Consider the following 144,179-nt stretch of genomic DNA (forward strand, 5'->3'; position numbering starts at 1 on the left):
ACAGAAGCAGTTTGCCAAAGTCCGTGGATGGGGATGTGCAGCTAACAAATATCTGGAAACTACCCATTCCTGATGTGGAATGTGGAGTTCACCATTCCTGGTGTGGCTGTGGAGCTGAGAAGATTGTTACCATATATATATGGCAACAGTCTTCTCAACTCCACAGCCAGAACAAAAGAGGAAGAGACTTCTCCAAACTTGTAGGATAAAAGTGCTTGCATGAGCTTGGTTGGCGAATGCCCACAAATCATTAGCAATAGCTTCCCTGACTATCTCATGATAGATAACCCACTGAGTTTGGTTCCTGGATAGGGAGCCAGAGATTGAGAATTCAGTTCCTCACTGTTCCTCCTGGGAGAAGAGTGAGCCTATGTATCCTTGTGCAAGCTGCATAGTCCCAGGCACCCAAGGAAAATGTGAACCACAGACCTAGAAAACCCTGGGAAGAGCTTCCATATGTTGCAATCAAATTGACACAATGATTATGATTAGCAACCCTTTTCTGGCATGGTGCCAGCATGTAATGTGAAGGACATGTTTCATGGTGCTATATAATGGCATGGCTGAATCTGTTGGCCAACCATGGCAAAAGTCCTAATCCAGGTACAGATGTGGAAGAGCTAGACCTACCATCTCATCCCCTCCCATCTGAGTCCTACTTGGGTCCCCCAGGAAGTGACACTGGAAGAAATCTTAGCAGCACTGGAGAAGGCAAAAGGTCTTTGCTCTGTCAAAACTCTGGCTCAGTCCTTGAGATACCAACTGCTGAGATCTCCTCATTGTTTTTAAATGTCACAAAAAACAAAGAGTCAATCCTGCTTCTCCCACCTGGATATTTGGAACAGAAACTAAGAAATATACAGATGCTGTTACTTCTGAGAAGGTATAAGAACCATGGCTCTAATCTCCTAAATGTCTCAAATGCTTACCTGACAGCTGGGATTATTTTGATCCACACCCTATACTATTTTTACCATGACTTAAATGTTTAACGGCTGATTTATTGGTTGAAGTTAACTACTGAAGCAATATTATTGACTTTGTCCACTACATCGCTGGCCCATCTTTTCTCTAGTGAGTTCAAGACAGTGTACATGATTCTCCTTCTCCTCCCTTTATCCTCAGAAAAACCCTGTGAGGTAGGTCAGGCTAAAAAAGAAGAGTGAATGGCCTAGAGGCAGCCAGCGAGTCCCGTGCTTCACTGGAGACTTGAACCTGCTATCTGGCAACCCTGTGAAATTTTAATTAAGTTAAATTGAGAGATGGGGGTGTTCATGTTCTTATCCACTCGTCAGCCTGGCAGGGAGACTTGTCTTCCCTCCTTCCGTCAGGAGTGGGTAGCTGACCGCAAGCTCCAGAGCAATTGGAAGGCGAGTGGAGCCGGCAGCAGCGTAAGTGGATGGTCCGGCCCCAGAGGGGCGCATCCCTGTTATGCCCAGCTGTACGGGGGTATTCGTATTCAAATATGAATATGAATACCCCCGTCTCTAGTTAGAATCTTTAAACTTTATAGCCATAAGCCATAAACTTGGTGTTTTCAAGCTTTAGAAAGGCAGGAGTATTCCACATTTCAGTGCTCCATGGTTTTTTTGTGTGTGTTTGTTTGTTTTTTGCATAAAGTGCTCCTGAGCATTGTGTAGATGGGGAGCTGTAACAACCAAATGCCGGTATAACTACAAAAATGCCATATTTTGGAGTCTCTGACCATTTGGTGAGTGGCTTTGTGTGAAAGGTATTTTAGTCCCCACTCCCCAGTCCATAATCCCAGATCAGGAATAGAACGGCCACCAAGAACTCAGTTCACAATTTCTGACTTAATGTGCGTAATGAGATCACAATCAGAAATGATGTTCCATAAAAATAATACTGTTTGATACGATAATGTCGTAATATTTCAAGTTCAACAAGAAGTTAAAGGCCAGAAGTGAATTTTATTGGATATTTCTGCCATAGTTCACCATGATTTGGTTTGGTCTGGGTTTTTTATGTGTCACAGTAGACTTCTATTAAATAATCAATTTTGAGGTAAAGTTACTTTAAAAGGCAATAAAATAATGATGGAGCTGTCTAGCTTTTCCAATTTGCTCTCCTCATAAGTGTGTGTGTGTGTGTGTGTGTGTGTATTCTCCTTGAGCATTCCCCTTAACCAACAATGAATCTTTTCCCATCTCCTCAGGTAAACCGCATTCGAACAAGGGACTTTGATTGCTGTCTGGCTGTCCCTTTAATATCGGAGGCAGGAGACAAGCTGGACTTGGTCATCAGCCGGAATCCCCTGATTTCAGCCAATGCCCGGCTAAATGATCATGGGGATCTGCCAGGCCAGCAGTCGGTGGGTGTGGAAGTGAAGACCAACACACAGACACTATGAAGGGCGGGTTAATTTTGTGTCAGCTGTCCTTGAGTGGGGCAAATTGGGTTAATGGGTGTCTCTTGTGCTTCTCAGTTTTCCGTTGCACTGACATTTGTCCTTAATCTGTGTCATGTGACTTGGCATGATGAAAAGCTTTCCAGTGAGCCATACCTTTGAAGGCTATCAATCTTGGTCTTGAAGGTCTGAGCTGAGAGAGATGGAACGGCTTAGCACAAAGTGTGGAACTGGCTGCAGACAGCAAGAAGGCAGCCCCCAGTGGGACTCATCTGAGGAAGGACACCTACTGTTCACACTATGAGCTTCTCCAGCACATAGGATGAATAGGGCACAGACCACTTTTTGCCCCAATGTTGAAGGGCTTGGATACATGGTGCTATTTTTGTTGTTGTTTGCTTTGTTATATCATGTACAGCTGATCTTAAAATTTATCCCCTCTCGTTTCTGTGGCAGGCATCCCCTGTACTATCCCACAGCCCTTTCTTAAACCCCTGCAAACCCTTGAAATCTTCCCTCACTCCTAGTTCTCCTCAATCTCTGATGGATCAGTGTGCCACACCACATTCCCTCTAAAAGCCACAAACAGATTTTCACAAAAAACTGAGCCCACAAGAGATGAAACTCAGACACTTGGGCCTCTTCTCTTCCTGCCTCAACTGAGGCCCATGTTCTCCGGGACACAGCAAAAACACGTTCACCACTTCCTGGACTTCAAGACAGAAATTGTCTTCACTGATTCTGTTTCTGAAAGCACTTGACTTTAACACAGCAGGTGGAAGGCTTGCTTTCCTGGGCTGCCAACCATCCTATGAGCACATATAAGTCACCAGAAAGCTCTCTCTTTGCTGAAGCCTACTTTCTTTCTTATGAGTGGGTGACTGAACTGAAGGCACTCACCTCCCACACACCCCTGCCCATATATATATATATTTTTCCCCTTGTGTATGATGGTGGTGGTGGGAGAAAGCCTTGTATCCCCTTGTCACTGTTTAGCATGAGATGTCCTCTGCTAGGTTGATATTGTATCTCCCAAGTGCCCTCGCTGTGGCTCATCTTCGTGCAAGTACAGACATGTGTGTCTTTTGTTTCCACTCACTGGTGATGGTGATGTTTCCCACCCTGGTGTAACTAACTGGCCATGGCAGCAGCAGCCCTCAGTTTTCAGTGGTTCTCTCTTCCTCCTCCTCCTTCACGGCTCGTGAGCACGATGAGGCCTTTGTGACCCTCAGCCCTGCATCTGCCTCTCCCCCTAGCCCTTGTAGTGATAATGGCTGTGATGTTCACATTCACCAAATGGTCTGCCTACAACAAATGGATTGGATGGCGATCAAGGCCGTAGTCTTTTCTCTTCACGTGGCAAAAAATGCCAGGATTTGCAGATCTCCTTCTGGCCCCTCCAGCTGCCCACCCCATGAATTTCTGGGATAGCACTTTATTGTGATTTTTCATTGAGCCTCTGATTTGGGAATTTGAGAACACCCCTAATCTGGGGGACTAGTTTCTCTTTTCCCTTGCATTCCTTTTGTTTTACAGTACTTTAGTACTGTTCCAATGCATATTAAGATGCTGTGTTTTGGCACTGGTTGGAAACCTTCACTGATCAGTGCTTTCCCAGGACTGGTTTCCGTGTCAGAGTCCAGGCTAAGCAGTGAGTCCATTTACTTTTGTTGCTATCTAAATTCTTGGCCCCTGTCAAAAGTACCAGTGATTCCCTTAAAGATGTGCATGGAGTCCTATGGGGCTGTCTCTATTTGTAGCCATTCTCTTTTCACAAAGTATGCAATATATCCATACCATTGCTGCCATAAACCTAGATGATGTGCCATAAAAGAAACTGCAGAGTATTGACCATTAAGAGCAGAAAAAGGGGTTTTTTTATATGCAATATTCTCAAAATGGCAGAAGCTCAACATGGCTTCAAACAGGTTTTTAATGAAGACTTTTAATAAGGCTTTAAAATATGGTCCTTCTATTCCCTTCCCTTGCATTTTGAATGATATGAAAATGAAATGCATTACTTAAATGTGTATTTTTATCCATATATTAGAGTGTATTCCTTGTAAAGTATTTTTCTATGCTAATTTTCTTATGTATCTATGAAAGCACAATATTCAAAGAATATTTTAGTCCTGTTTTGGACCTATTTGTAAATCTATGTATTTAAATGGTATTGCAATTAACTTAGAATTTTTCTATTGAATAAAACAAAACTCAGACAGCTTTGGGTTTGGGTTTTTTTCCCCTTATTATTCTCAAAATGTTGGAAACCAGATGACAATATGTCAGTGGGACCTATCTTTGCGTGTGTTTGGAGTTTGCCTGGATGTGGTTCAGAATGACCATTAGAATAAAATAGAGGCTGATTTATAATCTCAAAATATACTTTAAAAGTGTTATTTGTTTTGCTGAAATCTTAAGTCTTGCTGAGTTGCTTGGGGCTTCCTCCCAAGTATTTTTAGGACTGGACTCCTAAACCCAATCTTATTGTTGCCATAGTACAGTAATCCCACTGAAACTATTCAGTAGTCCTAGACTAAACCTTGTACCTCTCCCTGCTGTCTCATTCTGTCGCCTGTGACCTAGGAAAATGCAGCATTGCCAGTGCATGAATGAGTGGTGTCATACTTGCATCCTATACTATTCCTATCCTGTACTGTTACTTCTCTGAACCAATGTTTTATGAGCATACTCTCTTGGCTGAGAGCAGTGCTGTGGAAAAGGGGAGTTTGCTTTTGAAATTCAGGAATGGGGCAAGCAGGGGTAGCCATATCTTAGAATAAGACATCAGATTAAAGGGGTCCAGAGCTCATCTGAGCAGGCAATTGGGATGGACATGGCCAGTCACTCAGTCGTAAAATGAAAGCAAAGGCAAGCCAGTCAGTTCAGTTCTGGTTGCAATTCTACATATGTGTACCTATACAATCCTCATATATGTTAGTGAACGGACTTATAGTACTACCCCATTTCGACGAAAATAAGACCTAACCTGAAAATAAGCCCTAGGATGATTTTTCAGGATGCTTGTAATATAAACCCTACCCAGAAAATAAGCCCTAGTTACTTTAATTCGATTTATACCCCGCCCCGAGTAGACCTGGTCTAGAGGGGTGGGGTATAAATCTAATTGAAGTAAAGTAAAGTAGTTAAGTGAAACCCTGCCCTCCAGCATTGTGCAGCAACCAGAAGAAGACATGACTGTAAAATAAAACAACTCCTGAAAATCAGTCTATGGCCATGGCCCATGGCCAAAAAAGGTTGAGAACGGCTGCTCTAGAGGGTGTGGTGTGGGGGCAATTTTGCTGTTTCCCCTTCTGAAATGCTCTAGGCATGGAGGGGGGCTTTTTTTCAGAACCAGAATGGACTTCTGACTATTTTCAATTTTGAGAAGACTCCTTTTAACCCTGAAATGGAAAATAACCATTAGATTTCTTATTAATATACACAAAGGGGAATAGCAATGATCAATTCTTTATTTTGGTGCCCTTCATTGTGTTATAAAACCTCCCTTGCTTCTAGGGAAATTAATTCCATCTGTACCTGCAGAGTAGATCTAGTTGATCAGTTGCTGATGTAAATCCTATTGCTTCAACATGTTCACTCTAGTTGGGACTTCTAAATGGATTTAGGCCTAAGGCTGTTATCGATTGCGAACTTTGAGACAGTAACATCACATCACATCTGACTTTGTCTAACCCTCTTCAATGCCTCCAACCTGATTAACTGTCCTCACTTCAACCCAGTTAAGAGCTCTGGAGAAATCAACACTTTGCTCACACCCTTGTGATGTGTTGGTTGTGTGCTAAAAATGTCCTTGCCATCTGGAATTTTTGAAAGGTTCCCCCTGCCACGCCCTCCCCTTCTTCTGATGGGCCAATATGGTTGTCTAAGCTTTTCTTTCACTGGATGTGTGATGCCACTCACATTCAAGAGCACTAATAACAGGTACCAAGTCTCATCATGAAACAGGAGCCTCACAAGAGATAATAAAACTATGGCAAGGTGTCGGTGTTTAGATACTGGAAGTATGCTGAAAACGGGGGCAGGGGGCTAGCTTATTTTCCGAGGAAATGGTTGATATTTTTCCACACCCAGATAAAGAAAGCACTTTGCATAGTGGTATTCCCCCCATCTGGCCACCTTTATTATTTGTGTTACATAAAGATTACAGCGGTGCCTTGCATAGCGATCGCTCCGTTTAGCGATGAAATTGCTTTGCGACACATTTTTTGCGGTCGCAAAAGCGATCGCTTTGTGATGTTCCCTATGGGGGAATTTCCCTTTGCGATGCTCGGTTCCCTGCTTCAGGAACTGAGCATCGCAAAGCGACGATTTTAAAACAGCTGATCGGCGGTTTCAAAATGGCCGGCGGGTAAACAAAATGGCCACCCGCTGTGTTTAGGGATGGATTCCTTGCTTAAGAGGCAGTGAAAATGGCCGCGCTATGGAGGATCTTAGCTAACGGTGAGTTTTAAGCCCATAGGAACGCAATGAAGGGGTTTCAATGTGTTTCTATGGGCTTTTTAATATCGCATAGCGACGTTTTCGTTCTGCGGAATGAATTTTTGCGGAATGAATTAACATCGCAATGTGAGGCACCACTGTATTTAGAATTATGCTAAACTCAGGGCATGGCAAAGGATACCCAGTATGTTGTAGTGGATAGAGTGATGGACTAAGATTCAGGAGCCCTGGGTTCAAATGTGCTCAGTCATGGAAATTCACTTGGGGTGTGGAATTGGTAAAAGTAATCATTAAATATCTCACTTACCTTGAAAGCCCTATCAGGGTTGCTATACATCAGTTGCGGCTTGACCACACAAGAGCAGAGAGATGCAAATGGTCGCCAGACTGCCATTACTGCTGCTGCTAGTAGCTATGGCCAGAATTCCTTTCAATGGTGGTCATGTAGGTTTTGTGTAAACTGCCACAGCTCATTGACTGATGAGGTGCCAGGGTGCCACTCAGTCACATGCTTGGTCACAGGCCTGACTACACAACTGATATTTGCCCTGGCATCTCATCAATTAGCCCTGGTAAGATAAACAAACCTTAAGCAAACATGAACAAACCTCTGGCTTCTATTATCTGCTGGCTACAATATTCTGTGGCTGAAATCCAGAGTGGTGTTTATGTACTTCATTGTTTTCTCTGTCTTGTTAATTTATATCTTTGGATGGTGTTGCCTGAATCAGAAGGGCAGTCATAAGATTTTCCCAACCACCAAGTTTAAGAAAAGCGGGTTTTATAGTTTTTCATATATATCTTGATGTGCTTGCACATTGTTTTGAGGGCCAGTGATCCCCCATTATTAACGACTACAAATAACAGAACAAAAGTAGAAAAGCTTGGCCTAGTGCGCTATAGTCAGTATATTCATGAGGAAAGGGCATCACACTAATGTATTACATGAATTGTTTTTCTGAAGGGTTCCTGCTTTTATTATAATAATTCTAGGGTGCTTCACAATGACATACAAGCAGTTTGGAACATCCCATACATGAAAACAGTTAGTAGAATTGAAGTCTGAGTAAAAATGGACTGAAACACCAGCACCAATCTCTCTCTTCAAAACAGTAGCCATGGGTACCTTTGCTATTAAATCTGTATTTCTAGTTGCAATGCAGAGAATGTTCCCGGCATGTTGATGCAATGAGGAAGATTCTACCAGTGAATATTTTCTAAGGGCCATGAGTCTGTAAACGGCATAACACCAGCATAGCCCATCCTGGTACTCCCAGTACCAGAGCCAGAATGATACCAATCTGGTATCGATATACCAGAATGATACCTTTTTCTGTTCACATTGGTTTCTGTTCACCTTTTTCACCAATGGTGAACAGAAACAGGAAGTCACTGCTGCCCTTCTTTCCTCTGTGTGTGGCTCTCGTTGACAACTGGCTCACCACTGTGAGAAACAGGCTGCTGCTACACTAGAGAGGCCTCCAGTCTGTTCCAGCAGGGCTCTTGTTCTTGGAAGGAAGTGCTCCTTGGATCTAGGGACACTGTTTCATGGCCGAGGGGGGGGAGTGAGTGGGAGGGGAGAAGCCTCATGGACTAAGTAGGCCTGGAATGTATTTGCGAAGGCTTTCACGGCCGGGATCTAATGGTGGTTATGGGTTTTTCAGGCTCTTTGGCCATGTTCTGAAGGTTGTTCTTCTTGACGTTTCACCAGTCTCTGTGGCCGGCATCTTCAGAGGACTGGAGTAGGAACTCTGTCCATGCTCTGTTGGTGTTTTTTGGATAGTATTTATAGCTTTGGGAACAGCTTTTTACCTTTTTTCAGGAGATAGGGTGATTAGCATGTTTTTGTTGTGATGAGGGAGGGGGGGGAGAGGGAGCGATTATCTGTCGCTGTGACAAAAAGCCGTTCCCACAGCCGTTCCCAACAAACACCAACAGAGCATGGACAGAGTTCCTACCCCAGTCCTCTGAAGATGCCGGCCACAGAGACTGGCAAAACATCAGGAAGAACAACCTTCAGAACATGGCCAAAGAGCCCGAAAAACCCACAACAGCCACTAGGCCTGGAATGCTGTTAAAACATCAGCATTACATGGTTAAGATAGGAAATAACTGGTGTGACGGTGGGTTTGGCACATAAGGTTAGGGACTGTAGAGCAGTAAAACGTTCTCTTCCCCTGAAGCACGAAGCGAGAAAAGGGAAATAAAAGTGATGGTCAGAGCCAAGGCCCTGTGATGGGAGGGGCAGGGAAAAGGTGTGGAAACTTATCACCATCAGCTTTCATTCCAGAAATAATTCAACAGCAGAGGCAGATACAGAGAGAGAGAGAGAGAGAGAGAGAGAGAGAGAGAGAGAGAGAGAGAGAGAGAGAGAGAGCAGTGTTTCAATGCAGACATGAGAACAAATGACAACAGCCATAAAAAATGGGAGAAGGTGGTATGAAATAAAGCATAACACAAACACACCAGCCCAGGATTTCTAAGCTAAGACAACAGTATTATTATAAACAGGTCTTCTGGCCTATGGTAATTTAAACAGACATTAGCTGGAGTCCCGTTGTGCAGCTCTGTGCACCAGGAATGACATCAGCAGCTGTGGCAAGCAGCCATTGAATATAGGCTTCCTTTTTTCCTTTTCAGAGTACACACAAGTTTGTCACATAGAACGCAAATAATGTACACTCCAAAATGAGAAATTGAAGTCTTAAATCAGTGGCCATTTGCCACTGATGATGATGTCACACTTGCTGAGCAGGTGGAGCTGCACAACTGGAATCCAGCCTTTATGGTATAACTTTATAACTAGCCAAAAAAAAAAAAAAATGGTTGAAACAAGCGAACTCAAACATCAGCATGAGAAATGCTACAGAAATCTGGTTTGCATTGGATACTCAATAGAAAAGCACTCAGCAGCACTCACTACCCACATGACAGTAATATTGTACTGTCTCAGTAGAAGAACCAACAATAACTCTTGCTCAAACACACCAAACAAACTTCATAAAGGAAAGTTTTTTAATTTTTTTTCTTTGTGATGATTACAAACTCATCTAGAAAAAGCAAAAATGACTTTAAAATATCAATATACATTTCCTTTATCTAAAAAGCAAAACAGGTAAAACTGCAAAATACAAACATTTACTGTATACACACAAAAAACTAATTTTCAGGGCTGAGGTACATTCCAAATTCTTATTCCTATACAAATATTCCATTCTGGAACAATAAGGATGACAAATAAGTTTAAAATGTCTTTTTAAAAAAATTAGTTTAAAAATTATTTCTAAAAGGAGGGCAGTTGGATGCCCTCTAAATTCCAAGTGACTACTTGTTATAGACGGTAGGCAGTCACATGTGTGAATTTAAATAATTTTCAAAAATGCTCATCAACATTTTCGGTAGAATAAAGAAGTTGTCTGTCTTAACCAACTGCATTCCTTTCAAAACCGCAACAGCACAATACAGCAACAATACAACAATGGTCTATGACAATAGTGAATGCATCAAAGAGCATTGTACTGCCTGCCTAGGGTAGAGTGGGGAGAGACAGTAGAATAATCGTGGTTCTTAACCTTCCAGCCCATCTTTTTTTAACCCCCCCCGCTTCTCTCTCTCTTCACACACACACAGACACACACACAGAGACAGTCAAAGCTACTGAAGTGTTGACTTCTGCACTGCTTTCCTGCAGCTGATCATTAGTTTGTCATTTGGAAGCTCCTTGGGCATATTGCTCCTCCAGAGAAAGCTTTTTCACTGACTTGTCTGCCTCTCTAAGCAAAGGGATTTTCAGGAAAGGCAGCTTCCTGTGGTTGGCCATTTTGCTTCATGTCATCTTGCTCAGCAAACATTACTGAGTTAGAAGACTTCCTCTGTCTCCAGGTCTCTACCCCAGCTAAACCAAACTACAGTGGTGCCTCGCTTGATGAGGATAATCCATTCCAGCAAAATCGCTGTTAAGCAATATCCTCGTCAAGCAAAATAAAAAAATCCCATTGAAATGCATTGAAACTCCGTTCAATGCGTTCCAATGGGCTGAATAACTCATCGTCCAGCGAAGATCCTCCATAGGGCGGCAATTTTCTGCTCCCTGTGTTGCGAAAAAGCCTTCCTAAACACAGCGGGGAGCTATTTTGTACACCCAACAGCCACTTTGAAACCCGACGATCAGCTGTTTTTGATCGTCGTAATACAAAGAATTGGTTCCCAAAGCAGGAAACCGATCATCGTAAAGCAAAAAAACCCCATTCAAACATCATTTTATGATCGCAAAAACTCCATCATGAAGCGGATTCGTCGTCGAGCGGGGTAAGCGTTAAGTGGGGCACCACTGTACTTACTAGAAAGTGTAGTTGAACTTCCACTAAACTTGTAATGTCTGGCTTGCAAGTAAGTATATTTAAGGACAGGTCTCTTCATTGGTAATATCCTTAAACATACTTATTCTCTATATATTGTGGAGCTGGGGAATGTATTTTATTGAGGATAAAGAATGGATTTTTTTTGCGACATTCTATTCTACAAAGAAACCACTTTTCTTAGTATAAAAATGTAAATACAACTTCATTATGCTAAACTTCTGTTTTAGGACTACATAGTTAGAGTACTGTGTCTCAGCACAATTCTTAGATTTGGGATTTGAAGTGAAAGGCTACATTTTATTTCTAAACAGTGACACACATTTTGTAGGTGCTGGCTTATTCTTATCCTTCAAAAAGCACAAAGGAGATGGTCAACAGCTCACCCCTTGTTTCTTCTCCTACATGGCTTGTACTTGTATGGGTTTAGCATGACTGGAGTCAATGAGGCAGAATAGGATTACATCAAACCATTTTGTCTAAATTGCACTGTAGACTAGGCTGTTGGCACTCACCAGCTGCTTTTGAACAGGAGCAAGGAGTGAGACAGAGACAAGTGGAGAAAACTAGTCTGATGTAAACACTAAGATATGCTGATCTAAAATTACATTCTTCCTACAAGTGATTAGCACAATTAGGCTTTGCACTCTAGATTTAAACAGACCAGTACAGGACTACAGAGGTCATGTCCCAGTAACGTTCTAACACTTGTTGCCCAATGGTGATCAATGGTCTTTAATCCTGCGTGCAAAGCTTCGAGTTCTATCCATGGCTGAGCTTTAGCTCCAGACAGATTTAGCAAGATTTGAAGGTGGTCCATGAATGGAATACCTGGCTGAGTGCTTTTGAGTATTTGGATTAAGTTCCTGTTTGTCTCCAGTCCAAACGGATGGTGTCTGGGTCTCTCTCTACCTCTCGTACAGGATGATTAGCTCTAACCTTATGTTACTACAGTATATGTTTTTTTGTGGTCAGCTTCAGCATTTACAAGAAAGCAAACATTTCCTTCCATATTTTTGGCATAGAGAAGAAAAGGTAGTTTTGATGATCCCAAGCATTAATAGAAAAAAAAAATCTTCAGTAGCAGTTCTGTCTCTGTGGGGTTGTGATTGTCACTGAAACCATATTTGATCTTCTGCTCAGGAATTTTGAATACACAACACACAATGGAAGCTACACTTGATTTATATTATGTCTTTGGCCAGTAGCAACCATAGACCTAAAGAGACTAGAGGAAAGGGAATTAAATATGTCAAAGCTCTTGACTTTTAAATCCCCCCCACCAAAGTAAAACATACCGTGAAAATGTTATACCTGTACAATATGTAATAATCTGATGGATAGAAAAAGAAACACAAGCTGAAATATTTCTAATTCATCTAAACTGCTTCCTGATAAAAAGTGAGTATACAAACATCTATGCTGGCCTAGATATGTCTACTCAGAAACACATCATGGTAAATGTAGTGGTACTTAGTTTGCAGGTAAACATAGTTAGGCTTCACACTGTACATCTGAAATTTATCAAGACTGAACGTCCACTTGTCTTTGAGCTAAATTCCTTTTCTATCCATCTCTCCAGACCTGTACCAACAGTTACCCAGCAATTGTTGATCCCATAACAATCCATTCTCTGTTTTCATTTTGCCTCACGTGCTCATTGTGATGGCCATCAAGTGCAAAGATTTGTATCCTGCTGATATTTTGAAAGATTTGATTAAGAGAAGGGAAGATTTTTCTGAGTAACTTCAGAAACCGCTTGACAGAGCCAGATCTGAAAATGCTGACTGCAGACATAGAGATGGTCCACTCTGATCTCTGCTTCTCCAGACATAAGTGTGTGTCCCTTGATGCTTTTCATAACCTTTCTGGACTTCCTCTGAATCCAAAATACAGTCTCTTGCCACTTTCCCCAAACCGATAAGGACGACAGTTATGCTTTCATGCTCTCCCCTCCCCACCCCTTTTTGGAAATGCAATTATTTATTTCTTTGAACAAACATTTAGGCTATTCCACACATATCCCAACATCTCCCCATATACCAACCACTTCACCAACAACAGTCACAATACTGAATATTTAACTTCTTAGTTACAAATGAAAGATAAAATAGGCCACGAAGTTCTACAAAGTAAATTAGGGAAAGAAATCAGTCTCTTTGCAATCATAAATAAGTAGAAAATACAAACAGTTGCTTAAACTTTTTTGTGCCCCTCCCCACCCCTTGCCCTTTAATTTGGCAAAAATCTACTTTTGACATTCAGATTACCACATTCAATTATTCAGAAGCTTTGTGTTGTGAAAATGTGCTAACTGAAACAAAAGAAAACAAAAGAACCAAAACAAAACCAAGGATAATGGATTGGGTGGTGTGTCAAACCACAAGTGGATCCAGGAGTTACTACCCCCCCCACCCCCTTCCCCCCCCCCCTCAAACTAACCAGCCAGAGTACTTTCTAAGGTCATGGTGTACATGCCTATGAAAACAACCTTTCACTTTGACATGGAAGCAACTGATTGTAATGGCACAGCTTAACCTCAAAATGGGCTGGGTGTCGGGCCCAGACATTTTGCTACCTGAGGCAAAGAACGAGTTGGCAGCCACATTGTTCCACCATGGAAAGAAGTGTTTCCATGGTGGCGATGAGGCACTCTCCTCCTCTCTACTGGAGGAGAGTGGGATGGTTTGAGGAGCTGGAGGACAGGCTGTGTGTGGGATGCGCCGGCCTGTCCTTCTGCGAAGCGTTATGGTTGAATGTTCAGGAGAAATGACCCCAGCACTGGCCACCTGAGGCAGTCATTGCATTCTGCCTCAGTGTCAGGCTCTCCGTCCCTGGGTACCTTTCACCCTTAACTGGAACTCTAAAAGCATGGGACTGATTCTCTGTGGTTAGTTCTGGACTTTTACCTTCCCCTAGTATATGGATATAAAACAGCTTTCCCCAAGCAGGTGCTCTCCAGTTGTGATACTTTATAACTCTTGTCACCCCAGCCAAGAGGGCAGAGATTGAGGAAGGCTAGTTTAGGATATTTCTCCTGTTGGTATCTACATTTGGCATAGCAGCTGGTCTTCAGATCCTGAAAGCATTTTCTTTAATTTATCAAAATAGTTTTTACATATCTTTAGTGCAACACACACCAGAAAAACTGAAGGAATTATCTGTTAAAATCTGCCTTTGACCTGACTCCTTCCTGCCTTCAGTTAAATTGGATTCCTGCTTCTGACGGCTATAGTTTGGACTACAGATGCCTTCCACACCTGGCAAAATTTCCTGGAAACAGTAGCTCTCCCTTGCTTTACTTAATATGTTAACATTTTCACTGGCTATTACTAAACAGGAAGATAATCATATCTGAGGCACTATTCAAGAAAATACCATTTGGTCATCATATGTTCTGGAAGGGTTTGCTTTGGAGCTCTCATAATAGGATGGTACCTGGGGGTAAACCCTTAACTTCTGCCCCTTGTATACATTGAAAGCTCAGTCCCCTCACATAAAATATATTATACTCCATCTACCAAAACAAAACAAAAGACACTTTGCTATACAAGACACTTGCAAATAGCTGCGCTTTGGTCCTTTTTATTTAAAGTTACTTCCATTTTATATAAAAAATAGCACAATTTAGCAACATGTGCATAACTAATATGCAGTGGCCACTGAGAGCATAAATGATCTGTCGCTTATCTGGTTTTTATTCTGTAATGCACTGAGGAATGTTTTCAAATACCAGGTAAGTTCCAGTTTAAACCACAGCATCTGCCACTGACTGAATGACCTGGCAGAAATAGCAAAGGCTAAGGCTTTGTTCTCATTTCCAGCTTATAATCCATATTAACTATTCACTTAAAGGGGGGGGCATCCCCCAAAATCAATGCCCATATGACAAAGGCCAGAGCCTTTATCCAAAAATGAAAGAAGAGAAGAATTTTAGAACAGGGCTTGGCCGAATATGAATCTTCCAGAAGCAAACCCTAACTTCCAAAGGAAGTGGTAAAGTTCTTAAATTTTAGTTCACTGATGGAAATTTTGTTCAGGTGTTTCATGACTCATCCGCACTAAAATGCCTTTGCAGCTTACTTCATCTCCTTCCGCTTCCTCATCTCAATATTATACAAACGATGACTCTGCTTACGCCTGTGAAGGGTCTAAGTCTTTCTATTGTTTCTCCCTCATCTGTAGTCCTTCAGAATTTTCTCTTTAATGGCTTCTATATCTGAATCTTCTTCAATCGATATGCGACTTATCTGACTTGACCGATATAGTCCCAACACTCCTTTCTGTGTCCTGATAATGATAAATTTTGGCAAATTTGTGATTTTAAACAAAACTTACAATCACACAATACTTTTGAAAAATCTTTGTAAATGTAGCATGTCTATCTGCTCTTTAAAACCTGCCTAAATGTTCTAAGGAAATTCAAGTCAAAGCCAGTACATTTCTTGAGTACAGTCCATGAAAAGTAACCCAGTTCCCACATTATGCTCTTCCGTCACACTTAAGCGATCTTTCAAGTCACCCTCACGCCATGGGTACAGGCCTGTACTTCTTCTATGGCAACAACAAGAGAGCAGCTTAGCTGCATTTATATCTTTCTCTGAAGTTTACACACAAACTCTTTCTGTGTCACCTTGGTTAGACACAGAATCAACTTAGGAAAGAAGTCCTGTGAGGGAAGAGGCAGCTCCCTGCTTCCTCAAGAAGGTCCTACCTGGCAAACAGTATCTGAAGCAAGAATGAGGCTGCTACCCTATCACTGGTGGTCTGCGTAAGAACTGTACTCAGAGATGACTGGTGCCTGGATTGTTCCCTTGGTTTCTAACCGCTCCCAATCCATATTGCAGCTTTTCCATTTATATACACAAATGCCATCTCATGTGGACTGCAGCAAACATAAAAGCATGTACCCTTTCCTGTTTTAATTTTCCCCACTTTGACCAGAGGAGGATGTGTTATATTTTGAAAACCAGTTTCTTTAAAAATAACATATGCATTCATTTTCAAATAGCAAATTTCTCTAATGAGAGACATGCTTTTTTGTAAGCTTTTGTTTTTACCCTGTTCCCAGTGATACCAGCACCTAAAGAAATCTGAGCTTTGTGCAATCCTATATATGTTTACTCAGAAGTAAATCCCATTGTGTTCAGGGGGATATTCCCAAGTAAGTGTGCACATAGGATTGCAGACTATGGGTATTGCTGGCAAAAAAAAAAAAAACACCCCGAAAAGCCAAAAGATAAACTCAAATGGTAAGGTGGCATGATCAACAGAAGTTAGTTAGATATGTTGTGTGTGGGGGGGGAAATAGTAAATTCCTGCAGAGTGCCTAATTTGATATGAAAGCTCTGCCTCTAAGTAGAGCAAGAGGCATCAGCTGTGATTTACTTTACAAAATATTAAAAAATAAAAACCAAACACATGAAAAATAATTTTCTCTGTGAGAAATAAAAATAAATCCTAGTGCAAATATAAAGCTCTGTAAACCTGGTCCTATGAGAGATTCTATGGTTAGTAAACGGCAGTTTTAAAGCAGGCGGTTCCTCTCATAGAGAGAGCTCACATCATTGTCTCCACGATGATATGAGTTGGCTTGATCAGTTCACCATTGGCTCCTCTAGAAGGGCAGAATGGGGTAACAATCTCTGTTTCTCTGTCCCACCGACTAATCTCACGCGGGGCAGCCACTGCCTTCACCCTCTAGGGAGAAAAAAAAGATACACAAGGATTAAAAGAGACATCCAGAGAATGTTACTGTGCTCGTATTGTGCTTAAGGGCAAATAACCCACATTTCTAACATGCACTGGTGGGGCCTGAGCTGATGATGACTTATCAGGAAAGGGAACTTGAGGTAACACAGTAAGAACATCAAATCAGTCTATAGTGGCTGCAAAAAAATAAAACTGTAAGCATTGAGATTCTTATTAAAGAAAAAAATTTACTGTGCCACCAAATCTACAATAATATTGCCAAACCTTGAAAAGGATAGTGGCTATTAGAAAAGGTGCAGAAAAGAGCAATCAAAAGGATCATGTTGTAGCTAGAAAAACTTTAGCCACCATATTGGGTGTCTTTAAAAGAATGCTCACTGTTAAGCAAAAACCATCCACAGGTTTAAAAAAAAATCCTAAGCCAACTGGGTCTGTTTGGAGCCACTGCTCACAAGATGTTTGCCGGACTGGCATAAGAAACCCAATTTCACTACAAGAAAGTGGCTGAAATCCTGTTGTGCAGTTACAGAAATGCTGTAACTTTTGGAAGTAAATGGTTGCAGGTAGTAAATCTCCACAGACATAATCTATTGCATGCTGAGTCACTTGATCTGGCATACCACAGATGCCTGCAGAGATTTCTTAACTTATAGCCATTTGTGGCTGAAAGTTCTACCTGCACAACTGTGCAACAGGATTTCAGCCGTGGTAGGTAGGTATTTGTTACATTTACTGTATATTCTCCCTTTCCACCACAAAGCAGTGCTCGAGGCTACTTACTATCTTTATAAAAGAATAAAACAGATATAAAACAAATTTAACACAGTACTAGAATGTATAGACAGCTTGTGACCAGAAAAAAGCTGTGTGCTCTTTAAATGTTGGTGTGAGCTGCCCCTGCTAGAACCATGCCCAGGACAGGATTTCCCTTGGCTAACACCTTCACTTGGTATTGATAAATTCTGTTTTCCACTAGGTGGCTCTCTAACTCAACACTGTAACAAAAAACGGTTAGGCCAATCCTTACAAAGCACCACCAAGTATGGATGCTCAGTGCTTGGGCAAGGCAGAGAGGAAGAGAGCAAGCAGCCTTTGTTAAATCAGGATTCCATAAATCTCCCAAATCTTTACAGATACTACTTTTGACATCCATTTTTTCAACTGATACTCCTTTTGACAACGTGATTAAGATTCCAGGATCACAGTTAGATCGAGGTCACGTTCTCTGGCAAGTATTTCTACTCTAGCAGGAAGTCGTGTTCAATGAATATGTGTTGGGTCTACGACAGAGATGTATGAAACAGTCACAGCTTGGCTTCTTGGGATGCTCACATGTGTAAGCCCTATATCTGCACCTCATTGTCGTTCCTTTACTATTACAACATGAAATGCTTTCTCATTCTGCATCTATTTCACTCATCTGTTTTGTGTCTGGAGAACAAGACATCTTTAGAAGTGGGGCAGAGGCAAGCAGGCTTGGCTGTTGCTTAGAATAGTTATTCAAAAGATAGATCCAACAACAGCATGTCCTAAGCGGGCCAGCTAACAGTAGTACTAATCAGCATTCAGCTTTCGATTGATTAATTGATCAGTTGGTTGATTGATTTTTTAACCCCACCTTTCCAGCTTTTTTATTTACCTCAATGAGAGAGCCATCTGACTGCAAAATACGGACGACCATAACCAGCGGGATGCAGACCATAGAAGAGAGAGCAAGAATCCACCCCAGGCCAATTGCCCATTCCGGATAGATATACACCTTGTTGTAGGTCAGTGGTGTATACTTGGCCAGAGAAAAGACAAAGCAACCCTGTGCCAAGACAGAAAACAAAACAAAGATCACTGAAAGAAGACCATTAAAGATGTCCTGAAACAATGGTGTCCTCTATCCAACTGACAGCTTGTGCAGTGTGGATTTACAGCATCAGTGTAAGCATCTCAGAAAGAGGGTGAAGCTGACAGTAGGTTATTTTCCAGACAAATTGAACTTTGATTATATTTTTATTTATTTCTCTTCCCTAAATATATAAGGAAATTCTCTGTGTTCAAGAGGCTGTATATTGGAAGGGAATAAAATGATTTAAGTCTTGAGCCATTCTTAAACTCATGCCTTATGCATCTCCTAACATAGAAGCCCTAACGGGCAGTTTAGCAAGGGACCAACTACATTTATCTCATTCTTTGCTTTCTACTCTGCAAACTCTCTTTCGACTTTATTATTTCTGCTGCTCCTCATGCTTTGCTGCTAGTGGTGAATCGGTGGGTGTTCATACACTGTAGGATAACATCCCTACGATGCTCTCTCTCACCCACAGCTTCTTTGAGGTGTCTGCTCTATGAACTTCGCATTAGCAGGAGGCTCTTCTAATTCTGGTCTCCAGATCCTCCTTCTATTCCATTTTTTAAAAGAGTTACACTGCAGTCAGTGCAAACCATTACAACATGCAGCAAAGAGTGAAAATTTTACTGTGCTATGAGGGGCCGCAAAGGAGAAAGAAAGGCTTTCACAGCATTGTCTATTTGTCTTCACCTGCTAGGAATGCTATGTTGTGGTGTGGAACAAACCATGCACTCCTCTGCATGCGTACTCAAAAGTCTCACTTGTGTCCATGGGTCTTGTCTCTTGGCAAAAAAATTCATAAGTTGCAGCTAAGTCTAACTCAAGAAGATAGCAGTACATTGACCAGACACACTGAAGTGTCTTTAGTACCTAGAATTAGAGATGGAGGTATTTGTATATGAATGCTCCGGAACAGCTGGACTTAATGAGGGTCCAGTCCCTGGGGCCGGACTGTCCACTCAGGCATCTGATGGTGGTGGTCCCTCTCTTCCTTCCACTCACTCCCGGAGCGCCGCTTGGCTAGGGACTCAGCAGCCTTGCAGAGAGACTCGTCCTCCTTCCCGTTGCCAGGAGTGGCTAGCCAAGTAGGGCTCTTGACGTGACTGGAAGGAAGAGAGGGATCTAACCTGCCGGATGCGTAAGTGGACCTGTTAAGTCCAGCTGTGTGGGGGTGTTCAAATTCGTATACCTGCATCTCTACTTACAATGCCTGACAGCACAGTAACTGAAAACATTTGTTTGCAAACACAGTCTGCTTTTTTTGCAAATGGCCTAAGAAAGGTGTTCGGTTATGATGTTTCAGTACTCACCACACAGAGAATTGGTGTGATTAGAATCCAGCTCCATTTCATCCAGGGACCAGGCCTGTAACCAATCATATCTTCAATGGCATCATAAAATTTGTCAGCGCCTGGGGTTCAAACACAGGGGAAAGAAGATTTATTAGTCTGGAATGTAACTTCCACTTTGAGTCTAAGTTTAAAATTAGGTCTAATCTGAATTTTTAACCATCTAAATACCACCCTGAAAACCCCATTATCTCCCCCCCCCCTTTTTTTTTAGATGTGGCCTTTTGTGCCATTGTTCCTGCAATGTTGCAACACTAGACCCTTTTTCTTCAGGCTTAGCTTTTTGTCCTTCACTGTGTCTGGCAGAGATCGTACAGCAACAGTGATGGAATCATAGAACAAATCAGGTTTTTTTGGTAATTTTGGTATCTGTGAAGGCATACAAAGCTGCCCTTGTTCTGAAGTGTCAGTCCAGATGTCTCTCATATACAACTTCTCCAAATATACACATAAAAATGTGTGTTCCAAAATATATTCAGACTGATGTTTCCTGTTTTACTTCATGGCAAATGGTAGCATTGGTCCGGTGTCTGAGTCAAGGGGGATTTTTCTTCTCAGTGAACATTTTTGTGCCCATTCAAATGGTTTCTGAAGAACTGCTGCTAGAACATGCTTTCTTACAGGAACATAAATGTTCCTGAAATTTGTCACCCACCTACTTACTCGGAGTGTGTGATCCAAACTAGCTGTGAGAGTGGCAATAACTCCATAATTGAGATGATGAATCTTTGTTCCTTTTTTACAGTTGTTCAGGAATTGATTTGATGCATTCATCTATCTTCTAGTAACTCTACTTAGCAAAGCTGGCAGTGCAGCTACATTGGCTTGCAACTGTAATGGCATGTAGATTCCAGCATCCCAGCTATGACACAAAATACATTCCAAAAGAGATTGCCTTATGTGCACTTCTGGGATGGCTGCCCAGGCACTCCCTGTTGCTCCCTGTTTTTGATGTCCAGTTTAACTGTGATCTCATTATTGTTGTTTAGTCGTTAAGTCATGTCCGACTCTTTGTGACCCCATGGACCAGAGCACGCCAGGCCCTCCTGTCTTCCACTGCCTCCCGGAGTTGGGTCAAATTCATGTTGGTAGCTTTGATGACACTGTCCAACCATCTCATCCTCTGTCGTCTCCTTCTCCTCTTGCCTTCACACTTTCCCAACATCATGGGAATCTTCCAGGGAATCTTCTCTTCTCATGAAATGGCCAAAGTATTGGAGCCTTAGCTTCAGAATCTGTCCTTCCAGTGAGCACTCAGAGTTGATTTCTTTCAAAATGGATAGGTTTGTTCACCTTGCAGTCCAGGGGACTCTCAAGAGTCTCCTCCAGTACCACAATTCAAAAGCATCAATTCTTCGGCAGTCAGCTTTCAGTCCAGCTCTCACTTCCATACATCGCTACTGGAAAAACCATAGTTTGTCAGCAAGGTGATGTCTCTGCTTTTTAAGATGCTGTCTAGGTTTGTCATCGCTTTCCTCCCAAGAAGCAGGCGTCTTTGAAATTTGTGGCTGCTGTCACCATCTGCAGTGATCATGGAGCCCAAGAAAGTAAAATCTGACTGTTGCTTCTTGTCCCACATATAGGTTTCTCAGGAGATAAATAAGGTGGCCGGGCACTCCCATTTCTTTAACGACTTGCCATAGTTTGCTGTGGTCCACACAGTCAAAGGCTTTTGCATAGTCAATGAGGCAGAAGTAGATGTTTTTCTGGAACTCTCTGGCTTTCTCCATAATCCAGCGCATGTTAGCAATTAGGTCTCTGGTTCCTCTGTCCCTTCGGAATCCAGCTTGTACTTCTGGGAGTTCTCGGTCCACATACTGCTGAAGCCTGCCTTGGAGGATTTTGAGCATAACCTTGCTAGCGTGTGAAATGAGTACAATTGTACGGTAGTTGGAGCAGTCTTTGGCACTGCCCTTCTTTGGGATTGGAATGTAGGCTGATCTTTTCCAATCCTCTGGCCACTGTTGAGTTTTCCAAACTTGCTGGCATATTGAATGTAGCACCTTAACAGCATCATCTTTTAAGATTTTAAACAGTTCAACTGGAATGCCATCACCTCCACTGGCCTTGTTGTTAGACAAGCTTTCTAAGGTCCACTTGACTTCACTCTCCAGGTCTGGCTCAAGGTCAGCAACCACACTATCTGCGTTGTCCGGGAAGTCCAGAACTTTCTGGTATAATTCCTCTGTGTAGTCTTGCCACCTCTTCTTGATGTCTTCTGCTTCTGTTAGGTCCCTACCATTTTTGTCCTTTGTCCCTGTGATCTCATAGCAATTAAGATATATGTGGTGGAATGCTGTACCCTGGTCTTTACCATTGCTTAATTCAGAAAGGACACTTTCCCTAGTAGGAAAAGCTTACAGAGGAGAATTGGGAAGAGGAAGAAACCTCCCTTTTATAAGCAACAGTCAAACTGAATTTCCCATGGTATTCAGTCCATGGTGGAAACTCCTCACACACAGTTGCTTTTTTATTTTATATTCTTTTAATATCTTAAAAAATTATAAAATAACTACAATCTGAAATATAAATTGAACAATATACAGCTGGAGAGAATAATCTCTATCAAATTACAGGCTCTGTAAAACTTTCAAGCAGGTGAAATTAGAAGGATTCCACAATGTAAGAATGACCCTAGAAGAGTACAGAGCCGTTATGTCAAAAGATATCAAACTGGAGAGAGAGAGAGAAAAAAAAATCTATTTGTTTGAAGGAGAGCATTGCATATACCCTGAACCACTAGAAAAAATAAAAAGTGGGCCATAAATCAGATCAAGCCTGAACTTTCTCTGGAAGCAGAAAATTATGAAACCAAGGCCAGCATACTTTGGGCACATCACAAGAAGGCAAAGCTCACTGGAAAAGGGAATAATGCTGGGAGAAGTTGAAGGCAGCAGGAAAGGAAGATTACCAGCTATGAAATGGGTTGATTCCATAAAGGAAGACCCAAGCCATGAGTTTACAAGAGCTGTTGAGGAAAGGTCATTTTGGAGGTCACTCATCACAGGGCCCCCCCATAACTGAGAGGTGACTTGACAGCATGTAACAACAATGTCAAAAGAGATTGGAGTGGGAGGGTTTCCACAATATAGAAGTAAAACAGGAAAGAAAAGAAAAAAGAAAAAGTGATGCAATTGTTCTTGTTCTGACCCAAGGAAAAATTGATTCTAGGAGATCTGAAACTCCTGGAGGAATCCTAGGAAGATAAACAAACAATGTAAAGAAATCATTATGTGATGTTCAGGTCTTTCATTTAGTTTCTCTCTTCTTTTCCTGACCTAAACCCAATCCCAGCTACTTGGCTGGATCCCAGGGGTAGGTATCAGACCAGAACCTTACACTTTACTCACCATAAACCCAGGCTACAGCAATGCATTCAAAGAATGCAACCCACAAAAGGCATACACCACTAGCTGCATAGTAGTCAAAGAGTTGAAACACATACATGCCACCCTAGAAGAGAAAAGACATAAGTGGAAAATAAACATGAGTGTTACTAATGCACAACCGCAGCTGCTGACAAGAAGTGTGAAAAGCAAATGGACCTTTGCTGCTGTCCTTCACATCTATGACTCACTCTTGCGGAAGAATTACCCATCAACAAAAATACAACTGCCAATCAACTCTTGGAAATTGTTAAGTACAAGATGTTCTTTCCAGGATCTGCACTTACTTCTCATACCCGATTTGAAAGAAATGGTGAGCGAAATTAAGCCACTCAGCTTCATCTACACCAGGATTAAAGTTATTTACTTCCTAAACTCTGGCATTTTAGAGTAGGCATTTATACAAATAAGATGGAAGACAAATTGGTATTCAGCAGAAATTGCTGTCACTAGAGCAAAATATATAAGAAAATCTCACCAAGGAGCTTGCTAATAGATAGGCTGACATAATTTACTGTTGTACACAATAGTTGTCCTGTTTTTCTAGCACCTTCTACAAGACTGAGTTATCAAACCCTAAATATAATAGGGATTGCAAGCTGGACATAATATCCCATACAGTATATTTCCGTTTAACTGAGTTCCTCCAATATCTACAGTACAGCAGAATGTAGTCCTTTTGGTTATTCAAGGACTTTGTACTTTTAGAAGGAAAGTCCTGAGAAAATACAGCACTAGATTAAAGGGTCCTTAATAGTATAACACATAAATTGTGTGGCCAGACCAGTACCATATACAGGCAAATTAGTCCTCTGAGGAACCAGATTGTTCTCTTAGGAACCATCCAGACACCCTTACTATTTGTCCATCTCTACCACAGTAGCTCCACCACTTGTTCCCCAGAAGGTCTAGCAAAGGAGGCTTTTTATGTCACAAGATCCTTTTAACAAGAAATGCCAGAAACTGAACCTTAGACCTTCTCCATGCGCTGTATGTGCCCTAGGTAAAGGTTAAAGGTAAAGGTAAAAGGTCCCCTTTGACATTTAGTCCAGTCATGCCCAACTCTAGGGGGCGGGTGCTCATCCCCGTTTCCAAGTCGTAGAGCCAGCGTTTGTCCAAAGACAGTTTCCGTGGTCACGTGGCCAGCGTGACTACACATGGAACGCTGTTACCTTCCCACCGAGGTGGTACTTATTTATCTACTCACATTTTTACATGCTTTCAAACTGCTGGGTTGGCAGGAGCTGGGACAAGCGACGGGAGCTCACTCCATCGCGTGGAATCGATCTTACGACTGCTGGTCTTTGACCTTGCAGCAGAGGCTTCTGCGGCTTAACTCGCAGCGCCACCATGTCCCTGAGGTACGTGTCCTACCTCTGAACTAATGTGTCATTGTGACTTCACAGAATAGATCTGCACTGAAACGCAAAGTGAAGGAAGGCTGCACCAGGCATTTGTACTTACTTCAGTCACCATAGTTAGTCCCAGAAGATAGCTGAGGAAACAGACTATAGCGATGAAGATTTCCCGTCGGTAACCCTTCCTTAGGAAGGATGGGTACAGATCAACTAAAGATGTGATCTGTCCTTCAACTTCAACAAACTGCAGGATGGAGGAAAAGAAAAGAAGGGGCATATAAAACATTGAATGAATTCCATTTTTGTTTTGTTTTAAAAAAAGGCAAGCACCTTTCCATCCTAGACAGTTCATATCACAAAGCAGCAGCCACCATCCTACTGCACAATTTGTGCTACTTACATGAAATGAGCTACTTTGCTAAGTTTGCACAAAAGGATTGTTCCCATTGACTTTTTTTTCTCTCTTGCTACTACAAAACACCTTGTACCTCTCTCAGGGCACCTAAAATTATTTCATGGTTCCTTATCCTCACATGCACGGATGAGACCAACAAGGATTTATATCTCCACTTGGACACACTGTTGGCACTCTCAGTGGAAAAGTCAAAACTATTAACTTATTTATCTTCTCAAGAGGTTAAGAGACCACATGTGTGTGGTGTTCAGTTTGATCTTAAACTGCTTGTTACATTTCCCTTTCCTCTTTAAACCAAAGCCTACCCTAGACTTAAGAGTTCTTTAGTACAGTCATAAGGATCAGTGAGGAGAAAATCATTATATTTTGGTGTGATGCTATGCTTTTCATGCTTCTAGAAAAGCTATTGTGGCTTTTAGAAGAAGAAGAAAAATATTTATTCCGTATTGGCTTGAAACATGAAGGGTCTGATTCTTCTCTGCACAGCATCTGCATGCATACCCAGACTCAGTGCTTCACCAGCTCCACTTACTCATGTCCAGTTCTAGTCCTGATTTAAACTACCACGGCTTGGGATGAGAATCCCTTAAAGATCACCTCTCTTCGCATGTAACTGCCTTAATCATCTTTAGCAGCCTGTATCTGGTTTTATTCATCCTACATAGCCTCCTCTAACACAAAAGATGCAACAAGTTGTTAAGGATGTTTTCCATTGCAGTACCTCAGCTACAAAAATCCCTTCCTCAGACAAACTCACCTGGTGTGTACCTTAACATCATTTCAACACCAAAGGAAAACATTTCCACTTACTCCGGGTCTACTTTGTTTTACTATGTTTTCTTTCTGTTCAGTTTAATTAATTTTTAATTTTTATTTCATTTTTGTTGTAAAACAACCTTAAAAATTAGTCATTTAAAAAGCCTACAAATAATTGTGTGCCATCTTAAAACCTATTGTGTTTTATTTGGTGTATCTGCTCATCTGATGTAAATTATGAATGGAGCTGTAATCAATGGTAATAAAACATCATCATTGCCATCTAAGAACTGCAGAGCTGGAAAGGACCCTATGGATCAAGTCCAACTCCTGATCTGTTATTCTTTGTCACAGGGAGTACCATAGTGCTAAACTCTATCCTCAAACCAATTCCTGGAGCAAAATAAATCACAAATGCTGGAGAGATAAAAAATATTGGAAGGCATGGATTTTGTCACTGCTGTTACTTGGACAAACATTATGTTATATGGATGGTGGGGAAAATACTGAAATACTACAAAAGCAGGTTCTTTTACATGAACAAAGTCTTCATCTGGCTAAGCCTTCAATATCTCATTGTGTGTGTGTTTAGTCGTTTAGTCGTGTCCGACTCTTCGTGACCCCATGGACCAGAGCACGCCAGGCCCTCCTGTCTTCCACTGCCTCCCGGAGTTGTGTCAGGTTCATGTTGGTTGCTTCGCAGACACTGTCCAGCCATCTCATCCTCGGTCGTCCCCTTCTCCTCTTGCCGTCACACTTTCCTAACATCAAGGTCTTTTCCAAGGAGTCTTCTCTTCTCATGAGATGGCCAAAATACTGGAGCCTCAGCTTCAGGATCTGTCCTTCAAGTGAGCATTCAGGGTTGATTTCCTTTAGAACTGACAGGTTTGTTCTCCTTGCAGTCCAGGGGATTCTCAAGAGCCTCCTCCAGCACCACAATTCAAAGGCATCAATTCTTCGGCGGTCTGCTTTCTTTATGGTCCAGCTCTCACTTCCATACATCATGACAGGAAAAACCATAGCTTTGACTATTCGGACTTTTGTTGGCAAGGTGATGTCTCTGCTTTTCAAGATGCTGTCAAGATTTGTCATCGATTTCCTCCCAAGAAGAAGGCGCCTTTTAATTTCAGGGCTGCTGTCTCCATCTGCAGTGATCATGGAGCCCAGGAAGATAAAATTTGACACTGCCTCCATATCTTCCCCTTCTATTTCCCAGGAGGTGATGGGACCAGTGGCCATGATCTTAGTTTTTTTGATGTTGAGTTTCAGACCGTTTTTTGCACTCTCCTCTTTCACTCTCATTACAAGGTTCTTTAATTCCTCCTCACTTTCTGCCATCAGAGTGGTATCATCTGCATATCGGAGGTTGTTGATATTTCTTCCGGCAGTCTGGGTTTCTTCCAGTCCAGCCTTCCGCATGATGTATTCTGCATATAAGTTAAATAAGCTGGGGGACAATATACAGCCTTGCCGTACTCCTTTCCCAATTTTGAACCACTCAGTTGTTCCATGACCAGTTCTAACTGTTGCTTCCTGTCCCACATATAGGTTTCTCAGGAGATGGATAAGGTGGTCAGGCACTCCCATTTCTTTAAGAACTTGCCATAGTTTGCTGTGGTCCACACAGTCAAAGGCTTTCGCATAGTCAATGAAGCAGAAATAGATATTTTTCTGGAACTCTCTGGCTTTCTCCATAATCCAGCGCAAGTTAGCAATTTGGTCTCGAGTTCCTCTGCCTCTTCGGAATCCAGCTTGTACTTCTGGGAGTTCTCGGTCCACATACTGCTGAAGCCTACCTTGTAGGATTTTGAGCATAACCTTGCTAGCGTGTGAAATGAGTGCAATTGTACTGTAGTTGGAGCATTCTTTGGCACTGCCTTTCTTTGGGATTGGGATGTAGACTGATCTTTTCCAATCCTCTGGCCACTGTTGAGTTTTCCAAACTTGCTGGCATATTGAATGTAGCACCTTAACAGCATCATCTTTCAAGATTTTAAATAGTTCAACTGGAATGCCATCACCTCCACTGGCCTTGTTGTTAGCCAGGCTTTCTAAGGCGCACTTGACTTCGCTCTCCAGGATGTCTGGCTCAAGGTCAGCAACTACATTGTCTGGGTTGTCCGGGATATCCAAATCTTTCTGATATAATTCCTCTGTGTATTCTCATTAGAACATGCATTTTTAAAAGTTGGTAAATATGGTGTACTGTAAGTTTTCAAGTGTGCCATATAGGAGGGTGTGAAATCTCTCTATATGTAGCAATATTCCTAGGCCTAGACTTTCTCGTCCTGGCTCGTTAAACATGGAGCAGAAATAATTTCCTTTGCATACATAAAACGTGGTTGTTCCTGTTAGTGAGCAGGAACTCAATAACTACTTCACTAGACAAGTACAAATATGGTTAATTAGGAAGATACTTTGTTAAAATCCTTCCTTAACCTAGGGCACTACATAAGTCTTCTGTTTTTCTTTTTCTGCTGCAATATAACTAGAGTCCATCTTGCTCCTAAGCTGCTCTAACATTCCAAAATCCTGCTTGACAGCAATCCAAAAGCAAACAAAACATTAAGTGGTCCAATTAGTTTTAATTATTCTACACAGTGACAAATGACTTAAAATTACCAGGCAACCTTCAATTTACATAAGCACTTGGTAGCAGAACCACAGCTCTGAGCATGTTTTAACATTCAGTTTGGAAGTGATTAAAAGTCGCTCACTGGAGTTCAAAGATTAAGCACTAAAAAGCCATTTAGAACGAATGGAATGCTTTGCCAATTTAAGAGATCAAGTGAGTAACAACCAGAGGGAGAACTCCACTAGGAACTCATAAAAGACTGTGAATTCAGTATACTTTCAAGAACCGTGTTTTCCCGAAAATAAGACAAGGTTCTATATTAATTTTTGCTCCAAAAATGCATTAAGGCTTGTTTTCAGGGGATTTTTTTTTTCATGTACAACAACCCACATTTACTCAAATACAGTCATGTCATCTTCTCGTTGCAGCACAATGGTGGTGGGTGGAGTTTCACTTAACTGGGGTTTATTTTGGGGGTAGGGCTTATATTACGAGCATCTGAAAAAATCATACTATGGCTTATTTTCAGGTTAGGTCTTATTTTTGGGGAAACAGGGTATACTACTTGACAAGCAGATTTATTTACCACTAAAACCACTTACTCATATAATAAATAGAAGCTTGTTAGTTTAAAATTTTAAAACACCTCAAGGAAGTCTCCCCTGAAAACCTAGCAGAATTACACAACTAGCAATTGTCCAGAAATTATTAACAGATTTCTTTGTGTCATGTAATGAGGTGGGGAGGAAGAAAGCAAAAGCCTCAACTTTGTTTCTCATAGGAATAACAACAAAAGTATGTACTGGACAATTAACCCGGCCATTGAAAGAATAAGCATATCCACTGGTTTCCAAAGGTATGGCTGAGTTTTCAATTATGCTGAACTCTAAAAGACCTTATGAAATTGAAAGGCAAGGCATGCACCAGTACTTAGTGCCTCAAAACAAGCTTCAAAGAGTGTCATTGTTTCTTTTTTGGTTAGACACAAAGTTGCTGAATAATCTAATTAGCCAATTAGCTGCTCCACATGCAAGACACTGTGTGTGGTAATTTTGATTATCATATGTTAAAATCTACTAATTTAATGGTCAAGGGCTGGATAAGCCCCTTGCTGGGTACGAAAGAACAGCTTCAGGTTGGCAAGCCTCAATGTGGCCAATTTCCCCACCCTCGCACCATTTCTACTCTGTCTTCATTCTGCTGTTGGTCTATGCATGCATTTGTGAGGCAAATATATGATTTGATGGAAAGATGTGGGGGAGCACAATAAGGAGGTTCGCCAAGGAAGTAAAAAGGAATATTGCAAAGAGGATGCTAGTCGGAATGCCCCCACTCCCAAAAGCGAAGTGACTCAACCCATAGAAACAAATCTTAGAACTGAAGAGCTAGAAAGAAGCTTATGAATCATTGACTCCAGCCCCTGTGGAGGGGGCCCAGTGGGGAATCAAACTCCCAACCTCTGTCTCCACAGCCAGAGATCTAAACCACTGAACTATCCAGCAGTTATTGTAAGTTCTGGGTAGAGTAAATACATTTAAAGGACCTTTAAAAAGTGACAACCAAGGCAAGCTTTCAAGTTCCTCAAAACATGCAATCAGGCAAAGATTGTACAAAATGGAGATGTTTTGAAGGTGTTAATGACTAACATCCTAGTAGGTTGGCGTCTCCAAATTCCAAGGGAAGGGAGAAAAAAACTTCACCTTCCAGGTTCTGATTAATCCCTGAAGTCCTTTATGTGTGATGCTGCAGGGAACCAATCTTTGGCCCCTTTTTGTTTATACACCCATTTGTATATAAATTGCCACATATACTATGCCCTTCGTATTAATAAAAGATACTTAAACTGCAGAGCATGTAAAACTCTATGGGTCTCTATAGCAGAGCACAGTGAGCAATGTTCTGCAGTTTTTCCCCTGCTGGAGGGCAATCCTTTTGTGCGGTATTGAAGATATGTTTACCCTGGAGCAGAAATAATTGATTTAAGTACAGGCTTTCATTACACGGTATATGTGTCATGTTCGTGGCTACAGTTACTCACCTGGCTGTCCAGGCCAAGCAACAGAAGCATAATAAAAAAAAGAATAGCCCAAAAAGTTGGGAGCGGCATCATAGACACAGCTTTTGGATAGGCGATAAAGGCTAAGCCTGGACCTAGAGGAATAAAGAAACAGAAAAAGGAAGGGGGCAAAGGGAAAAGATGTAGTAAGTAAGCAGCTCATTCTTGAACACAAGACTCCCTCCTCCCCCTTCTCCTCCCCAGTATGGATGCCTGGTTCCATTCAGATAAAACCAAACCCAACTGAAGATTCCAGAATGGAATTCACTCGGATCCTTTATCTGACAAAGAAGCATGCATGGTTACAACAGAAACTCCAGTAACCAAATCCAAAAGCCATTCATTATCCATTGCAAGCTTTGCTATCTCCATCAAACATACCAAGAAGAGGTCAAACTCTACACGCATATATACCTCATAAAAAAACAGTACAGTGCACTACCAGAGTAAATTACTTATAATTATAGCAGAAGCCGTTCCCGTGATCTTTAAGAACAGGGAGGAAAATGCTACGCATCATCCACAAAATATTTTCTAAGGTTTGGGTTTATGGTCAACATGCCATAAAAGCTTTTGTAATTTTATCAATGCTAACGAAGTAACATTTGCAAACAGTAACAAAGTACTGTAAGTGGCCTAACAGTTTCTGTTGGAAGAATCTAAATAATCAATCCCTGGTAGAGTACTAGCTACATGTTTCTCAGGGTTTACTCCAGTGTTTCTACAATAAATTCATTTGTAGCTATGTAACAAAGTCACTTGGTAACATTCACTTATGATACAAAGCAACAAATACAGAGTTTCCTTTCAATTAAAAAAAAAGCTGACTAAAAACACACCAGTGTCTACCAACTAGGGCTATGAGTAGCAAAATCAATGGTGGAGTCTCCCATATTCCCTGTGAATCAGCCAATAAAAGCCAAAACAAAGCTTATTTCTATGGCAAACAACATGCATACAGTACAAGGAGATAATTCTCATTTTATTCTGGTGCCACTGAATCATTTTACATTGAGCCTGAATAAGAAGCTGAAAGAGGTTCTTATTTTATAAGTATTTTAGTAGTTTTAAACGTAATGGGAAAATGCTGCATAAATACTTTTCATGAAATCTTCTTGTTTAAAGAAACACACTGAAATGTTGGGCTGCTGCATAGAGGATGACACCACTTGGGTTGTGTTCCCCCACCCCTAACCCTGTCCCTTCTAGCTCTTATGAAGTAAAGCAAGAGAGTTCTCTCCGTGGATTAGCACTCTGTCACTCACTACTGATATTTTTTCCTTTTCAGTAAAATAACACCAAAACTGTTGAGGATAATCTAATATCTCAGTCCTGATTTGCCCCCCCTCCCAAATATTACCTATGCACTTCCCAAAGAAATTCATGGGATTTAACATTAGTCATGACCTTCCTGCTCCACTGAGCCCAGGGAAAATTCAGTGCAAATACCTTTACTAGGGAACAAACGATGTGTCTAAGGCACATCATTCCCTTATCTGATCTAATAGACAGGGCTGCATGCACAGATTACTTTTTTAAAAAGCAAAAATCCCACTAACCAGTTTTTAAGGGCAGGGGGAGAAATAAATCTAGGATTTTAAAAAAAGCCCTGCTGCTTTAGGCATATAGTGTTTCATCAGAGGCAATTGTTGTGTTATATGTGGAATCCAATATTGGATACCAAAAAAAATATTGGTATCTCAAGTGACTTGAGCACTCTCAAAAGGCCTTCAGAACTATTTCATTATTTTATTTCTTTCGTCCATTCATAAATAAAATTACTTTAGCTAAAATTCTGTCCACATATGCTAAGAAGGAAGACCCACTGAACTCGCTTGGGGCTAACCTCTGAGATACAATCAGGCTTCACCATCTTTTCATAAACATTGCCCTTAATGGGTTGGATGAATACGGCATGCAAAATATAGATCCAATAGCTACAATACTGCACCAGGCTCACAGCGCATATTTATTCAAAGCAAGTCCTATTACATTCAGCATTGCTCACTCCCAGGTAAGGAAGTATACAACTGTAGCCTTGAATAAGCTTGAATTAACCAAAGACAACAGAATTAAGTGAGCCTAACTCTTTGCTAGAGCTATGCCAAAACAATTTCAGGTTTCAAATATGCAGAATTATGTATGTGGTGGAAGATTAAGGTGTGTTAAGAGCCATTCCAAGCTCCCTGACTATTTTCGTTCTGCCTCAAAAAGCAGTGCTGGATTTAAAAAGTGGGAGCCAAGATGAAAACTGGGATAAAACATGAATTTTCACTGTATTTCCTCAACAGCATTTAAATGGTACCACAATTATTATTATTATTTTTAATGTTTACAGTATCATAAACATGCTAGTTGGGGGACTGCAGATGTTGGAGCCTAAAAGGCAATTTTCCCAAGCTGTGTTTGAAACCACAGAATACCTCACTTAGCAGCCTTTCTCTGCCGTTTAGGTGTGGGTGTGTTACCATTAGGGTAACTACAGCATTTGAATAGCTGCACATGCAGCGTTCTCATTCCCATGTTCAGCTGACTGAAAATTTGCACACTTTGTTCAAAAATAATAAGAGCTATAAATATATATTTTTTCTTTCCAAATGAAGCTCAGCTTGTTCACATATTTTTCAAGCACAATTTTAAAAAGCACTTTCTTTTATGTAGGGTGCAATCTACCTTGTTTCCTAAGCATGGGGCACATCTCTCTGCACAGATGCATAGATTTCTGCAAATGACAGGTGATTTGAAGAATTCTTCACATAGTGAGAGGCTTTTAAGGGTTGTGACAAGGAAACAGATTTTCTTACAGGCTTGTGCATTAGTTCCATCAAAGCTCTATACCAGTGGTTCCCAACCTTGGGTCCCCAGATGTTCTTCGACTGAAACTCCCAGAGGCCTCCACCACCATTTGTGCTGGTTTAGGATTTCTGGGAGTTGCAGTCCAAGATCTGGGGATCCAAGGTTGGGAAGCAGCTCTCTATACCGAAAGGTACATCACACTGCAATAAAACACAGGCATTTTCTAGTAATAGCTATCATTTCATTAGGTGGGTCCACGGAGATTCCAGAATCTCCTATATTTATTAGGATTTTGACTAAAGCAAGGGAGAGAAGGTGTATGTTCTGACATATTTCACATATTTTTGATTCGCTTCCGAACAGTTGGCTTTAAACTAAAGTCCACTTTTTGCTTCAGCACATTTTGAACATATGTATTTCAAAACGTCATGCCTGGTGACAGAAATTAGATTGACTTCCTGATTTTTATTCTCATTTTTTTAAAATTTTCAAAACCTCATTCCTCTTTTTGTTTGTTTGTTTGTTGTTGTCGATTTAGTCTGTAGTACTTTGCTCACACACTGGGTGGCAGTGCCCACCATCACTGCCACCAACACCATCGTACCTGACTCTGCCACATCAGCAATGTCCACCCCTTGCTCTTGTGCCATGAAGCCCAGGACGGAAAAAATTGCGAAGCCAGACACAAAACTGGTACCACTGTTCAGGCATCCCAGCAGCATACAGTCCCTAAGTCACACATATGTCATGGAGGAAGTTAATTAAAGAAAAAAATCGAACCCATGGTTCCCTACACATCAATTAGCTAACACACTAAACCCCTTTGGTAGGAAACTTGCCTATAGCAGTTGTATTTGTATTTATTGTAGCTCCCCAAGGATGTCATGGCACCTAGACAGATTGCATAGGAAAAGAAGATTTGTGTCCCAGCATCTATCCAGACCTAAAGTGGAAAAAAACGAAAGAAGGCACCATTAGGATATGGCATCTTTCACCATCTCTGGATAAATCCAGAGTATCCTACCCACAAGCATTTCCCATCCTATCCCCAGTATAACAGCAACAACACAACTCTTCAAGGTGTAACATTATTACGAGCACTAGTAGATCCCAATGACATCACCTTGCTACACTGAACATTGCCCTTCAGTATCGTTTCAGCACAAAATTGAATAAAACCAGTCAAATAAAACTATTTCATGAATATCCAGTTTTATGCATCACCAGTCTGTAGACAACCATATCTACTGTAGACAACATACTAACATATGTGCACCATACAGATTCGGTTAGCATTGTAAGAACTCCAGTCTTTTTTTTTTTTTGGGGTGGGGGGGAGGGATTTAAACGGCAGGAAACACTTAAGCCAGTTCCACCCTTCATATACCTCTTATATCACTCTTATCTACTTAAAACCAATGGTAAGCCTCCTCTAGAAGCTGTTGGACTACAACTTTCATGATCATAACCACTGAGTACACTGGCAGGAGATGCAGTGAAACTACATTTGGAGGGCCACGGTGGCCCCTCCTTGTCTTTGACATTCCCTTCTCTCTGCTTTTCAGGTCCTGAGGCTCCCCAGGGTTCCCGGGGAGCCTCAGGAAGCCTCCGGAAGCATTGAAATGGAGCAGGATCTCTGGTAACAGGTCCAATCTGTCAGCAGGGCTCCTGGTGGAGATTTTCCAATTTAAAGGCTCCCCCACCCCCCATCTTGAGGCTCCCAAAGGCTTCTCCAGAGCAAAAGGGTTTCCCAAGGAGCACTGGAAACTGAGGAGGGAGAAAGGAGTGTTTAAATTTAATGAAAATAAAAATTAAAGGTATCTGGTGATGCCACTGATCATGGCACAGCAGAGCAAAATAGATTTCAGCCATCCCCTCTCCTTTACTCCTCACATCACAATCATTTTGTGCTTCTATCACACAGCATTTCTACCCCATTCACGATATTGACATGTTTTCGCTTCTGAATGAACAGTTTTGTATTTCCCCAACATATAAGGTGTTTAAAATGGTATTACTGATGTACCCTTTACCACAGAAGGGGGGAAAAACAGACCCCTGCACCTTAACTGAGGTTGCTGTCTTCAAAGCATCTCTCTGAAAAGACCTTTCTACAAAGAGTGTGAACCTTTGGCACAGCTTTGCTGCCCCCCCCCCACCCCAAGGATGTCCATAAACATGGACAATTGCAAATACTCACAGGTGCTTCTTACCATTCTGTTTGCTGCTCCGTAACTTTGTTGCCTTTAAGAACTAAAGTCTGAAGCAAAAATTATCTCCCTTACCTTGTCCACAGCCTAATATCAACAAAAAAAAGCTGAGATGCTACATTTGGACAGAGTCTACAAGCCTCAGAATCCTTCTGATACAAAAAGATATACACATACGGAAAATGCATTAACACAGTAACAACAACCTTTTCGACAGGATATAGTGGGGGAAAAAGGGGAATAGAATCACGGAATAACTTTTGAGTTAGGTTTTGATTGCTTAAGGGTATGAAAATATCATCTGTGTGATCCTCCCATGGCCCTAGCAACATTTTGCTCTACAATTAAATAAGAAAAGCACAAACACTTCCAAGTTCCTAGTAACCTACCTGTGGATCTGCTAGACGATTGATGTCAGGGTAAAGATAGAATTTGATGCCCTGTGCAGCTCCAGGTAAAGTGACACCACGGATTAACAGTACAAGAAGCATGAGGAATGGGAATGTTGCTGTTACGTACACAACCTGTTAATAAAAAAGCAAAAATGGTAAGCCATTCCTTTTGTTAATCAAAAGACAAAACTCAAGTTCCCATATACCCGAAATTAAACACACAGTGCTATTTACCCCTACATATTTCTCTGATTTGCTATTTGATCTTGGCTTTCGCTATTCAAGAGATCAGCAACTCCCCAAAACTGCAGCAATATTTGCCCTCAATACTAGAGGTAATGGATGGTCTTTAGTTAAGGATAAAAGGAAAAATTATTTTTTGACTTCAGTTCTGGGTACTTAGCTCCAGCTCCTTTTAATTTTTCCAAACCACTAAGTTTTCTTCTCTAATTTTTTTGTGTTAATATATATATCATTTGCTAATGTATTTGCTAATGTAAATGGCCAGTCTTCCTTGCATACTTTCTCAACGAAATCATCTGGGATGGCTGCAAACTAGTACAAGGAAGATGATGAGGTACAGGACATGCTGAAACATTCTGTCAGATCCTATTAAAATTAAACCTTTTTCACAGCAACTCGCTGCACTGTTAAGTTGAGCTGACAAGCCAAGACACTCCATCCTCATTATATAGACATCTGCAGATGGCATCTGTCAAATGACTAAAGGCTGCAGCATCAATATATACATACATCACATAATTGCTGTTTTTTTTTAAAATTACATTTGAGAACTAAAGACATATCCTGGTCACTTTTCCTTCTGATATGTCTGATACCCTCTAAGAACTGTTTCCCAGGTAAACTGTGGCATCAGTCACGGGGACTTTGAAAGGTCTGTTTACATTTCCCTCCTGTTTCCCGCCACCTGTTCCATTGCTCCCATTTGCACCAAAGCTCACAGTGCTAGACCGTTCCAAACTACTCCAGTTCAATATGGATCTCATGGAAGTGGTGAGTTTGTGCCTAGAGGCAAACTGGGAATGAATTTCTGAAATTGTCTATAAGTGACAATATTTTCAGCAAATATGCTACATGAAGGTGGCATTGAAATGTATTATACTCAGGGGTCCCTATAGATAAAGGAAATGTCACACGGACCCCAAGAATAACTGAGAAAAACTTGGTCATCCAGATAAGACTTCAGAGATGCCATAAGCGGAGTACATAGGAAGAGAGTAAAGTGTGGTGTACAAGAAGAGCGACAACAGAAGGAAACAGTCTGCTCAACTACATTTGAAGTAAATATTTTGCTGCATGGAGGGACAGACAGAAAATGCCTGCAAGAGATAAGGACAGATAGAAAAGAGACAAACATATGAACCATAGATAGAAAGAGCTTGAGTAATGGAGGTGGCAAATAAGCAAGAAAACAGGCCATGGTGTGTGTGTGTCAAAACTGTTGAAGAAATAAGAGTGTCAAAGACCTGGTGGTGCCCTGCTTGTATAATTCCCAGTGACCTCTCAAGGTGAGCGAAACTAATTGACTGAATTCTGCTAATATTCAGCCTGGCTTTTTTTTTCCTGTCCCCTGCTCTTAGCCAAATAATTCTTTTGCCAAGACACTGTTTGCTGTCACTTGCTTTTATGGAAGCTATCATTAGACTACCTGCCCTTCGCTTCAGCATCAAAAGGCAGAAAGAGAGAGGCTTACATCAGATGCCAGTTTATCGCAATAGCTGTTTGCTTTCTCATACTCTTTAAGTTCAACACACTGAACGAGTACAAATGACTTCCACAGATTTGCTTTGTGGGAGCTCTGTTCAGGCATGTGTGTTGATTTTGATATGAAAATGTATTAAATATTAATGTTGCATAGTTAAATGTAAAATGGCTGAGTCATTGTACTGATTGTATCCAGGTGTGGGTGTCAAGGATTAAGACTTAATGTTGTACAGCTGTGTACATGATGAAACTTTGTGTAACAGCATGTAACAGAAAATGAAGTAATGTATTTTCTGATTGGTCACAGAACTGTACGTAAGTCATGTGTAAAATGAATGTCTTTATCTGCTGTAAGTCAGATCACTTTTTCCTTTGCTGTGTGTTGCTTCATCTCATGTTACGCTGCCAGAGGAATGTCTATTCTCTATGTATATATGTAAATAAACTAAGTTGTTGGTTTTACTCTCTCAGTGTCATAAGTATCTCTGCTAACCAATATATCCTTACTCTGCTGATGTTATGAGAATACACATTATAATCAAAATTCTCAACTATGGGGACCTCATTCTCCACCATCTCTGCATGAGTCAGCTGTGCTTTTTCAGTTCATAATCTTGTGTTGGGTGAGAAATGTCAAAAGGGATTAATCTAAGTGTATTCACCCAAAAGCAAGAAGCAGCCTCTGAGTGTCCAAAATCTCTAATAAAGCAAGGTCCCTGATGGTGCAAAGGCTTCTACTACCATGAAACAGCACCTGCTGCACCTCCCATGCAAAGTGAGAAGATTGTGAATAAACAGGTGGAAATGAAGATGCTCGACAAAGAGCTTACAATCCCTCGTTCCTAAGAAGTGTGGTGTTTTTCTGTTAAGGCAAAACATCTAAATGGCCAGAATGGAACAGAAAAAGATTCACTGCAGACTAGAACGGATATGTGGCATTCAACTCCACGTCAACCGCAGCCACCAGCCCAGTGAGCAGCTCTCTTCCTTCTAATGGTATAACATTAACTCTAGTTCTGAAATAGGAAGAAACTCGCATAGTCAACTGAGAATGCCTTGAAATAAATATGGAAGACAGGCAAAATCAAATACATTTTTAATTATCTAAGCAGAATTATGCCCCTTGTCTTTTTGTGGATGGATATCCTAAACAGATGGTCATATATGTGACTTCTGGGAATCCACATTAGGCATACACAACTAGCCAATTTGTGACTATCTGTTATTTCCACCCCACCCCACCTTCTCTCTCTCTCTCTCTCTCTCTCTCAATCTTAATAGAGATCAGATGATGCCACCTAGCAATTATGCCTCAGCTACTTTGTTTAATATACTCTTGTTTTCATGAAATTGGTTTATCCAGATAAAAGCTCCTGAGATACATCTTCTTGCCTTTTAAATGAACCTCAGGAGATTAAGAGGCAGATATCAAAGCCTGCAGCACCATAGCAACTCCTGCATCCAGTTAGATCCTTGAATACAACATATGCAACTGCACCAATCTTTTCAACTTCTTTTGGAAAACTACGTGGGACAGTCACTTTTAAAATGTTACACGATCATCTAGAAACCTATCCTTTTAATTCTATCCTGGCATTTAAAAATATAGTCTCTGTCTTAATTGTTTTTCCTCTACATAAATGTATTTATTTATTTATTAGATTTTTTTACCCCGCCCCTCTAGACAATGTCTACTCGCATTGTAAGTATAATGTACAGTACAAGATGTTTCAATGTGGCTAGTAAATTGAAATTGCTACAATTATTTTCCTTCTTGCCCTTTGAAGAGCCCTGAATAATCCGAGTATGACTCAGGGACATCTTCATAGTACAATACATGTCTCTTCCTAAGTAATTCCTGCAGTATAAGTACAGCCCTAGTACTTTTCACTGTACATTTCTAAAACGTCTCTTTTTGTTGTTGTTTTCACTGAGAGGGTATTCTAAACTAGGAAATTATGCCAGTGGAATTATGAGTAAGAAATATGCTCATCAACCATCACCATTCTTCTTATGGGGCTTTTGGATCTTTTTTTTAAACTTGTTTTAACTGATGTAAGCCGCCCCGAGTAGACGTTGTCTAGAGGGGCGGGGTAAAAATCGAATAAATAAAAAATAAATAAATGATGAAAGATAGAAGAATAAGTACCAAAGCATTATTGTGCACCTACAATGGCCATGATTATTGCATACCCTATTCTGGACCAATAAGTTTTGAATTATTGTACTCCATTCATCTGCATATCTTTAAAATAAAAGGTCATTAATAATACATAATTGTTACCACTAGGTAAGGGTTGATCTTGCAGAAGTACATTTGTCCAGTTGACACATGTGGACAATCAAAAGGGACTGTTCAGTAATAAATATAAAAGGGGAGAACATGCCATAGAATCCATGAATATTACACATCTGTACTCTTGGAAAAGTAAATAAAACACAGAAACCAAATTTTACAGAGTTCTTGAACTCTAAGGTCTTCCTCCCCAAGTGTTCAGTGAGTTGAGTTGAGTAATTGACAGAAATGTATTCCCAATTCTTAGATAAACAATGTATGACTCAAAAGTTTTAGAAGGAACAATGGTTGATGTATCCCTTGATAAAAAGATAATTCCATAAATTTAGGCTTGAGATTTGACACATAAGCTACTTAAAATTGATTTCTGGACTTAAAATTGATTTCATTAGACAGCTAATTAAGTTAACTCAACAGCCCTTTTGACACAATAGTACAACTCTGTCTCCAGTTGATAAATCCCACCAAGGTATAAGATGAATGTTGTTTTTATTTTAAACAGTTCTGGGTTTTTTTTTAGAATTTGTTTGCTTTTTTATTTATTAAAAATAAATAACTTGGCTTTTAATTTGAATGCAAAAATGCAAAAACTTACCCTGTTTCCCTGAAAATAACGTGAAAATAAGCCCTAGTATGATTTTTCAGGATGCTTGTAATATAAGCCCTACTCCAAAAATAAGACGTAGTTAAGTGAAACCCAGCCCTCCACCATTGTGCAGGATTTTGCAGCAACCAGAAGATGACATGACCATAAAATAAAACATCCCTTGAAAATAAGTCCTAATGAGTTTTTTGGATCAAAAAAATTGATATAAGACCCTCTCTTATTTTCGGAGAAACACGGTAGGACACGCATAAATCATAAAAAGAGAGGTACAGAACACTTACTTTCCCAGTGGACTTTACACCTTTCCAAATGCAAAAGAAGCATATCACCCACATAAGGAGGAGACAAAGAGCTAGATCCCATTTGACAACACCAGGCTCATCAATTCCTGAAGACAAGCTCAATACATTGCGTCTTTAAAGAGATAAAAAGAAGCACAACAGACAAAAGATTTAGCAAAACTGTTTCATCCCTTTTCTTTTTAGAACCAGTCCTTGAAAACAGAATGATGGCATGTGTGTGATGTGCCAACAAATTTATACTTATGGTGACCCTAGACCAGTTTCTGAGGTATGTAAGGTATTTAAAAGGAGACTTTACTACTGCGACCCTACTGGTGAGTTTCCATGGCTGAGCACAGATTCTCTTTATGACTTTATCTGTGGGGATTAACTTGTTCAGTTTTTGCTGAAGTTTACATTTTCATATCCAACTCAGCAAACCAGATGTATGGCACTGACTTGATTTGTTCCATATTTTTTAATATTTATAAGCAGAAATCTCTACTTACATTTCTACTGTACTATATTTAAAATGCTTTAAAAGAAAGAAATATGGGAATAAACCATTTAATATTATGATCTTAGTGTTCCAAGAAGCTGAGAATGATTCTCAAGCTGCATCACACTCTTCTCTTCACTGCAGAATTGAACTCATTCAGTTGAAATAGTCTCAATTCTCTTTCCTTTTTCTCCTCCCCTCTTTCTTTGCATGTTGCCTAGGTCTAGTTCTTAGTGCAATTCAGCAATTTTTTTCTGATGCTATTGTTCCTACTAATGTAAAACAACCATAATGAGGCTGAAACCAGCACAGTGGCTGTTGTGAGTGCAACAACGATGGCATAATCATAATCATCATCATCATCATCATCACTAGCAGAAGCAGCAGCAAATCACTGCTGATTAAAGGCTTCCTTTGGTGACTTCAGGGTGCACACAACTTTGTCACACTGATTTGTATGAGTTGTGTACACCAGAAACTGCCTTTAATCAGCAGCGATTTGGTGATTAACAAAATCAAAATTTCAGCCACTGTAGTAAAATGACAAATCACATTAAATACTTTTGTTAACTTAATACAGGTCCCAAGTGACTTCATTGTAAACATACCAAAACTGGTGTGCAATGACCTTCTCTCTTATAACTGATGTCTGCCTATTTACTATAAATTAAAATATGGCACAGAGACCATATCAAAACTGTCTTAAAGAGGATATAAAATTTGCTTGCATTTTACAGCAAAATATATTACACACTATAACTGTGAGATATTTACGAGAGTCTCAGTAAAAGGAGAGTCTCACTAAATAGCCCCAAGACTATTTCAGAGTACGTGGCTGGATGCTGCAGTTAAAGTTTTATTATAATGCCCAAAATCCTACAGTCAATTTATTCTTGCAGAAGGATAATTATATACATTTTGGCAGCAAACTGCTGCTCAGTAAACCAAGTATTGGTTCATTTCTTGGTCACACACCTAATTTCATCATCAGTACACATCCAGAAATATAACCAGCACCTTGTTAATGAGTGGCAAGGGGCAACCAAGGGTTCTGCAGTTTCCCTCGTATGATGTGCCATCAAGTTGGAACCAACTCACTGTGATCCTAATAAGGCTTTCAAGATGAATGACATACTCATGGAATAGTTTTTATCAGTTCCACATGCACACCCCAATGGGTTTCCATGGTCAAGTGGGAATTTGAACTAGATCTTTGAGTTCTAATCTATCCCTCTGTCTACTGCATTTTACACCACACTGCAATTTCCCTTACACAGGCATAAATCACAACAGGATTCTGACCAGTTAATAAAAATAAATAAATCTGTTGGTATTTTACCATTAATTCTAAATTCATGTAAATCACCTGTGCTTCAGCAACATGACAGTGCAGTGTTTAGCTTTACTGAATAAGCAAAATGCAGATTGACAGGAGTCGTGCAATTTCTGAAGGAAGCCCACTTCAACTAAAAGGAGGGGCTGTTTGAACTAGCACGAATGATACCGGTTTTGTCTCAGGATCTCATTCAAGACAAAGGGAAAGAGTAAAGTCATCTTGCTAAATTTACAGCGGCCTTCAAGGGCACAGGAGTCTAAAGTGGATATTGTTTAGGGTTATTCATTTTTTCCTTAGATTTATATGTCTACATGTGACAAACTTCCCCTGGATTTTCCGTAAATCAGGTCTGCTGACTCCTAAGCACTTACAAGCTTTTGGTGGGTGGCAGAGAACAATCAAAGCTCTTGTTTACTAGTAATTGTCCTCTGCTTCTTAACCTTACTTCTCAGTATTATGACTACAGTCCTATACTGGGGAGAAGAGGGGACCTTCATGGCTAAGAAACAGAACCAAGCATGTGATGTAATCCCAAGAGCTAAGTCTCTGGAAATAAGGCAATATATTTTTATCCCTTGTGACTGCTATTCAAACAAGTATGAGATTTACACAGGCCATTAACTCAAATAAGCTATAATGACAGCCTCTGATGTATAATCAGTACCATTGCTAAGAAATAGGTTGTCACCACGTTTGAGTGTTTCAATAAAACCAGCCTTGCCTGAAATGCATATCCTTCAACAGGCACTACTGACAAGGCTGAATAGATATATCCCATGTAGATTTCAATACTCAAGACACAACAATGAAAATACTGTTTTGCTCATAAAATATTTGTTTTCCGAACACACAAAGTTGTGACATAACACATTACAAAGAGATTCACATATTTGCAATGCAACATGTGTCATTCCATACAAGCTGAATGAGTTACGTAATTTACCAGTGACTTACGAGAACAGTACAGTTTATCCTGATCTTTTAATAAATACAGCAGTTATAGAGTAAGTTTCCACTAATGTATGATGTAAAGTCCGTTGTGTGTGATTTTACCAAATCTCTTCCTTTTTTTTCTTTGCATCTGTATGTACTGGACATTCAAACTAAAATGTATTATCTTGTGCCGAAGTTTTATTTCATGAAAGCTCAGGAGCTAACTGCCACTAATGCCATATTTAACTGCCCTGTCGTACAGGCTTCACCATCTCATATATCATACCCATCAGTGGATTATGATATATGTATAATCCAAGGCACATCTTCTCTAATGCCCTATCTTTGCCTCTTGGGTTACAAGTTTTAGCTCTCATACGATTTATGATCTAAACAGAACACATGCCAAATATGTCCCGCACAGATGGCCTTCCTTGTGCAGTGATATATGTATAAAATGCACGGCAGGTGAAGGTCATTTGAAGAGCCAACATAACACTTAAGTGAATGAAACAAGCAAAGACAAACAGACCGAAAGGTTTCCATTTATAGAATACTGTGCATCCAAAATCTCCTTACCCATAAGCCTAGATCCAACGCAAACGTGGTGGTGTAAAAATCCCCACTTAGCATAGTTGCACTGGATTCTAAAGTTGTGCGAACAATTTTGCAAGCAGTTGCATAATGCTCTGTACAACAAAAAACTACACTGGTTCCATCCATTACACTAATTGTGGAAATATGCAACCATGAGTGCAATGCTTCTTGCACTAGTGAAATGACATCATTGCCGTTTCTTATGAAAATATGAACAGAAGCCAGCCTGTGTGGTGGGTGGGCAAGGCAGCTCTCATCCTGATTCAGTGTGTCAGCATTTCATCTGAACAGATCTAAAGTTCGATCATTTTTGCCTTGCTCATACTTTATTCCCACAAACAGAGTAAGCATGGTGAAAGGGGAAACAGAGGCACAAAATTCACCACACTTCCAAAGCCAGACTTAAGCCAATCTCAACTTTCAAGACAGGGCTAATCACCACATTTACTCAGTTCAGGCAAGTAATTTGTAAATAGGGTTAACGTGACACAGAAAGCTGAAAAATGCAAATAGTAAATTTAGGTAAAAGTTCCTCTTGACAATTTTTGTCCACTCATGTTCGACTCTAGGGGGCGGTGCTCATACCCGTTTCCAAGCCATAGAGCCAGCATTTGTCCGAAGACAATCTTCCGTGCTCACATGGCCAGTGCGACTTAGACACAGAACAGTGTTACCTTCCCACCGAGGTGGTCCCTATTTATCTACTCGCATCTGCATGCTTTCGAACCGCTAGGTTGGGGGGAAAATAGTAAATTTAGGCTTACTAAATATCATCTGTGTATACTGAGGATGGCGTGAAACATTTTTCTTGGAGATCATCTCAGAAGTCAAGAGAAAATGCTATTTTTCCCTATATGCCTACGTAATGTCTGGACCCCAAGTTTAAATCTATGACTATTCTAAACTGCAGCAAAGCAAAGCAAAAACCCAATAATTAAATTTGCTTACTCCCAGAACTCTATGACGGGCGATGTGAGGTTAGTGGTATTCATTGACAGCCACAATGTTTTGTTCTGCCTGAGAGTGTCTTCCACACAATTATCTGTGTTCCACTTTTGCTTGCAGTACGCCCAAGGCAGGACACTTGTAAAAGACTGGAACAAATAGTACAGTCCCCAAGCAAGGATGACGATGTAATACACATTCAAAAGCGACACAATCACTATGGATGCATAACCTATTCCTGTTTAAAAAGAGGGAGGCAGAAGAAAGGAACATATAAAATAGTGCACATAAATGTGGTTGCATATATATTATAGAGAAGCATGTAATCTTGCTAGTTTAGAAATCCATTTGTCTAGAGCAAGAGCACAGAATCTTTGGCTTTCCAGATATTGAAGGATAACAAAGGGAACTAGATCTAGCAGCACCTAGAAGGCTGGATGTTCCCCACTGATGGGCTAGAACTACAGATGCTTCTGATGTGGCACTTCAGCTTCATAGCTCTGCTGAAGTACCTGGAGATACATAACAATCTCCAGATGCAGAGAAGGACAAGATTCCTCTCTCCTCATAAAACCTCTACCTGCTGAAATTCCCTCTTCTCCACAACTGTTAAAAATACAGAAGCCTTGCCCTGTTCTGTACCTGACCATCATAAGTCTCCTTCCTCAAAGAGCAGCCCTCTGTGCCACATGGCTAACTGCATTTGAGATTGAAACTGTCTAATAAAGTGACTATCTTAACTAATTCTGCATATGAACTGCTCTGAAACAGCTCCCATGGTCGAAACTGCTTCATGGACTGCAAACCTCTAGCTTAATTTAACATGGCAACTGGGAAAAAAAATCCACATAGTTCTTTGGAATGCCAGTTAAAAACAGACTGTTCTCTTGATGCCTCTGGTTGTAACGAGTAGCAATCCTAGTCATGTCTACTCCAAAGCACATTCACTCTCAAAAAGGGTAGGCAAGATGGAAGCCCCAGCAAATGCCTTTAAGTGTTTGTTGTTGCTATGTGCCATCAACCTCCTTCTGACTTAACAGGTTTTCAAGGTATGCGAGATTTTCCAGGAGAGATTACTTCCAGAGTACTTCCAGCACCTAAGAAGTGCTACACAGAACAGCCCCAGAATCCATCTCGAAAATCCTGAATGAATTTAGTTAGATCCATTCTGCAGAACTATGGACACAGGCTCCCTTCCTACCTTTGTTTCAAATAGAGCTAAGCATCTAGTTAAAGAAAAAAAAAACCTATCTTTACTCTAAGAGGCAGGACCTCCGTGCCATCTTAGAAACGTCTTATTCCTGTTGGTTCCCCTTGTATAAAACATTGTTTTGTTTGGAGGACTATTTTGTTAATTTAACCTCAGCCCCTCTAAGAAAAAAGTTCATAGCTCTGCACTTTCAGTGTATGCCAACAGCCATAATAATAGGAAGATATAAAAATGTCGCTTTTGATCAAAGGCTCTGTATATGTGGATCAGTAGAAGTTGAAGATTTTTCTCATTATTTGTTAAGATGTCCCTTATATGATCACCCCAGGAGCAAATTCCTTGCAGGCATACTTAGAATTTTGTGTGACACCCCTCCCTTGGATCAACTTTGTATGCTAATTGGGCAGGGATGTAATCACTACCCACCAAGTAGCAAAATTTGCCCTGGCAGCAAAGAAGATTCGTGCCAAGCTTCAAAAATCCTAAAGAAGAAGGAAAGTCATACTTTTTCTTTTTTTTAAAAAAAAAAAAAAGCGAAATTGTGATATGACAGTGTTACATATGTTTGATGCTGTCGTTGATACATTGCAATGACCTATGGTTTTAAGCAATCAACCAATAAAGTAAAGTACTTCCACAGTCTCCTGAGCCCTGGTCTGACATTTCACCTGTTATACCTTAGTGACTCTCACTACTCAGTATGTAGTTGTTGTTGTTTAGTCATTAAGTCATGTCCGACTCTTCGTGACCCCATGGACCAGAGCACGCCAGGCCCTCCTGTCTTCCACTGCCTCCTGGAGTTGGGTCAAATTCAGTATTTACTGGGATATAAACCCCACTGAATGCAAATGGAGCTTATTTTCAGACAGCTGGCATAACCCTTACAGTGCAATCCTGTATTGCTACTCATAAATAAGCATAATTAAATCTAATAGGATTTATTTCTGAGTAAGTACATATAGGATCACAGCCTCAATGTCACAAACAGTAGGGGATGCAGCAATAGTAAACTACAGCAGTCTTCTCATTGACAAGCGTACGTGTTGGGTACGACAAAAAGGTCAAAAGTTTGCTGGAAAAAGTCAATGAAGTAAAAGCTATAATTTATGCACACATCTCTTGCCCTTGTTGTCTTACTTGCTTTTTGAAAGGTCTCATGCCCTGCTATCTCTAAAACAACAATCAATGTTTAACTCTGATATCAGTGCTTGACCATTAAAAAAAAATAATGCCTTGTTTGCAGACACAGGGTCACTGGCACGTAAGGTCATGTTCTCCATAGCTCAAAATGGCCTGCAAGGTACTAATCAAGTGCATATTGGTATAACACTTTAGCTATCATCCCAATCCTAACTTCATTTATTTGGGATGAAGTCCTACTGATTTTAATCATGCTTTATTTTCAACTATTTTGAGAGACCAAAAAAAACAAAAACCCTGAAACTAAAAAACAAAAAGCCAACAACAAAAGGTCTAATCTGGCAAATCTTTTATGAAACCATACGTTGTCCTGGAACAACTTAATGACCTGTGAATATACCAGTTCCTTTATAAGCACTGAGCTATTCTTAGATCACGGCTGTCATTCTGCATTTTCCTGGTATAAACACACAGCCAAGACATTTGAGAAGCTACTTCACATTCATCAATGGTTAACAAATTTGGGAAAAAAGCAATATTGACAGTTCTTCCCATTCTAAACATAAGTGTTTATAAGAACAGTAAAACACTTTTCACAAAAGCTACTGAGAACTGTGTCTGCTCCATCTGCACAACTGCACACTCACTTTCTCTGCTTAAGCCCAAATCACAGCAGAGTACTTTCAGAAACTTAAGAATAAAGTATAGAGAGAGTAGCAAGTAAACAACTAACCAGTGAAAATAGGGCAAATCCTTTCCCAGCATGTAATTCCTCCTTCGGAGGTATACTGTCCTAGTGCCACCTCCAGAAAAAACACAGGAAGACCACCCCCGAACAGAAAAATGAAATAAGGTATGAGAAATGCACCTGCAGGAATGAAAAACACATATTAGAAATATTTTATAACTCACAGATTTTTTTAAAAATACAGCAGCTGATGTTCTAGAGATATTATTACAGAATCTTTCCCACACCCTTCTGTCAGCATGTTATGAAACTGTTTCACGACAACAAGCATTAATAATCCGATTTTAAAGATGTTACAAAAATCCCTATTTTGAGATTTAAAAATGGGTTTACAACAGAACAGACCTCCTTTTATGGAGCAGGAAGATTAGATTATTTTATTATCAGTAGCTAGAAATGTTTTCCCATTTAACATATCTGTTTTATACAACTTAGTGACTATTTTATGATACAACATTTGATAAAGGAAGTATAAACAACTGTTGCATTGCACAGAATCGCAGAAGCGGTAGATCATCATCATCATCAACATCATTATAATGGAAGCATCCAAGGTGAACTTTTGACTGAATAAATTTCTAGACTAGACCTATGTTCTCATGCACTCTCCAAAATTCCCCATAACTGCCCCACTCCAAAATTATGAACACAATACTCACCTCCGCCATTTTTATAGCAGAGATACGGAAACCGCCAGACGTTGCCTAATCCAATAAATCCTCCAGCCACAGACAAGAGAAAGTCGATCTTGCTGGCCCACTTTTCACGTTGTGGTGGCTTCCCCTCGGCCTCATCCTCAGGACGTGTCCCAGGGCTTTTGCCGGGGGATGGTTTGAGAATGTCCTTATGGAAATCTTTCAAGCACTGCAGTTTTTCCTTTGTCGCCATATTTTTGTTTTCTATAAAGAAAGGAGTTCAATATTCAGTTTTATTAACAGGGTTACTTGATCGGTCCTGCTCAGTGGGTACCACTTATGAGAACGCATTATGCAGAGCTGAGAACAAAACAGTATTTTCCTTGAAGCCATCCACTTTTTGAAGTCAGTACAGAAATACACATGCGCAGGAAAGATGCAGCTAACAAGGTTAGTTATGCCTGATTCACAATTTGATCATAAATATTCCCATGCCCTTTTTCTTTAACATGTCTGAGGGATCTTTTGACCAGTGTGAATTTAGCATTTCAGGCTCCTATGTACTGTGGATAGGCAGTTGCTATATTCTAATAAATAAAGCCTAATTCATTGCACTAATGGCAAATTCACTAAGGTATTTTCCCATGTTAAAGCTGCAGCACCTCTGTGGCTTGGGCAGAGTTAAGGGGCACTTCTAAAAAAGAGCAGTGAAATTTGACAATATGGTACGCTGTGACAGTGGCCAACATTCTGTTCCTTATGCCTACCAATGTAACACCATTAGCATACTTTTTATGACAAATTGTCACAAGGTGAGATGTCAGAACTGGCAATAGAAATGCCAGTGCCAATGCTTAACCTGCAAAAATTCAAGGCTAAAAGTCACACTGATACCACTACGCTGGCAGGTGTAACAAATAGGATCAGGACCAATTTCTTTTCAGCACAGCAGGAACAGAAACTGGAGGGAGACTTCATGACTCCCCTTTCCATGACTGAAACAACATGAAAATTGTGCCTAGTCTAGCTTTTGAATGCTTAGTAGTTGATGTACTGCAAATACTGTGCTTGAGTCACTGCTCCTCCTCTCTCAGAGCTACCTTTTATCTGAAGAAGGGGGGGGGGAGGATCAAGACACTGTGTTTCTCCAATAAACTTTCCCCTAAGTCTTCTTGGTAAAGAATTTGAGTCTGGAAGATCACAGTGCAAAATATGTAAGTAGTAGATGAGCAGGGTGGCTGGAGAGGCCAAGGAGGTGTGTTCTCAGAGTGAGCGTAGGGGAAGCAGTGAAAGTGCTTAAAGGAGCAAGGAAGAAGTCGTATGCATGGGAGAAGGGGAGGAGGTTGCAAAGGAGATGGGAAATGTCTAGGACAAACCTAGGGACTGAGTGTAGCTTTGAGGTCCTTCCCATTATCAGTGTAATCCCAGATTTCCAAGAGCTCTGCACCACAGCTATGACCAGGAAATCAGCTGGGATCAAATCCTGTTTAGGTACGTAGCAGGTACCTCCCTATCACTGTGGTCAGAGTTTTATACCAGTTTAGCTCATCTTGTAAATGATAGTTGCCTACTGCTGAAAATCTGACACTGTTACTTCATCATTATTTATTTATTTTAACATGAAATTTATTTTAACCCATGCTTTGTCTAAATTAACCTTTCTATTAGCAGAGTTTGGGCATTTTCCCTTGCTGCCACTTTAGCATCAAATTAGGATTTCAAAATGAATAGGTGTTGAGTCACTGTTGTGTGCAACAGAACTGCACCCTTTGCCACAGCAATGGCTTGTTAATTAACAAAACAGACGCTGATCCAATTTGCTTTGCATAAATCTCTAAGCAAAGTAAAGCCTCAAAGGACACTCTGCCTTATTAACACCACTCTTCATTTAAGATGCCACATGAAAAAATTAACAAAATATGAACCAATTTAATATACACTAAACACTATTGAGTATTTATCAGAATTGATGAATTTTTTAAAAAAAGGAAAGATAAGATTTCATCCAAAGAAAAAGGTTAATCATTTCATCCAGAGAAGCTTTCCTAGGTTAATGAGCCATGGACAATCGGAAGATCTATACAGAGTAGTTGTGGGAGGTGGTACACCATTTGCACTGGAATATGGAAGTAAATGTCCCTATGTTGTGGAAGGAGACATACATGGCTCGCCAGGGTTATGCTAATTTCTGCATGCTCCTTCTTTTACAGATTTGAAGACAGATGAGTTACAGTGGGGTCTTGACTTGAGAACTTAATCCGTATTGGAAGGCGGTTCTCAAGTCAAAAAGTCTGTAAGTCAAGTCTCCATTGACCTATAGTGCATTGAAAGCTGATTAATCCCGTAACAGGCCGTTTTTGTTCCATTTTGGTTTTTTTCTGGTCTGTAAGTCAAATCTCAGTCTGCAAGTCAAACCTAAATTTTGCGGCCAGAGAAGTCTGTAACTCAAAAAGTCTGTAAGTCAAGCCGTCTGTAAGTCAAGGGTCCACTGTAATCTATTCTCCTTGTTTTGTGTTGAACCTTCCAATTTTCTCTAAGCACAGCGAGCTCGCACTCAATTGTGTGTATGAAAGGTTCCACTATTAATGTGGCCCATTACTTTTTCTATCTTGCACGATACAGTGGTACCTAGACTTGAGAACGTCCCTACATGAGAACGATTCGAGTTAAGAATGGCTCTGTTTGCAAAAAGTTGCTTCAACTTGAGAACGGAGCCTAGACTTAAGAACCAAAAAAAAAAACAACCCACACACAAAAAACACCCCACAAAAACATTTCCTGCCCTTTTTTTGGCCTTAGGTCAAAAGAAGAAAAAAAATAATTTAAAAATCGCCCCCTAGTGGTAGATACAGATTAACCAGCTTTGCATTAGTTCCTATGGGAACTAATGCCTCGACTTAAGAACGAAAAACAGCAGATAAGGATTAAATAGTTTTCAACGCATTCCTATGAGAAATGGTGCTTCGACTTAAGAACGTTTCAACTTAAGAACGCAGTCCAAATACGGATTAAGTTCTTAAATCGAGGTACCACTGTAATTCTGAGCAGGGCATTTACACATGAACAACCTCCCACTACTTTTGGTACAGAGCTAGATGAGAGAATAAAATAAAATTCAAAATAGAACATTGATAGAAACATGATTTAGGGGCTAAACACTTAATGATTTAAAAAAAGTATTGCTTACAACTAAGAATATATTAGACTGTCTTATCTTTATACTGTGATTTATCAGTAAAAGCGTCTTAAGATATTCCTTGGCTTTACCCAAACCAGAACATGTATTAAAGACTGCAACATCTTCTATTTGGTTTATTTATGTATTGCTGCAAAAACATAACTTGTACTGTTGCACTGGAAGCCTGGAACTAATTTGCTGCTTTCTGATCTGTAAACAGATTTTACTTGTATGGCAATGACCTGCAACTAGAGCTGACGTTAGCGGACCAGGAAATCTGCAAATGGAACATGATTCTGAAAGAGATATGCATCAGTGTACCCATGCAGATGAAAACCTTTCCAAGCCAAATTTGGGGCAAGGCAATTGTGAACTCGCCTTAAGTATCTCAGCATCTTAGATAAACATTTGAAACACTGTGCTGAGCCCTCATAAAAAATGTTTTAGAGCTCTTTCTTGGTTATGTTATCTGGAGAAAGGAGTGCATGTTAAATTAATCTTTCTGAATGTACTTGAAATAACATATGAAATAAGCAACAGAGAATGCCAGGTAATAGAAACAAATCCAACAATTTGTTCCGAAGATGCAGTTTAATATGGCAACTGCAGTGTTATAAATAGAGCTGGTAGGCTGATACAATAGAGAACAAACATCCAATACATAACGCGTAATGCCAATTATAGCTTCAGCAAGGGAAGTAAGAATAGCAAACTTATACCTCTTCCTCTAAGCATGATTTCAAATCTATCAATAGGACTGAATTCTCATACCCATTTTAAACAAAAGCAAGTTAAAATACAGAACACAATAGATCGTCAATTTGAATAGTCAGTAGAAATGTTTATCAAACAGAAGATAACTGAAAAAAGCAGAGTGGAGATACAGGTGTTTTTTTTTTTGGCATCTAGCATGAAACATATCCAAAATGCAAGTACCTCAGTGGCACATAATTCCCATTTGTGAGTCATATTAAGGAATTTGGAAGAGAACCTGCATAACTCAGTGGAAAAATATACGTTCCCCATCTTTTTCCCATTCAAAGGAAGTGAAGAGGGGAAAGGGCCTTGTTACGCTGTTTCAGGCAGGTGAGAAGCTAAGTAGTTGCCTGTTGAGGATCATATTTAAGTCAAGGCCTCTTGTACAAAAACCCAGTTTTCTGGGAAATATCAAGTGCTTAGGCGAGAGGAAAGACTCTTAATAGCAAGCATGGGTAAAAGGTTACCTGGGTAGTGGCTCGGTATTGAGCCAACCCTGGATAAAATAATAGACACCTCACAAGGACTGTTATTAAAAATTAATTTAAAAGGCATGCCAGAATCTGGGTTAAGTTAACAAGGTTAGCATGGTTTTGATCAAAAGAACTATTGCCTACTCTTTGTTCCCTGAATAACAGGAAACAGGTATTAGTTCGGCCTGAGGCAGACGCTATGAGCTCCTTTTAATTAAGAAGCAACTTTTTTTACACATCACAACACTAAGACTCAGTAGGGGTTATCTTAGGGTAATCTGAACTGGCTCTGTGATTTCTGGACACAACTAAAGTAGCTCTGAAGTCTTAAAAGTTATTCTTACTTTCCTGTGCCAAGCTCTGTTTTTATAGCTCACAATGCACATCACCTCATAAAATTCACACTGAATATTATCATAATTCTAATTTATGACAGAAACATGACTCATGAAATACTGCCTTTTCGTGCTCTCAGACCTCCAGCTTCATTCTATGACCCACGTACAGTTGTTGCACATTACAGGAAATGCCAAAGGAAAGTAAAAGTTGGTGGTGTAAGGTAGTGCAGTATTGAGGGAAATTAAAAACAAAACAAAACAGTGCTTTGTTAGGTGAAAGACATTGTCCTTACCATTAATAGGATTTGTTTAATTTCCTGTGCTCATTCCACTGACTGAATGCACAATGTCTCTAAAGAGATAACATTCAGTAGTCTAATATATATACTTGGAAGCATTTTGCATGTTAAAAATAGAGCTTTTTCCCCTTCTACCTCTTAATAAAGAGCAAAGTATCACAAATACAGAATTTCTGTTTTTAAAATTTAACTTGGATTCGTGGAGAATAAAATAACAGAGCAATTCTATTTCTGAAGAACATACCAACTTCTTGGAGACAGATTTCTGCCTTCCTTTCAGAGAAAAAGGGCTTGGCCTATAATATTTATAACTGCCTTTAATAATAAGTTATAAGTTTCATTTATAACAAGAAGTGTATGTGAATGCAGCCAAAAGCATGCTTCTTCCACAACCAGAAATGGAAAAAAAATCCAGGCCAAATTCTGTTGTTGCTTTACTGATGGGGAGTCAAACCAATTCCACCTATTTTGAATTGAGCACTTGATCAGGATTTGTCATGTCTATACATAAAGAAATTATTAGTATGATATGTTTCTTGTTTCTCTTTGGCTCTTTAAACATACATTCTTAATGATAATGCACTGCCACTATCTTCAGGCTCTTAAGCAAACCATTCACTAACAATGCCTCACTAAACTGTCAGTCATGTGCTTAAAGTGCTCTGTTGAATGGGGAATCTTGCTGAAATTACCTAAAAGTCAACTCTGGTTTGCTGTTTAGCTAATTCACACTAATCTGTAACAAACCAAGTGGAAAAGCCATGTCTACTGCCATGCAAAATGTAACAGATTCTCTTTATAATTCACCACATCACTCAATGAATTGCCTTCCACTCTATAAAGAATTTTAGTGTGCAACTGGTTTGCGATGTTCTACATCTTGAAAACGATTTCAGACACAATTTGATACGTGTACTGGCTTGTCATGAATGTTGAAAATCCTGCAGACATTTGAAATGGCAATGAACTGAGAATGGAAGTAAATTGAGAACAGTTAGAATCACAAAGGAAACCTGGTATGACCCAGAGGCTGGGATGCTGGGGCTTGAATCTAGATGACTGTAGTTCACACTCTTGTCATGGAGGAGGGATACACAGGAACCATACTGGCCTCATTTGCATTGTAACTTTGGACAAAAGTCTGGGAAAGTCCTTTCAACCTGAAAGCTAAGTTCAGTGTCAGCAGGTGGGGGGAGGGAGAGGATTCACTTTGGTGGTGGGCCAGAGCAAAATTCAAGATGGAAGTAGGGGGGAATGCCAATATTTTTCAGCTTAAACTGCTTACTGAGAGTCACTAAGCCTTAGGGAGGCATTTCAGCCTTTCCGAATGGGAAGAGGAAATCTCTGTACAGCAGCTTACAAAATGATCAAATGACAGCCTCTCAAAGAACCCAAGAGATCCCAGTCAGGACTCCTGGAAAGCTTCACTTGCTTCCAAGGCTTGAGGTTTCGATTGTGCCTACAAGGCTTGTATTTGTACTTTGTATATGTGCAGGCTCTGCACCACAGCTGACAAAAAAACTGTCTGGATGACTGCTGGGTATGGTTGCAGGGCAATTCCCATATACAGTACAGTACATAGGTGTTGTATGCTCCATAAGCTCCTCCATTTTACTATCAAACAGACCACCCCTGTCAAATGGAAGGTCTTCTGTCTGAGTGTTAGCGTCATCAAAGATGTGACTAGATCAGAGCCAAGCATGTCTTCTCACACTAATTCCCGCAGCCATGACTTTAGCAGAGCACTCAGCAATATGACATGACGAGTCCATTTGAATGGTCACTAGAAAATAGACTTCTTGTTGTAAGGTGGTAGCCAAGATTGTCTTCTCCTCTGGAATAGGATAGGCACTGATGGTAGGTTCACATGCCTGCCTGGTACAGTAATTGGCAATCCTCATACTGAGGGATGTGACAGAATAGATTTTACACCCCAAGAGGCCTCACTTAGAGCCTTCCTTGTTGAGGGAGCTGGAAGCAGAGCAAGATCTAGACCTTGACTGAGTACAGTGGGGTCTCTACTTAAGAACGTCCCTACTTAAGAACAATCCAACTTGAGAACAGCTCCATTTGCTAAATTTTGCTTCTACTTGAGAACAGAAATCCAAGATAAGAACAGGAAAAAAAAACTTTCCTACTCTTTTTTTAACCTTAGGTCATCTTAGGTTAAAAAAATTCTCCCCCTAGTGGTAGAGTACGTATTAACCAGCTTTGTATTAGTTCCTATGGGAACTAATTCTTCAATGTACGAACGCACCTCTACATAACAAAAAAACAGCCAGAACGGATTAATTGGTTTTCAGTCCATTCCTATGGGAAATTTTGCTTCAACTTACGAACGTTTCAACTTAAGAACACCATTCCAAAACGGATTAAGTTCTTAAGTAGAGGTTCCACTGTAGTTTCTATTGACGGAAAAGAGCAGATACGGATTAAATGGTTTTCAATGCATTCCTATGGGAAATGCAGATTCAACATAAGAACTTTTCAACTTGAGAACCACCTTCCAATACGGATTAAGTTCTTAAGTAGAGACCCCACTGTAGTCTCCACAACTGCAGTGTTTGGCTGAGGGTCCTTAAAAAGGAAATTCACACTTTCCTCTTGCATTTTATATTAATTCTCAATATGCCTGGATGGAATGGAGGATTTTTCTCCCACGATTGCTTTATGAGTTCTGTAAATGTAGGCAGGATGGAAAGATGTAATGGAATCACTGTATTTTTATTAACTCTGTCAAAGACCAGGTCTGACAATGGCTGTGGAGGCTCTTTTTAACCTTGGTGTATAGATGCTGAGCCATGCGTAGATGGGGATAAGCCCTGAGATCTTCTGAGGGAGAAAAGGGAGAGGAATCTCCCACCACTGAATCAGGAGTGGACAAAAATTGGGAAGGAGACTGTATTGTGTCACCTGAATCCAAATCAGAGTTGTGGGAAGTGCAACGCTTTGGAAGCCGGCTCCAGGAGAAGTATTGGTTTGGAGGTGCAGGATGGCTGCTATGCATCAGGAGGCTTCAATACCGAGGTTGACTCATTAGGAATCTTTGAAACCAATGCCATCAGTTTCCTCTTGAGGCGATACTGAATGTGACAAAGTTCACCCTCAATGTAAAGGCAAAGTTTGAAAAAGAGAATTCCAAGGTAAGGATAGCCTTGGTGTTGTCTCATGATGCTGCTTGACAGCAGATGAAAAAGAACTGAGGGAAAACCATTAACATATGTCTGGTCAGGTGCAGAAGGTGCTGGGGGAGTGGAATGTTTCTCCTGAAGCTTTACAGGATGGCTTCTGCACAGGCACAAAACCCACATATGTGAATTCACATATGATCATAACAAAGAATTTAGGAACCAAAACTGACATCCAATCTGGTTTACTCCAGGACTAACAGCTTGTTTCCCATTTTGGATACAAAAAAATAAATTAGCAGTTCATTAAAGACTGCTTGGTTTAATAACAGCTTGTGCAAAGGCAGGAGAAAAGGAACTGTGTGTCCAGGTAAAAGGCTTGTGAATATCTCACTTTATAAGCTTAGATATGATCATCCAAACACTGAAAATGTAGCATATGAAAATGGACTTCCCACACGTGCAACCGCACATTGTTCAGCCACAGTGAAATCCACAGAGAAATGGGTAAAGCATTAAAAGAAGACTAAAATTTACTATGTGAATAGCTTCTCTGTTATACAACATTCCAAATGACATGTTTTCAGTCATGAGTGGCAGAAGGAAACATGAGGGCTTGAAACACACTTGCTGTCAAACTCAGTAAAGGCATTTCTTTGTCTTGGTTCTCCTATGGAGTCAACAGACTTTTGAAAGCTCATTAATTCATAGGGTCATCATAACAGGGCTGAACCAAGACTATTCAGGCAGCAGGACTTCCCTTATTTTCATAATCTAACAGGCCAGGAAAGCAACATAGAATTGAGAAGCAGTTGAAGGGAAAGGATCTGTTACATACTGTCATATGTACATAATTGAGAAATGGCCTCGTTAAAGGTTGTTTTTGTTCCCAACAATGTGACTTTTGCTCTCAATTAACACCCCTGGGGTTGAGCTAGCTGAAAGACTAATGACCGATAATAATCCAGAGAGGATCACCTGCTTCCTGTGGCTTTGATAACATTATCACTCCAGATGTACAAGTGTGAAGTATTACTCCGCTGGGCAGGGCTCTTTCTTAAACACACTCCCAATACTGTAGTATAATTCATGCAACAAAAGGGAACAGTCATGTGAACAATTCTGCACAAAATGGCCGGAGACAGTACGCAATGTGTGCTATGCAATAGGTAGATGCTGAAAAACAATTTAGCCATTTCTAATTGTTATTCTTTGGGCCATACCAACAGCACCAGTTCTTGGGAACTGTATCTTATAGAAGGTATTTTACTACACGACTGACACAGTCAGCCCTAAAATGAGATAGAGCTAATGTACTCACATACCAACAAAATACAGGAAATGCATAATCAAAAAGGAAATCCAAAGAAGGCACAGATTTTGCATAAAATGTGCACAAAAGTGCTATCTTCTGTATTTAAGTGCACACTAGAGTAAATAGTGATCATAATGTCTACAGAAATACAACAAAGCTCACTCTAGTGAGGAAGACTGGCTGTTGGCTGCTCAGTCTATTGTCCAGCCAGATATTGATGGTGATGGTCAACTTACATGCCCTTGATCCTCATCTTATGTTTTGCTATGTTTAAACTAGACTTGGGTTGGACAGCTCTTGATTACAGGACGCAAGCAGAGATCTGTCTTCCGTAAATAGAACATGTGGATGCTCTAGATCAGTCATTCCCAACCATGGGTCCTCATATGTTCCTGGACTAAAACTCCCAGAAGTCTTCATCATCAGCTGTGCTGGCCAGGATTTCTGGGAGTTGTAGTCTAAGAACATCTGAGGATCCAAGGATGAGAACCAGTGCCCTAGATACAGCTGTAGCTTAGTGGTAGACATGCAGAAGACCCTAGCCTCTGTCTCTGGTATTGTAGTGGGTCACCCGCTCCCCCCAGTATCTCATCTAGAAACACTAAGGGCAAAAACATATCTGAGAGTTTGGAGAGGTGTTGCTTGTCAAAGGACAGAAACCTAGGTTTAGATGAACCAGTGATTTCACTCAGGAATAGTATCGTATTTTCATGACAACAAAGACCTTTTGTCATTAAAAAAAAAAAGATGTAGACCAAGCTCCTGAGATAATAAAACAACTACTAAGAGCTCACAATCTTATTGTTTAATAAACATCTTCTTTTATGATCTTTATTACAGTCTACTTCTTGATATTTGAGCTTCTCTTTTTTAAAAACAACAGCAACAACCCACATTTGGAACTGGAAATGAAGTAATTTTACAGTGGTCACCAGAATGATGCGAACGCAGGAGAAGGGACCAAGAGGATTGTTTATGCTTGTTAACAGACTGGATCAGCTATGGCAGTCTTCTTCATCACTCACTCACTGACAAACTGCTGCCATAAGCAAAAGAACCAAAAGTAGCAACGTCCAAAGTGAAAGATAACTTCTCACCCTTCATAGCCCATCGATAGCCTGGATTCTCTTCTGCAGCTTTAGTTAAGATAATATATTACCACTGCTATTATTATGCATGGCTATGGATAGTTTGATGTCGGGAAAGTGCAAAGGCAAGAGGAGAAGGGAATGACAGATGATGAGATGGTTGGACAGTGTCATCAAAGCGACCAACATGAATTTGACCAAACTCCAGGAGGCAGTGGAAGACAGGAGGGCCTGGCATGCTCTGGCCCATGCGGCCACGAAGAGTCAGACACAACTAAACAACAACAAATAAATAGTTTGAGATCAGCGGTACCCATTAGATGACCTCTGGGATGGCATGTGACCTGCAGTGATTTTGCTTGAAACTCTTTTCCCTCATCAACCACCTCCCCAGCAGCATCATGACTACCTTAAATTGGCCAAGAGAGTTCTACAACTGCCAGCTAATGAACTGGTGGGTGAGAATATATTGCTGAGCCAGAGAGAGAGAGAGAGAGAGAGAGAGAGAGAGAGAGAGAGAGAGATTGAGCATGCCCATTTAGATGGTTTGGCCATGACCTTAAAATTAAAACTTATCCCAAGCCTTACAAACTCTGCTGCTCTGAATGGGTTGGAAACAGTCAGTCTGCATGAAACTACACTAGAGAGAAGCCATGATGTGTAACAAATGAGCTATGCTTTTGGAACAGGTGCACTCAAAACATGAGGGGGCAGTATAGTTAGGTGATATATAACCAGCTGTTCACCCAATAAATTTAACAAGTGTTTCTGGTAAGCAGAAGAATAAAAGCAGCAGTCCTTCCTTTTCTTCCAACTACATGCCACTGCAGCGACCTCTCCCCATTCAAAGACCTGGCTCTTCATTTAAAGACCTGGCTCTTCAGGCAGGCCTTCCGTCCAGTCAACACCTGATTTTCTTTTTTCTTTAGCTTTTTTTTATCTTGATCTTCTAATTTGCTGATATAATTATGTGATTGATTTACATATACTTTGATGATTTTATTTTGATTGTATTTTATAATGTTTTATTCTTCTTTGTAAGCCGCCCCGAGTAGACTCTGTTTAGAGTGGCAGGGTATAAATCGAATAATAAATAAATAAATAAAGTTAAAATGGAGTACCTGATGGTCTCTCCAGAGATAGGGAAAGTTACTTTTTGAATCATAACCTCTGGAATATCTCTGTGAAATACTAGGTTTAAAATATAACTCATCCACCTGTCTCTGGATATACACCTTAATCCTTCTAATACGGGGAAGGAGGAGGCCAGACTCAAGAGGGGGAAGTTCTATTATTTAAGGCCAAAGAAGATGAAAGATGTAGGAGAGCTATAGGCAAGACTGCTATAAAAAGGCAGCAGGTGTTTTTGGTGCACTGAAAAGAAAAGCTGTAGCACAGAATGCAAAGCTGCATCACCAATAGCAAGGAAATGAATGCACAAAAGCCTGTGCCCTCCCTGTGTATCCATGTTATATATAAGCATGTGTCTTTCTGTATGTACAAAATCGGAGCACCTTTCTACTCTTTCCAACTGTGTTGTAAGGATACACTGATAATTACAGCACAATGTGATAAGGTTTAGTGAATATTACCTGTTTGGAAATTTTGTGCCTATATTTTGTATACGAGTACTCGTAGTACTCATTCAGCTGCAGTGACTTTGGATCACATTGAATCCATCTACTTTTAATGCCATGAAAACAAAAGTCAAACTATAAAATTCCTAATGCTTTTCGTGAAGACTATGTGATTGTAAATAGGTTTTTAAACCACAAAATTATCTTTAACACAGCACTTCCAACAAACCTTTGAAATTTAGAGAGAAGAAAGGGCAGGTTGGATTTTGTTTTGCTTTAATCCTTCAGTGGACTAACAGAGGAAGCATTTCACTTCTCTATGGAAACCAAACATGCAGCTGTGTATCATGCTTTGCAAATCAAAATACTCAAAGAAAGGACTTCTACACTTTAAACTTTAGTCAAGTATGATATTACTGCTTGGAAGGGAGGGAGGGAACTTCAGTTTTTAGAATATTTGCAATTAATGCTAGAAAATTTGAAACAATTATCTTGATACCATTACTTATCTTTAGTTTCTGTTAATAGCACAAAGGGCATTTTGCACTTCAGAAGCATGCAGAACTATATAGCTTCAAATCAACCATTCAAAAAAAAAAATCAATAAATACCACTTATTCTGGTCACTCAGCATTTAGTACACACAATTGGTGTTTTTGATTCCTATTCTTTTACTGTAGCTTAAAAAACGGAATTATAACCAGGTGGAAACTACAGTATTTCATAATTTTAAAAGGGCAGGGGAGCTATGGGGATAAGTGATATGTTTGCTATTGCAGCAACATTTATACAAACACAACAACAGAATGAAGAGACTTCAAAAGGCTAAAACTAACATTAAATGTATCCCCCTCCCCCATTTACATGCAGTACAGAGAAAGAAGGCAAAACAAGGGAGACTCAGATGGCAATGGGAGCATGGACAAATAACAGCTTAAAATAAACACAAATTTTTGCAAATTATGTCACTACATTAACGGAAGTCAAGAAGTATCTGAAATAAAAAATTATAACTCCCCCCCCCTCTACTTTGATGCTATCTTTTATATCTGTGACTCAGTGGTGTCAACCAGATTTGAAACAGTACAATATGATGCAGAACAAAGTAACTATGAAATGTGCTATAGTGTTAAAACCAAACCAGATTGTACAATATCAGGTGAAGAAAGATAAAACAAGTTAGTGAAAGGAAAAATAAAATTTTAAGAAATAAAGGGAAACAGAGGGGCACATTCTTTATCATGCATTAAAACACACCACAGATTTCTGAAATTTCACACACTATATCAACTGAAAAATATTTATAAAATTGTTTATAGAGTGTGCTCTGTAATTATTATGGAAAATAAAGAGAGAAATCACTACAGTAGTTCCTTTATCTAAAGCCAATCAAGGGCCATATGACACCCCTAAAAGCATAAAGTTATGTTTTGAAGTGTTTTTCATTCAATGAATTAGCATACAGTATATGTATACATTTTGCTAGCTCTCATTTTTATCACGTCTAATGATATCTAATGTTTGCCCTGTATCTGCAAATTCTCTAACCATTTTAACAACGTGAAAACCTAAGCTTTCTGCTTTGAAAGTTTGCAAGTTCAAAACTTAAGTAGTTTGGGGAAATAATCAAAAAGGAATTTAAAGGCAGAAAGAAAATTATGTAAATTTCAAGAAGGGTTGTTGGTTTTGCCATATTCTGGGAAATTTAAAGAAAATTTTGAACAGTGGTTTTGGATTGAATTACAAAATACAGAATTAATGTGATTGGTTTTTAAAATGTAAAATACTGCATATCAGCGTGCATAAAAACCGAATGGAACAGACTTCCCTTGTAAAATTTAGAAGAACAGAGCTATCCAAATCCAGAGACCAAAATTATTTCCCCTGTTTTTTTTCTGCACTTTCAGATGGATTTAGGGTAAAGAGCAAGTGAAAGCTTATCTCATTTAGGAAAGTGAGGGTGAATTCTTTCAGTGAGGTGGTCGTTTATCACTAGGACAAAACAAGAAAGGAGGGTTTTTTGTTTTGTTTTTTGTTTTGTTTTCTCCCTTTCTGTCTTTCAACAAGCGTTTGTTGCCCCAGCACAGCAGGAGCGGTATTTTCTTCATCCTATAGAATTCCCCCAAAAGGAATGGTGGTGTGGAGCAGAACCTGTCAACCTCTTGCTCTGAGCAGAGAATCTGTTGAAGGCAAAATGTAACATAAAAATCCAAACTAAAAGAGGTATCAGCTGTAAGGGTCAACATTAGACACCAGCATTTGTTGACTGCAGCTGAAATGCCCTTCTGATGTCAGATCCCTCTTCTTCTGGCACAGGCTTCCTCTGCTCACTGATGACAGACACATGCTCATTCCATTGGCAGAACTCTGAGCACAGGGCAGGTAATTAGACCATGGCAAGGGTAATCTTAAGTAATATCCAACATCTCCAGGTTGGGAGAAATTTGGAGCTAGTCCAGCTATGGACATCTTAGCTGCACACTAATGGGACCACATTCTGTATAGGATTTGCTGCTGTGTACTGCCCAAGCTGTCACCAACTTATGATGATCCCATAAATGGCCATCCTGTAATTAACAGCTCTGCTCAGGTCTTCCAAACTCACAGCTATGGCTTTCTTTACAGAATTACTCCATCTCATACTTGGTCCTCGTTTTTCTTCTATTTCATGTACAAATGCACTATAGACCAATCCTAACCCTGACAGCTGCCCAAGAGACATCAGGGGTGGTGGGAATTTATCCCTTCACTGACAAAGAACATTTCCAACTGCAGAGACAGTGTCTGCAGCATAGCCCCCAGTCCCACACTAATACACGTGCTAAATCCTCTGAAGGTATAAAGCTACGAAAGGGGCTGCTTGGGAGTGGGATACAGGTAGGCTGGAGGTAGCCTTGAATCTACTACAATCCTTTTGCTCCATGGGGAAGCCCCAAAGTATCTAATTCCATACAGACTGGAACTAACTGTAGGGGTGGGAGAGATCTTAATCTGTGCAGGGAAAGTAGGGGGAAATCACATTCACACACAAACACACACCCTCCTCAAATAGTCTCTCTTTCCATGCTGATAAACTCAAGCAAGCAAAGCTTTGAAGAGAGAGGAAGATCCACCCCATCACTCTCCCCTGCCCCCACGTTTCAGAAGCCTACTGCCATCATTCTGGCTTAAGGCCGTTTCCTGCTACCAAATTGAGTTGGTTGAAGGCAGGCAGATAGGCAGGCAGAAAGGAAGCAAGGAAGAAAGAAAGAAAGCTTTTCACCTCCTGAACTACTTATAGTAAAATCTTAAATTAGGTGTTTAAAATATCAGCCCTTATTGCCAAAGGATTATGTTCCACACCTGCGATACATTCAAGTGCATAATTTTGTTCTGTTTCACTCTAAAAATGAGCAGACATTCAGTCCTTTAATTCCAAATTACAAAAAGATAAGATAAGTAAGGAACAGTGTAGAGTATGGACCAAAAAAATAGAGAGAGATGTCTTGTGAGGTCAAGCAGCAGGTGCAATGCCCCATTCACAAGGTTCCAGTTTTCACACATACACACTTCAGAGACTCAAAAGACCTTTCCACTGGGAACTAGCAAACTATGTGGATATGAACAGGCTGCTACATACAAAGAGTGCTTCATAGGAAGTCATTCTGCCAGACCAAATAGCAGCAAATGTCACCTGTCAGCTATGTGTGCAAGGGGAAGGGATTTCTTTGTTTTAAGATGCCATGTTTTACAAGGTACAGTGGTGCCTCGCATTATGATGTTAATTCGTTCCAGCAAAATCGCTGTAGAACGAAAACATCGTAAAGCGATTTTAAAAAGCCCATAGAAACGCATTAAAACCCGATTAATGCATTCCTATGGGCTTGAAACTCACCGTCCAGCGAAGATCCTCCATAGGCCATTTTCGCTGCCCGTACAGTGAGGAATCCGTCCCAGAAAACAGTGGGCGGCCATTTTTTTACCCATTTTGAAACTGCCGATCAGGTGTGCGAAAATCATCGTTTTGCGATAATCGGTTAGCGAAGCAGGGAACCGATCATCGCAAAGCGAAAAAAAACCATAGGAAACATCGTCGTTATGCGATTTTGTCATAAAACGAAGCGCTCGTCTTGCGAGGCACCACTGTATACTATATTTATAGTTCTCTGCCCTCTATGTATTTGGTGTGCTCAAGAAGAGAACCTATATAAATATTGATGTCTGTGCAACATTATGAAGGGGGACAAAAAAGTCCTGGACAACTCAGGACTCACCTACAAGGAAGGCATTTATATGCATACATGGGGGGGGGGAGTCTCCTGAACCCATTTTTCATGAGAGGTTTAAAAGAACTTTTACCTGTTTGCTTTTTTGTTTTAGTAAATTATGATCATCTAATTAATTTTTCCCGTCTCTTTGTGGCCACATACATAGGTCCACTATGATGGGCCATTAACTTTTCAGAAAACACCACGATGGGTTGTCAGCAATTTCTCACTGTTTAAGAAAACTATGACTCTGCAATTATCATATTTCAATACTGTGCACGATCTAAAGTGAGTTAGACATTATACTCAAATCTGGGGGACCCTATGTTTAACTTTCTCTGGATTGTGCCTATTTTGGTAATTCCGTATAGTTGAACTTTAAACATTCATTAGACTAGTGATAAAATTATGAGAGCAGGCAACTCAAACTATAGCAGAAGCTTAGTGGATGTCTGCCTATGGAAAGTTTTCTAGTGATAATTTGAGAATAGGCATTGCCAACACAGCACATTTTAGGAAAACAGAAAAAAAGGTTATAATGTTGTAGATGACATTCCTCTAATTCTTAATTGAAATATGGATAAACATAAAAGCAGCATCAAGCTCTATGTACCACATGCCACCCCCCACTTCACAAGCATCCCACCTTAGCTGCACTCACCAATCGGAACGTCTGTCCCCTCCTCAATGCGGATGGGCAGTGCTGGTTCCTCCATAGGGTGAGGCACTGATAGAAAGTAATGAATGATGGTAGTATTTGTCGCAAAATGGTCACAAGTAAGATGGTTCCTTCTTAATACTACAGTTACAAATGAAATTGGTGATGGCACTAAACAACCCACTCCCCACCTCCCACACAAGGACTTCATGGTAAGAAAAAAAAAAACACCATGTCAGAATATTCTATATGTCCCGCTATACTGGAGATACAATCTTGACCAGGACTAATCTGATATGTATATTAGATATCTATGTGCCAATAAGCACAGATGTATCTATAGATGGTTCCTTGCATGATATGCTATCCTAACAAGATCCATCTGGTATGGGGCTGAGCTAAAGGAGAAGGTGCACAGTCACTCCTTCATTGATTAGCGGTGGCAGCTGGTTTGATGACAGGCAAGAATTTGTGTGAGAGTCATTTCCCCCTTCTCACAAACCATTGCTGTGGATAACAGCCCCATCTTTTTTTCAAGTGGGTCTGACAGCAGTTACAGAATGGGGAGAAAGCTGCTTTCCCCACAACTCACCTGTAAATTGACAGGTGATGCTCGGAAGAAAGGAATGGGTTTGCCAGTCCCCTCCTTGTTCTAGTTCCACTGCTGTTTAAACCCTAGGTACTACCTCCTGTTTCCAAAGGCTCTGCACTCAATGGCTTTTATGAACCCTGGATCAAGAGGTGGCAGTGACAGCCGTGAGCACCCCGCTTTATACACTGCTTCTATGTGGAAACTCTCCATCAAGTGGCATTGGCAGGGCCAGTGGGTACCTACCAACATTTCCTCTAAGCTGCATGACCATGGAGCCTCGCAGCACTGCATCGCCCCCATGCACCCCTAGCCAGTGTTGCTGCCCATTAGGTTCCGGCTGCGGTCAGAACCCACATGGGGCGGGGTTTCCACTCAGTGCTGGTGGAAAACTGAATGCAATCAAAGAGCAGCATTTGCAACCAGAATCAAAGGGGTGGCAACACTGGCTGCAGGTACACTGGGCCAAGGTAGTGCCGCGCGGCTGCACAGCTTAGCGGGAACATTGGATGTCGCCGTCCAGAAGACGGTACTCAACACCACAGTAGTAAGGAAGGGTACAAAATAAATGTCTATAATCTAGTTATCTAATTTTGTGTACAATGGACTAGAGATGAATGGACTATCACCCAAGAGGCAGGACAGAGGCCTCTTTCTCTAGTTCTTCTGCCTCCAGCATTTGAGAGTCAGACTCATTCCTACCCCTCCTTCCATCATGATGTTTATCAGGTTCCTGAACATTTGCCTGAGGCGGAATTCTGTGACAAGTTAAAATGCAGAACAAGGGCATGGCTTAAGGGAAATGGAAGTCTGTAACCAATTCCACTGTACAAATGGCTATGCCCAGCACATACATAATTATAAATAGAAGGTGCATTGCACAAGTAGCTTCTGTTCTAAAAGCTCAGCTCATATATTAGCTCCACAAGAGCAAGGAGATTTTCTATATATTCTATATATGAACTAGTTGTTAGGCAAAGATAAGCCACATATGGAAAGATACACTGCAGAAGTTGAATTACATTTTTTTAAAAAAAAAATTAAAGTGCAGTATTTTGCTAAATCTTTGCCCAATACCAATATTCCTTTGTTTGCCATCTAGTAAGGCACAGGACATGAACATAATATAAAACAGACTCCATGTTATGGAAAAATGGCAACATTTTCCTCTGAGGCCAATTTTGCTTTAGCTAAATAATATTCTCATAACTAAATGAAGTCCTGTCTTTGCTGAACCCGTATATAATTAATGAGTTTTCAAACACAGCAGCTAGGGCTTAAAAACTGTGCAACTAGATCACTGTGCCCATGTAGTATTCAGTCTTCCTCACAGCAACCCTTCATGACATATGAGGAAAGTCTTTGAAAATGAAAAGGAATTCAGGAGCAAATTGTGATATGACATAATTATTATTGTTTAAAGTCATAGGAATGCCCCAATCCAAGTTGGTACGCTCTGACACATATTGACTTTGGTCCCATACTATAATAATGCCAAGACCGTGCTTCTTTTGCAAGTGTCGCTCTTGCACATGGGGACACAGTGGGATCACCACTTGCACAATAGCAGGATGGTCTCATATTGCTACATAGGTGAGACTCTCTCCTCAGTAGAAGCTCAGTGGGATATCAGCCAAGGGCTTGCTTAAAGGAGCTCTTTGCTACTACCCACATCTGCAAACAAGCTAAGCCCATGAGCAGTATGTAAAACAGTGGATGCTGCTTCTTTTTCTCTTCCCTCCCCATCCTTTCCTTCCTTTTGTGCTATGTCTCTTGGGATGTAAAACTCTGGAGAGGAATTGACTTGTTTTCTAGTGATCTAAAAACCACTCTGGGACAGTGGAGAAAATGTTTTCAATCAATCAATCAATATTTATTATAACTTGATACTTTATTTGCTCTGAGTAAAACGTGAAGGCAACATGAACCACTGACAGCTACTGAAACTGACTCTCTAGCACAGCCTTGTGGTTAAAAACTTGTTCATTCACACAGGATGAGTCACTACTAGCACTGCATTTATATCAGTAGACCGCCAGAGCTCTACTGTGACGCAGGCATCAGCAGACAGACTAAAGTGGCCGAGGTTTTCTGGGGTGTTGATGACAAATGTTTGCGCTTTCCTTCAAAGGTGTTAACAGGTAATGCAAAATCACAGAAGGAGCTTGAAATTTTTTAATGCTAACAGAAGCCACAGGCTAACTTACTCTCTTGTATACACACAGTAATTCTGCAAGTAGTAACTTGGATTATGCAGTAGGATCCAAGAAACAGAAAGCGCAAAATCGGCAGCAAATCCATGATGAGCTCTTACAGTACTTTTTCCTATTACTTTGAACTAACCTTTTACTTTACAGTCCCAAAGGTATTTTACTCAGGAGTAAGTCTCACTCAGTTCAGCAGAACTTACTCTCTAGTAGTAACTGCATTTAGGATTGCAGCCTTAAGAGCACAAACTTATGTATGTCTACTCAGGAATAAGTCCCACTGGTTTTAATGGAGCTTATTCACATAAATAGGTATAGGATGGCAGCTGTAGTAACTCTTCCTCATCCATTTCTAGGAGGGAAACAGTCATACTTACCAGTTTGATTATAAGAAACCTAGCAATTTGTCAATCTGAAGACTCAGTTCCTGACTGTACAGTTATTGTTATTATAATTATTGCTATCATCATCATCTAGTCAGCATGATCTTACTTCTGTAAATTGGAAATCACAGGAACACTTTTTTGCAACTTATGTATTACTGAGACCAAGCAAACAAGATGTTGATTGTACAGTCTCTGCTCATAAATCATCCTCCCTATAGAGACTTGCACAGACTGATGTAAGAATGAATAAGGGGAGAAACCATTAGCAGCATATGCTGTTCTGCCCCCTCACTCACAATCTGGAATTAAAAGGTATATCCTTACATTCAGTGCTCTTTAATATTGAGATTTTTAAAAATTACAGCATTTTGGGGCTGCAGTAAAAATAAATAAATAATAATGGTAAAAATTACAACAGCAGTGACAATATAATGTGAAAAACAATGGGTAGCAAGTTGATAAATATTTATCAGCACAAAATTTAACTTGATTTTTTTTTTGCAAAGTCTTTAACTCTCTTTCTATCAGCAAATGCTCAACATCTGGATTCTGAACATTCAGGCTGCTCTACTAATATTTTGCGATTTTCATTAATTAGCATAAATAACACTTACATGAAGAAGAGTCTCTCCAGAATGGATTTTCTCTTCCTGTTTCAGAAAAAGAAAAAATAAAATAAAATAAAATAAAATAAACAAAACAAAATGAGGGGGAAAAAGATGCTCATGGAAGGAAAGAAAATATGAATGTAATCCTGGCAGGTATGACTAGCCCATAAATGTTTTTAAAAATTCAAGACAGTGCAGACTGTGTTATCAGGCAGCAGTTTCTAATTTACCACTTCACCCTTTAACACATAGTGCCAGCAGGGAATTCTGGCAAAATGCCTCAAAAGTAAGCAGATTATCTGTGTAAGTAAAAAATAAAGTTCTAACACCATTCTACCTGGAAAAAGATAGGAAGGGGTTTTAATCCCCATCTGCTGACATTTTTTTTAAATGGGTCTTTGCCCAGGATCCTCAGTTTACCAGACCTTTTCTAGCACTAAAAAAAAATCCTCTTTAGCTTTCAATAGGGACTCTAAACTTTCAGAATGAGCTGGAAATCTGCTCAGGAACTGCCTTGTGGGAAAGCCGCCTTACACACCAGATCACTTTGTCGATTTAGTCCAGTATTACATACTCTGACTGGCAGTAGCTCTTCAAAGAATCAGGTAAATATTTTTTTCCTTCCACACCACTTTGCACTTAGTGCTTTTTAAATTTAGGACTCTAGGCATGTAAAGCCTAGACCTTCTGCATGTAAAGCACGTTCTCCAATAACTAAGCTTTAATTCTGGCTTGTATCCCACGACGAGGCATCACTTAAACTAGACAGAAGTCACTCAGAAACCGTTAGCATTAGTTTTTAACCTTTCTAAGAATCTTATGGCTTGAGTGAAAAATGTTTTGAACTCTTAAGTGACTGCAGCTTTCAGAACCTATGCAGTATCTAGGTCTCTTGTAACACTGAATTAATAGCAAAATGATAATGGCAGTGATGATAAAACTAAATAATGTTTAAAAGAAGAGCCTGGTGTTACAAAGCTCAACTAAAGTCACTGAATGATTTCACTTTAGTTGAATTCTAAAGCATATAAAGTGTATATGGCTTATGCCAGAAGAGAGTCCCCTAAGGAACATATACGTACAACAGCAGAGACTATGGGAGACGGTCACGTTACAATTTGGGTGTGAGGCAAGAACTTCCAACAAATTGAAGAAGTCCACACTCTCTCATAAGCATGGTCACACATAAAAAGGAAGACCGTCTTCACACCTTATTTTTATTTAAGTCTGCAGTTTGGAAAAGATGTCACACAGAACATGTCCTGCAAACCAAAAGCTGGCATGGTTCCTCATACTTATATTCTTCTGAAGTCAATTTTAAATATTTGATACTTAAGTCTGTTACACTAGTTTAAACCTAATGGAATATTTAACATGGTTTAAACAAAAAAAAAGTTTAAAAAATTAATTCTCATAGAACTCAGTCACTTCAAGCTTTAACTAACAGCTCATCTCAAATACATGTTTTAAAAAACTGACTTTAAAATTATTACTCTACCAAAAGGAGGCCACACCTGTGAATTACATTGTGTACATATAAGGACTGTTTCACATGTTATACAATACTGTAGTAAAATAATGTTTAACACAATATATGTTGGAGACCCATATCTCAAATTCTGTATTTCTGGCATGGAGGTAAATATAAAAGAAAATGGCCAAAATCCTTTTGCCTAGTATAATAAATCATACTAGAGTAAGCCCATTGACTCAATGGGCCTTTGGAGAGCCAACTCCTCTGTAAGTTACGGTGCTGATTCAAATGGGTCTACTGGAATTGTGACTTACTTTAACACAGTAAGCCAAACTTAGAGTAGGCCCATATGAATAAATGGAACTTACTGAGGAGCTGACTCACCAAATCCCCATTGACTCACTGAGCCTACTCTAGTGCAATTCACTGCACTAAGAAACAGGATTTTTGACCAGAGTTTGCAAAGCAGCCCTTAATACCAGAAAGTGTTGATATTAGAAAATGAATGTATCTTGATAAATGGATGGAATCTGCTTGAATAATCAGAAAAAAGTCATGTTTACAATAGGAACAGAGCACACATATACAGCTATTTCATGCTTAGGCAAGCTGCATCTACAAAGCAAGCTGCATCTAAACAAAGATTCCTAAATTGAAGCAAGCTAATTTGATTTGGAGGCAAAGCAAAGAGGGAGGTGGATAGGGGGTGATAGGAAATGTGCGATTATATACTGAACACTCATAATTTTGCCACGAGGCAAAATTTTCGGTCTCTGTTTTAAGACGTTCCTGGAAATGGCAGAACATGAACGGAGTTGACAAAAACTTAAACACATCAAGAGGGAAGTGTATTATTACTACCATTACTACTATGTTATATAACGTATACAGTAGGCAGCCCTGGATATTTGCTCCTGGCCTTCAAGCCCTATTTAACTAATGTCTTCTTAACATACCTGCCAGCAAGAAAGCTGGTTAGCAAAGCTGGACTACTCTGCTGCCAAGGAACCTTTGAGCAGCCCAGGTGCTGCTGCTAAAAAATTGAGCCTCTTTTTTTTCATGAGCATGTGTAGTGTTTAGTTTGGAAACCAAGATGAGTTCCAACCACTGCTCACATGGAACTGCAGTCTCTTGGCAACATTAAAACTCACAATCTAATCTATGCAAGGAGGTTGTGAGACTAACTATGAACTGCAAATTCAGTGCAACTATGAAGGAACTACAGTATAAAGATGAGATTTCAAGAAGTCACATTACGTTTCCTGTTTGCTACAATTATTTGATCCAGATACAGGTTCATATACACACACAGAGGTAAGTTAAAGAAGCACTGGGCTGTATAGGTGGCTGTCTTTTATTGCTCAGCTTTTATCATATATAAAATATTAGCCATGATCTAAAGATGCTTGGCACACTACCACAAGCACAGCAAAAGCTGAATGCTTCCTGCAGAGCTCAAAGGTTCTACAGAGAAATCTGGAAGAGCAAGCGGAGTTCTGCTAGTACTGTATCCTGATTAGATCTCAAACAGAGTGGGAGTTAAGAAAAATGACCAAATTCAGAATGGATGCAACCTTCTCCACTTCTAACCATAATCAGCAAGCTGCATTCTTGAAGGTTTGTGAACTAAGCCTTTATATTTCTGATCCCCTCCTACAGTATGTTTATGGATGCTCTCCCCTCCTGCGCCCCCCCCCCCGGAATTCTGCACTGCCCAAACATGGTCCAAGGGCTAAGGTTGTTATGTGAAAATATGGCTGTATAAATATTAGATACAAGGTAATGGTCAGAGTGCTAAACAAAGGGCTCAGGCGGCAACACCCACACAGCCGCAGAATTCAGTGGGTGACCTTAAGCCAGTTACAGTGTGGAAACTAACCGACTTCACAGTGTTGTTGTGATGTTACAGTGAAGAGAACCACAAGTGCATACACTGCCTGGAACTCAATTAAACAGAGATGGGATATGAATGTAACAAACTAAAAGACATCAAGCCAGGCAGGTCCTGTTTTCCATTCCCAACCAATTTCCCTTTCCTTCTATTCTTCATCCCTTGGCAGCATTAATTTCTATCCAGTGCCTCGCCTTTATCCTTACCTCCTTCCTTTTGTCACTGTAACCCATTCCTGTTCATCTGTTAAGATGAAGAAAAGCACAATGCCTTAGTGACATCAGCAGCCATTGTCTTCAAGCTTCTTTCCTTCATTCCGTAAGTTGGCAGAGAATTCTGATTTGAGGGGCTGGTGTAATGATTGCGGAAGTCACCAAGTGACTTAAGCAGGAAATGCCTGTGGTGGTCTATGCAGCTACTATAGAGAATGGGGTATTTAGGTGTCCCTGTTTGCCTGCAGAAGAGCAAAGGTGCATCATATTCATTTTTCGCCAGACTTCTCAGTCTTGTAACAATAAACAAGCCAAGGAAAACATATCCTTTCTTAGGGGAATACGGCACTGGTGAGGGCAGCTCCTCACTCTTGGAGTACAGCTTTCCAAGATTATTTCCTCTCCGTTCCAACCCTGCTCTTTAATAGAAGCCTTTCCTCATTGATTTGAGTGAAACAGTTCTGAGGACAGTGTCATTACGCCATGTAACATCATAGGGCCAGTATTCTCACTGGTCCATTGTCCAAAAGAGATGGGTTCACCCTGTCACAAATTCAACTCCCCACTGTGCTTCCTGGGAGAGGGGCCAGCTGAGATCACCAGAGTGTGTATGACTCAAAAAGGGTCATGTGTCCTGCCATCTGTGCAATCTTGAGCAAGCTTCATAGTCCTAGGGCACTACTATAAGGAGGGAGTAGTAAAACACTTTCAAGTTTCATTTTCCAAGAATCCTAGGCCAGCTGCCAAAAGTTGGAATCAACCTGATGGCACAACAGCAGCACCAGCAGTTGAAGATAAGAAGTGAACTTTGTACTACCTTGTAAAGTTGATATAGTCCTGTAAGGTAGGAAGTGACTGACTAGCTACTTGGGAGTTTATTCACTAGATTTCATTTATTGATCCTTTTCTCCTTGTAACCACAAGTATGTATTAAGAACAGCGATGTGCAGTTTAAACAGGATACAGAGGAACGTTTAGAAGAGCTGGCAATCAGCATGTGAACAGCTGCATGAATAGTGCTGGGCATGGCGCTAGTATTAAAATGAACAGCATCTGATCTGAACGTCAGAGCTGAGTCTCGATCTCTTCCTGTTCTGTTGCACCAAAACCAACAAAAAATCTTAGGGTACCCTGAAGACTGAAAACGAAGGTGACCAAAATTTAAGACTAAAAACAAAAACTAAAGCTAGCATAACTACAACAGACTAAAGACCAACCTGTCCTCCATTCTGATTATTATTTAATTTTTTTATTTTTTTGCATCTCCTTAAAATTTGCTTCACTTTCACATTCTCTCCTTTCCTTTCCTGTTTCTTCTCTGGGGTGGAGGTGTGCATCTGCATGTGTGTGCATGTATGTGTGTGTTCCTTCTGTGCTTTCTGGGCTCAGGTTACAGGGCAGGGGGTTACATCATGAAGAACTGGCATGCTTGAAGGTTTCTCATAGCTTTTTTTAAAATTACATATTGCCAGAAATAATCTTTTTAAAGAAATTGATTCTTATACAACCAACACCGGCCAATGCAAAGAGATTCTGTAATATTTGGCTTTGAAGGCCTGAGTGTCCAGCATCAACCTAGAATAACATCCTATACTGTACATCAACTTGCCAAGTCAGTGAGATAGCCAGAAAACGTTAAGCTTGCAACACCGTGACCACATTATGTAAACCACAGATGAACTGAATATTTTCTTAACAATAACTGGTAGAATGTTGAATTATTTCCACAGAGGAGTATCACTTTCGTATTAAGTTGCAGACATTTCCCAAAACAATTGTAACTACTTTTTGCACCATGTAATGGAAAAAAAAAATATGCACTGTGCTGAGATGCCCTCATTTTATGGTGTAATGGTTAACATCCTCAATTAATTGTTAAAAATTTAATATGTCATACACAGGCTTTAACTCAGATGCATATCACTGATTATTTCATAACCTCTTTTCCCTTTGGGACAAAATAACAGAGTTTGTCTATACCACATCTCTATTTTCTTGCAGAGACATTATTTTGCAGAGCAATTTACATTACCACAATGTAAACAAATACGTATAATATTTAGATCTGGTTAGATCTGACAAGCAGAATTTCTGGATAGAGAAATCAATGAAATATGCATCTGTTATCAAAGATGAGCACACAATCTCAATAATCCATGTGCAAAAGTGTTTGGAAACACTGAAACTACTAAATTGTTCTGTTGACTATGCAATGCGTATTATATTCAATATTTCTTTGTTCGGAACCTTGAAACAGCTGTGCAAAACCTTGGATCCTTTTCAGGAAGAACGTAAGGTATAAATATTTTGAAGAAATAAATTAACTGAATAAACATACCTTGACTATGTATATGTATTTTCAACAAGCACCAGACTACCACCTAACTCAGTCTAACTCCAATTATGCAGAAGATGGTGCACCCTAAGTGCAGAGCAGGAACAAAAAGATTCCTTAAGTAAAGAACATTGTAGCAAACTGATACAGTGGTGCCTCGCATAATGGGTGCCCTGTTTAACGACGAATCCGCATAACGATGTTTCCTTTGGGGGAAAATCGCTTTGCGATGATCGGTAAGCTGTTTCGCTTACCGATTTTCACATAGCGATGTTTTTTCCCCAGCTGATCGGCGGTTCCAAAATGGCCGCCAGGTAAAACAGGGACGGATTCCTTGCATACCGGGCAGCTAAAATGGCCGCCGTATGGAGGATTTTCACTTAAAAGGTAAGTTTTAAGCCCATAGGAACGCATTGAAGGGGTTTCAATGCATTCCTATGGGCTTTTTAATTTCGCATAGCGACGAATCCGTATAGCAACGATTTTTGCTGCACGGATTATCGTCGCTATGCGGGGCACCACTTGTACTTATTGAAACAAGTAAGCCAACCTATGTATTACTGACATTTCCCTTCTCCAATTCACCAGCCACTCTGTCCTGAAGACATAGAAAGAGGGAGGGAAGGGAAATCCTTCCTGCTCCCAGTGAAAGAGATCTAACCAGAGCAACTACCAACCTTTATGGCAAAATACTCAGAAGTTCAGCTAAAAAAGAATAAGATCTACCACTCTGCTGGATTCTTCTGTGTATATGTGGCTTTAAGTGATTTTGTGAGAAAACTAGTAGCAGAACTGAACAGGAATTGCAGGTAAGAGTGCGGCATAGTTCCAAGAACTGGCCAGGCCCCCACTCCTTACCAGCTACCAAACATCACGGGTCATGCCATTTGTGACATTCATGCTACAAGCTAGCATCCCATCTGGGAGCATGAAACATTCTCGGCATTCTAGTGTGAGAACTCTACCCAACAAATGTCCTCTAGTTACAGTTGTTGGAAATGCCTCATAAGAAAGGAGCAAGATCTTGTGCCAAACTCCCTCTTAGAGTGCCCACATTTCCTCCCACAAAGTCAACAGTAGTAGGGTAGTTATCATTTTGAATGAAGAATGGTGCAATCACTGGTGGTACAAAGGAGATAAATATCTACTTCCCCAACAATTGCTTCACTGATCAAACCGGCAGCCTGCCCTCCCGCCGCACATTTTTTTCATTAGAACTGAAAAATCTGTCCCTGAACGTTCAGTATTCCATATTTAAGATGCCACTGGTGGTCTGGCAAACTACCCCCTGGATAGAAATAACCCCTGGATAGAAATTTATCTAGTGTGGTATACAGTGCAGGGTAATTAATGGGCAGAGTGGCAGAACAGGATTCGGGCGAACCAGGTTTAGATCTCCACTTGCCCATGTAAACTCACTGGGCTGTGACACTAGGAAAACCATTTCTTAAATGTCTCGATTTACGCTGAAATCCCTATTAGGGTTGCTCTAAGTCAGTTAAAACTTGATAGCACATAACACACAGAGAAAAATTTGTCTCATCCAAGCCTGACTGGAGCAACAAGGTTCTGACTAATGAATATCTCATTCATCTATTTTTAGTATTCTAGCCAAGTGTTGTCCTATATCACTTCCCACTATTATTTATTAGCCTTATTGACCCCAGTCTATCTCCTTCTCTCACAAGAACACTTTATATATATTTATTCTGTCATTGTAAAGAAATCATATTAATGTTCAGATGATAGTATTCCAATATATATAAGGGTTTCTCCAATGTGAAGTAACTCCAGCTTCACACCAGAATCTGTCCCTGATAGCAATAAAATGAAAGCTGTTCATTTTAGAATCGGTTCACAGAATAACACTTTCAAACATTTGTCTGAACAAATGAACAACAGGCATCTTCTGCTGTTGGTAATCCATAAAATTAATATTTTAGCAGTGGTTCCCAACTTTGGGTCCCCAGACATTCTTGGACTGCAGTTCCCAGAAGCACTTGCCAGCACAGCTAGTGGTGAAGGCTTCTGGGAGTTGCAGTCCAAGAAAGTCTGGGGACCCAAGGGTGGGAACTGCTATGCTAGAGAAGCACCCTTCAACCACAATGCAAGTTTTGTTCATTGCTTCCTGAAGTCTGCTCTGTCCTTTTTCCAAAAACAAACATACAGACCAAATAAGTTTTTCTAAATCCTGTCTTTTCCAGTCTTCCCTCCATGCATTCTATAAAATAACGTATTTATTTGTCATATCTGAAATACTGCCCCCTACATGGCAGGATATTATTTGTCAGGTCCCAGCTAAAGTTGTGTCAGACTTTGCTGGGGATGGCAGTTCCATATAAGAAGATTACTGCAAAGGAAAGTGTGAAAGGAAAATGAACGATGAAGACCTTGTGAGAAAAAAAATAGAAGGTGCCTGAAGATGGGGCCAGGAGGGGGGGGGCTTACAAAATAAAAGGGAATAATGGAGGCTTTTAGTTTGTTTTTAAGCATAAGATGTCGTAGGTGAAATAAGAACATGCTAAAACTGAAAACTGAGAGGAAACAACTACTGTACTACAGTTAATATACATCTACAGTATTCATTTCTGCAGAGTTCATTCACTTTTTAAGGAAATAGCACTGTCATTACAGTAATAGATCAAATACAAGCTACAATCCATCCCTCTTCCCTTCTGCAAGAGATCCACCGATAAGGATCTGGGAACTATTCCTGGACACTCTTCTAAAGCCAAATTCTGCAAGAGGGATGGTTTGCATTCACCCAAAAACAGATCTAGGTAATAATTTGCCAAGGACACAGAAGTATGGCCTAGACTACTCTGTAGTATTACACACACACACACACACACACACACACACATTCAGATGCCATATTATAAAAACCTCATTTGTGTAAAATACTTTCCAAAACAGAAAAAGGCTACAAAACCTTAGCAGAAACTCCAAATCACACCTGGCTCTTGAAACAAAGCAGTTTGATTTTATCAGCCCAACAGCTGACAATCTGGTGTATCCAGACAAGAAAACACAGTGGTGACCAAAACAGCAGATTAAGTACAATTTATTTATCTCGGCACACTTTTTGTTAATGCCTTTCCTGATAAAGTTAAAAATTAGTAGTTAAGGTTAAAAGAAAGGGAAAGGCAGCACTCTTTCCACAAGGGCAGAGTCAAGGGGAGATTCAAGAGATGTAAGACAGCCCTGTTTCTCCCACATCACACCTCGCTCTTCATTTTGTCTTTTTATTTTTGTAACTATTATTCAGAAGTCAGTTCTATTTAAAAGGTCTGGGTTGTTCTCCCCGTTGTCCCACGTATGTTTGCAATAGTAACATTATTTATATATATATAGTGTACATGACAACAAACCAGAAAACCTCAAATTTCAGACTGTCTGATTCAGAATTTATTGTCCCTCGTCAAAAAGCAGGTTTTGTAGGTAAGGATCACTGTCTTCTCCAATTAATGAAACAATATACTGTACAGATAATATCCTCTGTTGCCCTTCTGCCGATCCTAATGGGCATGCAAAGTAGCTTCCTCCTTATGTTCTTATATGGACATTTTTTGATCGCGCTGTCTCAAAAGTCGGTATCCTTCCCTATTGTTAGCTTAAACGATCACAGACGGAGATGAATATTCATCGCTAGAGGGGTGGCTTCCGATCCCAGCCAGAGAGAGAGAGGTGCAAATTCGGAATCACTTTCTTGACACCGACCTGTGCCCCCCACAATCCGGCCGGGCCAGCAAACTTTCCCCGCGCCATCATCCCCACCCTCTTTCTTTTGCCTTTCATCTCCTGCAAGAAAAGCGAACGGGCGGGTTCAGTGCCCAGAGGGGCGACTGCTGTCCAGCGAAAGATGCATTCCGTGCGTGGGGAAGCCAGCGATTATTTAATTAATTTATTTAGTTATTGGTGTCTTCCTGCTCGGGGGATCGGAGGCGGGAGGGAAGCGAGAAGCACATGCTCGCACATACAAAAGGCTGCAAAGGCACCCCCCACACACACACACACGACCACATTGGGCGGAAAAGGTTCCCGCACCGAGAGTGACTAATCCCGCTCAGCCGATGGAAATGTTATTGAAAAGTTAATACCAGGTAGCGGGAGGGCGGGGGCGCGCGACGCGTGAGCGGATTCGCACGTTCGAGCCAGCAAAGGTGCGCAGGCAGGCAGGCATATATATTTCTCTCTCTCTCTCTCTCTTCCCCCCCCCAAGAAAAGAGGCAGACAAAAGGAACACCGCCATGCTGTCTTTTCTCTCTCCCCCCCCCCAAACTCCGCTCTCCCAAAGGGGTGGGGAAGGACGGCGCCGGCGGTAGAAGCCGGGCATCCGGAAAGTACCTCGAGAAGGAGAAACGCAAACCTGGGAGGGAGGCTTTGGAAAAGGAAAAAGGGGGGGGGGCGGAGAACGAAGGAACGAAAGAAAGAAAAAGAAAGCATGAAAGAAAGAAAGGGGGGGGAAGGCGTGTTGGGGTGGGCAGGTCGCCAGCTGGGGGCGGGGGGGGAACTGCTTGGCAAAAGCGGAGCCCCTTCAGGCCGGGAGGGGGGTCTCTCTCCTCCCCCCCCCTCGGCGGAGGGAAGGGACCAAAGAAGAAAGCGTAGCTTCGGGGAGGGTGGGGGTCGCCTTTCCTTCCGCCGGAGCCGTTCTTCAACCGTGACTTCGGGGGGGGGGTGAGCAGAGAAAGAGAGAGATCCGCATGCCTTGCCCTCCTTTGTTCCGCGAGGGGCAAGGGGTGTCAAGGGGAGCGAGAGGCAGGCAGGCAGGCGGGCAAGCGGGCGGGCGAGCTCCTCCTGCCCGCCTTCCTCTCCCGAAACCGCCGCCAAAGGAGCCCCAGGTACCTGTAGCAGCTTCTCCTCTCGGACCAGGTAGCTGTCCAGCGCCTCTGGGTGCCCGCGGAGTGGCCCCCGTCCTATGTGTCCCGGGGAAAGCGGCGAGGCGGACTAAGAGGGCTGCGAAGGAGGAAACGGTGATTTATAAGCGCTTTCTTCCTGACCTCTCGTGTCTGTTGTCTAAGGAGGCAGCGCTGAGCATCACCCATCCTGCTGAGTGGAAAAACACCAGCTCGGCCTCTCGTCTTTGGCGGGGGGAGGGAGGAGGGAGGGGCCGTGCGGAGGAGGAGGAGGAGGAACGGGGGGGGAGAGCAGCCCGCCCGTCAATCACCCGCCTCGACAGCCACAGGCACGAAAGGGGCGGGCGCGAGCGAAGGAGGAAGCCCAGCCCCCGCGGGCGAGCGGAGGGGGGGCGGTTAGCGGGCGGCCAGACGGGCTCCACGAGGCGGGGCGGGGCTCGCCAGGCACGAGGAGGCGGGCGCGGCCGCTGCCCGGGAAAGCAGCGGCGGCGGCGAGGCGGGAAAGCAGCCGCAGGCTTCGGGCGTGAGCCAGAAAGGCGGGAAAAAAACAACACCTCCCTTTTCTCTCCTGCCCTGCAAGAGAGGCGTGTGGGTCCGTGGGGTGGGTAAAGAAGCAAGCGTAATGCCGCCTCTTCATCGCAGCTTGAGCAGGAGAGGCGGCTCCCAGCGACGCCTTTGGAAACCCCCCCCCTTCCCCGCTCTCCTAGGAAAGATTGCGGCTTAACGAGACCTCGAAGCCAACTGTGGCACGTCTGGGTTTTGCCTAACCCCCACCCCCACCCCAAACGCTCGTCTCATCCCCCTTGTCTCCTGGCCGCGCCTTCTATCCCAGGTTATCATTAGGCTTCCTTCAGTCTCCAGAGACTATGGTAACGTCCTCTGTATGGAGGACTGGGAACAGCGTCTAGTGTGGCTGAGGAGGCCGATTCGAGAGTGACAGTCCCTTCCACACTGAAGACAAATCCAATCTGTCCCCTGTCCAGCTCCCTGATTTTGCTGCTTTCGAGACTGCCTCTTCGCCTCGGCCTGCTGGACAAGGGTCTCTTCAAATTGTGTGAACAAAAGGGAAGGGGTGTCGTTTCACCCCCTCAGAAAGAGGCAACCCCCTGGCAGATGCAGCAGTATGATAAACATGCCATGGTTTGCAAGCTCATGTTACTTTTTTCGTGCTGTATGTAACCTGGTACACACTCAAAACGTCTTAAGGGGTAAAAGTGTGGCCCACTCTCCAGGGAAATAAAGAGATGACCCTAGACTTGAAGGGACCTCAGCTTCACTTCCGGCTCAGCTACAACCAAAACTCATTGTCTTTCAGCTTCTCTGGCCTGGCGGGGTTGACTGAAAGAGGCTTCTGGAAAAGAGCACAGTCACAAGTGATAACTAGATTAAAAGAAGGACACCCAAAACGTTGGGTTGGAATCACAAGGTTTTGTTTTGGGATTACCAGAGCTTTTCGCCCTGGGTTTTCCATAGCGCAGCTGAATCCTCAAACATGGGGAAGTAGTGCCCTTAACTGCCATTGGGTCCATGCCCAGTTGAACCTTCATACTGTTCATGGTACTGAGCAACTATAGTTCACGGACATCTAGAATGTTAGGTTCTTCTTGTTATTACAGGGTGTGCCTTTCCTGGGGACATAAAAATCTGGCACCTCTCCACAAATGAATCATTATTTAAATGAAACCTCACCCCCATTTAAGCCATTTCACATTGAAATAAAACCAGTCTTGTACCGATCTACCAAAATAACGGGGTTTTGAGGGGAGGGGAGCATCAGCATGTTTAGAGGAGGATATATTCTGCCTGCAAGTGCATGGAAGTTATGTGCTGTCAAGTTGCTTCCAATTTATGGCAACCCTAAACGTGTCCTCTGCTGCCCTGCTTGACTCTTGTGAACTCGATCTTGTGGTTTCCTTTAAGGAGTCAATCCCTTTCACCTTTCCCAGCATTACTGTTCTTTCCACAGAATCATTCCTTCTCATGATGTGCCCAAATTATGATAGCCTCATTTTCAACATTTTTGCCTCCATATAGTTCAGGCTTGATTTGATCTAGGACTCCGTGGCTCATCTTTCTGGCAGTCCAGAGTATCAGCAAAGCTCTCCTCCACCACTACTTTTCAAATGAATAATTTTTTTTTCACTGTCAGCTTTAGCTCAGTGGGTTAATGTCTCTGGCTAGTTCAATTCCCCAACTGTGCACCCCAGATGAGCCTGCCCATGAAGTCTCGAGCAAGCAGCACAATCCCAGAATGTCTCCAGAAGAAGGAAGTGGTAAATCACTTCTGAGTATTCTCTACCTAGAAAACCCTGAAAAGGGTCGCCATCCAAAATACAAGAGTGTGGGTCATTTTGATTTTAGTCTCCTTATACTTGAGGATATTTTCTAATTCCTTAATTGCTGCACTTCCTAGTCTCAGTCTTCTGATTTCTTGGCTGCAGTCTCCATTTGGATTGATGATCAAACCAAGGTATACTAAGTCTCTTAACTATTTCAATTTCTTCATTGTCAACACCAAAGTTGCATAGTTTGGCTGTAATCATGGTTTTGGTCTTGTTAATGTTCAACTACAGTCCTGCTTTGGCACTTTCTTTATTCACTTTCACGCGACGCCACCTCAATTCATTGTTGCTTTCTGCCAGTAAGATGGTGTCATTTTCATATATTAAATGATTGATATTCTTTCCACCAATTTTACCTCTTCCTTCATCTAAATATAATCTGGCTTTCTATACGATATGTTCTGCATACCAGCTGAACAGATAAGGGGATAAAATGCACCCTTGTCTTACACTTTTGCCTATAGGAAACTATTCTGTCTCTCCATATTCTGTCTACAACACAAGTTATGCATCAGGACAATCAAGCGCTGAGACACACCAGTTTCTTTCAGAAGAACCCATAGTTTTTTATGATCTACACAATCCAAGGTTTCATGATCTACACAATTATAGACATATCTTCTGAATATCTTTGGTGTTATCCAGTAGCCAGTGGATATTTGCAATATGATCTCAAGCACTTCATTCTTTTTAGAATCCAGCTTGAACATCAGACAGTTCTCACTCCATATGAAATAAAAGCCTTTGTTGTGACATCTTGAGCATCACTTTGCTTGCATGGGAAATTAAAACAATGGCTCTGTATTTACTGCACTCTTTGGCATCTCTTTTCTTAGGCATGGGATGTATATAGAGTGTTTCCAGTCTGTGGGCCATTGTTTTGTTTTCTATGTTGGTATGTTAGGATTTTGACAGATTCAGCTCTAGTTTGAAACAGCTCTATTGATATACCATCTGCTGCTGGAGATTTTTTTTCTAGTGTTTTCAGAGCAGCTTTCACTTCGCTTTCTAGAACTGCAGGTTCTTCATCATAGGATTCCTCTTCAAATGAATCTGTCATCCTTTTATCTTCTCTATATGGATCTTCAGTATACTGTTTCAGCCTTTTCTTTAAGATAGTGTGCTTCCCTGTTCAATCTAGGCTTAAATTTCCTTTTGATTTCTTGGATTTTCTGAAAGAGATATCTTGTTTTTCCACTTTTTCCACTATTTATTTGCACTAGTTGTGTAGTTGTAGCTCTCTTTTGTTTCCATGTGACAGTCACTGAAAAACTCCACCCTACTTCTGTCCCCTTTTACTTTTGCTTCTTGTCTGTCCTTTGCAATGTTAAGTGTTTCTTCCGTCATCCATCTATGTTTTTCTTTTCTTTTTACTAAAAAATTGTATTTTTTTGTTTCTCTAATAATATCTCTGGTTTTACTCCATAGTTCTTCTGGTTCATGGTCAATTGCATTTAGTAATGCAAATATATTCTTTATGTGGACTTGAAATTCATCAGGAATGTTTAGATTATATTTTGACACTATGATTCTTTTAGTGGAAAGGATAGACAGAATTAGTCAGGTATATGCAACTGTGCCACACAAGAATGATGAAGCAACTTCATTAGGAAATGAAAAATGAAACTGTGTGTGTGCATGCATTCTTGCTCACGTGCGTGCGCACACCCACGTCCCCACAGGGAACTTGACAACTATGTCGAGAAAGCTGAACTTGAAATAAAAATGCTGCAGGGTTTAGTAAAGATTTTTAAATATTTACTTATCCTTTTCAAACTGCTTGACAATCAAAACTTTCTGTACAATACATAAAAATGCAATGATATGTATTTATTTACTTATTAACTTTATATCTTGCTTTTCGCCTAGTAAATATAACTGGAATACAACAGATAAAAAGCCTATATGTGTAAAAGAGATGAATATGAAAATAAAATTAAGTTTAAAAATGTGAAAGCATCAGTGGTTAAAAGAAATTAAAACAAATTTAAAACCCATGAAAAAACATGCTACATTCCTTATTATAAACATCAATCCTGTTGGGGCATTCACAGATAAAAGACTAGTTTAAAAAGGAACGTTCTTACCTGCCATGCCGGAATGAATTCTATAGGCTGGGAGCAGCCGCCAAAAATGGTCTCTTCAGTTCTCACCAAACATGTCTGTAATGGCAGCAGGATCAAGAATGGGTGCACCTCTGAAGATCTCCAGAGCCTGGGTATGGTGGGGTGGGATTAAGAGGATTACAGTATATGAAGAGATACAGTCCTTCAAATAGCTTGGAGCCAAGCCATACAGGGCTTTATAGATCTTCTAAACAACACTTTGAATTGGGCCTTGAAACAGACTGGCCACCAAATTCCTGATTGGAGCCCATTACATCCCTGTAATGGGCTCCAGTCAGTAATCTGGCTGCAGCATTTTGAACCAGCTGAAGTTTCTGACCCATCTTCAAGCACAGCCGCATATAGAGCTTGTTACAGTAATCTAAATGGTATGTAACTCCAGCATGTGTTGCTGTAGTCAAGTCAGATACTTCCAGGGCCAACTCATTAAAAATATAAATCGTATAAAACGTTGCTAAATATAGAGGGACATTATACCAAGATAATATCAGCAACAAAGAATAAGAATATTAAAATAATAATGTACTGTTAAGTCACTCATGACATGACTTATGGCAAACCTTTTCAGGGTTTTCCAAGTAGAGAGTACTCAGAAGTGATTTCCCATTCCCTTCTTCTGGGAGCATCCTAGGACCGTGCAACTTGCCCCAAGGCCACACAGGCTGGCTCTACCCACAGGAGGCACAGTGGGCAATTGAACTCCCAATGTCTGGCTCTGCAGTCAGAGACTTAACCCACTGAGCTATCCAGGTGGCTACTATAAAAACATTACAACATATAAAATCAAATTAAAGGCACCAGAAAAATAGTAGTAAATATTTTTAAGAACCCCCATTTTTCCAGTGGCTGGGGAAATGTCTCTAATGCACTAACGTAGGAGAGGGTTACAGAGATCACTCCCACCATGAGTTGCTGATAAGTTTTGCATTTGGTGGTGCACTAAACTGCCAGCTTCACTATTTTTATGTATCTTCAAGCTTGAATTTATTCTACCCACTAAGGCCAGCCATTCTCCTGGAAAGGAAAGATCCTAAGTTTCCCCGTTCCAGGCTTCCCTTCCTTGTGTTGCGAATGTTCACAAGGTGAAAGAGAATTAAAATGAGTCGGTGCTGCATAGACACATGGGTGGTCAGCCCCATAACTGAGCCACAATAAAACAGGTAAACAAAATAAACAAAAAAACGAAGAATGTATTAATAAATTTAATATTAATATTTAGAAAGTTATATTACAGATAACAAACCCTACACCATAGTCCTAACCAGGCAGACATTGATGTATGCCCTTTAGAGACACGGGGGGGGGGGGGGAGGAAATGAGACTGATAGGCAGACCCTAAGAGGATCAGTCTTAATAATAGGTGCAGAAGGAAGTAGAGATCAGAGAGTCAAAAGGGGATAGACAAGCCTCCCTGGCATCTACTCCCAAATCTCCCTTCTGGTGATTTGGGCTGGATGGATGCTAAGAGGCCATGTTTGGAAAGCACCAGAACAATAGCTTGAGCAACACAGTTGTTTTTAATTTTGAGTTTTAGTTTCTGCCTCGATTCTGCCTCCTGGATTGTCCTTCAATCCTGACTTGCTCAGTAGTCCCAGCTACTGGTTCATCAGCTGTTCATGCCACAGCTCCTGGCTCACATCAAGTTATGCTCAGTCCTAATACTACTACCCTGGTCTCCTTTATAGTACATTTTGGTCTGGAAATGGCTACATGCAAGGAAACTAGCAATGGTCTGTTAAAAAAGAAGCATTCCATTAGGACCTTTTCACAGGGGGAAAGGGGGCAGAGCCTTAACTAATTAACCACTTAACAGGACATCAGGCTCCTTAACATGAGTGGAATGCCATCTAGGCCAAAGGAATATAACACAAAAGGCTCCTTTCTTAGTATGAGGGCAGGAAGGGTTCTCTTGTTGATACTTGTGCAAAATGTGGCTATTGCTTTAGCTCAAGTGTCCTCTTGTAATATGAAATTCAACATGAAAAATTAAAAATACTGAGGTATTTGGGGCACCAAATGCATAAAAGGAAACAAAGATGTTTTGGAACCAGGAGTATATAAACAATACCTGAAACTGACTAAAGTAATCATTCTTGCATGTCACAAAATTGGATGCCAGTTGTGCTTGTTTTATTAAACAAAACCACTCAGAAGTGACCTTCAAGATGATAATAGGAGTGTCTAGTTACGTTTGCTAAGCCTCCATGCAAAATATTTCTGTTCATGACCACACTGTCAAATCAGTTGTACTAGTACAATAAATTGTGTTTTGAATTTTGGATGAACTGTTACCTAGTTCGCATTTAAAGCCTTAAATGCTCCAGGATAAGATAGGAGTCGTTGTTGTTTAGCCGTTTAGTCGTGTCCGACTCTTCGTGACCCCATGGACCAGAGCACACCAGGCCCTCCTGTCTTCCACTGCCTCCTGGAGTTGAAGATAGGAGTAGTTACTCTGATTTCTGTGGGATTATACAAAATGTTATGCCCATTAACTCAAGTGGTTGATAGATTTATAGTTATAGGCCGAAATCTAATCACAGTCTAATCTAACTGTGTTCTAATCTTATGCTACATTGCAAACAGGTACAAGATGAGAATCAGTTCTCCACATTTAAGGACCTTCATTCGGCAAATGCCACTGAATTTACATGCCAAATTTACACTGAAATTTGGTATGTACACATTAATAATTCAGCATTCAGTTTGTATGTGTTAAATTTAAGTGTAGGATTGCCATAAGTCAAATGAACGCCCTTAAGCCTGGGAAAATATTTGGATCTTATACTTGTTTTATATAATATGTATCATTTTATTATACTCATTAGAATTTGACTTTTAACTACATTGTAAATGCACCAACTATTTATTAAAATGGCAACACTATAAGCCAGTGATACTTCTCATCCTAACACCTGAATTATTTGCTACTAGCAAGTTATTAAAAATTAATGGGTCTCCAAAAGAAAGGACAAAAAGTAACGGAAACATATTCTGTTATTAGATGGATACACTCAAACAGATCCAGCCTAAGCAGTGACCAGTGCTCCATGTAAAATGCTCAAAAGTCCCTTTCACATACCAACTCATACACAGTTACCGTAGGAGCTGTCTTATTGTGGTGTGACTACAGATGTGCATTTTTGCGCATATGTACAGATGTCTGAACTACATAGTTTGGACTTGATCACATTGATCTTTGCATCCCAATGGTAACCTCGACAGTTTGCCAACTAAGAGATCTGTGATCCCACCACATCATGAGAGTCAAAACACCTTCTAAATTGCATGGTGTATCTGGGAAGGACACCGGAGCTTCATGAAAAGCAATATGTAGATGAAATGAATAAAATAAGTACATTGGCTGAAATTCTTTTGTGCAGTTATGCAAAAAATGCAGCTTTTAGAAGCAAATTGTCATAAGTTTTTTTTAAAAATCTCCATGGATGTAATATGTTGCATACTGAGTCATGCAACTCAGTATGCAGCAGATAGTCTATAGAAATTTGTTAACTTACCACAATTCATCTCTAAAAATATGTCAGTAGCGTAACAGAGCATCAGGATTTCAGCCATTGAATGGCCAAAGAAAACAGGTATAGAGGTGTAGCCTAAAGAAATCTGAACCAGGTGTGAACTGCCATACCTGTCTGTAAAATAGGAATTATTAGGGGTGAAAAGCAGTATATAAGAATGTACAGTGTTTCTCTACTCAGATTTCAGGCCTCCTTTAAAAAAAAATGTGTGTTCTATAATCATGAAGTGGTTTTAAATATATTTTCCTTGAGCCACTACTTTCCTGCTTTTGGACTTAAAACACAAACTGCACATGACTTAGCTCACTTGTCTTTGCATCTCACATGTGGGGACTTTTTTTTAAAAAAAAGGATGATAAAATAGGGTCTCCTCCCATTACAAATATATCAGCTTCAAATATACCAGCCCCCACAATCATAGCAGGGAATAAAGATTTAAATTCTCCATGCCTCTTTTGATACAGTTTGTTATGTGCCTCACTGCCCCAGCTCAGGCTAATACATGCCTGCTTTAAATAATGCAAATTAGATGCAAAGATATATTTAAAGTCATGTCACGCAAGCTTGCCACATGGCAGAGGGATTAGAAAAGTAAACAGTTCCCCTGGACCAGTTCTGGCCCATGGCATTAGCCTTGAGAGTTTCCGATTCCCTATTGTTTAATAATAACTAAAATGGTACAGTCGGGTTCAGGACCTGTGGTTAGGCCTGTGCTTACGAAAAGTGGCTCTATCCAGTTTGTGAAACTCCTCTTGCCTCATTCTCCCTCCCCCACACCATTCAGCAGCCTGCATGGATCCTTTGTGTACTATTTTCAGGGGGCTGGAAGGCCTGTCTCGAGAATGAGAGAGAGGGCAGGGGAAATCTGCTTCTACTAGGCTACCAGTTCTATAGTTTGGTTCTATATACCAAATAATAGATCCAAATCATACTTTTAAAAAACAGGAAAAATATCAGATATTGTAGTTAACATAGCTTGAGGATAAATCAGGAGAAGATTTTTGCTTGGTAGGGTGGTAAACTCAGTCCTGGGATAACATAAAATACTGTATATTGGACGGAGCATGAAATAATGCTAGTATTGCTAATATTTTATTCTAAGGGAGTGTTTGCTCTCTGAACCATTATTCCCCTTTCAGCTTTGCTCTGAAAAGCCCCAGTGAAATACCATAATAGGCCACCTTAAGGGTGAGGGTGGCGTCAGAAGGTGGGATACAAATAATTAGGTTATTAACTCAGGGCAGTGGAAACCACTTCTTCCATTTTCCCAGAGCAAAAGGGTATGTGCGGAATGCAGCAGACTCTTATCTAAGAATGATCTGGCCAGTCTAAACAAAAGAGCCCTTTGTTGCAGGGATTATATCTCTTTGAGGTCAGTTTAGGTGTTGATCTACCCCAGTTGTCACAAAGGAAGTGGTTTGTCTGAAAGACTTTCAGATGATTAGGTTTTTTTTTGCCCCATAGGAATGTTCTTTAAAAGGTCATTTTAGGCCAACTGTATGTTTGGAGTGGGTCACTAATCATTCTGAAATCCTATGCGCAGGGGGAAAAATCATACACCTAGGAATTTCCAATTAATTGACCTGAGGGAGGAAATGTTTTCATGGATGAATTGCAGACTATCCCCCAGAGCACCATTTTAAGCTGTCGATTGTTATTGTTTATTCCAAATGGCAGTTATTTATAGGTCGTCATAAAGATGTGGTCTGGTCTGGAAGATTGCCCAGTGTGTTAATTATTTCAGATTTTTCAGAACACAGATTTTAGCCGGAGGTAGCAAATTGTGGCAATCAAAGATATGCATTGAATTTAACTGATGAACAATGTTGTGCATAGTAATGTGACACATCTATCTCTTGCGTAGCTGGTCTCTATGGTTTCTCTTTACAATAACATCCCTCCCTTTTTCTCCCTCCCTCCTTCCCTTCCACATACCACAACCCTTCTGTGTCTATCTGCAAATGCATCTAACAAAAGTCAGCTCTTGGGGCAGTGAAATTTTATTCAATAAATGAATATTGAAGCATCATGAGATAATGAATATGATTGCCATTATGGCGTGATTAGAGTCTAAGCTTTGTGGAGTATAAGCTTCAACTCCCCATGGAGCCATGAAACTGCCTGCATATTTTGGGACAGTCATTCTCTCTCACCACTGACATGGTATTCTCCCTCGGACAGTTCCAGGAGAAATGCAGGGAACAACAACAGCTGCTCTTTGTGGCCTTCATAGATCTCACAAAGGCCTTTGATTTGGTTTGCAGGGATGGCCTTTTTAAAATACTTCCCAAGATTGGATGTCCACCGCGACTCCTTAACATCATCAGGTCCTTTCATGAGGGAATGAAAGGCACTGTAGTTTTTGATGGCTCAACATCAGATCCCTTTGACATCCGAAGAGGAGTGAAACAGGGCTGTGTCCTCACGCCAACCCTTTTTGGGATCTTTTTTGCTGTCATGCTGAAGCACGCCTTTGGAAGTGCAACAGAAGGTGTCTATCTCCAGACTAGATCAGACGGAAAGCTCTTTAATCTCTCTAGATTGAGAGCGAGGACCAAAGTCCAACTGAAATGCATGTGGGACTTCCTCTTCGCTGATGATGCAGCTGTTGTTGCCCACTCTGCTGAAGACCTCCAACAACATATGAATCGTTTTAGCAAGGCCTGCCAAGACTTTGGACTAACAATCAGCCTGAAGAAAACACAAGTCATGGGCCAGAGCATGAACTCAGCTCCCTCTATTACCATCTCCACGCAAGAACTGAAGGTTGTTCATGACTTTGTGTACTCTCTCCCTAGATGTTGAGCTGGATAAACGCATTGGCAAAGCAGCTACCATGTTCTCTAGACTCACAAAGAGAGTATGGCTCAATAAGAAGCTGACGATATATACCGAGATCCAGGTCTATAGAGCCTGTGTCCTGAGCACACTCCTGTGCTGCATTGAGTCCTGGACCCTTTGTGCACGGCAGGAGAGGAAGCTGAACACCTTCCATATGCATTGTCTTTGATGCATTTTTAGTATCACCTGCCAGCACAAAGTTCCAAATAGAGTAGTCCTAGAAGGAGCTGGAATTTTTAGCATGTACTGAAACAGCAACATCTACATTGGTGTGTGCATGTCGTGAGAAAGGCTGATGGCTGGATTCCAAAAGATCTCCTGTATGGAGAATTAGTGCAGGGAAATTGCCCCAGAGGAAGACCATAACTGTGATACAAGGACATCTGCAAGCGGGATCTGAAGGCCTTGGGAATGGACCTTAACAGATGGGAAACCTTGACATTTGAGTGTTCAGCCTGGAGGCAGGCGGTGCATCACAGCGTCTCCCAATTTGAAAAGTCCTTTGTCCAGCAGGCCGAGGCAAAGAGGCAGTTCACGAAAGCAACAAAATCAGGGAACTGGACAGGGGACAGATTGCATTTGTCTTCCGAATGGAAGGGATTGTCACTCTCGAATCGGCCTCCTCAGCCACACTAGACGCTGTTCCAATTCCTCCATACAGAGCCCGTTACCATAGTCTTTTGAGACTGAAGGATGCCTAACAATAACATTCTCTCTCAACTTAACCTATCATTATTCATTTTATTTCTACCTTACTGTTGTCCCAACAAAGTGACCCAAGGCAACTTACAAAATATTTAAAAGACAAAGTACTTTAAGACAGTTAAAAATAGTACATTAGATACCAACTGAATCCTGTTATATAAACTACACCTGTATTTAATGTAGTGTAGTGGATAGAGTGACAGACTAGGACTCAGGAAGCAAGGGTTCAAATCCCCACTCAGCCATGGAAACTTACCAAGGAACTGGTAGAACCCGCTCAATAGGACCACTTACCTTGAAAACCCTATTAGAGTTGCTATAAGTTGGTTCCAACTTGATAGCACATATATTACAGTTGCTGAAGGGTGATGGCATCACTGGCAGGGAGAGATTTTCAGCAATTAAACTTCCTTCTGCCCCATGGTTTTTCTGACGTGCGAGTAATCTACTGCCTTGCATGCAAGCCACAGGAGTCTCAGAAAAGAAGGAGGGTGTCTTTAATTAATAAACATCTCTCCATGCTACTGACATCATCTTTTGCACAACAGGGTATTGGCCAGTATCTGAAAAGTTACAATAAAATAAGTAATTACGGTCAAAGACTAGCTCTAAATAAATAAAGAATACAATGCAGAACAAAATCTAAGTACTGTATCGATATACAGCTCAATGATTTAGGCATCAGGTTGTGGAGCCAGCGGTTAGGAGTTTGATTCCCTACTGTGCCTAGTAGGGGGAGGGCACAAATATCTTTAAACTTTACATATTAAAATTTAACTAAAACTTTGAAATAATTTAAAAGCATATTTAAAAGATTTTTTTTTAAAAAACACACCATTAAACTCCCTTCCCCAAGAATCATCTAAACCAGGCTTGTCCAACCTGTGGCCCGAGGGCTGCATGCGGCCCAGGTCGGCTCATAATGCGGCCCAGTGCAGTTTTTTATTTTTAAAGAAATTCCAAAGTTTCAAGTTACACTGCCGGCGCTTGCGGCCGGAATGCAGCTGGGGCATGTCACAACGGTAGGGGGGAGAAGGAAGGAAGGAGCGGGGGGGAGAGAGGGGCTGCGTGACTGCATTGCACCATCCCCGTCAATAGGTGGACCCCCTCCCGGCCCCATAAAGCCACCGGAGTCGAAGCTGGCAGCCTCTGCTGTCTGAGATCGCAGCTGCCAGTAAGCGCGCTTGGAGCGGGGCTGCGGAGGACGGCTAGGGCTGCCCCCAATGCGGCCCAAACCAAATTTTCATCTTCTAATGTGGCCCAGGGAAGGTGAAAGGTTGGACACCCCTGATCTAAACAGACCCAACTCATAGAGTTGTTAGGGTGATAAAGTGGGGATCAGCATAACTATGGACCCTGCTTTGGGATCACAGGTAGTTTCACTCAAGGATGGATATTCTTGTCCTTTAGAATTATAGATTTCTCTCTCTCTCTCTCTCTCTCTCTCTCTCTCTCTCTCTCTCTCTCTCATTACCTGTTCCATGTCAATTCATTCAGTTGGGGAAAATCTGTGGCACAGAGGTGCAGCATGTTCTTTGTATACAAAAGGATCCAAGATCAGTCCCTGGATACCTTCCAGGTACCTCTCAGCTGCTGCCAATCATTATAGGCAGTCTTGATGAATAGACGGAGCTGGATAGACAGATGATCTGAAATAGTAGAAGACTTCTATGAAACTTTCTGTCCGGTCAGCAGAAAGAGCCGTTAAGAAGTATATCCTATCAGCTGTCATTTCAAACTGACATGAAGTCAATAGGAACTGTTTCCAAATGAGTGACTGTTACCATCCAGAGAGCAATAGTGATGCCTGTCACACAGTATCAGTGGGACACAAAAGGGGTATGTTTACCTTTCCATATTAATGCAGAAGAATCTTTGCTTCCACAGATGTCAGGGCTGCATCAGGGTGAGTTGAATGAATGGTTCTCCCCTGTTCCATGCGGAAAAGAACAATGGTGGACAAATATACCCTGCTTCTGTGTACTACTTGAAGGGGAATACAGAAGGCTACCATTGCAAAAGGCAACTATCCAGTTATAATAGAAGTAGCCACATACTGTCCTTGAGCCATCCAGCGATGCAGCAGCTGTTCAGTAGTAAGGTTAACAGTTCCTGAGAGTTTTTTTTTTCTCCAGGAAACATGTTTCCATTGCAACCAGATAAGCTGTTGTTGTGGAGGCAAAATAATTGTTTGCACGTGTGTGTTTTGACCAAATATCCCATTATTAGTTGCTTTTTATTGAATATCCCTTTCTTTCACCACAAAATGGCCAAAGAGCACTTTTCCTCTGTATGCAACACCTGTGGCTCAACAATGTACCTAGTAGGAAATGCGGTATGTTTTTTTTCAATCAGTCTCGCCAAATTTTCACCAATGCTTTTTGCAGAGAGCTACATCCTGATTTCCCTCATTTCCCTATATTTGCCATGAATTCAAGGACGTAACAGTCATCTCTACCCTCCGGGTTATAAAACGATTCACAGAATTCTGAAGGCGGAGGCAGAATTGTGTATGAGTAAGTGGGATCCCATGACAGGGAAAGAATGACATCAGTCAGTTTTGCTCCCTGTCAGAATTCTATAAAGTGAGTTGCCCAGGAGCAAGTATTATGAGCACTGAAGAAAGTATTAGAATCTTTATATTTTATATGAGAGCCTTTTAAAATCTGCTGACTCTCAAATACCGGAAGCGCCTTAGTTAAAAATATGTTAGGATGTTGAGTCAGTTCCTCTTAAACCTTGCTATTTCACTTTAAATATGTAACTTTGTTTACTTAATAAACTTTATTTATTTAATCTGCTTTGTGATTTAGATGTCTTTCGGCTAAATATAAGACACCAGCAATGATAATAAAGAAAAAAAGCCTAATTAAATGAAACAAAGACCAAACAAGTGCCCATCAGCAAATCAAATAGGCACAATGTCCTCAAGCTCAGGAAAGTACTAGAGCAGAAAGAGGGAGCACAGACCCTGCAGAGGCCTGGTTTCCCTCCTACCAATGCAGTACAGTATACTGCCTTTCCATCTCTCTCTTCAGAAGTCTAAAAGACATGTGTGCAAACAAAGAAGTCATCCCTTAACCTTACAGCTACAATTGTACAGGGTTTATCCCTTACTAGCCACTGATGCATTTCTAAAACCAGAAAATGCATCTTTATAAAAAGACAGAGATATCATAAAATCTACATCTGCAAATTTATCTGAATAGGCTCTACGGCAGGGGTGAGCAATTAATTTCTATAGAGGGCCACATGAAAAATCTGAACTGTGTTCGGGGACCGAACCAACTTTACTTAAAAATAAAATGAAATGGTGATGTTATGATTGTTTTTATTTTAAACTTGTTAATCTTCACAAATACTAAAGAGGTTTTTTGCGGTAAGATAAGCAACTGATCAACTTTAAACAAAAAGCTATAAATGGTTTTGATGTTCAATTTGTTCAGTGAGAGAAATCCAGTCTGTCTTGGGCTTCAACAAGCACTTGAACACCGGACTGGAGCAACGACCGGCAGGCAGGACAGAAGTGGCTCGCGGGCTGTATGTGGCCCTTGAGCCGCACTTTGCCCAGGTCTGCTCTACAGTATGGATGCAAATATAGAAATAATGACTCTTGTTTCAATAGAACTCAATGTATCTCTTACTGGTGTAAGGCAAATCTAAAGCTCTTGCAGTCCCTTATGGTTCACTTCAGACATTTTCCGTTGTATACAGTAGTGAGTTGTATGTAATCAGGATGGAACTGATAATGTATTTGAAGATTTCAAAAACTGGAGCCATTCACCTCCAAACAGTACACTGTTTGTGTATCAATGCAAGAGGATTCTGGCCCCTAGATTGCATCCATATTTAGTCATATACCCATTTTTAAAAAAGAAGACAGATAGCCTTAGTTCATGAGCTGTGCAAGCTTATGAAAACTCACATCACAGTAAATGGTAGCACAACACATTTGACTTGGTCATTTGTTCCTACTGCATCACATGCCACACAATCCAGAGAAGCCATTAGTCTATAGAATGGAATTGCTCTGATGATTAAAAACAAGAAATCACAGCCCCTTTATGGAGCACAGTACAGGAATATGTAGAAAAATCCCAACACCACTTAACAGATCTGAAGTAGTGGCATGTTTTGAGGAAAGAGGAAATTCCTTCATTAGATAATAATAAATGTTGATGTGTTGTCAGTTCTGGCTTATGGTGACCCTTTTCAGGGTTTTCCAGATGGAGAATACTCAGAAGTGGTTTACCATTCCCTTCTTCTGTAGAGCTTGCCCAAGGCCGCACAGGCTGGCTCTATTCACAGGAGGCACAGTGAAGAATCAAACTCCCAACCTCTGGCTCCATCCAGATAGCTAAACCACGTAGCTAGACCTCATCAAATATCAAAGCACAAATCCAAAATGCCTCCATGGTCACTTCATGTGCTGTCTAAGGGCATAATTCATTACAAAACTTTCCTCCAGAAACATCACTGAAAATAAGCAGTGCTGTGCTTTTTTTCTTTAATAGCTGTACTAACTTTACAGTAGTTAATGTATGTTGTCATGTGCATAGCTATACATTCTTTCCTTTGTATCATATTTTGTATTTTCATGAAAAGTTACTGTATTGTCCTCTATTTCTAGAAAACAAACATACACCTGTAGCATCTACAAAGTTATCACCACAAACATGGTTTCAAATGTTAAGGTGGATTTTCTGTCCACATGTATTCACTGTTACCCTTAGTTCCCCACAGAAAATGCCTCCAGCTTTTACAAGGCCTGCTGCTCACATCGGCTTGATTTTGATTCAGCTTTTGGTTTGCAAAGATGTTACTAGAAAGCCTGAGCAGAAAAGAAGGAGTAAGGGTCAACTTCTCTGATATAACTTCTAGTGGACTGTTCAGAAAATTCAGCTTGTGTTATTATGCTCTGGGAACAGACAGCCATCTGGGGCACAGGTGAGATTGTATTGACAAAAGCATATGTTTTCATTGCTGAAAACAGGTCAGTGTTGACAGACCAAACAACACAGAAGCTTGAGGGAGCTGGGAGATGTTGATTTAGAAGGGTGTTCAGGGGGAACAAATGTATATACACCTAGTTCTAACAGTGATTAAGGGACTTCTTAAATGGGTTATTGGGGAAACCTATGTAACAAAAATTCATTTTATACCAGTCACTGAGTACTAATTGCTTTGGCCACTTGTCACGTGCTTGCATTCGTGGACGTAATGTAACATCCAGAAATGTGGCTCCAGGAAAATGCATCCAGCCGTGTTATAAGTTCTGTACTTGTTTTGCACAATATGTGCAGCTTCCAAGTCTCCCTTTTTGGCTTGTAACTACACTATTAGGCTAGCTACAGGATTTTGGGAACTGTCATTTTTTTAAAAAGAGAGGAACTTTTGAAAGTTTTGAGGGAGCCTGATGATTGTCATCTGTTTGTCTTTGCCCTCTCTGGCATAAGGGGCTATTATCTGAATTGTCAGAGCTGGCCCAAGACTTTGTGCTGCTTCCTACAAACAACGAGCAAGAAGGCGTCACTGTTACCTAATTCCACAGAACCAGTCTAAACTGGAAGCTGAATCTTCATTGACTTCAGTGGTCCACCACCATACCTGAAGGCAGGAAGCCCACTTAAGCCTGTGACACTGTTGTTTCAAGCCCCATGACACACACAGCCCTGTCCTCCATCCTGATGAAGCTGTCTCACTGGCTAGTGGTAGGACTGGCTCTGTTTTTGTTTTTTGATAGATAGGATGCTAAGGATATGAAAAGCCACACTTGGCTGCCTTGTGGCCAAGTATTTTAATACAGGTTCAGCTCCAGGGTAGTGTTGCACCTTGGAGACTGAGGCCATCAGTAGTCATAATATATGCGAATAGGAAAAACAAGGGTCAGCATGTGGCATCCTTGAGAACTGCCAGGGCCTGAGAAGCCTGGACGAGTCCACCATAAAAGCAATGCTTTGAACTAGAGCAGGCCAGTGAGCAATGTTACAGTAGGGACACTGCGGGAAAGGAAAAGTACCATGGAAGTGAGGAGGAGGAGGTGCACATCACAAAGGGTTTAATGGCGCCATCCCAGACCTGAACTTCCCAGTCTGAGCATACACATAAGGTGAGCAGAGCTGAAAGAAATGCAACATGTTCAAGGCTGGGCACAATTTCCTTTTCAGAAAAGGTTACAATTAGGGCTGTGCCCTGAATTCAGACTAGTCAGGAATTCTGAGCTGAACTGGGCTGATTTGGAACAATTTTCATGAAAGTGGAAGCAGAACAGCCAGATTCAGTTCTGGAATGATATAAGATACATTTGCAAACTGATTTGTGTCTGGAATATAAATTGAATTATGTTGGACACACATCACGTCAACCTATTTCTTTCTTCCTTTTCCCCCTCAAGGAAGCAAACTTTCAAGGTGCCTATGATGAAAAAAACCTGATATTAGCAGTGCACAATTTTGCAAGTTTGCTCCCTTCTCTAAGATCTTTTGTGTCTCCAAATTCAATGAATCTCTGTGCAAAACCAAAAATGTTACTGTCATTTTGCTTTTCCAGTGCAGGTGTGGGAGGCTCACAGATCAACTCAGATCCAGTACATAAATCAAATTGCATGGGGCATACGTTGTTGCTGGTCAACCCAGCTAGTGTTGAAGGCTTCTGGGAGTTTCAGTTTAAGACCATCTGAGACACCCTAAGGTCCCTAGAGACTGAATAAAAGAAGCACTTATTCATGCAAGCCATGATTGAACTGTACTCTTTCCCACCACAAGTAGTAATGATGGCCAAGAGTGACCAACTTGGACAAGAGTTAAAAGGGAGGATAGAACTACTACTGGCTGCTAGCCATGTGGGAGAGATACTCCTTCAAATACGACACATAGCATGCCTTGGTACACTGGCTGTTGTCCTCCTGTCCTGCTTGCAGATTTTCTGTAGGCATTTGTTTGACTATCTTCCAACATCTTCTCATGCACAGGAGAGCAGGATTCTTCAAACTGTACAAAGTGGGTCAACATCAGTATCTAGCATGCCTGGACAACTGTCAGACCAATCCTATGTTTGCTTGGAAGTAAATCCTGCTGTGTTCAGTGTGGTTTACATAGGATTTCACAGAGCTTAGAAAAGGAAAGTTTCCAAGCTCTGGGGATTTTAGATTTTTAACCTCATGCAGCAGAAGGGCGTTCAGTAGAAGCCGCTTCTCCTGCCAAGGAGAGCAAAGATTGTGAGCTTCTCAGAGGCGTCTGGCTGGCCACCTCTGGAGACAGAAAGCCTGGCTGAATGGGTCCTCAGCCTTATGTGCTTAGTCATGCAAGATAAACATGAGCTGCTGGGTAGCTGATTGGTTTCGATCTCTGGCTGTGGAGCGAAAGGTTGGGAGCTTGATTCCCCACTGGACCTCCTTGACAAGGTCTGGACTTGATGATCCATAGGGTCCCTTGCAGCTCTGCATGGATGATGATGATGATAATTAAGTTGAAGTGTGTGTGTGTGTGTGTGTGTGTGTGTGTGTGTGTGTGTGTGTGTGTGTGTGTGTGTGTGTGTGTGTGTGTGTGTGTGTGTGTGTGTAAAACAGTGGAAAAGAGGACTAGCAGTGCTTATGCTTTTCATACAACTGCCAAGGCCAACGTTTGCATAATTAGATTTTTAAAAACTGTCTCTTTGGAATACTATGGCAATAAGGAAGCAGAGTATTTTTTTTCCTTGTCTCTGATGTGCTGTCTGCATCAGAGCTTGGAAAAGCTGCTTTTTTTGGACTACAGCTCCTAGAATTTCCCAGCCCATGTGCCATCGCTTTCTCCCCCAAAGCAACTGTCCCACGTTCTTCATCCTCAAAGGGGTGTGTGTTGCTCTCATCTGTTCAAGTCCAGAATACTTGCCGAGATGTTGCTGTTCGTTTCTCCTTTGTGCTGTATCCTGGATTCCTCCACCAGGTTTCAAAGTTCGCCCAGTCTCTTAGTACTTCTCTCTTGAATGCCAACCTTGTTTATCCATTTATCGCAACCTGGCACTCTGTTGACTTCTATAAACCACGCCCCATGTGATTGTTTCAATGGCAGATTAAGGTGTTATTTCATCCGGGATAGTTCATTAGCTGAGGAGGCAAGTGCATACCTGTTTCTTTCTTTGTGCTTAAAAATCATCTGTGTTATTCAGTTCCATCCAGATTTGCTGGAACATGGGAGAGGGCAGAGGGCATACATTCATTGCTTGTTGACACAAGAAATAGACAAATTGCTTATTATTTTTGTAGCTTATTTTCTTTCATAGGCATTTGTGTGGCTTTTTTTTTCATAGATTTTTCAGGAAATCTGTCACTTTTTCAGGGTGGAATCATCTTTAGGCATTTATTGAAAGCCTATTCTACATATCTGCGAGTTGAGTCATGGCAACTGGACTTCTTTCCTATTAGGTTGAAACGTTTTGCTATTTATCCAAGTAGCTTCTTCAGTCTGAGGAGAGTCAGTAGGATACCCCTGATATATCCTCCATGTTGATTTCGCTTCCCCCTGGTCTGAATAGGCTCGATAGAAGGACAAAGGACTGGGGAGTGAGAGAAAATCCCACTTCTGCAGCCCTTCTCCACACTGTCTCCTTTTTATCATGCTGCCCTTTCATCCCTCCCAAGAAAGATTAGGACCACACACACCAGAAAGACCACCGTTAACAACCATTAACGACCCATGACAATGGCTGGAGAAGGACTGCAGAACTGGGATTATCCCTCACCCCCAGCTCTTTATCCTTCTAACAAGGCTATTCAGACCAGGGGAAAGTGAAACCAACATGGAGACTATATCAGGTGTCTCCGGCCAACTCTCCTCAGACAGAAGCTACTTGGATGAGTAGCGAAATGTTTCAATCTAATAAGAAAGAAGTCCAGTTGCCATGACTCAGCTTCCAGAAAACTTCCCCTGCATGACTGGGAATCTTCACTGACTTTATTCCACATAGGTCACACCGCACTGGTATGAGACTTCACCATCCATGGTAGAACTGTTTTTAGTAGTTTTTCTTTCTGTTTTCTTTCTTCTTCTTTTTGTTCAGTATGCCATAGGCCAAGTGTGAAGTCCTGAAATCGGTTTGCTGTCTAATTATTGTCAGGGGAACCATTGCAAAGGGTTTGCATTATTTTCCCTCCAGTATCACTGAGGACTCTTCCAGACCTGCCATTTTGGAGGCAGGGTGGTTCAAGCTGCAGAGGGAAGGAGTTGAGGTTAAGGAGTGATGTCCCATTTGGTGTGCTCCTCCCATCCAAACAGCAAATGAGCCCTTGCAGCCTGATCAGCTGTCAAAGCAAAAAAGAGCAAATAAGGAGGGGAAGAGAAAAGAAAAGGCAGAAGGGGGGGGTGGAGAGGGGAAACAGTTTAGGACAGAAAGAAGCAAGACAGAGAGTGTTAAGCGGGAGGAAATGAAGGTGGAATTTGATAGGAGCAAAAGGGATTCAAGAGCAGCCAGGAGAAGGCAAAGAATGTAGAAATGGCAGGTGAAACTGCCGGGAGAGGAGGAGGATGGGGGGACAGAAGGGGAACTTTTTTTAAAAGGAGGAATTGGCAGAGAATAGGTGAAAGAAAAAACAGAGGAAGATCGAGAGGGAGGAGAACAGGAAGCAGAGCAAGGAGCAAAGCCGCAGGACATGCAGAAAGTCCCTTGCCACTGCTGCCACAGTGGCCACTGGCACTTGCTCAGTCTCTCACTCACCCACCCACCTGCAGCACATTATCAGTGGTGCCATTTTCTCTCTTAGAATCTGCAGCCATGATGGCAGAGGCTGCTAGAGGCTGCTACCTCCAGGCTAAACGACGAGTGTGCTTAAAAAAAATGCATGCCCTGCTGTGGGCCAGAAGGGTGTGCAACAGCTCTTAAAGGGGAAGAATAGCTCAATCTAAGTAGAAACACAAGCGGACACAGGCTTTTAAAAAATCATTATACAAATTGTGCCCTGAGCAATTGATCCATATATCACATGTATATGCTAGTGTGGACAGACCCTGAGTTTGTTTCTTAATACAAGTTGGTTGGGAACATGAGGGTACTGCTGTGCTAATGTATGTTTTGTTGTTGTTATTGTTTTTCATACAGACATTTGGTTGGTCACTGTGAGAACAGAATCTTAGATTATACTGGACTTCGGTCTGATCTAACACAACTCTTTTTATATTCTGAAGACAAAAGAGTGGGATGTTTAGTTTCAGTTCATTTCATTTTTACAGTACTTCAGGTGTAGTATCCAGCACTTGAAAGTGTCACTTTTTAAACTGTTAATCTCAGAATTCCCCATCCTGGCTGAGGGATTTGGAGAGTATTTGTCAAAAAAGTAACCTTTTAAAGCTCTATAATATTTTCTTCTTTAACAAAAGGTGCCTGTGGGGAGCAGGTGTTGTCTCTGTTTTATATATAAATGAACAAAGCCACAAGATGTACGTGAAAAAAAATTTTTTTTTGTTTCCATTAGGCAAGACACATCAGACTGATCCTCTTTTCCCAGGATATGGATGATATTTCTCCATTCTTTTCCCTACACTAAAAAGGGAGTAACTAAATTCTAAAACCTTCCAATAAATTATGCATATCAGTACAGTGCTGCGTACCTGATGTGGGACTGGTTAGATACGAAAGAACAGAACAGAGTGGGTGTGACTAGCTTCTACAAAAATGGAAGATAATGGGGCAGAGAAGTGGAAGCTAGGACATTTAATAAGGTAGCCTGGAAAGACAAAGGGAAGGGAGTAAGTGACCGAGAGAAAATAAGCTACAGTATTAAGTGTACATTAAGCACTTGTGGGGGTTTTTTGTGGTAGCCACACCTGATTGTCTATGTATCCCTTGTTCATCACCAGCTATGGTGATTCCGCTATACTGCATCCGCTCCTTTTTTTTTTGAAAGAAATACACTTGTTCCTTCCAAACAGAACCCAAGTCGATAGAGTTTGAATCCCCTCTCCAGACAAATTTAATTTTACAAGTTAATCTTCTCTTGCCTTGCTTAAGGTACACACCAGGCATCTCCAGTCTGTGGGCTAGATATGGCTTACAAGATTTCCACATCTGGTTCACCAACTATTTATTCTCAGGCAGCAGAAGACTCTTATTGTGGACCATGCTCAGCACTTAGGGGAAGAAACACCATTTCTCAGCACTGAACACAGTATCATAGCTGGAGGAGCTGGAAAGAGTGTGTTTATGCGTATATGTGTATGGCCATAACATGTGTGAGAAAAGGTGGTGGCCAGAGTCACTTTAAGTCTACTTACACCAATAGCGGACCTATGGTACCTTGCCTCAAAGATCTCTGACACCCTGTCCCTGGATGTCGAGCTGGATAAACGCATTGGCAAAGCAGCTACCATGTTCTCTAGACTCACAAAGAGAGTATGGCTCAATAAGAAGCTGACGGCATATACAAAGATAGAGCCTGTGTCCTGAGTACCCTCCTGTACTGCAGTGAGTCCTGGACTCTTTGTGCATGGCATGAGAGGAAGTTGAACATGTTCCATATGCATTGTCTCCAATGCATTTTTAGTATCACCTGGCAGGACAAAGTTCCAAATAGAGTAGTCCTAGAATGAGCTGGAATTTTTAGCATGTATACATTACTGAAACAGCGACGTCTACATTGGCTTGGGCATGTTGTGAGAAGAGCTGATGGTCGGACTCCAAAAGATCTCCTGTATGGAGAATTAGTGCAGGGAAATCGCCCCCGAGGGAGACCACAGCTGTGATACAAGGATATCAGTAAGCGGGATCTGAAGGCCTTAGGAATGGACCTCAACAGATGGGAAACCTTGACATTTGAGTGTTCAGCCGGGAGGCAGGCGGTGCATCATGGCCTTTACCAATTTGAAGAGACCCTTGCCCAGCAGGACGAGGCAAAGAGGCAGTCACGAAACCAGCAAAATCAGGGAGCTGGACAGGGGACAGATTGTATTTGTCTTCAGTGTGGAAGGGATTGTTACTCTCGAATTGACCTTCTCAGTCACACTAGACGCTGTTCCAGTACATTCAGAGCACATTATCATAGTCTCTCAAGACTGAAGGATGCCTAATCAGTCACCCATAGTGGACCTAGTGGCCATGTGGTGTTTCTAAGGCAGCAATCTAGCCTTGCCTTAAGACAAGATCTGGTCACAATGTGATCCTGGAAGCCAATGTCTAGGAAACAGCTGAATCTTTATCTGGCATACTCTGAGAGCCATCAGCTTCGGGATCTCCATCTGAAGGGAGGGGACAGTGTATTTGATGTTATTTATTTATTTATTTATTTATTTATTTATTTATTTATTTATTTATTTATTTGATTTGATTTGATTTGATTTGATTTGATTTGGTTTGATTTGATTTGATTTATATCCCGCCCATCTGGTATATCATACCACTCTGAATGGGAGGCCTGAATGGGAACTGTGAGACAGAAACTGCAATTTGAAACAATGGCTAAGCTCTAACTGCCAGAAGCATCTTGAGGTTTTTCTCCGGCTTCTTTCAAGTATCTTTCTAGGAATATGTCATGGGGGTAGCCTTGCTATCACCTTGCGAAGAGGGCTGTGCTGTTTCCCCTTCCCCCATGCTTCCTTATTTACACAGCCTTGTGTTTAACAACTCATGTACTGTAGTTGCCATAGGCAACCAGGAAACCCATGGAGGCAGTGAGCAGACTAGCACAGAAAGGGACAGCTTTCCTCATACTTCTTTCTCCAGTGCATTTGGCTTCTGCATTACCTGTGGTGGAAGGAAAATCCCTTTTTCTGTGACCCATCCAGTTGGCCGAGCAGGCTGGCAGGCCTCCCTGTCCCTTCTCCACCTCTCTTTTTGATAGAAAGCAGCTTTGCTTCTTACTGGTTTGCAGTACATTGTGCCATCTGACTTCCCATCCGTTTGCTTTGTTTGTTCCTGAATATCTCTGAAACAATAAGGGCTAAATTCATAGAACTTCACATAGACATTAGCAATTTCTCAATTTCAATAACTAGGTTGCTTATGTCTCAGAGGCGGTTCTTCTGTTGGGCCCAGTGATAATTTGCAGTTAGTTGCACCTAAAGCAGGCATTTGCAGGACTCTTCTGTAAAGTGTGTCAGATAATCTTTAACTATAAGATCCCTTTTCGTTGGTGATGGAACTCAGTACTTTCATAAATATTTTCGTTGTAAATATTTTTGTCTATCCCAAAAGATCTCTGAATCAGTAACAGATATAAATACATATATTTGAATGGATTCTACTGTTTTTCCAACTTGAATTCCTGGATCGGTTATACAGTGGTGCCTCGCTAGACGATGATAATCCGTTCCAATGAAATCGCTGTTTAGCAAAATCATTGTCTAGCGAAAAGCATTTGCCCATTGGAATGCATTGAAACCTGTTTAATGTGTTCCAATGGGGAAGAATCGTCGTTGTCTAGCGAAGATGGGCCATAGGAAAGCTGCTTTGCGAACCACCGATCAGCTGTTTAAATTGCTGTCTTGCAAAGCTTAGGTCCCGAAAACACCTGTTTGTGAGCGCGGAGGGAGCTGTCAAAATTGTCGTCTACCGAAAATTGGTTTGCGAAGCAGGGACCAAACATTGTCCAGCGAAATTCCCCCATAGTAATCACTGTTTTGCGAATCGCTATAGCGATCGCAAAAAGCCAATGTCTAGCGAAAAAACTGTCATGCGGGGTAACTGTCTAGCAAGGCACCACTGTATCTTGAAATGCATCCCCCCCCCCGAGAATCCCAACTGGGCCCGTTGATAATTACCTTATAATAGTGTCTGACCTTTTCTGCTAAGAAAGTCATATCAACAGCAACAGGGGATGTACACTGAATTTTGAGAAATTCTGTAAAATCAGGGCTATCACAGGTCAGAGCAAAGGCTGCTCATGGTGCAGGTATGTACCTCACAAATCTTAACAATAAAATCCAGAATTCAGGGGCTTGATTTTTTTTAATGTGTGGCGTAATGAAAAGCAGGAAAAGGGAATGAGAAAACCACAGTACCTTATAAGGAAAACATGGCAGTGGCTTGAGTTGATGACAGTTGAGAAGGAGTCTGACAACTTCAAAACCTAAGGACGCTCAAGGACCTCTTCTGCACAGCCCAGCTGCTATGGTGCCAACAAGGTCCTCAGAGGAAGGTCACTGATCTATATACAGGTACTCCTCACTTAACAACCAGTTTAACGAATTTACGACCCTTGTAAATCCGTGCTTGCGTCTTCACCACACCTCTTCTCAACAGCACATGATTTATTATGCCTTTATACACTATTATTGCTCCCCACCTATTGACCAGTTTGCTTAACAACCTAATCCTAAGAATGGAACTTAGTCGTAAAGTGATACAGTATATGGATTGCTGATGGCACAGTTTGGATCGGGGTGGTGGTGAGAGAGACCTGATCTGCAAACATTTCTACTTAGATAAATCCTTCCTTTCCCTTTAAGAGCTGTCATGCACCTTTCTGGCCCAGCAATAGGACATGCATTCTATTTGGCACACCTATTGTGTGGGAAAGGGAGGGGGGGAAAGAGAAATTGGAAGGGTACTAACAGAGTGAAAGAGGAGCAACATAAAACAATTATTTAACTTCCTCTGACCCTTTGTAGATGGGGAAGTGCTGAATTGGCAGCTGATTGGTCTACAAGGGGTCATTTCCTTTTTGGACAGGAGGAGCACACCAGATGGTTCATGACTCTTCTCTTTGTCCCCAAACACACCTTTTATGGCCTCATCCACCCCACACCCAAAACAGCCAGTCTAGACAGAGGCCCAGTGTGATCTAGTCCCCCACAGCATAAAGGGCACTTGTTAACTGAACTGGCGAGACTAAGCAGCCAGGAGCAGCAAGTGAGAAAAGAAGAAAAAGAGGTAAAAAGAGATAAAAAGAAAAAGAGAGAGTAAAAAAAAGAGAGAGAGAAATAAGCCAACTTGAGACATAGCTGGTCCTCATACCTGAAAAAGTAGGTCTCTGCAATTCGGCACATCAAACCCTCTATTTAAGGTCTACCATGTGCCCCCTGATTCAACATGCTGAGTTATATCCATTTGCCTTTCCACATTCATGTGAATGGCGGCTTTCCCATATATTCAGAAATGCACAAAGACCAATACAGACATGGCTCAAATCGGAGGCTCTCCCAAAGGGCATGGATCAAACTGGGTCCCGATGTGTATGCCTTTATTCAGACATGGATCATTGGGGGGGGGGAGTGCACAGCCCCAAATACAATTATGAATTTTAAGTAGTTCCACCTGTTGGCCTCTATCAACTGACTTTTATTTTGTCACAGAACAACGTGTACTACAAGCAGTATTTTTCCCCCTTAGAAATAGGCTTAGGTGATGATTTTTTTCTGTGATGGAAAGAAATCTGACAAACCAATGAATGGAAATACTGTTATTTTAACTGCAGTGAACTAATGAACGGCCAATAGGACCCCCCATATCTGCTGAGGACTGGTTCCAAGCACCCCTGTGGATAATGAAAACCATGGATAACAGTGAACACTATATATATAATGGGAAATGGGGGAAATATTTTACATGTATTATCAGAAATGGCAACTAGAGGGTACCAGAGACATACTTCTTCACTAACAAGTGTTCATAGCATGGTCTCTGACTATGTGAAAATCGGTTTTTCTGGATTTTTTTCTTTTAATATTTGAAATATTTCAGACCATGGATATCCAGGTCCTACTGTAATTGTGGAATAGATTGCCACCAGCCCCAAGCTTCTAAACAAGGAACTCCAGTTCCACATAAGTGAACATCAGTATATGTATTGCAATGAGTGAAAACTGATGTAGAGGGAAGAACAAAAAAAGCTGGGCCATTTTTCTTAGGAAGGATGAGAAGAAAAACATGATTTTCTCTGCATGTGGAACTACAGGCCAAAATCCCATTGAGAGAAACAGCATGCCTAAGAGCAACTGCAAAGTGGCTTTTCTCTCATCGCTTGTCATGTATCTGTGACTGAACTCATGAGCGGGCATGCACTTGCTTCCTTAACCAGAGGAAGATGAGCAGCACAACAACCCTCAGAATCAGAGAAATACTACTGTATATCGTGTGATTGACTACTGTGTTTCCCCGAAAATAAGACAGGGTCTTATATTAATTTTTGCTCCAAAACACGCACATTAGGGCTTATTTTCAGGGGATGTTTTATTTTTGTCATATACAACAATCTAGGTAAAGGTAAAGGTTCCCCTTGACATTTAGTCCAGTCATGTCTGACTCAAACGGGGGTGCTCATCTCCGTTTTCAAGCCATAGAGCCAGCATTTATCCAAAGACAGTTTCCATGGTTACGTGGCCAGCGCAACTAGACACAGAACGCTGTTACCTTCCCACCAAGGTGGTCCCTATTTATCTATTTGCATTTTTAAATGCTTTCGAACTGCTAGGTTGGCAGGAGCTGGGACAAGTGACGGGAGCTCACTCTGTCGCGTGGATTCGATCTTACGACTGCTGGTCTTCTGACCCTGCAGCACAGAGGCTTCTGAGGTTTAACCTACAGCGCCACCACATCCCTACGACAATCTACATGTATTCAAATACAGTCATGTCAACTTCTTCTGGTTGCTGCACAATGGTGGAGGGTGGGGTTTCACTTAACTGGGGCATATTTTTGAGGTAGGGCTTATATTATCATACTAGTGCTTATTTTCAGGTTAGGTCTTATTTTGAGGAAAATAGGGTACCTATACTGCATGGAATCAGCAGGATTCTGGCAATGATTTTTAACCCAAGCAAAGCCAGGCATACGACTAGTTGATAAATAAACATTACAAACCACTGAACTGCAAAAAACACAAAACAAAGCAAAAGAAAAAAAACTTACTTTTTAGGGCTGCCTCAAAAGTAGACTGACTGCACTCACCCCCATTTGTAAAAAAAAAGTCATTAAATGTCATATTGCAAATAGCCTCACTCTCAAAAAACAACAGGATGGCACAAATGGACAGGAAGCATCCGCAACTTGCCCTTTGCTTCCCTATGCAGCATCCTGTAGGAAATGCAACACCTCTTTCCATCAACATGACCAGGGCACAGACTGGACTGTACTGCTGTTAGAGACTGCAAGAGATGAAACATTGAGTGAACAGCATTCCACTTGTAGCATGCTTCAGTGATGGTGGGTATGGATATCTCCAAATTGGAGAGTAACTTTTGTCATGATCTAGTTTTAATGGGAAGAGGGCAAGTTGGGGAGGGAAGAATAATGGGCTATAGATCCATCATCTGAATTGTTTCCATACACTGCTGTGTCTCATTCAGGAGGGAAGAATATAAGCTTTGTTTTAACCACACTGTTTACCAGGTTACCATGTAAGTCCTTTCCGAAAGTGTTGCATCTCTCTCTCTCTCTCTCTCTTTTCATGTTTTCCTTCCTTTAATATTTCGACATCTATCCTGATAGCACTGCAAAACAACATCTATTAGTCATTTACTGAATGCTGCTGTGCTTGCTTAATTATTTCACAATTTACACAGCTTTAGAACCTTTCACGGAGTACTCCATTGCAATCTAATCTTTCCAAAAGAACCACTTTTGATATAAAGCACTGGCAAGTTTTCAGTGACAGGACCTACATTTTGGGTCATATGGAGTACAGTACATACAAAAAAAAGCAGACAAATTGTACCTATTGCAATTGTAATTCTACACACTGCATGAAGAATAGCATAAGCCTTGCCTCTGGAACAACCTTCCCCCTGATATTCGCGCGGCCCCCTCGCTCGGTATTTTCAAAAAGCAATTAAAAACACTGATGTTTCGGCAGGCCTTCCCTCCTAGTTAATTCCTGATCCCCTTCTCTTTTCTTTCCTAATGTTTTAACCCAATGGTTGAAAGTTTTCTATTATGTAACTCTTTTGTTTTTATAGTGTTATCCCATGTTGTAAGCCGCCTAGTGTGGTCTATCGACTAGATAGGCGGGATATAAATAAATAAATAAATAAATAAATAAATAAATAAATAAATAAATATTTCAACGTTCTCAATTCCCTTTTTCAAAAGAGCCTAGACCTATACATTCAAGTTCCCTACATGTACAGTGACACTTTATGTAGTATTAGAGATTAATGTAGTATAATTGGTGGACAGAGTGATTTATTGTCTTGATTTCATCAAACCTTAGCACAAGACCCTAAATATACTGTATAACCTTAGTATTCCAATTTTACAGGCAAAGAACTGAGACACTCATATGGCTGCAATGATTTCCTGGACCCATTTCAATGTCTGCAAACCCTAGACAATTCTGGAAATGCAGAAGTTCATGATGCATTTAGGGGTTTTCAGAACAGGCCTTAAGAGTAGATGAGCTGAGTGTTCAGCCTAGGCACCAAGAAACAGGGGCAGAAGTTGGAAATTTGACTTTTCTAAATTACTACCCCCTGAATTTCCTAGCCAGGATCTACTGTCCATGGTGGTTTCTGGAATTCCGGAAACTGTAGCCTAGAAAAAGAACTGTTCCAGTTTCTGTAAAGCAGGTACTGTATCAGGATGAGCTTGGTGAACTGATAATACTGAATTTATTTTCTGCAGTAAACTAAGGCCAAAAAACCAACACCAAACCCAGAGGCAGTGTTTTGAACCCCACCCTCCACATTTGTACAGAAAATGAGCTTCCTGGAAAAATAAATTTCCATCTGCTTTTAAAGTATGCTTCTTTCAAGTCTGGATTTATGTCATTTTGTTCTTTTAAAAAAAGCAGGAAAAAAGTTTACTCTGCAGCAACATTAGCAAGCACTACGAGCTTGAAAAATAATGTAAACATGAAAAGCACAACTTGGCAACAGTAAAGAACTGATGGCTGAGTGGCTGAGTGGGTGTTCCGGAGATGTTCCTCACTCAAGTGCTATTTATTCTGAAGGTCTTACTGGCTTAGTGCATAAAGCTCTGAGAGTGGTTATGAATAAATGAAAGTAGATTTTATTGTGAGAAGTGGCAACAACCTACATTAGCGATACCTGTCCACAAAGAAACCTCTTATTGAGTAGGCACTCTGGGTTGCTGCTCGAAAGGCCCCTTTCCTTCTCTCTCCAATGTCTGCTTGCTCCTCTACTGCACTTTATATTTACATACCACAAAGGCATCAGGCTGCAAAGTAGAAAGTGAAAGACAAACAAAAAGGAAGTTCAGAACAAAAGAGACACAGAGGCAAACAGGCTCTTAGATTATAGGCAGCAGCACTTAGCAACATTACACACATACGGTACATACGCGCCACACAGATATATATATACATATATATGTATAGGACTGCAATTCCTAGAGTTACTCAGCCAGCATGGCTACAATCTTGTTGAGTTGGGCATGACTAGTGAATTTGGTTGGTGGACTGTTTGCTTGTTTGTGCCTCCAAAATGAAAACATGAATAAATTTGATTTTTTTTTAATTGTCCGCTTTCTTCCTCCTCCAGTTTTCACATCTGTACATAGTAATCAGGGATACCATCCCATGGATGATCTTAGCCTTGGTCTGCATTAGCCACTGACACGATTTCTCTCCCCTCCCCCACAATTTATGATGCTTCTGAACATTTCAGAAATAAGAACAGGATTTACACATTATTTGTCATGCTCAGGTACTGCAAACTACAGGCCGTGGCTTCTTTGAATTATACTTCTGTTACCTGCCAAGACATGACATTTTAATTCCTCTGAAAATTACATTTTGTTGCAGAATAGACACAAAACTAGATCTATATAGTAGGTGTTCTGTGACATTGTCATCTGCACAATGATAAACAAAGCCCATTATCCTGGAGTTAACTTTCTGCCCCCAATAGTAAGCTCCCCTTTGTATGCCCTGCCTCAGACTGCCTGCAAGATAGGTTATGCAACCAGAACAGCTGACCGGAGTGGGGAGCTACTCTTATGCTTTGGATTGGGTCTCCTGACTAACGTTAGCCACTTTAGGCTACCTGCTGAAATTTCAGTCCCTGCAAGTTGTGCTAGTGGTTTACCTACACAAAATGTTGCAACCAAACCCTAAACAGTTTAAGATCTCGATACCTAGCAGGACGCCTTCCCCCACCTAGATCTACTCGAGTCACTTGCTATAGCCAGGAAAGACGGCTGAGGGCCCTAATGCCGAGAGAGGCCCGGAAAGAAAGAACAAGAAACCGGGCCTTCTCGGCAGTGGCCCCTCGACTTTGGAATATTCTGCCATCAGAGATCTGCCTAGCACGATCACTGGGTGTTTTTAAGAGCCAATTAAAGACTTGGCTCTTTAGGCAGGCCTTCCCTCCTGTCAATACTTGACTTTTACTTTCTACTTAATCTTTTGTTTTATATTTTCCATCTTGATTAATACTAATATTATCAATGTAAATCGTTGTTGTAATTGTTTTTATGAATAATTTTATTGTGAGCCGCCCTGAGTAGACATATGTCGAGAAGGGTGGGATATAAATAAATAAATAAATAAATAAATAAACAAACAAACAAACAAACAAACAAACAAACCAATCTGTTGCTTTTTGCCCATGATGTGTGCTGTAAAATCACTTCTAATTTAGGATGACCTAATGACTTAATAGTTTCCACCAGCTTAAGTCTTGGAACAAAAGGCTGTGGTTTTCTTTATTCAGTCTAGCCATGGCATCTTAGCTCTTCCTCTTTTCCTATTGCCTTTCAGTATCCCTAGTATTATTTACTTCTCCATCAGGTCTTGTCTTCTTCTGAGAAGTGGCGACAACCTACATTAGCAATATCTGTCCAAAGTACAGTAACCTGAATCATATGGTCATGATGTTTTGGTCATTAATTATTTTTAGTCATCATCACATAGTAGGAGGGGAAAGGGGGTATGTCATTTCATTCCTGTGCCCCACGTCCCCTTGTGTTAGGAATACCAAATCATATGCAAACAAAAATGAAATGACTATAGCACTGGGGGAAAACAATCATACATATAGTAATCTTTTTAAATGACTAATTTCAAAACACTGTTGAAACACCCCTTAAAAACAGTAATGTACAGCATCCTACCTTTCTTTAACTGGTAAAAGGCTACCTAAAAGTGAAGGTCTTTACCTGTTGCCAGAAAGATAGCACAGAAGGGCCCACTTGGCCTCTTAAGGGAAGGCATTCTACAATCTGGAATTTGCCACCGAAAAGGCCCTCTCTTGTCGCCTCACCAAACATTCTGAGGAAGGTAGTGGGGCTGAGAGAAGGCGCTTCCTCAAAGACCTTAAAACCCAGCCTTGCTCATATGGGGCGGGGGGGGGGAATTCAGTTCTTTGGTCAGGCTTTATAAGTTATCACCTGCACTTGGAACTGGGTCTAGAAAGAATCTGGCAAGTTGTTGTAACAGGGAAAGTATTTACTCCTTATAACCAGCCTTGGTTATCAGACTGGCTGCAGCATTTTGAACCAGCTGAAGCTTCCAAACAGCCTTGAAAGGTAGCCTTACATACATCAATTTCAATAATCCAAATAAAGTATAACAAATGAATGTGCCATCAAACCGAAACAGACATCTCATTGCTCTTTCTCTCTTTCCGTATGAACCCATGATGCACTAAAACGGAAGTTATGTTCTCTGGTTTTCAGTGGTGGGGAGGATTTCTTCCCTGGAAGTGAAGAATACGGGAAGTATATCTCCACTAACCCAACCACAATCCTAACCCTAGCTATCAACAGTAGAGTTTGCGTTTGATTCAGAAAATACCCAGTAATTCACTCTTTGCAGGAGAATTGGTTGGCAAACACAGAGGTGAAGAACTTGACCGATAATAAATGAATACATAAAAATAATCCAGTGACCATAAATAAGCACTAAAAAAGGTTTGAATAAAGAATTAAGGTCAGAAAAGAATTTATTTTCTGAAAGAACAATTGCACTGCATTTAGCGTTTGGACACCAAATTTTGGTGGTAAATGGCACTGCCAACTATATCTAGTAAACTGTTGTATCTTTTAGAGGTTAGACTCTCCCTTTCTTTGGCAGATACTAAAGTCAAGAATTGAAAAGCAACCAATTAATTGTCTCCAAGCTTGCTCTCAAACCTGATGGATCCTAAAACATGTAGTACTGGTGAATATTTCAAAGCTTGATGCATGGACCTCACCTAGTGAGTTTTTGAACTCTTAGGTTGTGCCTCATTGTACAGATCTGTTAAAAAAAAAAATAAAGATCTTTGCCTTCCCACTCTCTGAATTGTCTGAAATAGTCTATTAAAACTGTTGATGTAAAAATCACGCTGATGGGGAGAAAGATGGTATTAATTCCATAACAAAAATTTTGAGGTGTTAAAAAGAAGAGGATTCGAAATGTGATTAATATCTTTAGTTTTTTGAGCTTTACAAGGAAGTTCATGGATTAGATCAACATCATCGCACTCTAAAGGGAGGCATTCTTCTGAGCCACAGTAAGTAATGATTTTGATTGATTTATATAATTGGTAAGATACATAACAGAGACATAAGTTAGGGACTCCTACTTCCTCATCTTTACAGTATCAAAGTATGGTGGCTTTTCTAATCCTTTCTTTTTGTTATGATTAATACATGTCATTAAATATGTTTGCTAATCCTTCAACAAGTGGTCTGAAATAAGCAGAGGCAATGACCAGGAAAATTACATGCTGTGAAGCAAGTGGCTAGAGAGGAAGACCTCCCCCACAGATTTTTTTTTCTAGTATTAGAGTTAAAATCGCCTAATGAAGCTGTACAGTGAGAGATTCCAGACAAGTAAAATCAGTACTCCATATGGGCTGAAAACATGTTGATTAGCATAGTAAGTCTCCACTGATGCAGACCTCTTGAATCAGTGGGGATTTGGTGAGTCAAATCCTCCAAAAGTTCCACTGATTCAAATGGACATTCTCTAGTTGTGACTTACTTTAGCATAGTAAATTGCAACCATAGGAGACCTCTATAAATCAATGCAATGTATGGAAGAGTTGACTCATCAAATCCCCACTGATTCAATAGATTTACTCTAGTGTGACTTTCTACGCAAAACAACAGACCGTCAGCCATTATATCATCAAACTGCTGGAGACCTTCAATTCCCCACTGTGCCTCCTTGACAAGTTTGGACTCAATGATCCATAGGGTCCCTTTCAACTTTGCAGTTCAAAAACTATGGAATTCACTGCCCCAACAGTGTTGAGCTGGGAGTGCACTGTTAATGGATTTTTTTCCATATGAAAAATCATGGACAATTATGAGAAATACAGCAGGAGCAGGTGAATATTGTTTGTATCTCAAAGGGGAAAAATGTCCTGCTCCCATTTACAAAGTTAATTCTAGGATGTGCTTGAAGAGTATTCTGGATCTCCCCAGAGTTTGGAAACACCCACCATTATTTGTTTGTACCTTTTGGGGACTCAGAAAAGGGTCTCCTAAAAGTCAAATGATAATCTCCAGTGACTTGGTCTCTCTCACACCATGACATTTCTTAGAGCCTTAGGGGGTTTTGCCAAAGTAACTCCTCTGAGCTCCAACGCAGAAGTACAATTAGCCTAAAGAATAGCTGGCTACAGTAGCCAATAGAACATTATGTAAGAGGAGTTATTTTCATTCCTGTCTCTCAGCAACCACTTGTGATGGATAACTGCATGTGAAGGATATTGGACTATTTTGCAAATGGTCTCGTTATCTAGACACAGGGAGGAAAAGTTCACACACAATGAATATTATTCTTGGGAAGCAGTTCAAACACTTCTCAGCTGGCATATTCCATTAAACAGAGCAGTACTTGAATACAAAGACGTAAAACAATACATGGAAACTGAACAGCGCCATCACTCAGTTTCTTAAATGCTGAGTCTTGGCTTCTACTTGATCTTGCTTGCAAGAGCAGCTCTGTAATTTTTAATGCTGTAGGTCATTTGCCTATTGATGCTCAGCATGACAATAAGACCCAAAAATATGTTTCTTATGGCGTAAAATATACGGCATCCAACTGAGAAGCTTCCCAGTGCAGCGGGAAATCAAAAGTCATGGAATTTGGAACAGTTTCAAGCCAGACCCAACTGTAGAAGCACCTCTATTGTGGAATGGCTATTCATGGGAGCACTTATGATGAAGCTGTGATTTCCATACTTTCAACTTTTGAAGGCTTCCTTTCCACCTTGACATGAGAGACTTGCATGCTGAACATATGGCCTCTGTCCTTTCAAGCTAGCATGGCTTGCATGCTAGGAGCACTACATGAAATTCATGGTGTTCAATATATCAGTTGCTATATATGATCTCCAGCGTTGTGTTCTTCCTGGATATTAAAGAAATCATGCAATACACATTTAAGTCTCTCATGGGAGTGCTGGTAAAAAAAAAAAAAGCTATGTTTAAGGGAATCTGATAAGTCATGGATTATTTTTCCATGAGTGCAGCTTTGATTTACACAGACCTTCACAGTGCTATTTTAGTAATCTAGTTCCTTCCTTCCTTACATCCAACATTCTCTTTTCATTTTTACCTGTCATTATACTTAAAAGAAACATTTCTATTTCACGCGACTCTCCATAATAATTGGCTGAAACGTCTCTGTTCCCACCCCTCTTATACACACACACAGACACAAAACCATACACAGAGAGGGAATGTGCACTAGTGATTGCAGCAGGATTGTGCTCACTGCTTCACCAAGTTATGACAAACAGCTCCAAGCTCTGTTTTTGGAATGTTGTTGTTGTTTAGACGTTACGTTGTGTATGATTCTTCATGACCCCATGGACCAGAGAACAGTGTCATCGAAGCAACCAGAATGAATTTGACACAACTCCGGAAGGCAGTGGAAGACAGGAGGGCCTGGTGTGCTCTGGTCCATGGGGTCACAAAGAGTCGGACACGACTAAACAACTAATCAACAACATTCTGCATCTAAGTAAAATCTAAGCAGGGAGACAATATACAGCCTTGTCATACTCCTTTCCCAATTTTGAACCAATCAGTGTTTCCATATCCAGTTCTAACTGTTGCTTCCTGTCCCACATATAGATTTCTCAGGAGATAGATAAGGTGATCAGGGACTCCCATTTCTTTAAGGTCTTGTCATAGTTTGTTGTGGTCCACACAGTCAAAGGCTTTTGCGTAGTCAATGAAGCAGAAGTAGATGTTTTTCTGGAACTCTCTGGCTTTCTCCATAATCCAACACATGTTAGTTTTTGGAATAGTCAGTGCTAAATGTGTACTTATGGTATATGTGTGGCTAAGATAAGACAGGTGTGTTGTACTATATGTTGTTAGATCAAGTGTGGGAGAACCTCCCAGGGACTCCATTTTGGAGGACAGCATCCTCATGTATACTGTGATATACAATTAAGTCCTAGGTCAAATTACTATATTTGCCATTAAGCTTCAGTGTTTTTGAGAAACAATGACAACAACTGGTTTGTAGTAAGACACTAATAATAATAATTGTGTGGTTTCTTATGGTAACCCTTTTCAAAGTTTTCTGGATAGAGAGTACTAAGAAGTGGTTTACCATTCCTTTATTCTGAGGGCTTCCTGGGACTGTGCAGCTTGCCCAAGGCCACACAGGCTGGCTTTACTTGTAGGAGGCACAGTGGGGAATCGAACTTCCACCCTTTGGCTCTACCTAAACCACGGAGCTATCCAGTCACTAGGACACTAGTGTTTAAGAAATATGAGCTACTTCAGTTGCATAATAAACAGACGGACCAAACTGTACTCCCTGTCAAAAATGTTTCATCATGAAATGGTGAGGATCATCAGTAAGCAAAGGTGGATATTGTTTGGTCCTTTCTCATCTCAAATGGGATAAATACCAGCCGTTGTTTCTTGGCTAATTTCCAGTGCAGGTAATTATGAAGTGAAATGCCCTACTTACACTTCCCTGTAGTTTCAATCACGCAAATTGTTCTCATACTCTGTGGGGTACTAGTACTGTTCTCATTAAATAGCTACAACTTCTCTCCCACCTTGGAAGCTCTGCCTTTTCTCGGTTTCACTGCATACACACACGGATGTGTGCACACAAACAGAGACACACACACAGAGAGATAAAGAGAGAGAGTGGGAACCCGTCGTGTAAATCAACATCATTTCCACTGTGTTAATGGACCTGAGCCAGTTTACCTCAACTGAAGATCTTGACCAGCGAGCATGGGATGTAATTCTTTCCTATATCGCACTGCTATAAATAGAAGCTAATTGCACAACCTTATTATTGTTATTCATTTGGACAATACAGGAAAGACCTTCCAAACACTGAGGTATCTCATGCTGACCTTCTTCGTACAGGCATAGCACACTGTTTCCTCTCATTGTCACACTATGTGTCCATCCACACAAAGTTCACAATGGGCACACAGGTGTCTTCGTCCAGCTGTTTTGAAGAAAATATTCCAATGCTAGCCCTCTCACACCTTCTTTCTCAAGCAAATGTCACTCCGGCAATGAGGACTGGAACATGCAGGGCTGACACTAGCAAAGGGGAAAGGGAGGCGGCTGGCCAGTCACCAGATTTGGCATGCCTTGAAAAGGCATGTCTTTACATGGTTATTACTAATTTTTACTGCTAGAGATGGGGAGGCACATTTGAGAGATTTTTTTTGGCATCTGTCCCAAACAGTCTGACTGGCTTTTAGTACTATGTGACTTAACACAAGTGGGTGGGGGATTATACTGAATCTCAGGCAGCAATGCCTCTTAGGACAGCCCTCTATCTTGTGAAAAACAATAACTACAGATGTATAATCTGCTATTGTGAATAACAGTTACAAAATTCTCTCTCTCACACACACACACATACACACACACACACACACACACAGAGAGAGAGAGAGAGAGAGAGAGAGAGAGAGAGAGAGAGAGGTGGGGGTGGGGTGAGCTCTTGCTTCTGGTTATGTTGCAGTACTACCACCTCTGATGAAGATTCAACTGATAGTCTGGCCATATTTTATATATAAAAATATATAATATATAAAATATGGCCAGACTATCAACTTTGGAGGCCCATGGAAACACGGATGAGGCAATATTGAGATAACGCAACCCCATTCTACTGCCTAGAAATTTGTTCACATGACCAAGCCTTCATGGCTGCAATTTTCATAACTTTCAGGGGCAAGGACTAAGACGTTCTTGGGACACAATCTTACTTCAACTGTTCATCCTTCTGTCTCTCTTTTGAAAGGAAAAAAAATCTTCAAACGTGGGCTGCGTTGTTCTCAGCAAGTGGCCACACTTCTGGGGTACACAGTCTTTGGAAACAGTTGCAGAGTTTTGAGTTTCTGGAAATGCAGGGATTCACAGAGCAGAATTAGCTTCAAGATCCCCAGTTTGTTGTTGTTGTTGTTTAGTCGTTCAGTCGTGTCCGACTCTTTGTGACCCTATGGACCAGAGCATGCCAGGCCCTCCTGTCTTCCTCTGCCTCCTGGAGTTGGGTCAGATTCATGTTGGTAGCTTCGGTGACAGTGTCCAGCCATCTCATCCTCGGTCGTCCCCTTCTCCTCTTGCCCTCAGACTTTCCTAACATCAGGGTCTTTTCCAGGGAATCTTTTCTTCTCATGAGATTTATTTATTTATTTATTAAACTTACATCTCGCCCATCTAGACAGTGTCTACTCTGGGCGGCTTACAACAAAGTAGCATAAAAACAAGTCACACACATTTTACATCACAATTTAAACATTATAATAATGTAGCTCAAGATGTAAAAACAGTCAAAATGGAAAAGTAAAGACAGAAAATTAAAATAGAAAAGTAAAGCTCAAGTAGTGACGGGGGGGGGGGGAGCCTGCATAAAGAGCCAGGTCTTAAATTGGCTCTTGAACTTCAAAAACAATCAAAAGCATCAGTTATTTGGTGGTCAGCCTTCTTTATGGTCCAGCTCTCACCTCCATACATCACTACTGGAAAAACCATAGTTTTGACTATGTGGACCTTTGTCAGCAAGGTGATGTCTCTGCTTTTTAAGATGCTGTTTAGGTTTGTCATCACTTTCCTCCCAAGAAGCAGGCGTCTTTTAATTTCGTGGCTGCTGTCACCATCTGCAATTATCAGGGAGTACAAGAAAGTAAAATCTGTCACTGCCTCAATATATTCCCCTTCTATTTGCCATGAGGTGATGGAACCAGTGGCCATGATCTTAGTTTTTTTTATGTTGACCTTCAGATCATTTTTTGCACTCTCCTCTTTCACCCTCATTAAGAGGTTCTTTAATTTCTCCCCACTTTCTGCCAGTGTTGGTGATTTTCGTTCATCTTCCCAATGGCAAAAAGGCCCAGACAAGTGGGCCAAGAATTGTGATCAGCACCAACTCTAGCATTAAAGTCTCCGAGAATGAACAGTGGTCTCTCTCAGGGACTTTTTTGATAATAGCTGCCAGATCATCATAGAATTTGTCTTTCACTTCTGTTGTGGACGACAGTGTTGGTGCATATGCACTTATGAGGGTGACCGGTCTTGCTGACGAGTGGAGCTGCAGAGACAGGATTCTTTCACTCCCCACAGTAGGTGGAAAAATGGATCTCAGAAGAGTATTTCTGACTGCAAAGCCAACACCATATTCCCTGGTCTCATTCGATGGTTTTCCCTGCCAGAAGAATTAGAAGTTTTTTTCTTTGACAGATCCCATGTCTGGCAATCGCGCTGAAATACTAAAGAAGGCAGATTCCATTGTGTGTATCAGTATCAGTGGATCATCTCTGCAAGACCAACAGGAACCGGTAGGCAGCAAGTGCTGAGAGAGGGACACAAGATTTTGGAGGTAAGAACTTGCACAGGCCCCTCACAAAGGTAGCCTTTTGGCTTTCAGGCATGGACGTTTTCCTATTAGCAGCAGGAGAGAAAGATTTAGTCCCTGCGGCTTTCCTTCATGGAAGGAAACAGCAACCGTCTTGTTGTTTGCCCTGGGCAGCCAGGGGTTGTGGCCAGTGTATGTTTTGTTCAAAAATTGTTCTTTTGGCATGTTTTCAACTTCTTTCCATGAGAGCTGTTCCATACCCCTGATTGTTTTTGTTGGTTTTTCTCTTACCTCTGCCTCATTAAAATGAATGGTATGATTCAAGGGACACTAACAGGTAGTGGTACAAGGTTCCCCATAGAAAAAAGTTAATTGTGTCAAGTACATAACAAGAATGCATCTGAAATTCATACTGTCTATCATTGTCAAGGGAAACATAATAGCCTCCCAAAATGAGTGGCACCAGCCCCTTGTCCCTGAAATCCTACCAGTTACTGTAATATTTTGTACCATCTGAAGCTTCAGAGAGCCAGACAGTACTGAAACACAATAATGAAAACTCACATAATAAACATGTAAATAACTCTTTCCAAAACAGAGGGGAGAAACATGACAATCTGCTTCCCCCACATGAACTACTCTTTGGTCTGAAAGAGTTCCCAGGGAACATTGACTTACCAGTTTAATAGATGGTGGTTTCAATGTATCTACCAATCAGAAAATGGAATTTGTTCCGAAGATAATGTTTCAGTAATGTGAAGCATTTGCATACTTTAGTTTAGAGGTAAGACCTCTTATGCAGATCTAAGTACTCCCAGGAGTATGCATTTCGCAAACATCTGAGAAGAACAAGCTTCTCTTGTCTGGGCTTTCTATTTCTCTTCCCCAACTGCTTCTACTTCCACATCCCAGCTGTCTCCAGTTTGTCCAGTTACTCGTAATGGAGCTGGACTTAAAGTGGGTATATACACAACATTCTAAGAGAAGTTACAGTGGATAATCCACCATAAAAATCTAGTATCAGAATTTGTGTTACACATATAAGATACCATTATGTTGGATGATTGACAAAGGAACCAAGGAGTTGTGTTAGTTTTGAGCAGTGACAAATTCCTTGTGTATCAGATGGTATGTATACATTATGCATATATGCATTTATGCAAATACAATTAATAGTTCATATGCATTATGCATTTATTTGTAAAACTATATGCAAATAATGTGCATGTTACTGCATGTAAGAGTTTATATATCTGTGATTAATGTTGCTTGTCTTATTTCTCATATGCTCTCTGAGCATTGAAACTTACATATATTTATTAATAAACAAATGAAAGAATTTATCTAATGTGTTTGTCTTTCAATATGTATATGGAGAATGGGGTGTTTTGTTTTGTCTCTTATCCCTAACTGGCTAAAATCTAACAGTAAGTCGCAATCAGAGTAGACCCACTGAATCAGTGGAATGTACACTGCTTCAATTTGCCTTTTCCAGTTCTAACTTAACTACTGCCTTTCAGCCTGTGTACATCTGGATGTAAGCTAACGTTCTCTACAATGTAGCATATAACTAAAACTTGAGGGTTTTAGACATATTTTGCCTCTGCATGTAATTGCTTCAATGAAGGCAGCAACCTAGCCAAACATATGTTACACAGCAGAACATTAATGTTAGCAAATTATTCTACTTATTCCCAGGTATTTGTATAAAAACTCTTCAAATGTTCATTAATAATAATAACTATGTGCTGCCAAGTGTGATGGTTCAGGTTGAATCTCAAGTTGTCTCCCCTCCTCTCATGTTCCCACATCTCCAAACATGGATGCCGATCGTGATTGCAACGATTGAACATTTATTTTACAACTATCAAATAAACAATTTACTTCAACTGGAACATAGTCTTTCTCCTTTCCTTCCAACTGAGCCAGAAAGGGTTTAAACTCTTCCTGAACAAAAGGTTTCCCAAAACTTGAATTCCAGGGGCCTGGTTGCTCAGCTGGTATTCAGTCCTTCATTGTTGTTCCTGTGGATACAGGTAATAGGGGCACAGACGCTTCTCCCCAAAATTCCTCCCACTTTGTCCTCTCCCCGGGTTCCATGATTTCCCAGGTTCTCCTGGCCCTGGCCTCCTCTTCATCTCTCACGCTCGCCATTCCATCCTCTCTCATCTTTCTTGTTCTTCTTTCTCTCTCTCTCCCTCTTTCTTCTCTTAACCACCTCCTCCATTCCCTCACCTCAGTTTCTCCCCAGTATGAAAGGTTTTAGGGGAAATCACCACTCTCCTCCTATGGTCTGCTTCTTCCCAAGATACTTTCAATCTCTCCCACCTGTGAGTCCAGGGATCTTCTAACCAGATCTATTCCCACTCTGGTGGTAGTATATCTTCCTCTTTTATCTCCTCTCCTTCTCCGGCTTCTACTACTACCGTTGTTTCTCTTTCCTCCCCACTTCTTATTCCCCTCATCCTTCTCTCTTCCTCCTCCTCGTTTCTTGCATTTTCTAACTGCTCTCTTAGCTCTCCCATCCCCTCAGGCCTTCGGACAATTCTTCTCTCTTGGCCCCCTTGAGGAAAACCTCCGAAGTATTATTTGAGGGAGCTGACAATCCATAATCCCCTTCTCTCTCTCTTTCCTTTGTGGGAATGGATGGTGCTCCAGCAAGTGGTGCCTCCTTCTTGCCTCCTGGCTCACACCAAGTCAATTCTGACCCCTTTCTGGGTTTTCCAGGTAGAGAGTATTCAGAAGTAGTTGTCATGAGTTCAGCCGAAGAAGATCTGGAATCTGAGGGGTTAATTACAGCTGAGGAGAATGCTGGGCAATCAGAATCGCAGGCAGCTGAATCACCACCAGATTCTCCTCCCCCAGTAGCCAGAGTGAGGGAGAAGCTTCGGCAAGGACTCATGACACGAAGAGCCGAAACCCACATAAGAACATCAGGTCGAGCATCCCTGGGTTTTAGCAGGATGAGCTGTATAGATTACTGCTGTTGCTATACAATCTGCACCCAGATGCTTGCAAGCTTGTGGAAGCAACAAGTCAATTCCGTGGCTCGCATCCACACTCCTGCTCATCTTGGACCTTGTTTTCTGGACCCTTGGCTTTGGACTCTGACTTCTGACTACAGTTTGTGTTTTGGCTCTGGCATTTTGGTATCTGTTTTGCATCTAGTGGACTTCTGATATTGGACTGGTTTATTGGACTTTTGTCTGTTAAACCCCCCAGAAACGTGACATAAATTTGCTTGTCCAAGGCTACACAGGTTGGCTGTTCTGGGATGGACTGTGGAGAATTGAACTCTCAACCTCTGGCAACACGTCCAGATACCTACCTGTGTTACAAATGCTATAATCATTATGAAAGTTCATTACTCATGTTTTAGATCTCTTATCATTCAGTCTCCATCAATGTAACAATAATGTACTTGTGTACATAAGTCTGTGACACAAATATTGTGCTCTATGCATCTTAGAGGAAGTGGATAGATTGCAAAAGCTAACACTGGAATAAATCACTTAGGGCCTGTCTAGACTGGCGTTTTGGTATGGGCTGAATCAGGCTACAAAGGGTTGGGTTAAGGTGAAGGGGATTTGGAGCCCACCTCCTGTCTGACCAACACATCAACCTTGGGCTTATTCTGCTGCCTTTCCAATAAAGAATCTGCCTGCAGCTGTAGTTTCAATCAGAACTACACAGACAGGCAAAGGGAAAATGTTTTAATTTAATTGAAATGATTCATTGTATCAGTGATGATTTAACAGACACAATAAAAATAATTTCACTTCCCCTGACCCTCTGCAGATGATCAGGAGAAGTGTTCAATTTCTGATATCCTGAACCAGCTCCTAAGACTTCAGAATACAGGAAATTGACACCAGAAGGAACAGTTTAGTCTATTTCAAGAGTCCACACCCACTGGGAATGGACTAAACTGGAGCTCTTGGGTTCAAAAAAGTGAGGGCAAATTGCTCCACTCCAGCAGTGTCATATGGACACTGAAAAAAAGAGCAGACCAATTCAGCACATCAGTTCACCAAACAGTGGGACACATGCCCATGTGGACAGGCTCTTAGTCTTAAAGGTGCCACTATAGTTTTGTTTCTATTTTTATCTTCTTGTCTTTTGTTCCTATATATACTAAAGAACAGTTGGCTGGAAAGCTCAGTGGTTTAGGCGAGTTTGATTCCCGATTGTGCTTCCTGTGATAAGAGCCAGCCATCTTTCTTTCTTTCTTTCTTTCTTTCTTTCTTTCTTTCTTTCTTTCTTTCTTTCTTTCTTTCTTTCTTTCTTTCTTTCTTTCTATCTATCTATCTATCTATCTATCTATCTATCTATCTATCTATCTATCTATCTATCTGTCTGTCTGTCTGTCTGTCTGTCTGTCTGTCTATCTATCTATCTATCTATCTATCTTATTGTTTATTTATGGTCAAAGACCAGCAATATATTACAATTAAAATATAATTTCCATAACCTCAAAAAGCAGGTGATACATTATAAAACATTAACTTCCATGTTAACATCTTCTTTTAAGACATCCAATAACATACTAAACAAGCACAGATAAAACATAGGCCAAAAGCCATTACTGCATCATTGAAGGTTCATTGTCATAACGTTAGGCCAGGGCAACCAGTAGCCTCACAAGGATAGGAGCTTACGGTATAATGTTACAGCAGCACAATATTTAGCCACTTTGAGAGTGATATCTGGGACTTTGACTGAAAGCAGCAAAGTTATAGAGAAATTTGTATTTCTCCCAGGAAATTTATGTAGAATAGACAGTAGAAAAGACCTTCGCAGATCTTGATAAAATGAGCACTGCAGGGACATAAACGTTCAGTGTAGGGGATACCTTGAAATCTTCCTTCTAAAAGGGCAGGAGATTGAATCTCACTAGAGTAAAGGCTCTTCTAAACTTAGGGAGCGTTAAATTGGACAGATAGACAGGACGTTTAAAGTTTCCATTTCATACTGCAATGAGTACGAAATCAATCAATCAATCAATTTGGCCAAGCGCCTCCTTCCAATTCGGTTTGCCCATCCTATAAGATCATCCCAGGCAGGGCAGCTGAGGGTTCTTACCTGAGAAAGGCCTGGAAAACAACTACTAGAAATTGGGCCTTCTCGGTGGTAGGCCCACAACTATGGAACTCTCTTCTGCCCAAAGTTCTCCTGGCACATTCAAGAAGCTGTTAAAAACCTGGCTGTTTAATCAGGCCTTCCCTGAACAACACCATGATATAACAGTGTTCTATATTATATTATCCATCACACCGTCATGCTTCTTGTCTTTTATATTTTTATGCTTTTAACTGTAATTTATTATATTTTTGTTCTCCTGAACTTATGACATTTGATTTGTGCCCCAAATGTATTGATATTGTATTATTTTTTTTATTGTGTTGCTTGTCTATTTGTTGTAAACCACCCAGAGTGGCTCTGGCTGCCAGCTGGGTGGCAAATGAATGAATGAATGAATGAATGAATGAATGAATGAATGAATGAATGAACGAACGAACGAAGGAACGAATGAATGTGTAGTCATGGGCATGCTGCACAGTCCCAGGACACCCCCAGAAGAAAGGAATTGTAAACCACTTATTTGTATATTCTACCTCAAAAACTCTGGAAAGGATCACGATAAGTCAATTGATTTGACAACACAAAATACATACATATATACTAAAGGACATACTGTGAGTGACATTTGAGGTGAAGTTTGCATTTGAAACAAACAAGGAAATGAAATCTTCTGTCAGTCTCTCTCCTCCCCACACATGGCTTAAGTCCTTTATGAATGAAACTGTCTGCACCCAAGATAAATCCCAATTCCATTTGACTACTTCTGTCTCTGAAAGATGTGGTGCTCTTGATTTTTTTTATATGCCTTTGTGGGAAAAGAACGCATGGACATTCAAGGGGAAGTGGTTCTGCTGATCTGTACATTGAGAGAGAGAATTGTATCAAGGGGACCACTCCTATTCTCTTCAGTGACTTTTCCACTTGAAAAGAGGTTTACACCATAAATACCAAACTATTCTGGAGTGGTACCAGTGAAGTTAGTCAGATGGTTGTTTTGTGAAAGAGAAGTATGTGTGTGTATGAGAGAGGGAGAGAGAGAGGACCTCCCTAAGTTTGAGAGAGGGAGAGGGAGAGAGGATGGAAGAAAAAGAGAGTTTGGCAGGTTCTTTTTGTTTGAAAGTGCAGGTGAAGCTCATAATAGCAAGAAAACAAGTTATACAAGATTATTTATATTGGCTAGAAATCTTTGGTCACCATATGTCAGAAGTGACTTGATGGCATATAACAACAAGAAGAAAGCCTTAGTAAATCAACTCTGTTTGTTTCATGAACCACATATGGGCTTGCTGGATGGGACTTTAGTCCTAAAGTAGGATGGACAGAGAGGTATTGTGTGGAGCAGGACATTCATGGCATAGTGGTTGAACTGCAGTACTGCAATCAAAACTCTTCTCACAACCTGAGTTTGATCCTGAGCTCAGTTAGCCTGCTTGAGGTTGACTCCGCCTTCCTTCTGAGGTTGGAAAACTGAGTACCCAGTTCAAAGGGGTAAGGGGTAATGTGTGGCTTACATAATTAAATTGTAAACCGCCCAGAGAGGGCTTTAAGCACTATTTGTTCTCACACACAATTCGGTGCTATTACGTGCTTGTCTTGCAAGCAATTAAACTCTTATGTCAGGGTCTGCGGAGGATTCACAGGCATTTAACCTAAAACCCCTGATTCTCTTTGAAAATGGGGCTTTAGTTTCTTGTACTGAAAATAATTGTCCTGGTCTTCGTACACTGTACAGTACAGTACACCTCTGTGGAAACAGCATAATGGTGAAACATGGCATGTCGTACAAGGCAAGATAACACAAAAACAAGAAAGCAGCCAAAACCTCTTTTAAAGAGCAGGAAATACAGAACAATACAGCAATAAAAGCCATATGGCAGCTGAAAAACCTTGCGGCAGTGGGGGTTTCCTTGTTCCTCCCCTCTTTCTTCCCAGATACTTTCTTTTCCAAATTTAGGGAAGTCCTCTGGATTGTTGTTCAGTAATGCACAGTCCATGAGTTCAAGCACGGAGCGTTATGCAATGCACTTAGGCGCCGATTAGAAGTTCTCCCTGGATGTCCTGCCCTAGACATTCAGCTGTTCTAAACTATTGTGAAATTCAAGTTCATTAAGGGGAGAAGAGGCAGCAGGAAGAGCCTAAAGCAGAAAGAAGTAAGGCCCTCGTGCTGATTGGGAATCATCAGCATGTTTATTATCAAAGTTTTCAACATTGTACAAACAATACTTTGGAACAGTTACAACCGCTCTAGTTACCAGTTGTTACATTATTTATGAAAGAAACATTGCTTTGACCGCATTACCATCACCACCATCCCAAAGTAAAGCATTACAGGACCAACATTACTTGTAACACATTACCTTTATGGTCTGGCTAATTGCGCATTTCGATAATTCATTCCCTTTCTCTCTCTCCAAAAATTCTACACTAAGCATTGGATGCCTTGGAGCTGCCTGTAGGGATGAATAGAGGTCCCTCTCCCACATCCCCATCTGGAGGCTAAACAGACTTTCATTTGTTCCACCAGCACAAAGGTCTGCAGACAGAGGTGGCTGCATGATAGGGACTGAGGTGTTTCCATGATCAAGAACCCCAATAAAGAAAGGCTTCTCAGCTGAACATGCTTTCAAGGGCCTCTGTGGACCTCTGCAGTAACGTTACAAAGATCTTCCCCAGCTTCCAGGTAGAGTAAGGGCATGCAAGGGACTTAACTGCATGACCTTTCCCCTCCATGGTTCCAGCCCTTCATAGTTTTATACTTAATGCATGAATATTGCTAGAAAGACTTGTGTTTCCCAGTGTGCCATATTTTCTTAAGTATTATCAGTCCCACAATTTCTTTGCCCCGGCAGGAAAAGGGGGCAGCAGATAAGAGAAGCAGACATGATAATAAGATCTAATAATCCCACAGTGATCCTAGGAACAGTGAAAGACATTACTTTTGCAGGATTTATAAGATCAAAATAGATGTCATCTTCCCTCTTCAGTCCATCCCACTCCCCCCCCCCTTTGGGGAGTGGGGGTTACCGGATAGGATCTTGCAAGAAAAAAATGATGCCAGACTAAGTTAATTATGCTTTAGTGCCACTGAAATTTAACTCATGATTTTGGTGGATTAACTAACCCACGGCTTTGGAATGAAAATAGTCAGTGACAGAAAATTTTCAAGCACATTGGTTTGTTAATGAAACATTTGCAACCACCTTGCTCTATGAGAAAAGAAAGAAAGAAAATATTTACAGGATAAGTCTCTTGCTAATATCAGTCAAAATGTTTTTAAAACAGTGCATTTTGTAAGACTGTTCATTGGCCAGGATGTAATGCTACACAGTGGACCCTCGACTTACAGACGGCTCAACTTACAGACTTTTTGAATTACAGACTTCTCTGGCTGAAAAATTTAGGTTCGACTTGCAGCCAGAGAATTGACCTACAGGCCAGAAAAAACCCAAAATGGAACAAAAACAGCCGGTTACAGGATTAATAGGTTTTCAATGCATTGTAGGTCAATGGAGACTCAACCTACAGACTTTTCGACCTGTATCCACCATTCCAATACGGATTAATTCCATAAGCAGAGGGTCCACTGTATATAGAGAAACAGAAAAGTGTACCTGTTTGTGATTTGGAGCAGGGTAAAAAGAATGAGCGGTGGTGTCATTTCAGACATGCTGTCAAATTTTTAAAAATTCTGTCATGATTCTTGATACTATGCATATGGGACAGTATCATGATTAATGTGGAACTGCAGCTTTTAACCTGTAAGCCACCAAGAGTAGTGCATGCACTAATGGGGTGGTGTATAAACCAAATAAGTAAATAAATGATTAATACATGTGGGAAAGCTTCATGCACTATGTTTTGCTTCCCTGCCTTCTATTCTGGTTCCTTGGAACATCCAATTTCATAGGCTATGAGCTATGACTGGGTTGTTTTCATTCAATGAGCCACTCATTGTGCAGTCCTGCGTTAAGATGATGACTTGCTGTCCAGAGTGAGTTTGAGAGGTGCTGCCCTGTGGCCAGCTCTGAATAGGAGGCAAGAACAGCTAATAATTCCGATTGAAGAAGCAAAACAAAACTTGCAATCCTGTACAAGTTTATTCAGAAGAGCATGTCTTCCTGATATCTGACAAGGCTTACTTTCAGGGAGGTGTGCACAGACTGGATTTGCACATTTAAGTTGAGGGTGTTGGACTGAAACACAGTTGGGCTCCCAGGATAACTCCCTTGATATTTGTGGAGTTCTGCCAATATGTGCCAGCTGAAGTTATGCCCTTAATGTCATAGCCAAAGGATTATGTGGCGTTAGTGTCAGAGCTGGGATTGGAATCCTGGAATTACAGGAGCTCAGGCTGCTAGACAGCTTCCCTCAGCTTGACAGAAGGACTTTCATGCTGAGGAAAATGTCCAAGTCTATCCGATTTTGTTGCAAATCTATTGGCTTTGCTCATGGTTGGTTGACTTCCCCTCCCCACCATAATTTGCTTCTCACTGTGTGTTATTTGCTAATGAACATGGCTATTTGTGTTTCAAATTCAGGCTGGTTGCCCCTTTACTCCACCAATCCTCTTAAGGGAACTCTAAAGTAGAAGTCATATAAACAAATTCTGCACAGTGACGCAAACGGGGACACGAGGTTAGGAAGAGTTGGTGAAAATAAGCACAGAGCGGGGGCACAGGGTGCAGGAAAATGTCAACGACAATGAAAAAGGCACAAGGTTCTTCAGCTAGCCACTAAAATGGTAGGTAGCGCTTAACCTCTGGAGGAACAAGGCTGTTTGTTTGGGTGGTGTTGCCTAGTGCCTGCATTCAGCCTCTCTGTGGCATTTCTGTGTAAGATCTTGCTCAAGGATGCCTTTATTTCTAATCTGGTAGAACGCCAGAAAGAGAAATAAGAGAGCTGGGCTGCCCTGAGAGGGGGTCACTGTTAGCTTACACCAGAGCTTGGAAAGAAACTTTTTTAATATCACAACTTCAAGAATTCTCCAGCCAGCAAGACATGCTAGCTGGGGAATTCTGAGCGTTGTAGAACAAAAAAGTTGCTTTCCCAAATTTGACTGTTCAAACATTCAAAGGAAATGCTAGAGCAGTTCTCCAGATGTTGTTGAACATCAGTCCCCCTCAGTCTTAGCCAACCTGGTTGGTGAGACCAATGGTGAGGCAGGGGGAAAGTACAAGTCATCTGCATCCGGAGGGCTGAAGGCTCTTTATTCTTGTGCTGAAGGGGAGCCATTGAGAAAGGAGTGGATACAGGGCCAGTTGCTCCTGGTCTTAGTCAAAAATCAAAAGTGTTGCCTGATTAAAGAGCTCTCTGACAACAACAAAAAATGATCTCTTTTTAAAAGAGTGGCTGAACTGTTGTATGCTGAGCTGAAATCTCTGGAAATAGGAAGCCACCTTACACTAACCACTCTGTTTCTGCACCAGATCCAGTGCCTTGTCTACCCTAACTGGCAATGGTTCTTCAGGAAGGTGTTTCACTTCAGCCACCACTTAATCCATTTAGTGGGAGATATGCCAGGCAATGAAAGGAGGACCTATGGAGAGCTTGATATCTGCCCTTTTTTCATATGTGGTGGACATGCAATAAAGTAAAAAAGATTTTGGAGACAGATAAAAGATATTACACAGGAAATTATATAACAAAAAATAGCGTTTAAACCAGAAATATTTTTGCTGAATATAATGCCAGATATCGTTGATAAAAATTAAATATATATTGCTACACATATTTACAGCTGCAAGGCCCTAAAATGGAAACAATAGGAAAATCCAAAGATAGAGGAGCTGTTTAAAAATTATTAGATATTACCGAAATGGATAGCTTATCAGAGGCATTACATGAGAACCTGAGAACATATGTTAGAGAAAGCTGGAAAATGTTTTATTGGGCTCAGAAACAAACATGAGTAGAGAATATAATACAGGTTATGGATTTTAGTATTGAACACAGCCATGGAGTCAAGATTATATTAGATATTGTATTATTGCAATACTTCCCAGTGTTTATGCTTTGTTTTGTTTTACCTCCCTCCCCCCCATATTTGTATCCCTTTGATTGTTGTTTGTTTGTGTGTTATATAATAATAAAATTCAATATAAAAAACAAAAGAAACAAAAATTGCTTTGCTGCAAACATCTTCAGGAGGTAATTCTGCCACAATCCTGCACAATTAATATTGCTAGACTAAACACTTCTTGCTCGGTGTACTGTAATTCTTCAAGTGCTTGGACCAGTTAATTTTTTTGGACTACAGCTTCCAGCATCTTGGATAGTAGTCGAAAAAATAACTTTTCTTAGTGCTTTTCTTGACACAAGCCTGACTCAGCATCTCTGACTCAACAACCTTCCTATGCTTAAGGGATGAAGAGAAGCATTAGCCATATAGCATGACTATAGACATTAGTAGCATGATTATATAAACTAAATACCCTGTTCCAGCAGGAGCTAATACAATTTTTCCAGCACTTTTCCATTTCTTCTTCATTTTTCACACTTGTAATTCAGCACCATAGACTTAAATGAAATGACACTTTACTCTGCCTATGATGCCCAACACGTCAAAATCCTGTGAAATGTTTTCTGATAAAACACAGCTAGTTTCTATGCAGATGTTTCCCACATTGGCTTCAGCTTGAAGTACATTCATGGTTCCTTTTGAAGTGTATCTTAATCTCTCGTAGAGGTCAGAATCTGAGTTCCATCCAAGGGTCACAATCCAACTATTGTACAAGTTCAAATTCCACAGGCGGTGGACATAAAAATAATTGATTGAAAATAATTCACACTGGAAAAGATGCAGATAGTAATGGACACCTATCATGTCAACCATTACACATCGGTGCACTCAAGCTGGTGTGGGGCAGGACATGTCCCTGGAGATTCCCACCTAATCAGCTTAATAAAAACAGATGGAGTTGCTTCTTATTAGAAAAAGTTGTTTTCATCTCTCAGCCCAAACTGTCATGCTGTGGTGGTTTCCACCTTCTCTTTCATGTGACCTAACATTTCACAACAGACTTTGGTTCCTTTCTGTGTCAATGAGATGTGACTCACTCTGAAACAAAGAAATGCATGTTGTGAACATCAGTTTGGTGCACTGTTGGTAAGCAAACACATTAGGTAGCATATCAAATGTATAAATTCAACATCGTGCTTGCTGTTCTCCTCTAGCACAGCGGGATTTTCTCTTCCGTCATCCGATTTGCTATCCCAAAACATGCTCCCTTGGCAAGGGGGAGGTTTCAAAAAGGAAAACGTAGACCTCATGCCTGTGGGAGTTAACATGACAAGAAAAACATCAGCTCGAAGCTGGACCTTCTCAGTTGTGGCACCCTCCTTATGGAATGTGATACCCCAGGACTTACATCAGATGTCCCTCCCTTCATGCCTTTAAAAAGCATCTCAAAATACAACATTTTAGCTTTTGGGAAGGTTCTCTCCAGTTAACTGAGACAGGAGGAGGAGGAGGAGGAGGGGCATATCTCTTATTGAGCAGCATTTATTCTTGTTATTTGTAATGAGGGAATTCGTTTGTAATAGTTCATTTTTATATAATTTATGATATATATATACACGACAGAAATGATAATTTCTCTCTCTCTCTCTCTCTCTCTCTCTCTCTGTGTGTGTGTATGTATGTGTGTATGTATATGTGTGTGTATATATATATATAAACACACACACACACACACACACACACACACACACACACAAACAAAAGATTCCAACAGTAAGGTTAAGGATGTGTTTCAATTGCTTTCACTGAAATAAGCAAAATTCAAAACAAAATCTAAGCTAGACTGACATAAAAATCTTTTAATAGAGGGAGTTTCCCACTTTCTTTTCTAATCCAGGTAGCAGTTAACCATATGAGTTGAAATTTGCTTTGGGCTAAGCGAAAAGTTTTTAAACAACCCAGAAGAAAACAAATATTCATCAAAAAGAAGGAAAAGCGCAGGAGATTTATCTGGGGGAAACAGAAGACTATAAAACCAAGGATAAAAGTAGGATACACACAAGTCCTATTCTGTTATTCAGTATCCAGGTAGAATAAATGTGTGATGAGCGAAAGCAGAGGCTAGCCATTGGGGCTTTATTGTGTTGCAGTGACAGATTGGAAGAGAAAAGCTTGACTTCCATGAAAACTCTCCACACGATTGATTTCCCATTTGCTGGCTTCTGTGGAAAGCCTTCATGGACTGGAAAGTCTACCCTCTTCAGAGCTCCACTTTTCCTGGAAAAAGTGACAATAGATGGCTTGCTCATTCTGCTTTCTTGAGCGATCAGCTCGCCTGGATACTGAATGACCGAATAAGGCTCCAGGAGTAGCAAATATCTGTTGGTTCAGCCAAGGCCAAGAACTGCAAGCTGAGCAAAATACTAGCCCGCTTAATCATTGCAAGTTATCTCACAGATTTTCACGGACTTGGTCTCTCGTCTCCAGTTATCACTTAAAATATTGATACCATATTATCAGGTTAAGAGTGGAAGTTACGGCAAAGCCTCACATGCCGCTAGCGGGTTCAGTTTTGTTTTACTAAATAATACTAGGGAAATTTTTCCACTTGCTCAATGTGCCAAGTTCATGAAATGAAAAGAAACTTTGTAAAATTCCATTACTGTACTGAGGTTTGCTTCTCACCCAGCCTCTTGCAACTTGGCTGACTCATCTGAATCACTGTGGAATCTGTTCTTCCTCTTTATCTAAGTACATCATTATTGTGGGAGGGGAGACGTCTCTCTGTGCCCCACGGCTCTTGTCTCTTGAGGTTAACCTCCATGAAACATGTACACATGAATCTTCAGGATGGGTGTGTCTTTCTCTTGTATACATTCAAACCTTCAATTTAAAAATCCCATAACTTGTGCCTATGCCATCATCCATATGATTTCTCCTCTGCCTGTATATACTTAAATAGCCCTTCCAATAGAAGCCAAGAAAATCATGCATCTGATAAAGTGGATTCATGTTCATGAAATCTCATGCTGCAGTAAATCAATTAGGGCAAAATCCAATTGTATTTGTTATAATAGTGGATTAATGGAAGTGACTGTAATTGCTGATTTATTCTACATCCCATTGATTCACTGTCCAGAGTCCTGTTCTGAAATGCTGTACCAGTATGATTGATGCACATTTCAGAACCAGTTCAGTTAGATTCCAATATTGAACAGGGGGTTGGCCTTATAGGACCTTTCCAACATCACTGTTCAATGATTCTGTAATGCCACAAGACTTGTCTTTGGTGGTGTGACAGTTGGCCAACGGGGCTTCTTTTTGAAATGTGCTTGTCAGACTCCTGTGAAAAAAATCTACACAAAAGGAGCACTGTGAGTGTTACTAAATTTTGTAAGGTATTTTTGATTCCTGTGCTTCTGATTTAAAAAATCATGAGACAGGACCTTGCAGGAGCCAGATTAAGGAGGGCTAGGCAGTAAGGGTGGCACACTCTTTTGGGGCTGGGAAACTGATGGCTTTCTAGATGGTGATGAACTTCAAGTTGCACCTGTCCCAACCCATCTGATCATTGTTGAGGCACGATGGGAGCTGAGGTTCAGCCACATCTGATAGCCACAGATTCCTTGCCCCAATACACATTATCATCTGCCTTTTGAAAAGTGACATTCTGGTGCACAGCACTTCTGTGGTGGCAGAGAGATACTATAGTGTGTGTAATTGCACGTTTTTGTGCCTTTAGAACACCTTTAGAAAGTCCCATCCTATATGGCCTTAGCACAGTTATTGCAAGTAACAGGGCCATGTATTAGCAGTGAGGAAATTTAATTATCATCATCAGAACTGTGGAGCTGGAAGGGATGCTATGGAATCATCATGTCCAGGCCCTGTCAGGGAGGCACAGTGGGGAACTGATATCCCAGCCTCTAGCTCCACAGCCAGATACCTCAACCACTAAGCTATCCAGCAGTTCCCCATGCAATGATATTTCTGTACATCTTCTGGTGTTGGGGTGTGCAAGAACCATCTGATCTGATTTGTATCCAAATAATTGCTGTACAGATTTAACCAATTCAGTCTTGAGTTGGTTTGGAGACTGCCTGAATTGATATGTTCTCAGGTTTGTGCAGGTTTCCACATGGGGATGGTGGGCAAAAGAATGGGGGAAACAAAGGGATGGGGGCCACTATACAGCACCATGAATTTGGGAGATGTGGAGGATCTTCAGGCAAAACCCCTACCAGCTTCCTTCCCCCTCACCTCCCTGTAGCCATGCACTTCCCTCCTTCCCCAGCTGCCAACCTTATATGAACCCCTCTGGATCAGCTAGGAAGTGTTAGCAGCTGATCCTCATCGCTGGGTCCCTCTGATGCAAAGGCGTTGGTGGGACAGAACAGGCTGTTCCATGCCATGGGGGAAAGGCAGCTGGATGTTATTTCTACAAGTTCAGGCAGATATTTCTTCTGTCCTACTCTTGCAGTACACCAAATAACAAAAGTAAGAAGAAAAATGGATGAAAATACATGTTGGGAGTGAAGATACATGTTGGGAGTGAAGCTATCAGTAGGCTGCCCAACATGAATCTGAGTGGCAGCTATTTAACTATAACCTACCCTTTTTTATGTGTGTGAGGAGCTCGAGGTGGTTCATATTCCATCAGACCTGTTAATTCATATGAGCAAACCCTGCTTGGCCTGAATTATGTGCTGTGGGAAGCAGCTCATGTAGTTGATGAGCAGAGCCCTGTGATTCATCCCAGAATTTCAAATGGATCCCGTAAGTGCTTGGAATGGAATGTGCCAACTCCGATACCTGTGAGAGCAGCACATGTCCACAAAGCATACTATTACGTTGCACCACAGTGTTGAACTGAGATGCTTGTTCAGCGAGTCCTCCACTTAAGGAGATTGCAGCTTTCAGTCCTAAAACAAGACACACATGGTGCGTAAATGTGCAGAAATAAGAGTGACGACTTTGGCTTGCCAAAATTCTGGAACTGGGGTAGGAAACCATTTCTGAGTACGAGGCACTTGTTAACTCTGTCTGTCCTTGAAGGGAGACAACAGCGCTTTTTTCTTTTCATAAGAATCGAAGAACAACGCAGCTCCTCTGTGTATTTGTAGAGCTTTCTTTTGTAAAGGGGGGGGGGGGAAACGGATTCTGCAACACAAGCGAATGATGCCTGCCCTGCCTCTAAGGTTTCTGTAGAATTTCATTGCCCTTCTTAAAGGAAACAAGAGCTTGCAGAATCTCCCACATAGAGTGTAAAATGCATAGAAAAAGAATAGACAAATAATAATTAGCAGGGATGAAATTCAATTTTGCTTTCATCTTCTTTGGGGCTTCAATTGCCCTTTGCAATTCTAGTTAGGCTGTTGACATCCTGGTAGATGGCTTTGCATACACAGAGACACACATGAAACACAATCATCTCATCACCACCCTCCGATGAACGATGTAACAATGGAGGAAAAGATTATATGAATTGCATTCATTTTATATTCGTGGTTGCCTGAAAGATCTGCCCTTTGGAATGACGTCTCGGTTCCCATGGCAACCAATGTACTTGAGGAAAGCAAAAGGAGGGGGAGTATTGGGAAAGCAAAGAGGTGCCAAAAGATAGAATACATGGGTGGCTATATGTTTAGTGCCTCATGTTCTCACATTCAGACCCCACCACAATGTGCAATGCAGTGAGCCTTGCTTGGTGAATGCCTATTCACTCAGTCATCATATCTCCTTCTTGTATCTTAGATTGTGAGATTATTTCACAGCCAAATATGGTGCATAATAGCTGTGTAGTATTATGCCTGTGCACTCACACACAAACACACAGACACAAAGATAGGTCAGCAGTGTCCTTTTATATCTACAGGAGAAAGAAACCAACTTCTCTGAATGTGCATGTCTTTATAATGTTTTGAATTCCACCCTTCCTTGAAGATCAAGGACACACAAAGGTCATTCCTCTTTTGTCTATTTATTTTCATGTGTAGTGAGCTGCAGGTTCTCTGAGCAGCTAATGATCAGAAAACTTTATGGGCTAAATTGAGGGGATGATTTTTCTAAGGTTACCTGATAACATTTTTGCTGACAAGATTTGGAATGCTTCCGAGCTGAAGCTTTCCAAAACAGATTTGCTTCTCTTTCGTATATGAATATGTCATGTTCTTCAAGTCATTTGATCATGATACATAATTAGAAAGAATAGGAGGAACATCACGTTCCTGTTTATTTGTCAGGAAGTGTTTACATGTATTAAAATAAAATGGGGAACAGTGGAGTATAATTCAACACTGTCTTCCAGTTTGATGTTGTGGGATGTTAAACAGTGAAGGCATTGGATACAGACTTCCAGCCTTAGGGAACCCATAAACGCAAAATGTAGTTTCTAGATCTTAGGGGAAGAAAATCCATCCTGGAGGCATGAACAATGCAGAACCAGGCTCTTGAGTAAAAGCAAACATTCATTCATTCATTCAAAATATTTTACCCCATCTTTCTCCTTGAAAAGAACGTGAAGTGGATTAAAATAACAAAAAACACATTTAAATGATATTTAAAACTACAACCAATGAATAAAGAGGCATCTTACAACATTAACAGGCAATATTAAGGCAAAGATCAATAAGTATACAAACATTTTAAAAATTTCACTCTGAGAAATGGAAAACACAAGTAGCACTAAAAATCCAATTGGAGCAGTAATGCATAACAATCTATGTATCTAAAAATCACTCACAGGTACAGTAGCTGGTTTACTGAATGAAGGCTTGCCTGAAGAGAAAGTCCTCTTCACTTACATAATGTTTCACTTTGGGAACCCATTACATATTTGATTAAATTGTTCAAATTAGCTCCACTTTACTTATACAGCAAATTTCTATTTGCAGTGTTCATTTAGAAAATATCCCCCTAGAACTAGAAGGATGGTACAAAACTGCCATCCAGCATTAGGGAATGAACTTCCTGGTCATGACTAATTTAGAAAAGCACAGAAGGGGCAATCACATTTGCTTTCATCATCTTCCATTCTTTTCTGGGAAACAGCCTCAGAATTACTAATAATTCAGTTGGGCGAATGCAACCATCCATTGTTAGCTGACTCTCCCTTGTCTGTTGCTTTTTCCACCTCATGTCCATTAAATCACCTCACATTGATATTCCAATGCCCCACCTGACCCATTGTCTCCTTTCCCTTTCCTTGCTGAGATGCAGTCACCAACCTGCACCTCACCTCCTTTCCCAGCCAACCCCCCCTTTTCTTTCCCCTCTCCTTCCCCCCTTGCCCAAGCAGCCAGTTGTGTTGTTTTGTGCTGTCAAGTGGGAACAGAATTATAGCAAGCTTGACAGGAGGAACCCTGCAACTATTGTGTGGATGAGGGCCTGAGTTCTGTCTAGGAACCACTAATGAATGGGAGCCAGTATTTGCATAGGTTATGGCTTGTACTGGTTCCAGAGTGGACTTTTTACCACTAGGGGCTGTTTTTTTAAGTGCTCCTGTGTCCCTGGGTAGCTCAGAAATGTGCTTAATTCCTTTAGGCAAGTCACCCCAACTAATATTTACAATATTTATTCTGCCTAATCCATCTTGATCTCACTGTTCAAACCTGAATACACTGCTTCTATAAAAGGAGCTACGTCATAATTCCAACAAGCAAGGCCATTGATTACACTGACTACACAATCCCTTGCACAATGTCAAGAAACCTCTTCCTATCTAGGCTGTTGGAACCTCTCCTGGAGCGTATGTCTTTATATAAAATGCTCTGTTAGGATCATGGCCAAGAATCTGGATTTTTAGAATGGAATCCATCCATTTAAAACTTCCAGCTGACTGCAACTATGCCATCCCAAATCCAGGTTCTACAAGGGCAATTTCAGCAAAATCAAAACCACCTGCGGGAGGGTAAATTTGCCAGCCCTTGGCCGTCCATGAGATGGCAGTCTACCTATTTAGAGGTCCTAGGTAAAGGTAAAGGTAAAGGTTCCTCTTGACAATTTTTGTCCAATCGTGTTTGACTCTAGGGGGCGGTGCTCATCCCCGTTTCCAAGCCATAGAACCAGCGTTTTGTCTGAAGACAATGCTAGGTTGGCGGGAGCTGGGACAAAGCGACGGGAGCTCACTCTGTTGCGTGGATTCGATCTTACGACTGCTTGGTCTTCTGACCCTGCAGCACAGGCTTCTGCGGTTTAGCCCACAGCGCCACCACATCCCTTTTAGAGGTCCTAATTGCTCTACAATTGCCTTGGCTTGATTTGGAGACCACCTGCTGGTTTCTAAGACCAATTCCTTACATGTTCTTCCATTACCTGTAATATGTTCTATCACCTCTTCAACAACTGGGGTAAAAGGCTGTGATTCCTGCCAATTTGGGTTAACTGAGCCTCCTGGGATGGCATGTTGAGGAAGCCCAGATTCTACATAAGGAGTCTCAAATTCATAATCCTCAAAATCCTCTATCTGAACAGCAGCAATGATACCCTGATGTGTATTCAATTCCTCTTTTAATCTCCTAATCTTTGCTTCACATTTTTTTCATGGCTAACCTCAGTTTTAGCCTTCCTGTTCTGATCTGCCAAGAAGTGGGCTGCTGACTGGGCTTGCTCAAGCTGCACCTTCATTTTCTGTCAGGCAAAAACAAGAGAAAAATAAAAAATAAAGACAAAAAACTGGCACCTAAAAGACTGGTATACTTTATTGTGAGCTTTCATAGACATGAAAGTCTTCAAATTGCCACAATGTGTTTGTCTTCTTTAATTTAATTTTTTTTTCTTTTACTTGACATGCTAGTACAGATGAACATGGCTAACCCTTCATTTTCTGTAACACCCCTTGTGCCTCTTCAGCTAACTCTTTAGACTTAATACCTTCCTTCTGAGCAACCCTAAGAGCACCTGCCATCTTACGATATATTTTTTTGCCACGGAATGACATTTATCTCTTCCCCGTTCTGAGGTAGACGCCTCCTTTTTCCTTCCAAAATCCATTCACATTTCTCAATTTCCAGTTGCTTACAGTTCTGCTCAAAGTCCTGCTTCTGTTCTTGCATTTCCTGCTTCTACTTGTGTTCCTTCAGCATTTCATACATATATAAGCATGTGTTTCACAAAGCCCATGCTGCATAAGCATCCTTTTTGCTCCCATGTGGCTTCAGTTTAAAACAATAGCTAGCATATGCTTTATTTTATTTTATTTTATTTATTTACAAGATTTTTAGCCGTGCCATTACCAGTGGTCCCTGAGTGGCGTACAACATTAAAACTTTAAAAACATTAAAAACATTAAAAATATGCAATATTATAATAATATCCTATATTAAAAACAATCATTAAAACATTAATATTAATAAATACTGCTGCTCATATGACCAGCTAAAGAATACTATTAAATGCTGGCTAAGCAAAAAGGTCTTTGCCCGGTACAAAAAGCCAAAAGTGTTGGAGCCAGGCAGATCTCTATAGGGGGGACAACAGCCGAGAAGGCCCTATTTTGACATGCCATCCCCCTCACCTCTTTCAGGGATGGGACCTTCAGAAGGGCCTCCTGGCCTGATCTTAGAGGATTAGGATCTCCAGTTGCCACCCTTTACAAAGGGTGGCTACCGGATTGTCAGATTTAAAGCACCCAGGCTGCCAGGGTCAATACCCATTTCTCTGATTTAGACCTTGCTCCTTCCCGCTTGAGCACAGACCCAACACTGTTTAGGAGTGAGGCCATGGATATTCCTTTTCTGTTGACAACCATCTTTTCCCAAAAAGACTTCACTTGAATAAAGTGGCTATGCTATACTTATTTATTTAGTTTATTTATTTAAAACATTTTCACCCTGCCTTTCTACTTTAAAAAAGGACCCAGTGTGGCTTCCTTCATTAATAATACAATATTAAAAGCTAAAAATAGTAAAATTTTCAACTATTTAAAAAGAATTAAATAAACATGATATTAAAAATTACTAAAACAGATTTAAAAGGAAGAAAAATATAAACTATCCCATCTTAAAACCTCTCCTAGTCATCCAGTCACTAAGGAAAAGGCTTTTTGAAGAAAAAGATCTTCACTTGCCTGCAGAAAGACAGCAAAGATGGGGCCCGCCTGGCCTTCCGTGGGAGGGAATTCATGAGTGGGGGGAGCAGTGACAGAGAAATTTCTCTCCCATGTCCCCACTAAATGCACCTATGAGAGCAGTGGGACTGAGAGAAAGGCCTCCGCCGATGATCCTAGCACCTGGGCAAACTCATAAAGAGAGATGCAGTTTTTGTGATAGCTGGGACCCAAGATGTTTAGGGCTATATAGGTTAAAACAGGCACTTTGAATTGTGCTCAGAAATGGATTGGCAGCCAGTGGAGCTGTTGTAACAGGGAGGTAAAGTGATACTGTACTTGTAACCAGCCCTAGTGAACAATCTGGCTACAGTGTTTTGGATTTACCAACGTTTCTGAACAGTTTCCAGAGGCAGGTCCATGTAGAGAACTTTACATCCAGCTGTGATATAACTAAGGTATTTGCCACTATGACCAGATCAGATCTCTCCAGGAAGGAGAGCTGGCACACTAGTTTTAACTATGCAAAGGCACTCCTGGATACCACTGAAACCCGGGCATCCAGGCTCAGAGATGAATCCAGGAGCACCCCACAAGCTGTGCACTTGTGTTTTCAGAGATCCAGCAAAGGCTGAATCTCTTTCCTTGATATGCTTTTTGATTGACCAGGGGCACCTCTGTCTTGTCTGCATGAAGTTTCAGTTTATTCATCCTTGTCCATTCCTCATTCCCTGACATCAGACAACTGATCTAGAATTGAAATAGCTTCCTGGATTTTGATAGAAAGGAGAGATAAGAGTTGTGTGTCATCTGCATACTGGTGACCCAGAACCCCCAAACTCCAGACAACCTCTCCCAGTGGTTTCACATAGATGTTAAAGAGTGTAGGGAACAAAACAAAACTCTGAGGCACATCACCAGTCATACTTGTCACACTGGACACAGGAAAATTCAACCGGCTAAATTTCTAGAACTGCAAACTTCAATGATCACAGCTAGAGAACATTTCTCCTCATGTGGCTCACACTTCAAGGTTAGGACTGGGAAAATCTTCTGCTAAAACCATTCTTTCCACAATCTCAGAGCTACCTTTCCTCTTAAAAAGGCAACTCCAAGAAAAAACAAGAGAAATCTCAAGACCAACGCAAAACCCCAAGGTTGTGCTTTTCCTAACGATAACCTCAAGATTCCAGAGGCACCAGGAATTCATTAGTAGGCTTTCCTACCCAGAGTTACTCTTGCCTCGATCTATGTCAAAGGGCAAGTGTTTTCCTGGCCAACAACTGGCAGTTTCAAGGCAACAGTTTCTGGGGACTGAGATTCAAAACTCACAAGATCATTTTCCTACTTCAAGGGCAGTTCACATTCTAAAAGATTTCTAGCAGCAAGGAAAGGGTGTTGTTGTGTCTAAAGGGGCTGATCCAGTGTGCTGCTTTCTAGGAAAAGACGTGACAACAACTGATTCCAAAAATTGAGTGGGGGGGGGAGAGGGAGAGAGAACAAACTAAAGTGGCCAATCAGGGATATGCAGCAAAATTACAAAACCCACACATGACTTAGGTCACCACCCAAGTTTAGGGGTTATTGAACCAATGACTATCTCAGATCCTTGTCCCAGACAGGTCACTAAAGCATTCCAGTGCAATTTAAAAGTAGGTCTCAGAATGACCGGAGGGGCGAAGTAGACCCAACACTCTAGGGATGCCCTACAAAGAAAATTCTCAAAGCTCACTTTCAAAATTCTACTTCTAGCAATCCTAGCAGTTTCTAGTAGAGCACTCTTAGTTTTTCTCTCCTAGAAACATAATTCTGGCACTTCAAACGTTTCAGCAAGGCTCTTCCGGCAGCACGTATCAAGCAAAGTGAGTTCTAGCATAGCATTCCTGACAGAGCGTTCACCATTCTAACATTCTGAGTCTCTCTATGCAGAAAATGTGTTAGCAGCACGCCAAAGAAGGAAATGGAAAATTAATCTGAGCCCCAACTTGCCAAGACTACACTATGCTTACATGTTTAAATGCACATTGGAGCATCTTAACATGTTTGCCTGCATTCTCCACCAGTCTGTTGCCAGGTATGCTCTCAGAGCACAAGCATGAACTCACACTTAGTTGGAGACACACCCATTAGGGGTCTTTGAACTATGGCAATAGGGCATCTTAAAACAGACTGGGCTGAAAATATTGCACTCCCACAGAGCTATTCACAAGGGGAACATGACTGAACATGAGAGAATACAAATATACGTAACACAGGTTCACAATAAAGAATAAAATTAATGTGGAGGAACACAGAC

At 41.0% G+C, this 144,179-nt stretch overlaps 2 protein-coding genes across 13 annotated transcripts in view; one reads left to right on the forward strand and one right to left on the reverse strand.

Annotated features, from left to right (window-relative positions):
* GRIP2 (glutamate receptor interacting protein 2) overlaps positions 1–4,591 on the forward strand; it is a 557,587-nt gene extending 552,996 nt beyond the window's left edge. For all 8 annotated transcript variants that reach the window (XM_072989504.2, XM_072989505.2, XM_078385239.1 and 5 more), the window contains exon 24: positions 2,177–4,591. In XM_072989504.2, coding sequence (XP_072845605.1) covers positions 2,177–2,371 — 195 coding nt within the window. In that variant the 3' untranslated portion in view covers positions 2,372–4,591. The remainder of the gene's footprint in view (positions 1–2,176) is intronic.
* A 5,242-nt stretch (positions 4,592–9,833) lies between these two features.
* SLC6A6 (solute carrier family 6 member 6) lies at positions 9,834–80,849 on the reverse strand. Of its 5 annotated transcripts, XM_072989506.2 has the most exons (17): positions 80,592–80,813; positions 69,841–69,876; positions 66,048–66,113; positions 49,012–49,251; positions 48,338–48,472; positions 45,258–45,492; positions 40,945–41,077; positions 36,033–36,167; positions 34,273–34,376; positions 34,038–34,162; positions 30,620–30,732; positions 24,942–25,079; positions 23,442–23,544; positions 20,053–20,153; positions 18,542–18,712; positions 16,754–16,890; positions 9,834–15,480 (listed from the first exon to the last, which is right to left on the reverse strand). In XM_072989506.2, exons 3-17 carry the CDS (start codon positions 66,100–66,102, stop codon positions 15,366–15,368), a joined length of 2,040 nt encoding a protein of 679 aa, XP_072845607.1. In that variant the 5' UTR covers positions 66,103–66,113; positions 69,841–69,876; positions 80,592–80,813; the 3' UTR covers positions 9,834–15,365. The 5 variants fall into 5 exon arrangements, with proteins under 5 accessions (XP_072845607.1, XP_072845611.1, XP_078241366.1 ...); XM_072989510.2 differs by lacking the exon at positions 66,048–66,113 and having other exon boundaries at positions 80,592–80,849; XM_078385240.1 differs by lacking the exons at positions 69,841–69,876; positions 80,592–80,813 and adding an exon at positions 69,218–69,334.
* Positions 80,850–144,179: the final 63,330 nt, after the last annotated feature.

Source organism: Pogona vitticeps, chromosome 2 (assembly GCF_051106095.1).
Source record: "Pogona vitticeps strain Pit_001003342236 chromosome 2, PviZW2.1, whole genome shotgun sequence".
NCBI lineage: Eukaryota > Metazoa > Chordata > Lepidosauria > Squamata > Agamidae > Pogona > Pogona vitticeps.

What these genes read in the sequence shown, in the direction of transcription:
- SLC6A6 (XM_072989506.2), bottom strand. Translation starts at nt 66,102, where the DNA reads ATGGAGGAACCAGCACTGCCCATCCGCATTGAGGAGGGGACAGACGTT. An exon ending in TACAAATACAACTGCTATAG is followed by an intron (nt 34,163 to 34,272) that starts GCAAGTTTCCTA and finishes TGTGTGACTTAG; the next exon opens with GGACTGTATGCTGCTGGGAT. An exon ending in TGCTTGGCCTGGACAGCCAG is followed by an intron (nt 25,080 to 30,619) that starts GTGAGTAACTGT and finishes TCCATCCTGCAG; the next exon opens with TTTGTTGAAGTTGAAGGACA.